Below are 144,179 nucleotides of genomic sequence, written 5' to 3' on the forward strand. Positions count from 1 at the left end.
AAACAATAAGTATGTTTTCATTGGCCTGTGTCCCTGGATTCCCTGATTACATACCAGGCTTTTTTTTTTTTAACCCTCCTGCCCATCCTTCAGGCCTTTTCTGCTAGGAAAGGTATGTGCTTGGAATTTGATACCCAGTCACTGTCAGAGCAGCTTTAGTTTCTTGCTCTCTCACTCCCACTTCACCTTTTCTGACTTCCCTATGGAATCAGACTTATAGCAGGTACCAGTGGAGTATTTCTAGGGCATATATACAAAAAAGATTCTTTCTAGGGCTGAAGGAATAAGATTTTTCATTTGCCTTCTATATTTCCACCTCACACAGCCAACCTGAATTCAAACTCAAATAGTCTCCTGAGCCTATCAGAAATGATCCCTGAGTCCAGAGCCAGAGCACTTCCAGGTATGTCCGCCACCAAAAAAGATATTTCCCTTCTACTTGTCCCTTTAAATAAAAAAAAAAATCACTAATTTTTACAAATTGACTTTCCTTGGCACTTAAAATTTACAGTGAATTTCCCCTCCAAAAAACCATTTGAGTTTCTAAAACACTTAGGTATCCACACTTCAGCTTGCAAGACCCTCTTTGGAGCATCTAAGCCCACAAAAGCTCACAGATTTCATGTCTTGCATAAATGTGCCAATTGTTACTCTCTGGCCAACAATATAGACTATTTATGGGGCTTTTCATCAAAATGTCACACTTTTCTCCCATACTAAACACATTTAGGTTTTTGGCCTGAAGGGGTTTCATAGAGGACAGCAATGTTTGGGGAACATGTATCCTTGGTTTAAGCAAAAACACTGGGGCCTTGGGAACAGTATCCAGGGAAAACAATGGTACCTGAATACTTATGTACCCACCGAGGCTATGCCCAGAGCCAGCTGAGTCCTGTTTTCCTACAGAGGAGGGAATGCGCCCTTGAGAGAAAAGGCTCTACAGGGTTTGGTAAGATCAGGATGCTGCCACTGAGAAGAGAGGATTAACAGGTGCAAGGAGCTAGGGAGGGCAGGAGGTAATCGCTGTCCCATGCCCAAGAGAGAGCAGAGTTATAGGGAGACCTTGGAGCCAAATGCTGCTCTGACCCTTGAGAGCAGAGCCTGGAATTATAGTCAAGAGAGGGAGCCACAAGCAGCCACCAGAGAGGCCATGAGGCTCCTGACACAGCCTGTGGGAGACCTATGGTGGGAGGGTCCATCTCTCCCACTGCAGCCTCGTTACTCCTCTTCCACTTCAGGAAGACCCATGGTGAGGAGAGGGTGGAGGGTGAAGGGTGGAGGGCAGAGGGCAGAGCCTATGAATCCACCAACCTGTAAATCAGTGCTTCTCAATTATTTTCTGTCATGTCCCCCTAAGAAGAAAAAAACATTTTTCACGCCCCCTGCGCGACTGTAAATAGTATTAAAAAAAAAAAAAACTTTAACCTGCAAAACAAAAATATATAAAATAATTTGAGCTGATTTTTTACTCAGAGGTGATGTCTGGATTAATGGCTACAATGAGCACGTTTTGCAAAGCATAGCTTTTCGAAGCGGGGTTTGAAACAGGGCACAGCAACTCTCAGCTCCAGAGACATACAGAGATATAAACACAGGGCTTAGCTTGCTATGACAATGTTTGCCAAGGTCAAATACGCCCACCTTTATGGAATCTCGCACTCCTCCTGGGGGGCGTGCCCCACTATTTGAGAACTACTGCTGTAAACCAACTGGTGAGACACTGGTATAAAGGTCTGTATTGATATAAAGGTGATGCTATAAAACAATATTCATATATACAAAATGATATGAATAAATCAGTACAAGGCAAAATTAAATACTCAGAGAGTGCATTTGACTTTGTACATAGTATGAGCAGACCAAGTTCAAAGGAATGAAAAAGCTCTGGACTATATTCAGGTTTCAGATTTGGGTTATGCTGCTGAGACACAGAGGATATGATTAAGTGTGGAGAGAATGGAGAGAGGAGTGGTGTGGAATGGCAGTAATACCAGAGAACAGGTAGTGCAGAGTAGCTCTTAGTTCACACTTAATCTTGTGACTAAGGGAATAGTGAGCATTTTAAGATTTTTGAGCTGAAGTAGAAACAATGCTATCAGCAGTTGACTCTGCTGTTGATGCTCATCCAGGGCTCAGAGATTCTAACCCGGGGGTTCCCTAAGATCTAGGATAGCTCCATGCCTTTGTTTTCAGGCATGAGTCTACAGGCTTGATCCTCAGCACCAGCCCTAGCTTAAGTGCATTCTCTGACACTGCCAAACTGAGATTGTAAGTGTCCCAAATAGTGTAGTCTCCAAGTATGTTGGAGCACTTGGACTAAAGAGTGGAGCCCAATGAGCACCAAAGCCAAGAGTGTGTTGATCAACAACAACAATAACAAAAGCTAAGGAAATGGAAGGGGAGATTATATATATATATATTTCAAGAGACCTCACTGTCAAAGAGTTTAATTCAAGAAATCTCAGATCTACATCTCTAACAAGTCACAATGATACCTGTTACTGGTCTGGAATGTACAATTAAAAGGCAACTATTATATATACATGATTGATCTCAGGGCACTACAAAGACTGAAGTGGGCATAACAGAGTTTCAGGGTTAGAATGGTGATTTCTAAAGTTGAGGCCAAGCAATAGGAAGGAATCACTGAAAGAAATCATTGTGTAGTTGTAACAGAGAAAGAAGCACTAAAATATGTAGAGAATACTGTTTATGGTTTGAACCTGAAGACTAAAAAATAGAAAGAAAATATAAAAAGAATGGTGGCTCTAGTGCTCTCTCTATTATAGGACAATGAAATATTCAGTCTTGATCATGAATTGCTGCACACTGACATTTTCCCAGTTGCCTCTGGTCAGAAGACTAGTAAAGAAAAGACCAAAGCAGTAATTTGTAAGAGTGCAAGGAAAAATATGCTGGATATGGGATCCATTAGGTAACCTGATATTGTCTACTAACCTAACCCACTCAGCAAGCCTGTTCAGACTGAGTCTTATAGCATGATTTCAAATCAGTCATTGTGCAGATTCACACCCAAACCAGAAATTCCTGATTCAGACCAGAACCACAGCTGTTTCACTGCCACCCTGCACTGTGTGTTATGAACCTTGACTCACTGGGCTACTTGTTTTCAAACTTCTCCCTACTTCTGACCCTTAACACAAGGGGGCTACTTCTAGCCTTTGGAGGAATCATACTCCCAAGAATATGGAGGTGATTGGCACTCATTCTGGGTGGGAAGAACATTTGGTTATGACAAAATGAGTCAGTCCAGAGGGAGTGCCCACTGAAGAAGTGAGATAGGATTCTCTCAGAAGCATCACGAGAGGAAAAGGAAATTATATAAAACTAATTTCCTTTTACTGTAACATTTATTTTAGAAACAAACAAAAGTATGCCAGAGAGATAGGATAGCATATAGGGTTCTTGACTAGCATGAAACTGACCCTAGTCTGATCCCTAATACTTCATGTGGTTTCCCCAAGCCTGCCAAGAGTGAACCCTGAGCAAAGATCCAGGAATAAGCCCTAACCACTGCTGGATGTGTCCCACAAACCAAAATAAATAAATAACACAAAAAGATCCACAAACAAAAGCATTTTCATTTATCCAGAGACAGACCAAATGAAGGAGGCTTATTTGGTTGATCAGTGTCCTCTCAATGGGAAGAAAGGCTACTGCTCAAGTCTCACAGACCTGCAGGCCTTGTGTGACTCTGATTTACAATCACAGCCCTTCTCCAATGATTACCAACTCCTAATCTTTTCAGTTCCCTTTTTCTAGTGCCGAACTCCGAACAGATTTTTCTCTGGGGTAAAGCTAGCTGATGTACTTACTCCATAACTAAATATAATTTTGATCATGCTCATTTGATTTTTTTTCTCATTTGATTTTAAAAGCAAGTCAGAGATACTATTATACCCTTAGATGAAGGAGAGACTATAGTTGTGTTTGAGTAGACTCTCCCTGCTCCATTTGATTGAATGCTAACTGTATACTTGCCTCACTTCATTCTTTGTTGTTTTTTTGTTTTGTCTTGTTTTGTTTTTTTTGTTTGGTTGATTGGTTTGGGGGCCATACCCGGTGATGCTCCGGGGTTACTCGTGGCTATATGCTCAGAAATCCCTCCTGGCTTGGGGACCATATAGGACACCAGAAGTTGAACCCAGGTCCATTCTAGGCCAGTCATGTGCAAGGCAAATGCCCTACTGTTGTGCTATTACTCTGGCCCCTTGCCTCACTTCATTCTTATGTAAATAAACACACACAAAAGCAACCTTAATGATAATCTCCATGCCTCACTCATATATCAAGCATTTTTCTGATCTTATTATTATAGTGTATTTATAATAACAAATCAATTCATATAGAAGCATAACTCCATAATATGCCCATATAGACACCAATACAATACATTGCATTACTATATCAAGCAACTAATGTCATTACTCATATATTTTCCTCTTCAATATCTATACAGTTCTGTAGTAAAGATAGTAAAGAAAAAACAAATATCTGGAGCACCTACCTTGCAAAGGAGCCCTGGGTTCACTTCCCAAGCACTACATGTTCCTTGGCTAGGACTGAAATGGCCTCTGAGCCTTGTGCCAGAAATCATATTACTGACTATACCCCTTAACCTCACCATAGGAAAGAAAGTTAGAACAAAAAGGACGAGGTAGGAAAAGGAACTTGGAGAGTATTTTCAATTTGTGCTTCAGGAAAGTAGCATAAATAAACATTTTTAAAAATGTCATCACTGAAAATAGAATATATTTTATTAGTATTTACCCAAAAGTCTTGGGAGACCACAAACAGGATATAATCCTTAATTAAAACAATGTAAGGAATATTATTGCTTTTCTGATTTAGTGGTGCTCAACATCTACTCTTACCTCTCCTCTTACACATATGGTTTGAATAAAACCATTTAACTTCTTTTGCCAATAAGTTGTGAATAAAGGGTATTTATTTCAAATGACAATTTTAAGAATATGTGATTTATCATGCTTTCCCTTCTTACTTGAGAATATTCTGACTTACGGTAACTGGTAGGAGGGTTATAAAACAGTCTGTTGGATATGAGAGGAACCTTTAGAAAAGTAGCTTCACAGTCCCCCATACACAATGGAAACATTTTGTTTTTAAACCTACTGACATGTTAGGGCTCCTACGGTAAAACCTAATCCATTCTATTGATGCTAACACTGGATTAATAACTACTACTTTCTCTTTTCCAAATATTAAGATTTAGCAATTAATCTCAAATATTGAGATGAAGCAAATGGGAAAACATATAAAAAAGCCAATAAATTCACATGTCAGTAGGAGAACTTGGACATTATCACAATAAGCTTGACTTGCTACCTCGAAATAGGCTTGTTTGCAAGGGTTGTGCTGGACTGGGTGTGAAAACTTATATGATTCCTGCTACAGAAGCAATTCCCTGCATCTATGAGGTACAGTGTATCTTCTGCCTGTCTATCTATCCTGAAGTCTGTGATAAAAGGAATACATACAAATTTTCTGCAAAGCAAAATATTATCTGTGTAAAATGATAATCTGTAGGGTTCTTATAGAAAACACTAAATTATTATATAACAATGCCATAACATATTGTACTAACATAATTAACAATTTCAGTATTAGGTAAGGGTGATGGTGATAGCACAACAGGTCTTGCACACAGGTGACTCAGGCTTAATTACCCTGGCACCCCATATAGTCCTCCAGTACCACCAGGAATGATTGATTCCTAAGTACAAAGTCAGAAGCAAACCCTGATGCATAGCAGCATGTGGACCATATATGCATGTGCACACACACATATGCACACATGTGTTAACACACATGAGTCTTTGTATTGAATGGTAAGAAGTTTGACATATTTAACTTTCTTTGTTAAGTTAAATAAGCATGGTAATATTTAAGTCTAATTACTGCAAAAATTAATATCAAAATGTTAAACTGCTAAGTGATCTGAGGGAAAATTATAGAATGGAAAAACAAACACAAAACTAAAAAGGGGGAAGCCAGGAATAAGTCAGTTAAATAAAAATATAAATAGGGGCTGGAGCAGTGGTGCAAGCGGTAAGGAATCTGCCTGTGCTAGCCTAGGATGAACCTAGGTTCAATACCCTGACATCCCATATGGTTCCCCAAGCCAGGAGCGATTTCTGAGTGTTTAGCCATGAGTAACCCCTGAGCGTCACTGGGTGTGTTCCAAAAACCAAATATATATATATATATATATATATACACATACACATAGATAGATAAATATAGATATATATAAATAATTCAGAAACAAATTTAATCATGAAGTATTAATAGGTTAATATTTTTACTAAGAGGAATTACTGGATATATACTCAAGTTCAGGGATCTCATTTACAAGAAAAATTCCCAAAACATGGCAAACTTTCTTAAGAATGAAAAAAATTTTCAGATCTGTGTTTATCTAATGATAGTCTCAAACTATGAAGCAAAAATCAACAGAATTTAGAAATCAGAAAGTTACTATGTTAAGCAGTATCAAAATTTAATGTTTAAGATTACTATTTTAAAATGAATGTAATACATGTAAGAGAAAAGGAGGTTCATGTTTAGAAGTGGGATCGAGAGAGAGTACAGCAGGTAAGACAAATGTTTTCATGTGGCTGAGCCCAGTTGATACCCAGCACCACACATAAGGTCCTCCCCAAGCAACACTCCACTGGGTATTGTTACTATATAAATGTTATTGTATCTTTAAGACTACAAAACACCCATCTAAAACTGTCAATGAACTGGGATATACCGCACCCCAACACACACACACACACACACACACACACACACACACACACACACACACACACACAATGGACTGGGTCAATGGACTGGGTATGAAAAGAAAAGGCTGACGGTTAGAAAGTGGGCCCAGAAAAAAATGGGAAAAGTCTGCAGAACAGGGGACCTGAAGGGTCCAGGCCCCTTGGCCAGGCCTAATAAACATCAGTCAGATGCTCCTTACCTCCCTCCCTCCCTCCTCCTTTTTTCCCTCCCTTCTCTCCCTTCTTCCCTCCCTCCTCCTTCTCTCTGTTTCAGTTTGACCCCAAAGCTCCAGGTCTCCCCCTCATCAGCTTTCCTGCTCTCTTATTCTCTCTTTCACTCCCTGGCAAACATTAGGTGAGCATTAAAAGGCTATGTTCTTGCTTCTCTCTCTTGGTCTCTAATGTTTCATTACAGAGTATGACTTAAAATTTTTTGAAGAATTATTTGCACATAACATCTAATTTTGGATTTATTTTGTTTTATTATTTGGGCAATGCTTAGGGGTTACTCCTGGCTCTGCAGTTAGATATTACCCCTGGGATACCATATGAGATGTCAGGGATTGAACTCAGGTGGCAACATCTAAGGCAAACATCCTACCCACTGTACAATCTCTCTGGCCCCTAACACAATTTTTAATGAACAGATTAATTGGGAGATACTAATATATACTTAAAATATATGTAGGTGACTAAAAACTAAATTTTAAAAGCAAAGGAATGGTAATATAAACTAACCTTCTTAGAGATAAACTTAAAAAATATAGAAAAGAACAAGCAATTAGTGGTAGGGAGCATCAAGAAGATTACTTAAAGGTCTACATACATAACTGCACAGATTAAGAAATTTAAAAATTACCAAAAAAATGAGCTGAAAGAAAGCAGAAAAAGGAAATAATAAAACGTAGAGCAGAACTTAATAAACTGGACATCTAAAAATCAATTAAAACAAGAGTTAGTTCTTTGCAACAATAAACAAGATTGATAAACCATTAGCAAGATTAAAAAAAGAAGAAGCCTAATAAGCTGAATCCAATAAAAGGAAGTATGTCACAAGACACTATAAAAATTCAAAGAAATCCTTCCTTCCTTCCTTCCATCCTCCCTTCCTTCCTTCCTGGGGGGACTATATGGGATGCCGGGGGATCGAACCTTGGCTAGCGCTTGCAAGGCAGACACCTTACCTCTAGCGCCAACTCACCGGCCCCAATATCTGTCTTTTCTTTCATTATTTTTGTATGGGAAAGCCATGGATTGTTGCACATTCACTTTTTTTTTTAAATAAAATATTTAAGCACTAAAAAACCCCACAAAGAATTATCAGAAATTATTTTGAGAATCTTTATGCTACAAAATGAGAAAACTAGAAGTAAAATTATTCTTAGACTCCTATGACCTTCCTAAGCTAGACCAAGATGATTAGAAAGACATAAATATATCACTATTGAAGAAATTGAAATGGTAATCAAGTCTTTCCCCAAAATAAAGCCCAGACACAAATTTTCCAAACCTTTAAAGAGGAAAACTACAAAAGCCTGTTTCAAGAACTCAGAGAGGACACAAGGACATGGAGACACATACCCTGCTCATGGTTTTGCAATATTGATATAATTAAAAATACCTTCTTGATGAAGCGTTGTATTCTATTTGCCAGAATTTTGTTGAGGATCTTTGCTTCTGTCTTCATCAGGGATATTGGTCTGTAGTTGTTTTTTTTTTTTTTTTTTCCCAGCATCTCCATCTAGTTTTGTTATCAAGGTGATGTTAGCTTCACAGAAACTATTTGAGAGTGTTCCTGAGTCTTCGATTTCATGAAAAAAGCCTGAAAAGGATTGGTACTAGTTCCTCTTGAAAAGTTTGAAAAAAATTCATTATTGAATCCATCTGGGCTTATGCTTTTGTTTTTGGGAAGACCTTTGATTACCATTTTAATTTTGTCTGTAGGGATGAGTCTGTTTAGATATGCTAGATCATCCTGGTTTAACAGTGGATTATAACATTATAGATTATTGATTATAGATTATAAGACTCTTATAGATTATATGAGTCCAAATATTTATCCATTTCTTCCAGGTACTCATGTTTTGTGGCATAGTTTCTCAAAATAGCCTCTGATTACCCTTTGAATCCCTGCAGTATCTGTAAGTGATCTCCCTTTTTCATTTCTAATCCAGTTTATTAAGTTTCTCTCTCTCCATTTATTTGTAAGATTTGCTAGTGGTTTATCAATCTTGTTTATTTTTTCAAAGAGCCAACTTTTGCTTTTGTTGATCTTTCAGATTTTTTTTTGATTTCCACTTCATTGATTTCTGCTCTAAGCTTTGTTATCTCCTTCTGCCTACCTGTTTTTGGTTCCTTTTGTTGATCATTTTCTAATTTTAAAAGCTTACAAAAACCTTTCTTCTAAGATCTGTTTAGCACAAAACAAGGTTACCACAATTGCCATGTCTACTCAATATAGTACTGAAGAAAATTCCACAGCAATTCTACAAGAAAAAGTATCAAGAATTTCTACAGAACAAAGCAAGAATTCAAACTCTTACTATTTGCAAATGACATACTATATTTAGAAAATCCTAGACTCTACAAAATGGCTTTTAGAAACAATAAATTTGTATATTAAAGTGGCAGGCTAAACGATTAATATGTAAAAATACCCATGGCTTTTGGATGTACAAGTAATGGAGAAAAAGAACAGGGTATTAGAAAAACAATCTTATTCACAATTGTGCCTCAGAAAAAAAGATGACACAGGAAATGGAAATACATGCCTGCTCATGAATTGGGAGGATTAATATAATTAAAATGGCAATACTCCCCAAAGCATTGTGCACATTTAACACAATCCCTTTAAGAATACACATGAATTGTGGACTTGACTTAGGCTTCAATTAATTGGACAATAATCTTCCATCCCCAACCTCAGATCCCAATATTGGAACCAGCAGTTTTCGGCACCAGAACCAGGAATCAAATTCCCCTGGAAGAGGCCCGAATGCTGTCCTGGCATAATGTGCTCCAGGGTAAGTGCATAAGAAACCTTGATGATGATAAACAGCAACCACTTGATCTAAGGGCAGGTTGCCCTACCTCACCAATATCAGTGAGAATGAAACCAGAAGACACTCCATCTTAGGATCTGTGCAAAAACCAAGATCTCTAATTATAGAAGATTATGACAATCGCTACTAAGCAGACCTCTTCCTAAGACCAAAAAGAAAGATTATCCTAATTTTCATCCTAGTGTCTGTGCAAAATTCAAGATCTCTAATTACTGAAGACTGACTGTGACAACCGCGATTGAGCAGAAATTTTTCTGGGACCATAAAGAAAGACCTTGCCTGGAGCCTGCAGTTAATCTCTTGACAGTATGCTTCATGGGTGGAGACACACTGTATCTTTTAGGCCAAGAGAATTTCCTTTCCAATTTCCCCAACCTTTACTGCATCTATGAAAAAAATAAACAAACAACCCAAACAAACAAAAAAAATTTGCCACATCTTCCCCCCTTTTCTTTTCTTCTTTGAATTTCATTTATTTTAGATAGGGTCTCCCACCTGTTTTATAGAACCTTAGAACTTGAATAATTTTGTTCTGCCTCATATTTCTATGTCTTCCTACAAATTGAGAAAAGAAAGAAAAAGTGAATGGAATCCAGGGGCCAAGTGGACTCAAGAGCAGTGAATAGAAAAAAAATATCAGATCTAAATACCTAAGCCATAGTCAATGACAACAGAATCAAGAAACCCACACTATAACAAGCTAAATACAAAATGGATCTATTACACTAAGGTTCATGGGATTAAGGATGGAGGTATGGGATACATGTGGAGAACTATGATGGAGGAAGGTCAACAATGGTGGTGGGAATAGCCCTAATTCTGTCACTGTATGCCTGACATACAACTGTGAAAGACTTGTAATTCACAATGGTCTCAATAAGAATTATATAAAAAAGAATACCCATGACATATTTCAAAGAAATAGCTCAAATGCTTCTGAAATGGATATGAAAAAAATAAACAATAAATGCTAAGGCAATTCTTGGGAAGATGGGAGGCATCAATTTCCCCAACTTCAAACTGTACAATAAAGAAGTAGTAATTAAATTAGTATGGTTTTGGAATAAAAAAAGATACTCAGATAATAGAATAGACTTGAATATCCTGAGACAAACCTTCAAGCCAATTCATCTTCTGATAAAGAAGCAAGAAAAAAAAAGGAGTAAGGAAAGTCTATTCAAGAGGTACTGAGAAAACTGATTATCTATGTGCAAAAAATCAAATTTAGACCTTTTGTAAACTGAATTTTATTGAAAACATTGATTATAAGTTCTTCATAGTTGGATCTTGAACATACAATTAACCAGGGTAAATTCCACCACCAGTGTCAATCTTCCATCTATGTTCCCAGAGTGCATACTATATCACCACACTTTGCCCTCTGGCCTGCTAGTATAACAGGCCTATTTTAAGTTTAAATTGTAAAAGTTTGGGTTTTATTTTGTTTTGTTTGGGCCACAACCAGAGGCGCTCAGGGGTTACTCCTGACTCTGCCCTCAGAAACCGCTCCTGGCAGGCTTGGGAGAACATATGGGATGTCAGGAATCAAATCCAGGTCCATCCTGGGTTGGTCACATGCAAGGCAAATGCCCTGTTATGCTATCTCTCTGGCCTTAGATTGTTAAAGTTTGGGTCTCTTGACTCCATTGTTATTGACTTTGGTTTGTATATTATTTGTCTTTTTTTTTTATCTCCACCAATACACCTAAGACCAGTTGGGCCCTGGTCCCATCCTTTTTTTCTTCTTAATTTTATATAAAGATGCAGAAATATGAGATTAAAAAAAAAGTAATTCATGTCCAAAGTTTCTGTGATAAAGGCAGGAGCCCCTATCTAAAAGATAAAAAGGGGTGGCAAATTTTTGCAAACATGCAGCAAAAGTTGGGGAAAAAAGAAAAAAAAACCTTCAGCCTAAAAATAGGGTGTCCCTACCTATGAAGCACCATGTCATTGGACCAACTACAGGCTCCAGGAATACTAAGTTGTATAACCCCAAAAATCTTTATTCATAGTCCCAGAAAAAATTCCCCTTAATAACTATTGTTGTAGTCAGGCTTCAGTATTTAGAGATCTTGGTCTTTGCAAGATCCTATGTTGAAGTCAAGGTGACATGAGCGTCTCTTGGTTTCATCTCACCATTAGGTGGCAAGTTAGGTTTCCCTGATTCACCTTGAAAGATGTCATATGAACCCAACCTGGAGCAAGTTGGTGCCAGGACAGTATTAGGTCCTTACCCGGTAGAAGTTCAATTTCTGGTGCTGGTACAGAAACCCGGATCCAAAGATGGGATCCAAGATTCAGAGGAATGGCCAATATAGGACCTCTTTTTCTAATGACTTGCACAAAGATCAAATCAAATGGATTAATGACCTTTATATTAATGTTGAAACAAAATAAATGTAGGCTGTATTTACCATGACATTGAAGCTAATGGTATCTTTCAGGATGAAACACCACTGACCAAGAAGTGGAAGTAAAATATATAAGGCACTGGTAAAACTTAACAAGAAAAAAATCTAACTCCATCAAAAATATGAGAAGAAATAACAGAAAATTCCTCAAAAAAGAAATACAGACTGCCAAAAAGTAGATTTAAAAAATAGTCCACATCACTGATAATTAGGGAGATGCAAATCAAAACAACAATGAGACATCATCTTACAACAGTGAGACTGGTAAACATCTAAAGAACAAGAACAAACTGTTGGTGCAGATGCAGAGAGAAAAGAACTCTTATTCACTGCACATGGGAATGCCAACTAGTCCAGTCTTTTTGGGAAACAAAATATTCTTCAAAAAGCTAAGAAATTGAGCTTCCATATGACCCAGCAATACCACTCCTAAAAATATACCCAAGGAACCAAAAAATAACAAAAAATCAAAAACAAAAAAACCCCCACAATGTAGAGGTATTAGTCACTATAGCCAGAACCTGGAAACAATCAAAGTGTCTAGGAGCATATGAGTGGATAAAGAAACTGCGGTCTATCTATGCAGCTGTTAGAAAAAAGAAGTCATAAAATTTGCTTATACATGACTGAAATGAGTCAGAGAGAGAAAAATAGGCTATTCACATTAATTTGTGGGAAAAATATTTTTTAAAAAATAATACTATAGTAATAATACCCCAAAACAATAGAGATGAAGGCCAAGGGGACTTGTCCATAGTAGAAAACTTACCACAAAATGTCAGGGAGTGTGTTATTGTCACAGCCTGCATGGTCTGGACACTAAGGGAATCCTCGGTGTCCTTGAGGAAGGTAGGTGAATAGATTCAGCGAAGGAAATCAGAAGTCAGAGACTCAGATGTGAGGTTCAATTTATGTTCCATTAATTGAATGTTAAATCTGGAATACTTATACTTAATTTCTTGGCAAGGTATTATGGTTGCAGACTTAACTATTAGTTCTCATTAGCAAGTTGTTCAGAATAAGATGTATGTTTACCTTTTACGGACCTAGGGCAGCTTCCAGCTTCTGTGCTGCTTTTGCTATCTGAAGTTTCTGCTAGCAAGGTTAGTCTTCAAAGACTGGTGTTCTTTTTACTGTTTTGGCCTGGTTCCAATTCATGTATTCTGAGCTGGGGCCTGATAAAGTAAGCTCTAATATGACTGTACTTAGGCTAATAGCAAAGCTAGGTTTGAGGATTGTTAATAATTTTATTAGACAAATAAAGACTGCTTAAAAATACACAGAAATCTCAGTGGTCTTTGAGAGACTCTAAGAAAAGTCTTTAAAATGCTAGTGAAGTTATGTCTCAAACATTATTTATGCCACGTCCCCTATCAGTTTCCCTATTTCCCTGAGTGTCTCGTAGAAAGGCATCCAAGGTCTCTCGAAGCCTAGTGCTCTCCCTTGTGTGTATAGGCAGCTAAGGCCTTTAGAACCTGGTGCCCTACTTTAGCCATGATCTCAGGGTCAGAGTTCCTTACACAAGAATAGGTGTGGCTTTGGTGGATGTGGCAGGTTAGGGCAGAGAAGAGAACACTGACAATGATAGGTGAAAACGATCACTCTAGACAAGAACTTAGTACTGAAAGAAAATAAAGTGATATACATGATACCTTTTCAGTAATAATATAAAATATAAAATAAAATAATATAATATATAATATAAAATATAAAAGTTCTCTTATAATTAATGCTTCCCTGTATTCAGATCCTCAAATCTAAAAGTTATGAAAAAATTTATAGCACTTAAACATTAGAAAAAAGATGAACAATTAAAGAAAAGGCTATCCATTTAAGTTTTTAAGGAAACTATCAAAAAAGAGCAAATTAATTCCAAAGTAAGAAGAGAAATAGGATTCTCCATGACTCTTAAGTTTGTAGGTTATACCTGGCAGTGCTCAGAACTTAAGCTTGCATCTGTCTGTGGTCAGTGATCACCTTTGGAGGGGTGTAGTTTAGAGGACTAACTATACGTAATGCCAGCGACTGAACAGGGCTTGGCTGTATGCAAATCAATTGCCCTACCTGCTCTCAAGCCCAAGAAACTAAATAAAATTGAAAGTAGAGATCAATTAAATTAAAAAACAGAAATTAACAAAGTCAATAAAACTTAAAGTTGATTCTTATTACTGATATGTAAGATATATGGAAAGTACAGCATTACATACCCATGAATATGAAAAGATAAAGGAATTCTGTGAACTATCTTACAAATATAATAGATTAAATGGAACAAATTCATTTTAAGAGATACAATTTTCAAAAACTTATACAAATGGGACAATCTTACGAAGTCCCTAAATATTAAATAAATTGAATAAATCTTCTGGGGGAAAAATTGACACTCCCTGATGTGTTTACTTCATTAATTTTATCAAATATTTCAGGAGTAAATTATATCACTTCTCTATAAAATATTTTACATAAGGAATACTGATTCATTATATAAGGTATTACCTTATATAGTAAGGTATCATCTTATTATAAAATCAAAGACATTATATAAAAAGCTATACTAATATCTCTCATGAATGCAAAATCCTCAGCAAAATATTAAATGCAAAAATCTATAAAATGTATAAAAATGGAAAAATTGTGAGTGCTGCCTGTATGTGTCTGTCTACTGTCCTGCCACGGAACCTCTTGGGAGTGGGCCGAAAGAGGCTCCAGAAAACTCGCTCTCCCAGAGGCCCATTCTAGGGCGGGAACGCCAAGGAACTGCTCCATAACGTGAAAACCGGATATAAGCAGTACTTTGCAGAAGCCAGGTCCCCTGTGACGTCAGGCTGGGAAAATCCACAAAACTACGCCTGCCAAGTGGGGCCCAACTGTGAAAAATTGTGAGTGCTGCCTGTACCGACTGTGAAAAATTGAGTGCTGCCTGTATGTGTCTGTCTACTGTCCTGCCGCGTGAACCTCGGGAGTGGGCCGAAAAGAGGGTCCAGCAGAGCACGGCTGCTCCGCTTTGCGGCCATGCGCTCTAAGGAAAGAATACCATCGCAACAAGAAGAAAAAAATCACACTAAGAACTGTGCTGGATCACTGAAGCCCAGCATTTCTCTCCGGACAGTCTTCTCTGCTGTGTGCTCGGGCCTAAGATTTGATCCTGTGTGAGGCTTCATCCACGGAGGACTCCCCTCCCTTGGAGGCAAGTCGACCCATCCAGAAAAGGCAGAGCAAGAGAAGTGTGGCTGCCTACATCATTTAGCCAATGAATACCACCACAATACGTAGAAAAACACACAATACAGTGTGACAATGGGGAAACAACGCAGGCCAGCATCAGACATAGAGAATGAAGATGACAATTCTGATGACCAGATAATGACCAATCAACTAATCAACCTCTCAGATAAGAACTTTAGACAAGCAATATAAAAGATGTTCGAAGAACTCAAAGAAACCATGGATCGAGTTGAACAGAACACTAATAAGAACCAAGAAAATATGAAGACAGAAATCACAAAACTCCAAACTGAAATAACATGTCAACTAAAAGGCCTGAAAAACTCAGTAAACAAAGTGAATGACAAAATGGATAAACTCTGGGACAGGGTATCAGAAGCTGAGAATAGACTTGGTGCTGTGGAAGATGAGATAAATAACAATACCATACAGCGGGAGAGATTGGAAAAAAAAAAACTTAAAGCAAATGAACAGACAGTGGAAAAATTAGTCAAAGAATGGGAAGAGATGAAAATAGAAGTCTATGATAAGCTCAACAGAAACAATTTAAGAATCATTGGAGTCCCAGAGACCCAGAAAGAAAATTTCCAGGAAGAATCAACGGTCAAGAACATCATTAAAGAGAAACTTCCAGAGCTAAAGAATATATGTGATCAAATCCTGCATGCTCGAAGAGTACCAACCAAAAGAGACCCCAGAAAAATACCCCAAGACACATCCTAGTCACAATGACGAATCCCACAGATAGAGACAGAATTCTGAAAACAGCAAGATCAAAAAGGGAAATTACATTCAAGTGAGCATCCTTGAGATTTACAGCAGACCTGTCACCAAAACACTCAAGGCCAGAAAGCAGTGGTGGGATATTGTGACAAGACTGAATGAAATGAATGTTTCACCTAGAATACTGTACCCAGCAAAACTCACTTTCCGGTTTGATGGAAGAATACATGGTTTCACAGACAAAAAACAGCTCAGAAACTTTACAGACACAAAACCAGTCTTAAGAGAAAAACTGAAAGACCTAATATAAGACAAGACTAACCAAAAGACACACCAAATTTCGATATAAAGATGGCACTAAATCCCAGGACAATTCTTCCTCTCAATGTCAATGGACTAAATGCACCAGTTAAGAGACACAGAGTGGCTAAATGGATCAAAAAACTCAGTCCAACCTTCTGCTGCCTACAAGAAATGCACCTGAATAGTCAGAACAAACATAGACTCAAAATAAAAGGCTGGAGAAAAAGTATCCAAGCAAACAACACCCATAAAAAAGCTGGAGTGGCCATACTAATATCAGATAATGCAAACTTTATACTCAGGAAGGTTGTAAGGGACAAAGATGGACATTTTATATTAATCAAGGGGTATGTAGGGCAGGAAGAAATAACTCTCCTAAACATATATGCACCAAATGAGGGGCAAGCAAAATATTTAATACAATTGTTGACAAATCTGAAAAATAATATCAATAACAACACAATAATTGTGGGGGACCTCAACATGGCTTTGTCAACACTGGATAGGTCAACCAGACTGAAACCCAACAAGAATATACTAGACCTGAGGAGAGAAATGGAAGAAAGAGGCCTAGTGGATATGTATAGGACACTCCATCCGCAGAAACCTGGATACACATTCTTCTCCAATGTACATGGACATTCTCCAGATAGACTACATGCTGCCACAAAAAACATACCTCCATAATATCAAGCGGATAAAAATGTTCCAGGCTACCTTCGCTGACCACAAGGCTCTGAAATTATTTGTGAATTGCAAGAGGACGCAGAAGAAAAACTTTAATACCTGGAAGTTAAATAGCCTCACACTGAATAACCAGTGGGTCCGAGATAAAATCAAGGAGGAAAATAAAAGGTTTCTGGAAACAAATGACAATAAAGACATAAACTATCAGAACTTATGGGACACAGCAAAAGCAGTACTGAGAGGAAAATTTAGAGCTTTGCAAGCACACAGCAGGAAGGAAGAAGGGGCTTACCTGAGTAGCTTAATGACACAGCTAATAGAACTAAAAAGTGCTCAACAGAGGACCCAAAAATAGGGAGACAGAAGGAAATAACATAGCTAAGAGCAGAAATCAACGAAGTGGAAACCCAAATAACAATCTGAAAGATCAATGAAAGCATTTCGTTCTTGAAAAAAAAAAAACAAGATTGATAGACCACTGGCAAAACTAACAAAGAGAGAGAGAAACTTGATAACACGTATTAGGAATGAAAAAGGAGAGATAACTACTGATATGGCAGAGATTCAAAGGGTAATCAGAAACTACTTTGAGAAACTCTACACCACTAAAAATGAGAACCTGGAAGAAATGGATAAATTCTTGGACTCTTATAATCTTCCACGGTTGAAGGAAGAGGATGTAGCATATCTAAACACCCCCATCACTATTGATGAAATTAAAACGGTAATCAAATGTCTGCCCAAAAACAAAAGCCCAGGCCCAGATGGATTCACTAATGAATTCTTTCAAACTTTCCAAGAGGAACTACTAGCAATCCTGGCAAGACTCTTTCATGAAATTGAACAAACAGAAACACTTCCAAATAGCTTTTATAAAGCCAACATCACCTTGATACCTAAACCAGAGATGCTATGGAAAAAGAAAATTACAGACCAATATCGCTGATGAATGCAGATGCAAAGATCCTCAACAAAATCCTGGCAAATAAGATTCAATGCCTCATTAAGAAATTTATCCACTATGATCAAATAGGTTTCATACCAGGAATGCAAGGATGGTTTAACATCTGTAAATCTATCAACATAATACACAACATCAACAACAAGAAAAATAAAAATCACATGATCATATCAATAAATGCAGAGAAAGCATTTGATAAGGTCCAACACCCATTCTGATCAAAACTCTCAGCAAGATGGGAATGGAAGGAACCTTTCTCAATATAGTTAAGGCCATCTACCACAAGCCAGTGGCAAATATTATCCTCAATGGAGAAAAACTAAAAGCCTTCCCTCTAAATTCTGGCACAAGACAAGGCTGTCCTCACCTCTCCTATTCAACATAGCACTGGAAGTACACGCTATAGTGATTAGGCAAGAAAAAGATATCAAGGGAATCCAGATAGGAAAGGAAGAAGTCAAGCTCTCACTGTTTGCAGAGGACATGATACTCTACTTAGAAAACCTAAAGACTCTACCAAAAAGCTTCTAGAAACAATAGACTAATATAACAAGGTGGCAGGCTACAAAATTAACACACAAAAATCAATGGCCTTTCTATACACCAATAGTAATAAGGAAGAAATGGACATTAAGAAAACAACCCCATTCACAATAGTGCCACACAAACTCAAATATCTTGGAATCAACTTGACTAAAAATGTGAAGGACCTATACAAAGAAAACTATAAAGCTCTGCTCCAAGAAATAAGAGAGGACACATGGAAATGGAAACACATACCCTGCTCATGGATTGGCAGAATTAACGTCATCAAAATGGCAATACTCCCCAAGGCATTATATAGATTTAATGCAATCCCTCTAAAGATACCCATGACATTCTTCAAAGAAGTAGATCAGGCACTTTTGAAATTCGTTTGGAACAATAAACACCCTAGAATAGCTAAAGCAATCATTGGGAAAAAGAATATGGGAGGAATTACTTTCCCCAACTTTAAACTTTACTACAAAGCAATAGTTATCAAAACAGCATGGTATTGGAATGACAGGCCCTCAGATCAGTGGAATAGGCTTGAATACTCAGAAAATGTTCCCCAGACATACAATCACCTAATTTTTGATAAAGTAGCAAGAAATCTGAAATGGAGCAAAGAAAGCCTCTTCAACAAGTGGTATTGGCACAACTGGCTAGCCACTTGCAAAAAAATTGAACTTAGACCCCCAGCTAACATCATGTACAAAGGTAAAACCCAAATGGATTAAAGGCCTCAATATCAGACCCAAAACCATAAGATATATAGAACAATACATAGGCAAAACACTTCAGGACATTGAGACTACAGGCATATTCAAGGAGGAAACTGCACTCTCCAAACAAGTGACAGCAGAGATTAACAGATGGGAATATATTAAGCTGAGAAGCTTCTGCACCTCAAAGAAAATAGCACCCAGGATACAAGAGCCCCTCACTGAGTGGGAGAAACTATTCACCCAATACCCATCAGATAAGAGGCTAGTCTCCAAAATATACAAGGAACTGACAGAACTTTACAAGAAAAAAACATCTAATCCCATCCAAAAATGGGGAGAAGAAATGAACAGACACTTTGACAAAGAAGAAATACAAATGGCCAAAAGACACATGAAAAAATGCTCCAAATCACTCACTAATCATCAGGGAGATGTAAATCAAAACAACTATCAGGAACCACCTCACACCACAGAGATTGGCACATATCACAAAGAATGAGAACAAGCAGTGTTGGAGGGGATGTGGAGAGAAAGGAAGTCTTATCCACTGCTGGTGGGAATGCCGTCTAGTTCAACCTTTATGGAAAGCAATATGGAGATTCCTCCAAAAACTGGAAATCGAGCTCCCATACGACCCAGCTATACCACTCCTAGGAATATACCCTAGAACACAAAAATACAATACAAAAATCCCTTCCTTACACCTATATTCATTGCAGCACTATTTACCATAGCAAGACTCTGGAAACAGCCAAGATACCCTTCAACAGATGAATGAATAAAGAAACTGTGGTACATATACACAATGGAATATTCTTCAGCTGTCAGGAGAGATGAAGTCATGAAATTTTCCTATACATGGATGTACACGGAATCTATTATGCTGAGTGAAATAAGTCAGAGAGAGAGAAAAATGCAGAATGGTCTCACTCATCTATGGGTTTTAAGAAAAATGAAAGACATTCTTGCAATAATTTTCAGACACAAAAGAGAAAAGAGCTGGAAGTTACAGCTCACCTCAGGAAGCTCACCACAAAGAGTGACGAGTTTAGTTAGAGCAATAACTACATTTTGAACTGTCCTAATAATGAGAATGTATGAGGGAAATGGAAAGTCTGTCTAGAGTACAGGCGGGGGTCGGGTGGGGAGGAGGGAGATTTAGGACATTGGTGATGGGAATGTTGCAGTAGTGATGGGTGGCATTCTTTACATGACTGAAACACAAACACAATCATGTATGTAATCAAGGTGTTTAAATAAAAAAAAAAAACCCGCAATACCAATTATATTAGAGGAGTTTGGCCTTTAAACTTAGTGTTTTGTATTATGTTCTCAACACCTAGATCTAAATGTGGCACAAAGGAGATCTAAAACTATCTGCTGATGAGCCGGAGAGATAGCATGGAGGTAAGGAATTTGCCTTGCATGCAGAAGGACGGTGGTTCGAATCCCGGCATCCCATATGGTCCCCCATGCCTGCCAGGGACAATTTCTGAGAGCAGAGGCAGGAGTACCCCTGAGCGCTGCCGGGTGTGACCAAAAAAAAAAAAAAACTATCTGCTGACAAATGAAATGACATATTACTACTAAAAAATGTATAAAAATATAAAAATAACTACATAAACCTTTTTTTCAGAGTATGAAAAGGTTGGCTCAAACCGAAAAAAAAATGTAATGTAATCAAACACAACATTCATAAAAGGAAATCAAAGGGTGAAAAGACAGTACAGTAGGTAAGTTGCTTGTCTTGCATGTAGTCAACCTGACTTTGATCCGAAGCATCCCTTATTGCCCCCTATGGCAGTTGGAAGAGACAGTTGTAGAGTTGGTTGGTAGTTGGGCCTGGACACACTCGCTTGTCATGCCGGTATAAAAGGAGAAACTTGGACTGTTGGGGGCAGGCAGAATAGTGACCAGAGCAGTGCCGATTAGTTTTCCAGGGGCCAAAGATAAAGCATTGAAGAAACACTTCCTGCTTTGCATCTATTTGCTTTAAGATCTTCTTTAAACCTGGGCCTCTCCCGGTCATCTCAGCCTGGTAAATTTCCATCTAATTCTACCTGTCTGGAACCCCTGGGTGGTGGCAGCAGGCCTCAGCCTCCAGGAGGAATAACAGATGTACTTAGTTTCTCTCCTCTCTACTCTCTCTGTCCTGGGCAGGCAGTCAGTACATGCTGTCATCCCTAGGTGGGCATGAGACCCCGACCCAGCATGAGCCTCATAGGCCCTGAAAGTCTTGCTGCCTTGGGCCCTGGCAGCCTTGGGAATCTGCAGCCTGCAGCCCTGGCAGTTTTGTGACTTTTGGGCTTCTGCAGTCCTCTGAGTGATTCCTGAGTGCAGAGCCAGGAATAAATAAGTATCCCTGGGTGTGGCTCAACAACAAAATAAAATATAAAAATCTATGAAAATTCATGATTATTAATATAGGAGGTATATTGAAAAAGAACGTTTGACAATATCCAGCACATACTCATGATAAATATACAAAAACTAGAAACAGATAAAGGGATCTCAATTTGATAAAAACAAAAACAAAAACATCAAAACTATTTTATAGCTAACTTAGTGGTGAGAAAGTGGAAGATTTCACACTAGGAATAGAATACAGGCAAGAAAACCCCCTTCTACTTTTTTTCAACATTATTTTGGAAATATTAGTAAAATAAGACAAAAGATATTAAACGTTTGAAAAGAGAAAATAGAAATTACTTCATTGTAGATGACATGGCCACCTACATAGAAAATTCAATGAAAGAAATAAAAACTGGAACTTACACAAGTCATTTTCTAATGTATCAGCACTGAAAAAGTGGAATTTAAAATTTAAAGTCTATTTACAATCAAACCCCCAATCATGAAATACTCAATTATAAATCTAAACATATTTAAAAGGTATATAACTACAAAACTCTGATGAACAAAATCAAGGTACAAATACTTCATGTCAATATTGCTATTATGCTAGTTCTTCCTAACATGATTCATACTCAATTCAATTCCAATAAAACACAGCAATTTTCTTACAGATTCTTGTTTTTATGGAAAGGCAAAACCTATGTCAAGTAAATTAACTTCAAAACATCATCAGGTGCTGGAACAATAAATAGTACAGCAGGGTCAATAGCAGGGTGTTTGTCTTGTACACAGCTGACATAGGTTGTATCCTTAGCACCCTATATGGTCCCTCGAGCCTGCCAATAATTTCGGAGTTATTGAGCCAGGAGCAGCCCCTGAGCACCAGACGTGGCCCAAAACAAAAACAAAAACTTACCATTAAGACAGTATATAAGATAAAGTGGAACTGATGAACCAAATGTAGGAGGGAATATGGCTCAAGAAGCAGAGTAACTTGCATGTGAAGATGAGTTCAACACCTGGTATTGCATGACCTTGAGTTATGCCAGATGTGGCCTGGGCTGCCCTAACAAACCAAGTCAATGAAAGGGTACCAGAAATAGACTCCCATAAAGATTACTAATCCTTAACAAAAGCAATATGGAAAATCTTTTCAACAAATTGATCTGGAATAACTGGACAAAGATGTGCTAAATAATGAGCAAGACATAGTATTTACATTCTTTATAAAACTTTAGTAAACCAGAGGGGCTGGAGTTATATTACAACAATCAGGGCCCTTGCCTTGCACAGGGCTGACCTAAGTTCAATCCCCAACATCACATATGTTTTCCAGAGCTGGCCAGGAGTACTGAGTACTGATCAATGAGGAATAACCTGTGCATCACCAGGTGTGGCCCCAAAACAAAACAAAAACAAGCACACACACAAAAAAAAAAACCACCCAAAAGTACAAGCAAAAATTTAACAAGCCAAAAACAAACCCTCCCAATAGAGTAAAAAACAAAACTAAATGTTAAATTGTAAAACCCCCTAGGAGATAGTACTGGTATAACCTTTAGTATAAGATGACATTTTAGGTGTATCAGCAAGGACATACAAGCTAAAAGTTTTATATATGTGCACATAATATATATATATATATATATATATATATATATATATATATATATATATATTATGAATGTCAAGAAAATTAGACAAATTGGTAGAAAATAACTGTAAATGTCCTATCTAATAAAGGAATGCTATTCAAAATATATAAAGATCTAACATAGTCATGTATGAGGGAAATGGAAAGCCTGTCTAGAGTACAGGTGGGGGTTGGGTAGGGAAGAGGGAGATTTGGGACATTGGTGATGGGAATGTTGCACTGGTGATGGGTAGTGTTCTTTACATGACTGAAACCCAAACACAATCATATATGTAATCAAGGTGTTTAAATAAATAAAATAAATTAAAAAAAAAAAGATCTAACATAGTAAAAAAAAATCCAAATTAAAAGAAATCAATTTCTAAAATGAGTCAAACCATGATCATCTGATTACAAAACAATCTGCAAAAAATGTTTCATATAAGGGACCGGAGAGATAGCACAGCGGCATTTGCCTTGCAAGCAGCCCATCCAGGACCAAAGGTGGTTGGTTCGAATCCCGGTGTCCCATATGGTCCCTCGTGCCTGCCAGGAGCTATTTCTGAGCAGACAGCCAAGAGTAACCCCTGAGCACAGCCGGGTGTGGCCCAAAAACCAAAAAAAAAAGTTTCATATCACAAGCCAAAAAGGAATATAAATATTTAAAAAAAAGATGGAGCTGGAGAGATAGCTACAAAGGTAGGGTTGCATGTGACTGACCCAGGTTTGATCCCAAGTATCCAATATGGTCCCTAGAGCCAGCCAGGAGTAATTTCTGAGCAAAGAGCCAGGAGTAACCCTTGAGTACCAGTGGGTGTAACCAAAAACACCAGGGTGTGGTCAAAATCCAAGAAGGGATAATAGAAACTTCCTCAGAGAAATGCAGGTGACCAAAAGGCACATGAAAAAAATGTTCCACATCAGTAATCATCAGGGAGATGAAAATGAAAACAAGGTATCATCCATACCAGAGACTAGCACACATCACAAAAAACCAAGAACTACCTGTGATGGCATGGATGCAGGGAGAAAGCAACTCTCTCATTTACTAATGGGAATGTTGACTATTCCAGCCTTTCTGGAAAACAATATGGCTACTCCTCAAAAAACTGTAAATTGGTGGCCCAGCAATAACATCCTAGGAATATGCCCATGGAACACAAAAACATAATACAAAAATGCCCTCTGCATTCCTACATTCATTTTGGCTATTTATAATAGAATTTGAAAACAATCCACGTGCCCAAAAACAGATTAGTGGCTAAACAAACACAATGGAATACTATGCAGCCATTAGGGAAAATGAAGTCATAAAATTTGTTTCTACCTGGGTGGAGCTGGAGGTTATATTCAGAGAAATGAGTCAGAGAGAGGGATAGATACAACATAATCTCACTTATTTGTGGGATGAGAAAAGACAGCATGGAAATAATATCCAGACACAGGAGATGAGGATCAGGACTAGTCCATGGTAGGAAGCCTGACACAAAGAATGGTGATTGCAGCTAGTGTAGAGCAGGGGTCTCAAAATCAATTTACCTGGGGCCGCAGGAGGCAAAGTCGGGGTGAGGCAGGGCCGCATAAGGGATTTCGCTTACCGAATATTCGCAATAAAAAAATCGCATTAGTAAGAAAAAAATCGCAAAAAATCGCATTAAACATTTGCATACCCCGAACGGAACTGCTCAGGGTATGCAAATGTTTAATGCGATTTTTATTGCGATTATTCGGTAAGCGAATAATCACAAATACTGCGATATTTGAAGGCCAGCCACGGGCCACAAAATGTACGGAGGGCCGCAAACGGCCCACGGGCCGCGAGTTTGAGACCCCTGGTGTAGAGAAAGCTCCACTAATGATAATGACAGTCAAAACTGATCACTCTGGACAAGTACTGGGTATTGAAAGGGGATAAAGTGATATGCATAGTACCCCTTTCAATAACATTATTGCAAACCAGCGTCAAAAAAAAGTGAAAAGCAAAATGCCTACCCCAAAGATAGGGGAGAGTGGGAGGGAAGAATGAGGGGCATTGATGGCTGAAAATGTACACTGGTGAAGGATGATGTATATCCTATGACTGAAACCCAACTATTAACAATTTTGTAACCACAGTGCTTAACTAAAACAATTACATTTTAAGAAACTTAAAAAACAAACAATAGCAAAAATGACATAGCATTAGAATTAAAATCTCCAATAGCACTAATATTGGCAAGGGTATAGACTTTTTGTTTTGTTGGGGACCACACCCGGTGACACTCAAGGGTCATTACTGGCTCCATGCTCAGAAATCGCTCCTGGCTTGGGGGACATATGGGACGCCAGGGGATAGAACCATGGTCTGTCCTAGGATAGCACCATCAAGGTAGATGCCTTACGGCTCCGTGCCACCACTCCATGCCACCATTCCAGCCCTGGGTGTAGAACTTTTTCACTGTAGAACTGTAGATAGAAATGTAAACAATAACTGGAAGACAGTGGGAAGTTTCTTATAAAACTAACCTTATTTTTACTGTTTTTTTTTTGGTTTTTGGACCACACCCGGCGGTGCTCAGGGGTGACTCCTGGCTGTATGCTCAGAAATAGCTCCTGGCAGGCACGGGGGACCATATGGGACACCGGGATTTGAACCAACCACCTTTGGTCCTGGATGGGCTGCTTGCAAGGCAAACGCCGCTGTGCTATCTCTCCGGGACCTTATTTTTACTGTTGAATAAACATTTTTATCCCTTTTGTTTAGAGGAGCTGAAAAGTTATATTAACATATGGGGCTAGAGTGGTGGGGCAAGCAGAAGGGTGTTTGCCTTGCACACACTAACCTAGGATGGAGTAACCACATTAACCAGGTGTGGCCCAAAAAGAAAAAAAAAAGTTATATTAACATAAAAACTACATCCACATGGATGTGTGTATAGCAGGTTTATCATGATTGTCAAATTTTGGAAACAACCAAGATGACCAGGAGCTGATCGGATTAGTACATTCACAGAATGGATGGTTAGATATTAAAATGAAACAAGCTATCAAGCAATAAATACAATGGTAGAAATATCAGTGCATATTAATAAAGTGAAATAAGCCAGGGCCCAGAGAGATAGCACAGCAGCATTTGCCTTGCAAGCAGCCGATCCAGGACCAAAGGTGGTTGGTTCGAATCCCAGTGTCCCATATGGTCCCCCATGCCTGCCAGGAGCTATTTCTGAGCAGACAGCCAGGAGTAACCCCTGAGCACCGCCGGGTGTGGCCCAAAACAAAACAAAAACAAAACAAAACAAAAAGTAAATAAGCCAATCTGTTGAGATTGCCACTCTAGCAGGGTAGACTCTGATACCCATTAACAGAGCCCCTGAAAGGAGGCACCCTGTAGGCCCAGGTAGCCCAACCTCAAGTAAGGGGAGAGAATTGAGTGCCTGTTAGAGCAAACCTCTGGCAACAGAAATGACATCCTGTGCTTCCCCCGGTCACATAGGTCAAGTCCACAGATATGATACACGCTGTATATACCCAGACCAGAAAGGATCTTCGATTTTAATCTTCCATAAATTCTTCTTTCCCTATTGGCTGTGTATCAGTTTAAACATTTTAAACTGATTTGACCAGAAATATCAAATTTCCACTTTTGTGATTTAAACATTTAAAACATATCCTTCCACCTTTATAATAAATCAGTCGTTTCTCCCAAGTTGCTCCTGGAGATTTTATTTTACATGCCCGTTCTCCTCTTGTCTACCCCACACTACACATTCCTCTTAGGCTAAGTTGTGAACTCACCTGGGATGTAACACCACAGGCTTCATTTACAGACTGTATGACTACACAATAAGTATATTATCCAAACCTAACCCACAGAATATATATGAAGAGTGAAGTGAGATGCATGCTATGGGCTTTTAAAATTACCATGTGACAGACAGTTCAGTAATTGCAACATTCTACTCTGGCAAAGATGTTGTTCGGGGCCAGAGAGATAGCATGGAGATAAGGTGTTTGCCTTGCCTGCAGAAGGTTGGTGGTTCGAATCCCGGCATCCCATATGGCTCCCCAAGCCTGCCAGGAGCTATTTCTGAGCATAAAGCCAGGAGTGACCCCTGAGCGCTACTGGGTATGACCCAAAAACCAAAAACCAAAAAAAAAAAAAAAAAAGACGTTCATTATGGTGACATGTGGTATATGTATCTCCCCTTAAATTTTTCTGTAAACCTAAATATGCTCTAAAAAGCTCTTAATTTTGCTTTTAAAATTAGAGAAAATTCCCCAAAAGTCCCAAACACTGCCAAGAGTAATTACTGAGTGTAGAGCTAGAAATAACTCATGAGTATCACCAGGTGTGCTGCCCCCTAAAAAAAATTAGGGAAATAAACACTTACATGCTGCCATCATTATTAGCTGACTAGACTCAGTTCCAGAGAATATGGGACTACTTTTATAATTAGTCATTGCCAAACAAGTCATTTATATAGTTTATCACACAGAATCCAACTTTATACTTGAAATACCAAATGCAGTAGCTATTATGAAGAGAACATTCAAAATACAGTGCAAAAACTGAGGGCTCTATGATGGTTACGTGGTAATTAAAACATCTATTTTAAAACTCAAACCAACCAAATTTACTTACTAAGCCTACTCTTGTCTCTTCTCTTAATTCAAATTTTATACTGTGCCAAAAAGATAGCAATAGCTAAGCAAGCTGCCATCCCAGATTGGTCCTTTGCCCTAGCTAGAGTGTGCCTCTCCTCCCCAAATTGGTATTAGGAATTTTGTTAGTCTAACACCATAAGACAGTTGGTATGGGGCTTATCTTGCAGGCAGCCTACCTGGATTCAATCTCTGGCATCCCATATAGTTCCCTGAGCACAGAGCGGTATGCCCTGAGCACAGCCTAGTGTGGCCCAAAAACAAAAGTAAGAATTTTGCTTCCTGGGTTGATTAATATATGTCTTGTATACATCAGACCTGACTTTTAATTTTTAAAAAGAACTCTGCTTCCACATCAATGCATTTGCTTAAAGAACACAATTTTATAATTATGGCACTTTAGTGTCATCCTATGTTACAAAACTTTATTTACATAGTTCTTCAAAATATATTACAGTTGCCTACCGAAATTTCAACTGTAAAATGGTGTTAAGCAGATTAGATTTACATGAAAGCATAGAGAAAACAATTTTACATGAATATATAGTTAATTAGTGAATATTATTTTTACAATTTTCTTTTGAGGACAATCCATTGAATTCTTCTGCCAATAACATTTTAGAGTGTGGCTGCCTTCAAGAGTACGTTTCCACAGGGAACTGAAGTTAATAGTCCACTCTATATTTTACTTGTGATATTCAACAGTCACTTTTTCCCCCATTTCTGGTCAAACATCTTGGGTAATGAAGAAGAATCATGACTTTCACCACTACTATAGTGCTCGTATAATGTCTGAAATTAAAAGAATGCATTTCTTTAAAACTTTAAAAATCAATATATTATCAGAGTAATAAAGATGTTTAATACATATAAAACAAGAAAATTATTTTTATAAACTATTAGAAATAATGAAGCAACGGCGATTGCCACTATCACACCTTTACTATACTTTTTTACTCTTATCTTTAAAGGAAAAAAAATACAATTTAAGGAACTTAAAAACAAATAACTGTAGTAGAATGCCTGTCTCAAATACAGGTAGGGGATGGGAAGGGGGTAGAGGGAAATACTACACTGGTGAAGGGGGGATGTTCTGTTTGTGACTGTAACCCAACTATGATCATGTTACTTAAATAAAAAATATGTTTTAAAAAAAAGAAATAATGAAGGATATTTTATACATTGTGCATGACCTAAAGATTAGCTGTCTCCAAGTTTTTGCACTGAACTGGTTGAGAACCATTAGGAGTACCCAGGGCTCAGGGCTTTGGGAGGTCCCCAGAAAAAAAAGAGAAAGAAAAAGGAACGAATCAAGATTATGCTCAATCTTATTAATACAAAGGCAACATCAGTTCATGTATATCTTTAAAGCTTTCTTGAGTTCCCTTACTTCTTTGTTTTGTTTTGTTTTGTTTCACACCTGGGGTTACTCCTGGCCCTATGCTCAGAAATCACTCCTGGTAGGCTAGGGGGACCATGTGGGATGCCGGAATTAAAACCACCGTCCTTTTGCATGCAAGGCAAATGCCTTACCTCCGTGCTATCTCTCTGGCCCCTTTTGGGGTTTTGTTTTGTTTTGACTTCCCTTATTTCTTAAACAAAGCCAGTCTGAGCTAAATTCCTATATAGTAAATATACTTATCAAAAAATTTACTTTCAGGATTGGAGTGATAGTACAGCATAGTAACAGCTGTTGCCTTGCACTTGATCAACCCAATTTTAATCCCCAGCATATACTATATGGTCCCCCCGGTCATGTGAGAAGAGATTCTTGTGCAGAGCCAGGAGTAACCCCTGTGTGTGGCCCCAAAACAAAAAGAAATGCATTTTCAGGAGATATTTAAATAACCAAATAGAAGACATTAAAAAAAATCATCAGGTGGGTGTGCCCAGGGAAGAGCATGGCTGGGAGAATAAAAGGACTGTTGACCATGAGTGGCAGGAGTGACTATAGACTGTAGGTGGCTTTTGGACTATAAAACACAATTTTGAACTGAACTGAGATGATTAAGTCCAGAAAGAGAACTGCAGCTCTACTTTGTTATGTGGCCATGAATTTCTTCTAGTAAAGGAGTCCCACCATATTATACATACATACACACACACACACACACACACACACACACACACACACACACACACACACACACACACACACACACACACACACACACATATATATCACTATACTACAAAAGCCAAAATGAGAAAACACAGAGCCCCAACACACCTAGTGAAATATGATGGTGGTTCTGAAGACTCAACCAACACCAGCCACCTACCTAACCTCTCTCATCAGGGCTGTAGAGAGGAAATATTAAGGCTGTTCAAAGAACTCAAAGAAACTGTGAAACAGTCAGCTCTTGAGACTCAAAAGGATACATTATAGTAGAAATGAGAAAACTTCAAACAGAAATATCAGGACAAAAAAACATGGTAGGTGAAATAAAAAACTGACTGCAAATCCTCACCACAGAGTAACAGCTTCTGAGGAAATAATCAATGGTCTGAAAGGTCAGCTGCATACCATCTCCATTGAATAGAAAATGGGAAAGAATGCTAAAATAAATGAAAAAAAAAAAAAAAAGGGAAAATATATATTCAAAATATGTGAACAGACCATAAGGAAAAATTTTTTAACAGGAACAACATAAGAATCACTAGGGTCCAGAGGGCCAGAAAGAAAAGCCCTATAAAGTAGCAACTGTTAAAAACATTGCATAAAGATTGCCAGAGATGAAGAATGCCTGCACCCACAATCTGGATTCCCAAACAATACCAGCTGAGACCCAAATAAAAGCACCCCAACACACAGCCTATTCACAATCATGAAAACTATAGATGGAGACAGAATACAGAAAGCAGCTAGATAAAGAAAAATAAATAAAAGGAAGCAAATGTAAGATTTACAGCAAATTTATAAAACAAACAAACAAACAAACAACAACCCTCCAGGACCAAAAGCAGTGGAGGAACATAGTAAAAAAAAAAAAAAAAAAAAAAAAAACACCTCAACAAAATGAATGCTTGGCAAAGAGTACTTTGCCTGCCAGATTTTCAGTCAGGTTTGAAGAAAATACTCAGCTTCATGGATAAATAACAGCTCAGATATCTTATAGACTCAAAACCAACCTTAAAAGAACTAAAGGGTTTAGCAAACCCAACAATCACACCTTTTATAGGAGTTCCCCAAACCCCCAAAGGCAGCAGAGGTTTGGCGCCAGGCCTGCAGGCCAGAAGGGAACCAGCAAGAAGGCTGACCAGCAGCATGGTGAGTTCACCAGCCCCTGTAGGCTGCAAAGATTAGACACAAAGATGTGCTGTGCAGCCTTGAAGGGAAACAGTAGGAGGACTGATCAGTGGTGATGAGAGAGCTCCACCAAACTCCGCTCCATGGATGTATGCATGGAAAACACCATGTAGAAAGCACAGCACTGCAAAGGCCACAATGGGGAAAAAATACAAAACACAACAAGGCTTAAGGAACGATGATGGTAGCTCTGTAAACCCAACAAGTGCTGGGGACCTTCAAAGCTTCTCCAATAAAGACTTTAAAGAGGAAATCTGGAAATGTTCAAAGAACTCAAACCATGGAACGAACCAAATGAACCACAAATAAGAATCAAGAGGATATGAAAGCAGAAATGAGAAAACTTCAAAATAATAGTACTGAAAACTTGGAAAAAAACTGCAATACCCGGGCCAGAGAGATAGCATGGAGGTAGTGTGTTTGCCTTGCATGCAGAAGTTCGGTGGTTCGAATCCTGGCATCCCATATGGTCCCCCGAGCCTGCCAGGAGCGATTTCTGAGCATAGAGCCAGGAGTAACCCCTGAGTGCTGCCCAAAAACAAACAAACAAACAAACAAAAACCCTGCTATACCTCACCAGCAAAGTGACAGTAAATGAGATCAGAATTTAGTGAGCTGGAAGATAAGATGCATAACAACTTCATACAACCTTTTTGAGCCCGAGTGCTCAAACTGCTGCATAAAATCAAAGAATTTCTTCAAAAGTGCCAGCACATCAATTAAACCTTAATAACAAGATTTTATAAAATATTTTTAAAAACTGGGGCTGGAGAGATAGCATGGAGGTAGGGCGTTTGCCTTTCATGCAAGAGGTCATCGGTTCGAATCCCAGCGTCCCATATGGTCCCCCGTGCCTGCCAGGAGCAATTTCTGAGCATGGAGCCAGGAGTAACCCCTGAGCACTGCCGGGTGTGACCCAAAAAAAAAAAAATATTTTTAAAAACTATGCAGCACGTGCCGCATATCTTAATTGCGGACCTTCAGCGTGCCAGATGGAAGGTGAGCGGTGGTAAGCGTGCCATAGGTTCGCCATCGCGGGTTTAACATATACAAGTCAATCACTATAATTCAATATATCAACCAAATAAAATATAAAAATCATATAATTGACAAAGTCCAACACCCATTCATGATAAAAAAAATTCTCAATAAGATGGGTACTGAAGAACTTTCCTCAATGTAGTTAAATCCATTTACTGGAAGCCAATGGAAAGCATTATACTCAAGGAGGAAAACCTAAAATCCTTTCCTCTAAGATCTGGCACAAGACAAGGTTGCCCCCTTTTACCACTTCTATTCAATCAAGTATTGGAAGTACTTGTCATAACAATTAGGTGAAAAAAAGTTATCAAGGTCATCCAGATAGGAAAGGAAGAAGTCAGCAACTCACTGATGTCAAATAATATAAAACTGTATTTATAGAATGCTAAAGACTCAACAAAAAAAGCTACTAGAAACAATAAATTTATTTAGTAAAATGGCAGGCTATGAAATTAATAGATAAAATCCATGGTTTTTCTAAATATAAGCAATGAAAAAAATGAACAATTAAAAAAACAATCCCTGGGCCCGGAGAGATAGCACAGCGGCATTTGCCTTGCAAGCAGCCGATCCAGGACCAAAGGTGGTTGGTTCGAATCCCCGTGTCCCATATGGTCCCCCGTGCCTGCCAGGAGCTATTTCTGAGCAGACAGCCAGGAGTGACCCCTGAGCACCTCCGGGTGTGGCCCAAAAAAATAAAAAAACAAAAAACAAAAAAACAAAAAAAAACAATCCCTATCACAAAAATTAAGTACCTAGGAACAATTAAGTTATCTTAGAGTCAACTAAGGAGGTGAAAGATCTATACAAAGAAAACACTGCTTCAAGAAATAAGAGGATACAAGGAAATGGAAATGGAAATATCTATCCTGCTCATGAGTTGGTAGGATTAACAAAATTAAAATGGCAATTCTCAAAGTACTGTACAAATTAAATCAATCCCTGTAAGGATACCCATAACATTTTTCAAAGACATAATTCAAACACTCTTGAAATTTATATGGAATAAACCTCCACGAATAGCTAAATTAGCAATTCTTGGAAAGATGGAGGCATCACTTTCTCCAACCAAAATATAGTATTATATTATAGCAATAGTCTTTAAAACAGCAAGGTATTAGAATAAATACAGACCTTCAGATCAATGGAATAGTCTCGAATATTCTGAGACTGATCCTCAGGTATATGATAAATTAATCTTTGGTAAAGGGGCAAGAAATACTAATTGGAGCAAGGGAAACCTCAATAAGTGGTGCTGTGAAAACTATGTATACAGAAAAGTGAATTCACACCTCTCTTTACCACCATGCACAAAGGTCAAACAAAAATGTATTAAAGACTTTGATTATCAGACCTAAAATCGTAAGATACATAGAGGAAAATGTAGGCAGAACACTCCACAACATTAAAGCTAAAGATATATTCAAGGGTGAAATAACACTGGCGAAGTAGTTGGAATGAAGATAAACAAATGGGATTACTTTAAAGAAGCTTCTGCACCAAAAGAAAATAGTGAGCAGGATACAAAAACTACCCAATGGTATGAGAAACAATTCACTCAATACCCATCTGATAAAGGATATTATCCAAGGCCCTGCTAGAGCTTAGCCAGAAAAATAAAAACTAACCTCATCCAAAAATGGAAGAAAAATGAACATAAATTTCATTAAAGAAATACAGGTAGCCAAATGACACAAAAAAAATGTTTCACTTTATTAATCATCAAAGAGAAGCAAATCAAAAAAATGATGCATTATCACATATCACAGAGTATGGCATGTCACAAAGAATTAGAACCAGTGCTGTATCGGATTTGGGGGGAAAGGGATTCTCATTTACTGCTGGTGAAATGCAAATTGGTCCAGAGTTTTTTGGAAAACAATATTTTCCTTAAAAAGCTAAAAACAGCTTCCATATAACCCAGTGTATCATATGACAGTGTTTCTTTTTGCATAGGCTAACTAAAATGGGGAAATCTTACATATGGAAAGAGGTCTTATCTTTTTTTTTTGGGGGGGGGGTTGGTTTTTGGGCCACACTTGGTCCTGGCTTTGCACTCAGAAATCGCTCCTGGCTTGGGGGAACATATGGGACTCCAGGGGATAGAACCATGGTCCACCCTAGGTTAGCTGCATGCGAAGCAAATGCCCTACCACTTGTGCCATCGCTCCGGCCCCAGAAGTTCTTATCTAATAGGGATAATACTGTGATTTCTCTATGATGATGATGTAAAAAAAATCAGCTAGAAAAAAATCAACTTGAAAACTATACTTTTAATAGTCTTACAGATCAGGAAGCTGGCTCACAGAGAGATACACTGCCTACTTTGAAAGTGGAAGATTCAGTTTTATGAGGTTTTGTTTTGGTTCTTGAGTCACACACCAGGCTGTGCTGAGGCTTACTCCTGGTTCTATACTCAGAAATCATGCCTGGTGTGGCTAAGAGTACCACCATAAGTAGTGCTGGGGACTGAACCTGAGTTGGCCATGTGCAAGGGCAACACTCTACCCACTGTACTATCACACTAGCTGAGGCCCAGGTATGACCCAGTTCTACATAATTTCCTAATACCTTGGAGTAATTCCTAAGCAAGGAACTAGAAATAGTTCCTAGTACTGCCAGCTATGGCAAAATAACAAGAACAATGAATAAGAGGCCAGAGCAATACTATAACACTTTGCCTTGTATGTGGCTGACACTGGTTTGATCCGACATTCCATATGGTCCCGAATACCACTAAGGAGTGACTCCTGAGTGCAGAGCACAGCCTCTGTGACCCAAAAACAAAAGGGGGGAGGGCTAACTCCTTATCTCCTTATTAAGTTTATTCCAATTAAGAACTTATAGGAATCGTATTTGTTTTGTTTTGGAGTCATACTCGACAGTGCTCAGGGATCACTCAAGGCAGTCTCAGGGGACCATATGGTGTGCTAGGGATCAAACATAGGTCAGTTCTACAAGGCAAGAACTGATAACAATTTTAAATGTATCTTCTAACAAACCTTTCAACTGTAATATATGCAATATTATGTAAGTAAAATAAATTAGTATTTGTCAAAAAGCACATACTCTGCATTAGCTATTTAGTGTATAATTCACTAAACTATATAAAACAATCAAAATTAACAAGAACAGACACACTTGGGGACCAGAAAGATAGCATGGATGTAAGGCATTTGCCTTGCATGCAGAAGGACGGTAGTTTGAATCCCAGCAGTCCATATGGTCCCTAGCCTTCCAGGAGCAATTTCTGAGCCTAGAGCCAAGAGTGGCCCCTGAGCACCACTCAGGTGTGACCCAAAACCAAAACCAAAACCAACACCAACAAAAAAAAAGAACAGACACACTTACTTTAGCAGCTTTCAAGATGGAGTTAGGAGAAGTCAGACCAACAAGTTGACCCAGAATAAGTTTCATTTCTTCAGTGGTTTCCTTAGTCACTTGCTTACCTATTCAAAAAAACAAAAAACAAAAAACAACAACACTCAATAACACATTGGTACCAGCAAGAAAAATGCTAAGAAACTTTGACAGCACAGTATGCTCTGCTCTGAATTCTTATAATCACTGATCATATATCCCTTTTCTAGAATAAATATGAATGAATATCAGAAGTAAAGAAAGATAATAGAATTTAGTATTTAGCTGAGAAAGAAATTCCTTTAGAAAGGAACTGTGCTGGAAATTGGTAACCATTTCAGATACTGGATTTTGTTAGTGTTAAAGTTTGTTTATATTAGTAATCTGGTAATAAATTGATTTTTAAAAGAAGTACCTGGATGAGTTTGAATCTGTACGTATGGATGTTCCAGAAGTTCAGGAATGGATATCCTCAGTTTAGGGTCTCTTATTAAACAACTCTATAAAAATATGGATAAATTGTTGAAATAAAGAGCTGGTATATTTCAAACTATAGTATAAAAATCACTTAGAGACTATTCAAAAATGATAAGATTACTTCACAAGTCACTTTTTAAGACATCCAATTATCCATATTTCAAAAAATAACTTCAAAGTGGATTTATTATATCTTAAAAAATTAATTCAGTCATCATTTCTTTTTAGTTTGTTTATATTTCACATGGTGCTGGGGAATCAAATCCAGAGTTTCACACATGCAAGACCAAACATTCTATAACCAAACACACATCATTCTAATCCTGTCCATGTTAGATATTTATTTTATTCAAATAGTAAAGTACAAGAAAACTTATTCTATACTAATGTACTATTTATGTTACCTTTAAAACATCTTGAAGATCTTTCTCTGTAATATCAGGAAATTCAATTTCATGATTAGGATCAATTATAGCATGTAACTTAGAAATTTGATTAATTATATGCTGAAATGGTGTTTTTCCATAAGTCATATAATACAAAATGCATCCTAAGGACCAAACGTCGCTTTTGGGGCTTATCTAGGTAAAACAAACAAATTAAAAAGTGGCTTTAATCTTAGTGCAAAATTGAACATTAAGAATATTATACACACACCTTAATAATTAAAGTCATGCGTTCCTAGATTTCTGACATCAAACTGACTGTTCTCTTAAAACAGCTCCAGGAACATAACTCCTTCTGGGAAATTCTTAATACTGCTCTTACATTTTGATATGACATCCTGACAATGAAGAAATGGCAAAAACTTGATCTAAGAGCAGGTTGTCTAATCTTATCACCTAATGATAAGATAAAATCAGAAGACACATCATCCTTTGATCTGGGCAAAAACCAAGATCACTAACTACAGAAGACTGACTTTGACAACCATGACTGGGCAGAACTTATCCTGGGACCAGTAAGAAAGACCCTACCCTAGGCTTTGGCCTATGATCTGTACAACAACTTTTGGAAACATAACGAAAGACTCTATCCTAGGCTTCGTCCTAGGATCAGCGCAGAAACTAAGACCACCAATTACAGAAGACTGATTAAAACAACAGTGATGGAACAAAACCCCTAGAACCCTAAAGAAAAAAAGACACTATCCTAGGCTTCTATCCTATAAACTGTGCAAATACCAAGATCTCTTGTCACAAAGACCTGATTTTGTCATCTACGACTGAGTAAAAATTTCCAGACACCACAAAAAGACTTAGGGGAGAGTAAAAGAGCATGTATAAGCCCATAGTTATTTCCATGGCAGTATGCTTCAAGGGCAGAGAAACCCTTAATCTCTAGGCCAGTGGTCGGCAACCTTTTTTTTTCAACTGAGCTAAATCTCGCCAAAACCACGATTGAAATTTATTTTGAGAGCCACACAGGGCGGGCACTGACAGAGGCTAGGAGCAGAGTCCTGACTCCTAGAGCGGCCGCCCGGCATAAATTAAAAATATAAAGAGCCACATGTGGCTCGTGAGCCACAGGTTGCCGACCACTGTCTTAGGCCAAAGGAATTCCCTTTTTGTTTTTGTTTTTGGGTCACACCTGGCAGCACTCAGGGGTTACTATTGGCGCTATGCTCAGAAATCGCTCCTGGCAGGCCCAGGGGATCATATGGGATGCCGGGATTTGAACCACCGACCTTCTGCACGCAAGGCTATCTTTCCAGCCCCAGGAATTCCCTTTCTAATCTTCCAATATTTACTCAGCCTAAGCAAAAAGAAAAAAAAAAAAAAAGAAAAGAAAGAAGCAAAAATTTTTTTCTTTCTTTTTATTTCAGGCTCATGGTTATTGTCTGGTTGTTGTCTTTATTGCTGTGGTGCTTTTCAGGGTTTTTGAGGTTTTTTTTTTTGGTCATTGTAGTTTTGGGATTTTTTTTGTTTTTTGTCTGACATATTTTTGGTTTTTGTTGTTTCTTTTTTGTTTTTATTATTGTAGTTTTGGCTTTTTTGTTTTCTTGTTAGTCTATTTCTATTTTTTTTTTTTGGTCTTTTTGTTGTGTTTTTCTTCCATTTTCCCTTTATTCTCTTAAATTGATATTTATAACCTCTAGATCAATGGTCCTCAAACTACGACCTGCGGGCCACATATTGTATTTATTCCCATTTTGTTTCTTCACTTCTAAATAAGATATATGCAGTGTGCATAGAAATTTGTTCATAATTTTTGTTTTTACTATAATCTGGCCCTCCAACAGTCTGAAGGACAGTGAACTGGCCCCCTGTTTAAAAAGTTTGAGGACCCCTGCGATGGACTCCTTCTAGTCTTTTGTTTTTTTTTTCCTTTCCTTTCCTTTCTTTACTTTTTTCTTTTTTTCTATTTTTTTCTTCAAATAGAACCACATAATTTGAATCATCTTGTTCTGCCTCATAAACTGAAAGGAAATAAAACTGGATGGTACAAAGACCAAACAGTCATATGAACATTGAGTAGAAATGAAAAAATGATCAGACCTTAAACACCCAAATCCAAAGCCAACGGACAACAGAATCGAAACCCAATCTGCAATAAGCTAGACATAGAGGGGACCACTTATACTAGCAGCCCAGGGGGCAAAGGAGGGGAATATATGTAGCATGCTGGGAACAGGGGTGGAGGAAGGACAACACTGGTGGTGGGAATGCCCCTGATTCAATGTATGTACCTAAAATATTACTGTGAAAGATTTGTATTCGTATGGTCACAATAAAAATTATTAAAAAATAATAAAGTCAGTCATAAATAAATGAAAATACTAAATTATTTTAAAATAACAAAACATCTTCTAATTTCTTAATCCATCTTTTTATTTAGTTAACTATAATCCATCTGTTTAGTTAACTAATTTATGAGTGGGGGTGCCATCACACCTGAAAGTACTCATGATTATTTATTCCTAACTGTACTCAGGAATTACTCCTGGTGGTGCTCAGGGAGCATATGGGGTGCTCGAGACTGCTATACTATCATTCTGGTCCCTATATTTGTTTATTTTATCAAAGGTGATAAAGTTAGTCTTTCATCATACTCAAATTTAAATATTAGCTAAAACAAACATTATATTATCATCTTATAATATGTAAAATTAAAAATAAATTGCAAAATTTAAATTTTCTTGTTTCCGTCTCAACTAATGGTTCACAAATCCAAACTATTGAATTTGTACAAACATTACATTTGTATATAAATTAATTTTTGAATGCAGATATTTTAAAATATTTTGAAGAACAAAAGCTAGCATGAGCTAAACCAGATTTATCAAAAGCTAACCATTTTATGTGCCTCTATTTTCTCATATCTAAAATTAAAAATAACTGTACATTGTCCGATTTAAGTATGTAATACTCATATATAGTTAATAACAGAATAATTTTAATTTATAGTAGCACCAATAGATACTTATTATTAAATTCCATTTGAACTAATAATCTCATTAAGAAAATAAAGAAGCCATCTTACAGGGATTAAAGGTACATTGATCCAAGAAAAGATAGTTATGAATTTCTATGCACTGAATATGATTATGTATTAGAACCATATTAAGCAAAAAATGTATTAAATCCTTTGTCAAATAGGAAGAGTTTGACATGGACTGTTTTAATATTGCGTCTTTCATTTTAGGGGAGTCTGAGGGGATTTTAAAATGGGTCACATGTGGCTCTGTGCTCAGGTATCACTCCTGGCAGTGAAAAGAACTCAGGAGGACCATAGGGATGCTAAGGAATGAACCCAGATTGGCTTATGTAAGACAAGTGCTCTACCCACTGTACTCACTCAGGTTCCTATATTGAATTTTTATAAAAGCTTATTACTGAACAGAAAGCAAAACCAAAACAACAAACACCAACCACCTCTTCTTCCTGTTTAGCTACCTGAAAGTTAAGTCCATTTATTTATTTATTTTTCAAATACACCTGGTGATGCTCAGAGGTTACTCCTGACTCTATTCAGGAATTACTCCCTGGTGGTGTTTATGGGATCATATGGGAATCTGGGGATCTAACCAGGGTTGGCCAAGTCCAAAACACATGCTCTAGCAGGGATCCTCAAACTTTTTAAACGGGGGGGGGGGGGGGGGGGGGGTGTGTAGAGTTCACTGTCCTTCAGACTGGAGGGCCAGATTATAGTAAAAACAAAAATTATGAACAAATTTCTATGCACACTGCATATATCTTATTTAGAAGTGAAGAAACAAAATGGGAATAAATACAATATGTGGCCCGCGGGCCGTAGTTTGAAGACCCCTAGGTCTGTACTTTGAATCCTATGGCAGAATTGAAAAGATATATGAAGTCACTTCAAAAGATATTTAGAAACCACAATTTTTTTCTTGTTTTTTCTTTTTGTTTTTGTTTTTGTTTTTGGTCCACACCCGGCAGTGTTCAGAGGTTACTCCTGGCTGTCTGCTCAGAAATAGCTCCTGGCAGACACGAGGGACCATATGGGACACCGGGATTCGAACCAACCACCTTTGGTCCTGGATCGGCTGCTTGCAAGGCAAACGCCACTGTTCTATCTCTCCGGGCCCAAGAAACCACAATTTTCTAGAGAAAAATACAGTTAGTAAATACAAGCACATTGTTTAGCATTTATTTTGAAGTAGGCAATGTACTGTTTCTTATTCTTTCTCATTTAAGCCTGTTACTTTACTAGGTAGTCGAGGAGATTCCCAAGTGCTGTTCAGAAGAGAATTTAGCTTAGGAGCTTAGACATAAGAGGCAAACTGGACACAAAGGGAACCAAAATTATTACTCAGAGTTGAAAGGCAGGTCCTCTGTGCCATCAGACTGGAGAAATCTGCCCCTGCTGAGTGATTACCAACTGTGAGAGACTGTGAGTGTTGCCTGTGTGTTTTTCTACTGTCCTGTGTCCTGAACATCTGAGTGGGCAAAGAAGGGCCCAGCAAAATCATTCTCCTAGAGTTGCTTGGGGCCAGAAAACAAAGGAACACTGAGTCTCAGAGTGAAAACCGGCAATAGAGATAACGGGCAAGAAGGCAGGTACCAAGTCTGTGCCATCAGGCTGGAGAAATCTGCCCCTACTGAGTGATTACCAACTGCAAGAGACTGTGAGTGTCACCTGTGCATGTTTTTTTACTGTCCTGTGTCTGAATCTCTCCTGAGTGGACTGAGAAGGGCCCAGCAAAATTGCTCTCCTAGAAGCTCCAGAAGAGCACCAACGCTCTGCTTCACGGCCATGTGCTCTTTTAACGAATGAACCCCAACACAACACGCAGAAAGAAAATGACAATGGGGAAACCTCACAGGCAAACACCATGCACAGAGAATGAAGATGATAGATCTGATGACACAAAAAGTACAAACCATCTGATTAACATCTTAGATAAGGAGTTTAGAATAGAAATATGGAGGATCCTCATGGAAATCAAAGAAAATACAGCTCTAGCTGAACAGAACACAATGACAGAAATCAGAAAACTCCAAACTGAAATAGCAGATCTGAAAAACACGGTAGCTGGACAGCCTCTCCAGCAGAGTTAACAACAGCCGAGAACAGAATCAGTGAACTGGAAGATCAAATGTAGAACAACTCCATACAGCAGCAGAAGAGACTGAAAAAAGAACCTTAAGGCAAATAATCATACAATGGAAAAAGTACTCAAAGAATGTGAACAGATGAAAATAGATCTTTGATAAACTCAACAGAAACAACATAAGATCATTGGAGTCCTAGAGGCCCAGGAAGGGGATCCACAGGAAGAATTAACAAAGACATCATTGCAGAGAAACTTCCAGAGCTAAAGACTGCATGCAATCAAATCCTACATGCTGGAAGAGTCCCAGCTAAAAGAGACCCAAAGAAAAACACCTCAAGACATATCCTAGTCACAATGACGAATCCAACAGATATAGAATACTGAAAGCAGCAAGATCAAAAAGGGAAATTACATTCAAAGGAGTATCTGTAAGATTTACAGCAGACACATCACAAGACCAGAAGACAGTGGTGGGATATTGTGACAAGACTGAAATAGAGGTTTCACCTAGAATACTGCACCCAGCTCGACTCACATTTAGGTTTGAAAGAAGGATACATAGCTTCAAGGATAAACAACAACTCAAAAACTTCACAGATGCAAATCCAGCCTTGAAGGAAAAACCGAAAGGTCTACTTTAAGACAAGAGAGACCAACAAACACGCCATACGTATACACAAAGATGACATTAAATCCTAGGACAATCATATCCTCAATGTCAATGGACTAAATACACCAATTAAGAGACACAGTGGCAAAATGGATCAAAAAGATGAACCGAACCTTCTGCTGCCTACAAGAAACACACCTAAATAGTCAGAACAAACATAGACTCAAAATCAAAGACTGGAGGAAAATCATCCAAGCAAACAACACCCTTAAAAAATCTGAGGTGGGGGCCGGGTAGGTGGCGCTGGAGGTAAGGTGTCTGCCTTGCAAGCGCTAGCCAAGGAAGGACCGCGGTTCGATCCCCCGGCGTCCCATATGGTCCCCCCAAGCCAGGGGCGATTTCTGAGCACATAGCCAGGAGTAACCCCTGAGCGTCAAATGGGTGTGGCCCAAAAAAAACCAAAAAAAAAAAAAAAATCTGAGGTGGCCATATTAATATCTGACAATACCAACTTTAGACTCAGGAAAGTTGTAAGGGACAAAGGACAAGACACTTCGTACTAATCAAAGGATATGTGCAACAGGAATAAATCACACAACTAAACATATACGCACCCATTGAGAGACTAGCAAATTATCTAATACAATTATTGACAAATTTGAAAGAAGACATCAATAATAACATGATAATGTAGGAGACCTCAACACGGTCCTGTCAACACTTGATAGATCAACCAGACTGAAACCTAACAAAAATATACTAGCCCTGAAAAGAGAAGTGGAAGAAAGAGAACTAGTAGATAGATATATATAGGACACTCCATCCCCCAAAACCCAGATATACATTCTTCTCCGATGTACATGGGTCACTCTTCAGGATAGACCACATGCTGGCACATAAAACATACCTCCATAAAATCAAGAGGATAGAAATTTTGCAGGCTACTTTTGCTGACCACAAGGCTCTGAATAGATGTGAACTACACAGGGACAAAGAAGAAATACTTTAACGACTGGAAATTAAACAGCCTGCTACTGAACAACAGGAGGGTCTGAGATGAAATCAAAACTTTCCTGGAAACAAATCTATGGGACACAGCAAAAGCGGTACTGAGAGGAAAATTTATAGCTTTGCAAGCACACATCAGGAAAGAAGAAGGGGCATACCTGAACAGCTCAATGACCAGCTTATAAAATTAGAAAATGATCAACAGGGGCCGGAGAGATATTATGGAGGTAATGTGTTTGCCTTGAATACAGAAGGTCCATGGTTCAAATCCCGGCATCCCATATGGTCCTGAGCCTGCCGGGGGCAATTTCTGAGCATACAGCCAGGAGTGACACCTGAGCGCTAACAGGTGTGACCCCCCCCCCCCAAAAAAAAAAAACCCAAAAAAGAAAATAATCAACAAAAGGAAACCAAAATAGGGAGACAAAGGAAATAACAAAGCTGAGCAGAAATCAATGAAGTGGAAACCCAAAAAACATACTGAAAGATCAACAAAGTAGAAGTTGGTTTTTTAAAAAAATAAACAAGATTGATAGACCATTGGCAAAACTCACAAAGAGAGAAAAACTTGATAAGCCATATTTTAAATGAAAAGGGGGAGATTACTACAGATTAATTAGAGATTCAAAGGGTAATCAGAGACTACTTTGAGAAACTCTATGCCAATAAACATGAGAACCTGGAAGAAATGGATAAATTCTTGAACTCTTATAACCTTCCATGGTTGTATAAGGAGGATGTAGCATATCTAAACACCCCCATCACTATTGAGGAAATTACAACGGTAATCAAATGTCTGCCCAAAAACAAAAGCCCAGGCCCAGATGGATTTACTAATGAATTTTTTCAAACCTTTCAAGAGGAAGAACTACCAATCCTAGCCAGACTCTCATGAAAGTAAAAAAAAACGGAAACACTTCCAAACAGCTTTTGAAGCCAACATCACCCTGATACCAAAACCAGAAATGCTGCCAAATAAGAAAATTACTTTACAAGGAAAAACAAAAAAACAAAAAAACATCTAATCCCATCAAAAAATGGGGAGAAGAAATGGACAATTTGACAAAAAAGAAATACAAATGGCCAAAACACATGAAAAAATGCTCCACATCACTAATCATCAGGGAGATGAAAATCAAAAGAACTATGAGGTACCACCTCACACCACAGAGATTGGCACACATCACAAAGAAGAAAAATAAGCAGTGTTGGCGGGGATGTGGAAAAAAAAGAATTCTTATCCACTGCTGGTGGGAATGCTGTCTAGTCCATCCTTTATAGAGTGATATGGAGATTCCTCCAAAAACTGGAAATTGAGCTCCCATATGATCCAGCTATACCACTCCTAGGAATATACCTAGGAACACAAAAATACAATACAAAAATCCCTTCCTTACACCTATATTCACTGCAGCACTATTTACCATAGCAAGACTCTGGAAACAACCAAGATGCCCTTCAACAGATGAATGGTTAAGAAACTGTGGAACATATACACAATGTAATATTACGTAGTCGTCAGGAGAGGTGAAGTCATGAAATTTTCCTATACATGGATGTACATGGAATCTATTCTGCTAAGTGACATAAATCAGAGGGAGAGAGAAAGATGCAGAATAATCTCACTCATCTATGAGTTTTAAGAAAAATGAAAGACATTCTTGCAATAATTTTGAGAGACTAAAGAGAGGAGGGCTGGAAGTTCCAGCTCATGACATGAAGCTCACCACAAAGAGTGATGAGTGTAGTTAGAGAAATAACTATATTGAGAACTATCCTAACAATGAGAATGAATGAGGGAAGTAGAAAGCTGTCTAGAGTATAGGCAGGTTGGGGTGGGGAGGAGGGAGATTTTGGGACATTGGGGATGGAAATGTTGCATTGGTGACTGAAACCCAACCATAATCATGTTTGTAATCAAGGTGTTTAAATAAAGATAGTAAAGAAAAAGATTACTCAAAGTTAATTGATGCGATGATAAGCATCCACCAGGAAAAATTAATGAAAGGAATACTTTAAAAAATGTAGAACTCAGGAGTTGGAGAGAAAGCACAGAGGTTAGGGTTTCTGCCTTGCACCCACTGATTCCTAGTACTGCAAATGATTTCTCAGAAATATCATGGTCTATAAGCACAAAGCCAGGAAAAAAAGAACTGAAAAAAAGTAGAAATGGAAAGAAATAAAAATGTAACAATAACTAACAAAGACTATAAAGGCTATCATTTAATAATATATTACTTACGGTGCATAAAGGAGAGCAAATTTTACTTTCTATTCTTTAATACTTCAACTGAAAAATCCTTACCTTAGCTACATTCCTTACGATATCACTATATAAAAAGCATAGTATTTGGGGGCAAATGATGAAATTTTGGGACCAGTCAGTGGTGCTCAATAAGAACACAATATTGAGCACATCAAAAACATTCTCATATCAATAAGGGATCTGAAACAATTCCATTATAATCTGTTTCAAAAGGTAAGATTTTGGGTCAAGAAATAGAACACTGGGGCCAGAGAGATAGCATGGAGGTAAGGCGTTTGCCTTGTATGATTGGTTGTACGAATCTTATGGTCGGTCCCCTGAGCCTGGCAGGAGCGATTTCTGAGCATAGAGTCAGGAGTAACCTGAGCACTGCCAGGTGTGACCCCCACTCACCCCCCCCCCAAAAAAACGAAGATATAGAACACTGTGTAAGGACTTCATCTCCAGAATCACATGTACTGCTACTACTCCACTGTACCATTGAGAACAGACCAAAATTTGTTTAATTTTCAGGGGGCCAGGTGATTCTCAGGGGTTACTCATGACTAAACTATACAATTACTCCTGGCAATCTCAGGGGATCATATGGGACACTGAGCGGGTTGAACCTGTAAGCTCTCATTTATACACTTTAATATATAATTAATGACAGCCTTTATAGTCTTTGTTACTGTTAACATTTTATTTCTTTCCATTTCTACCTTTTTTCTTATTCTTTTTGATTGTTCTTAGGGCCATGCCTTGTCCAGAGTTTGTTCTTGGCTTTGTGCTCATAGTCCATGGAGCACTCATAAAATTTCTGAGAAACTATTTCTATAAGGCAAAATACCCTATCTGCTGTACTATCTCTCTGGTCAAACCGAAAAAAACAAACAAACAGACAAACAAACAAAAAAACCTGAGTTTATTTAGCATTGATATATTGGATATAAATGGCCTCTATAATACCTTTGATTTGGATTTCCCATTCTCTCCTGATGATGACATATCTCTGATTGCTTCTGGTGGCATATAATTAACAGTACCAACCTATTTTAAATAACAGAACACAAATCAATGAATATATACAAATCAATGAAAATGCCTCATTTTTCTTTCCAAACTTCAAAGATATGAAATAATTTTAGATGTTACACATCTATAAAAATGAGTAACCCAGAATAATATAATTTTTTTTCACAACTCCAGAAATATCAATTGAGTTCTTAATCAGAAATTTGACAACTTTCAGAGTGCTGAGCATATTTTTACAATGAGAAATTACAATAAAACTGTTCAATCTAAAGTTATACTAATAGTCATAAATTTTGAAAGAACTAATCAATTATTTGCGTGTGCTAAAACAGACTCAGAATATTTTAACTCAAGCAACCAAATAGAAAGCTAGGTTTTTCTCTGAGTCCACATCCAAATGAGCATGGAACAGCTAGCTAAAGCATGATAGATTTTTTTCAGAAATTATGTCATTCAGTGATGCAGCAATTTTATTCCAAAATTTAAGGTTCTACTCTCAGAAAATAGATGCACATACGCTGATTTACAAAGAAAAAAAAAGTCTATCCACATTTAAGATAAAGAGAAATGGCTGTCAACTAGGATTATTTGAATGGCACACTGTTTATTTACTCCTAAAAAATTCTCCTTTTATTACTAAGATTAAGGTAGAACCATATCAGACATAGGTATACAAGGAATACAACTCTTAATAATACTAAGCAAGATTGTCTGTAGCTATTTCCATCAACCCAGTTTTGTGGGGACAGTTTCATTAAGTTTGCTATTAAATATTCTATTATAAAAATGTACTGATTATAGAGCTTATCTTGGTGTTGACACCATGAAGACCCACTTTAATGCAAGTAACAGGAACAGCTTTACGTAGTAAACCAATAAAGCATCCTTATTTCACAGACACAAAAAGCTCATGACTATAATTCCCTCTTTGGTTGCTAGCAGAAAATCCTAAAACAAAGTTTCAGGTGAATTTTAGACCATTACCAAAATTTGCAAGGCAAGGTTTACCACCTTTCTAATTTAAATTATAAAATAATCACTAAAAGTTGCTAGAAATATTTCTGACATTGACTTCCTATACTAAATTACATAATTCTTCATTCTTCGCTTTGACAGTTTTCATAGTTTAGTGTCTTTTATTTATTTATTTATTTATTTTTGGTTTAGGGGTCACACCCAGCGGCGCTCAGGAGTTACTCCTGGCTCTGCGCTCAGAAATCGCTCTTGGCAGGCACAGGGAACCATATGGGATGCTGGGATTCAAACCACCATCTTTCCTGGTTCGGCTGCATGCAAGGCAAACGCCCTACCACTGTACTATCCCTCCAGGCCCAAGAATAGTGTCTATTCTTATAAAAAGGACTTAAATCCTTTCAGTAAGGGAGGCAAAATAAAATCGCCATTAGCAAAATAGAATTTCAGAGCTGAAAAGGAACTGAACTGTGAGGTACCCAACCATCAATGAATTCTTACCTGAGAGTCTTTAACAATACTGGTTGTATCTGGCTGCATTTGATTTGCAATCCCAAAATCAATTAGTTTTAGCATTCCATCAACTATCAGAAAGTTGGCAGGTTTCAAGTCACTATGAACAATACCTTCAAAATATAAATCCACTATAACATCAGACAAAATAAAACATTTCAAGTACAACTAGTTTCACAAAAGTGGATTCCTTTTTAACCAAATCATGCATCTTTAATATGTTCTAAAAACAGCATTGTTATGTACTAGTTAGTACTCTAAATTTATTGCTAATGGGAGTCATTTAATCCTATACTAATGCCACAGAAACTACCTTTATCATCCACATCTTTAAAATAAGGAAACTTAAAGGTCAAAAGTTTAAGTAATTTGTCAGGGCCAGAAAGAAAGCACAGCAGGTAGGAGCTTGCCTTGCACACAGCAAACCTGGGTACAATCCTCAGCATTCCATATGGTCCCACAAGCACCACCAAGAGTAATTCCTGAGTGTAGAGCCAGGAGTTATCCTTGAGCATTGCGAGGTGTGCCACAAATGCAAATAAATAAACAAAAAAGAATGTATGAGTATTGTAGCAACTGTGACAGTGTTAGGGGACCATATGAAGTGCTGGGGTTCAAATCGAGTCTGACATCACACAAGGCAAGTATATTAACCCCTGTATTCTCTCTGGTAGCAACATTTATGTTTGCTGTGAGTCATCACCTACTAAACTACACTGTAAACTACACATCAGACAACAGCTCTACAGTCCTGCTCTTGAACACTGATAAAGTCTTTCCATCTTTCTGGACGGGAGACATGAGAAAACAATATCTAAATTACAGTTACTCTATCTTTTTAAAGGATAAGGAAGAAACAAGGGAGGCAGATAGCTCAAAGGGCTGGAATGCATGTGTGCAAGAAAGCTCCAGGTGGAATCCCCAGCACCACTGGGGGTAACTCCCACGCACTATACCAGGCGTGGTATAGTATATACCCAAAACAGGTATGGCATTTCGATAAAAAAAAAAAGTGAGAGAAATTGAGAAATAACACTAACAGACATAAATAAGCCGTAAAAAGAACGAATTATGTTTTAAAATCTGTTAAGAAACTAGAGCTGGCCGGGCGGTGGCGCTAGAGGTAAGGTGCCTGCCTTGCCTGCGCTAGCCATGGACGGACCTCGGTTCAATCCCCCGGAGTCCCATATGGTCCCCCAAGCCAGGAGCAACTTCTGAGCGTATGGCCAGGAGTAACCCCTGAGCATCACCGGGTGTGGCCCAAAAACAAAACAAAACAAACAAACAAAAAAAAAAAACAAGAAACTAGAGCTAACAGTTAAAAAAACTAAAATAAAATAACCTTCCACACAAAGCACAACTCAAAATAAATGCACAAAATCAACATCCCAGATTCTAGAATACTTGAATTCCAAAGCCTGATAGAATTCTGATAGAATTCAAGGACCTGGAGATCCAGGATTATGAAAGAGAAAATTAGTTTGCAATACATTATAATGAATTTGTGTCTTATATCCTTCAGTTAATAGTTTATAAAGATATGCTATTGTTCTTTCATCTATACTACAGCAGGTAGAGCATTTGTCTTGCCTGCAGTCAAACTGGGCTGGATCCCAGGCACCACTCAGATCCCTTAGCTCTGATAGAAGATAAGCACTGCTGGCAAGACCCCAATACCAAATATAAATAAAACTTCCAAAAACTTAGCATACCCAGTTGAGAGTCCATTGGCAACACCTTAAAATCCTAACAAATATTTTATTTTTACATATAAGGAGATAACATTTTTTATTTCATTTTTTTGTTTTGGGGCCACAAATGGCTGTGCTCAAGCCTTACTCCTGCCTTTACACTCAGAGATCATTCTGTCAGAGTTCCAAAGACCAGGGATCAAACCTTATTTAAGCATGTACAAAGCAAGTGCCTTACCCGCTTTACCTGCTGTCCTATTGTTCCAGCACCTATATAAAGAAATTTAGAATTACCATGCTGATGAATTGTATTAACTGCTTCCAACATATTTTTCCAGTAACTTTTTCGTTCCCACGGATTGATAGATTTTTTCTTTTTAAGCCAACTATTAAGATCAATATTTCCGCACTCCATTACCATGTAGATATATTGGTCAGTGATTTCACTGTAATTAAAAAATCAGGAATAATAACCCAGTTAAGCTATATAATTATAATTTATTAAACACCAGAGAAATTATAAAAAAGATGTCTTTATAAATAAAAATATTCTTACTAATCATAAAGTCGAATGATTTTATCACTGTGTTGTTGCAGTTTATTCAAATAAGCAATTTCATTCCGATAACTCTCAATTGTTTGGTTATCTGCATCTTCTAAGTTCACATACTTTATAGCATGTATCTGTTTCTTCTCATTCAATACCTGAAACACCTAGTGAAATAGCAGAAAATTTAGAAGGCACTACTTGAAGAAACTATTTTGAATGGTGGGAAATACATCAGATTAAGGGTTGATATCCAAGATCTATAAAGTCCTCACAACTTAACAAAAAATCCAATGACCTCATCCATAAACAGGGGAGTGCAGATGAGCAGATACTCCCCACCCCCCCAAAAAAACCATAAGAATGGCCAACAGACATATGAAAAAGTGCTCATCATTCATTTTTAGAGAAATGTAAAACAATACAAAATGAAATACCATTTCACAATTTTGAGAATGATTAGTAATACCCATTAGTTTGAAAATGGCCTATGTTGATGAGTTTGTGAGAAATAAACCCTATGTACTATTGATGAAATGTCCTGTTTCAACCTTTATGGAAAGAAATTTAGAGATTCATCCAACAAATTATATGGCCCAATGAAGAGATATCACTTTTTGACATCTATCCTCAAAACACAAAAACACTAATCCAAAAGGATAATATAATGCATACTAAGTTCACCACTGCACTTAGTGCAAGAGATAAGATACAGTAAGATAAGGTAGGATAAGATAAGAAATAAAAACATCCAATTACAGAAAAATGGGTCATGAATTTAAACAATGAAATTTAATACAGCTCTAAAAAATAAAATCATGTAATCTGTACAGTATAAATGAAATATAAAGTATATCAAGCTAAGTGAAATCAGAGAAAAAATAGGTACAGAATGATCTCTCTCTCATATATGGATCTTAAAAATACAGAGCAATAGGGAGATACCAAGAACAGCTAGTCCGCACATGACTCAGAGCATGAAATCCCCAAAACCTCCAAGCCCAGCAATGGGGCACCAGAATCCTGTACTTGAAAGAGCAACAGGTCAACAGATCAAAAATCAAGCTCCTGGGAAACTGCATAATAAAAAATAGCAGGGGGGCCGGCTGGAGTGTTTGCCTTGTACACCACCAAGCTAGATTCAATCCTTAGCATCCCATATGGTCCCCTACACCTTCCAGGAGTGATTTCTAAGTACAGAATCAGGAGTAAACCCTGAGCACCTCCAGATATGGCCCCAAAACTAAAACAAAACAAAAAACCATGGCAGCAGTGACAGCCTTAAGTAACAGTGGCAGTTAGTGAACCCTGATTTGGTCCCCTAGCTGGATGGGAGCGGTGGAGCAAGATGTGGGTCCATCTGCAAGGCCAAGATTACAGAATGTGGACATTAGCACAGAGGGAGTCCAACAGAGTCAAGGCAGGAGGGCCATGTAATTTGGCCATACAGGCAGCAGTGGCAGTTATGAGATACAGGCTATGAGCCTGCTAGCAGTGACACTGAGGGCAAAGAGTGGTGTTATCAGAACTAGGAGACTGTCAAGAGTGGCTCCCAGACTTGGCTCCATGGCAGGGCAGGGAGCTATGGAGCATGGCACCAGGCCCATCAGTGTAGGCCCATCCCTAGATCACAGGACACAGACATTAGGGCCAGGGATTGCGGAAGAAGCAAATCTAAGCAAGGTAGTAGGGCCCTACAATGACCAAGCAGACAGCAGAAGCACGGTTGTGAGTCTGTAGGTTATGGACAGATAGTAGTGATACTGAAGCTGGGTAATCATTCCACTGCAGGTATCCTTTTGTCCGGCCCCAGCCCTTCTTCCCAGGCAACCCAGCAGGGCCTCAGGCCCAGCCTGCATTTTGTATAAAGGTTCCTGAACCCAGGCTAAGGAGTGCTTTTTAGACTGGCAAGAATAGAGACCATTAGCTGAAGTGACAGTGGACAATTTTGGGAGTTAAAAGGGCCATAATGAACTCAAGCTTGTGAATCGAGACACGAGCATGGTTGCTCTACTTTGCTTCTGGGAAGCAAAAGATGACACAAAATCCCATGACAATCATCTTTCTCAACATTAACAGACTAAATGTACCACTTAAAAGAAACATAGAGGCAAAATAGATCAGAAGATAGAATTGAAATTTTTGCTGCATACCTATAACATATTTGAATATTCAGAACAAATTAAGAAATAAATGAGAGGCAGGAGAGATAGCACAGTGGTAAGGCATTTGCCTTGCATGCAGAAGGATGGTGATTCGAATCCCAGCATCCCATATGGTCGGTCTCCCGAGCCTGCCGGAGGCAATTTCTGAGCATAGAGCAAGGAGTGGCCCCTAAGCGCTGCCAGGTGTGATCCCAAAACCAAAAAAAAAAAAAAAAAGAAAAGAAATTAATGAACTGTACACACAAACACAATCCAAAGATCACTGAAAGCAATAGTTGGCTCTTTAAAAAAATATAAACTATTAGCAAAAGAAGGAAGGGAAGGAGGAAGCGAGGGAAGAAGGAAAGAAGGAAGGGAGGAAGAAGGAAGAAAGGGGAGGAAGGAAAGGAAGGGGAGGATGGAAGGGGAGGAAGAAAAGAGTGAAGGAGGGAGGATTTCTGGAGGAGGCATATAGCAAAGTGAAACATATTTCGTAGATTATAGGTAAGGAATGAAGGAGAGTACTGTTCAACATATTCAACAGAGAATGTTGACATCTCCAGAGAAAAGACAAAAGTAACCCATAAAGGAACAGAAAGGAATTCAACATCCCAAGTTGAGGTATAGGTGATCCCACAATTGGGGAATTTGCCTTTGTAAAATTAGTTTTACAGAGTTTTCTACCCTGCTGTCTCCATGTGGGGCTTTCTCTGTATATAAGAATGTTGCTTAGTGTCCTGTCAAGGGGAAAAGCTGTCCACCTTCATTTCTAACTTGTACCTGCTAGAGTGGGTAGAGATGGGGGTGTGTGTTAGGTCTAACCTTGTTTGGACTTGAGGATGACTCTACTTAGTCTTACTTGGCCTTAGTACTTGTGTCTATAAAGTGAATCCAGTCTACATGACTTTTGAGCTACTCTAGAGCTAGTGATAATACTTCTTGGATTACTCAAGATCACATCTGACTCCTCTCCACCCCCCTCCATCTGTCTGCCTATTTGAATTTTAATTTACTATCATTTGTAAGCCAGTTAACAGTAAATAGATTTATTTAGTCTGTCTCATAAATAATTATCTTAATTCAGCAGTTCAATATTTGTTCTCGTATGCATACATTTTTTGTCCTTTTTCTTGTCTCAAATTCTAGGCATAAAAGGAAGGGCATCAAGCCTTTGATATTTGTAGATATATTTGATTGATATACTTGAATTAGTTTTTATTGAAATTGTTTAGTTAATATTAATCACTTATTATTTGACTATTAAGTGAGGCATTTAGCAACTGTTCCAACACCATACCCATTACCAGAGTACACCAAAGTTTCTCAAGACCACTTCCTCCCAATTCTCTTCAACAGAGAGTGAAAGACTTGGGGAAAAAAGAGGGCAACAGAGTTGTAATAAACCTGGGAAGAGGCTAATGAAGATTACCCTTTCTGCAAAATGTAACTGCTTGCTCCTACCCGAGTCCCACAACTCCATAAGAAATTAGGTGATAGGGGTAATTTCCCACACTGTGTAGATCAAATGGGGGATTTGAGTGCAATCTAGCAGTGCCTGGTGAAGCTGTTGAGACACACCGATGTTTTTGGCAGACTTTCTTAGTCTTGATCCTCCTAGGTACTTTTCAGATGATGGAGGTAGGTAGAGAAAAAGGTAGTGTAGACTCCCTCTCAAAACTTTTACCCTTTTTCTCCCCAATTTCACAAAAGTCACTGGTGACAAAACAAAGCCTCAAGGATCTCCTACCTGCACCCAACATATATCAGCCCTGCCAAGTTCTAATAGTAAAACAGCCAATAAACACTGCTCTCTCTAGTATGTCCTGTACCCCCTTTTAGAGTATTGAGCAAACATTCTGATCAAATCAGTAAAATATTCAAACTTTGATGGGATAACATTCAAGGACAAGGAAATACAAACAAGAAATAAAAAAATTACAGAACACACTAGCAGAGAGCTACAGAGAAAAATAAAGCAAGGGAAAGTTATGGAGGTCAATGACAAAAGGAGTTGAATTTTAAAGAATGTGAGCAGTAAAGACCTGACAGAGAGAAGACTGAAGCAAAAACATGAAGATATCTGGAGAAAATCAACTCTGTTCAAATAGACCATGGGAGCAAGAACTGTGCCAATGATACTAGTTAAAAGGCAATTGCAATAATGCAGGTGAAAAGATAATAGTTGCTTCAACTAAAATAGGTTCTAGATATACTATAAAGTAGAACAAGACTTGCTGATTGGTTAAGAGCATGTGTGGGAATAGTAGACAGAGTCAAAGGTGACTCCAGGGTTTTTGGCCCAGGATTAGGGAGAATGAATTTCTCATTTACTGAAATGAGAAAAACTATGAAGCAAGAATTTATGTTTGGCACATATTAAGTTTGAAACACCTAGAAGATACCAAGGAAAAGATGCAGAGCAGTAAAACCTGATACATGTCTAAAATTCAAGGGAGAAGTCTGAGCTGAAAACACAAGTCAGGTTAATTGTCAGTATACACAAGGTGCACAGCATGAAAACACCAGAGAGTGAATTTACAGAGAAGGAAAGAGATCAAGGACTGAGCCCTAGGGTAATACACCACTAAGATTAGTGTCTGGAATTAAAAAGGAAGGGTCAGTTGGAGAGGAAGAAACTGAGAGACCACATGTGGGGAATTTCAAAAAAAAACAGACTAATCAATCAGTTGTCCCAAAGAATCCACTGGATTATATTGGAAGATAACCAGATTAATAAAAGCACATAGGTAATTCCATAGTTTTGATTAATTGTTTTGATGAGTGATAAAGATAAATATCTGACTTAGGTAAAATTAAGAGAACAGATGAGAAGAATTAAAGACAATTTAGAAACCTTTTGAGAAAGAGCTTTCATCCAAAGATTTATAACCATATAAATTCAGAACTCAAAAGAAATAAATGTACACCATGTACTAGTTATTAAGACTGTTTTTGAAATGGAAAACTCAAATAAAATCTACTAGTCAAAAACTAAGCATATTATTTCATTTGTATCATGCTCTTTTATTCTTGTAAAAATAGTTGCCATTTGCCATCCCCAAGCAAAGTGAATGTCAGAGAGGAAATTTGGAAGCATGGGACTTTGGAGGTAATAAGAACAAGGAACTGGAATTAAGAATATAATTTGTTGTGAGTGGAGGGGAAATAGGAGCAGGGAACATGAAGGATCATTGTGCTCATGTACAATATGGATTCCTAAAAGCAAAGAATTGACCAAAGGAAGAAAACTACAAAACATTTCTATTAATTCTTTAAAATACAAGGTTTGGGAATGCAGAGGACATGCTTTGCATGTGCCTACTCCAGATTGAACCCTCAAGCCAGCATGTGGCCCCAAAGCATGACCAGGAGTGGTTCCTGCACACTGCTGGATGTGCTTCCCACTACCCAAAATGACAGTATTTACCTTACTTGAACCTCCACTTCCAATCTGCTTCAATATGGAATAAATTTTTCCTTTAACTGAAATGCATTCATTTTTTGAAGATGCTGAAATCTAAATAAAGTACATTAAATTTCCAAACTAAAAAAAAATAAAAACATTACTTGACATCAATATACAAACTCACAAACTTAATGTTATTCTTTTTTTTATTCTTTTTTTAACACAAACTACTTTCATCTAACCATCCACACACAAATACACAAGTATATCTGTAGTCTTTCCTTCATTTAGCATAATATTAATTATAAGAAAGCAATATACTATGGTGTCAAGAACTCCGGTTAAAAAACATAAATATCAGCAGTTCCCTCTTTTTGCTGGATTATATTTAGCAAATTACTGACTAAATTTCTGCATCTGTAAACTACCAAGTAATAATATACAGCAACTCCTTTTCTTCTCTTCTCTTATATTTGAGCTCTCTAGAGCTTATGTTTTGAACGAATTGAATGCTATTAGACTTCTGAGCTAACAAGAAAACTAAAGAGATATAGGGTTCCTATTTAGCTGATCAAACGAATTGAATCAAAGTCTAAATAAACCTTACTTTAACTAAGTAATGACTTAGGTCCCACATGGCTGACTCTCTCCCAAGTAATCTCCTGTACAATATTAAAGATAAGAATCCTAATTTCTTAAACCTCTCATGGCGAAAGACCCTATTGAGTCATGAAGTAGGCTTTCTGTGTTAAGCTTTGAAATATGTACCTTCTACTTTTCATTTATTTGCAATTTTTTGCTTTTGAGTAACACCCAGTGATGCACACTTAGGGCTTCCTTCTGTCTCTGTGCTCAGAGATCACTCCTGGTGGGGATAGGGGACCAAACATGGTTTTAAGGATTGATCCCAGTTGGGCAGCATGCAAAGCAAATATATCTATTATATTGTCACTCTAGCCAGCCCCTAATTTCCAATTTTATCAATTTTCTTCACTAGCCCCTCTATATCTTCCATTTGCAGCTTGTCCTCAGACTTAAAACATTTCTAATTAGATTTTTCCCCCTAATTGTTTACAGCTTTCTTAGAACAAAATAATTCTGAGGCTAGAGAGATATTATAGCAGGTATGGTGCTTATCTTCCACATAGCTGACATGAATTAGATCCCCAGTACCACCTTGAGTACTGCCAAAAGTGATTCCTAGGAGAATCAAGAGTAAGTTCTGAGCACCACTCATTATGACTTCAAAAACAAACCAAGAAGCCAAAATAATGTTGACTTTTTTTCTGGACCACATCCAGCGGCGCTCAGGGGTTATTCCTGGCTCTGCACTCAGAAACAGCTCCTGGCTGAGGGGACCATATGGGATGAAGGGGATCAAACCTACATACATCTGGGGTCTGGGTCAGCCATGTGTAAGGCAAATGTCCTACCACTGTGCTACCACTCTGGCTCTTGACCATGTTTTTAATCTCTTAGTTTATTTAGTTATTATTACTTTTGGTTAACTCATTTTGTAACTTATTTAACAACAATTGTTATTTCAATTATTTGTTGACTAGGCAACAAGACTGACTAGGAGTTATATACGTATATGCAAATAATTTTAATGTCTGCTATCATCCTCTGGGGTAGTTTTTTTTTCATTTGTTTTACAGATGATAAGATGGATAAAAAGTTTAATAATCTGAAAGGTGACAAAGTTAGTGAGGAGGTCAAGATTCATGACCAGTCTTCCTAAAAAAACATATATTTTACAAGTACTGTTTCTGCTCACACAATTATTAAAAATTATAGTAGATTTATAGATAGTAGGATCTATACATAGATTTTGGGAAAGTAATTTTTCTCTAGATGACAAGTTAATTTTTTTTCTTATTTTGTGATCAATTTGTATATCACTTAACAGTGAATAAAATGATATTGCTCATTAACAGGTAATTAAATGGTTTAAAAAAACACCAAAAAGTACTAAAATAAAATGTTATCTAACTATTCAAGTAAGATTCTTTGACTTGGTTCAGAGATGGGGTCTGGCCCTGGTATAAATGGTAGGACAGACATAGATACTTCTTGTGGGCTAACTACAGCCCATCTATTCTGAATCATGTGGCCTGTGAAAGATGCTACAGGTATCCAAATGATTTTTGGCAGAGTAATGCTACCTCACTGTAGGCCAAGTTCATAAAAAGAAACTTCATTGGCTCCATTTGTCATTTACCTTTCAGGCTAAAGTCAATGCAGGGATTAGGGTGCATATCTATATGTGGCCAATTGATTCCCAGCGCAAGATTTACCACAAGTACAGCCAGATGAGATCCTGAGCACTATCTAATAAGGCCTGCAGGACTGATTGGCCAAGAATTGCTGGGAAGGTCACCAAGATCTTCTCAGCACTACTTAGGAAACTTCCCTCAACCCCCAACCAATAAGGGGAGAAAAAAATTAAAGAAACTGAAAAAATTAATTTACCTCTCAAAGTAATGAGGAGTACCCTTATAGGAAAGAATATAATAAAGGAGTTTTGCCTTATGGTTTTATGTCCTCCAAATACTCTACAAAACAATCTTTAAAGTTGACCATATCTTAATATATATCATTAGGAATAAACCTTCTAGTACCTGTAAATTCTGAAGTGGAGTAACAGGTACTTGCTGTTGTTGCTGGAAGAAGGCAAGTTGGTTGTAAGGTGTTAACAACTGACAAGCAGGAGGAAAGTCATTCTTTACAACCGGTGTTCTAAAACTAGAAAAGATATATTTTTCTTAAAACTAAAGCCTAAACTTTTCACTTGGTTTCTGTTGGGACATTAAGAGTCAAATATAAATTTACATTTAAGTTAAATATCTCCAGTTAAGATTTTAGACTGTTGGGACATTAAGAGTCAAATATAAATTTACATTTAAGTTAAATATCTCCAGTTAAGATTTTAGACCATAGATAAAAATTATTATTTTTGTTTGTTTTGTTTTGTTTTTGGGTCACAACCAGCAGAGTTCAGGGGTTACTCCTGTCTCTATGCCCAGAAATCACTCCTGGCAGGCTTGGGGAACCATATGGGATGCCAGGATTCAAACCAGTGCTTCTGCATGCAAGGCAAATGCCCTACTTCCATGCTATCTCTCCGGCCCCGATAAATTTTTTTTAAATGTTTACTTTGGAGATATACCTGATAACGGCTCAGGGGTTAGTCCTGGCTCTGCACTCAGGAATCACTCCTAGTGGTACTCAGGAGACCATCAGGGATCGAACTCAGGTTGGCCACACCTGAAAGGAAACACCTTAACCACTGTACTATCTCTTGGGGCCCATATAGTTGAATTATTTTTTTCTAGACACATCACCAGAATTTTATTTACAGGAAATTCTTCCTGAAAGTAATTATTTTTGTCACAAGAAATCTATATTATAAGAAATATGTATGGGGGCCAGAGAGATAGCATGGAGGTAAGGCATTTGCCTTTCATGCAGAAGGACGGTGGTTTGAATCCCGGCATCCCATATGGTCCCCGGTGCCTGCCAGGGGCGATTTTCTCAGCATAGAGCCAGGAGTAACCCCTGAATGCTGCCAGGTGTGACCCAAAAACAAACAAAAAAAAAAAGAAAAAAAGAAAGAAATATGTATTATAGAGTATTTAAAATACTGAGCTGAGAATATTTTAGTCAAAGTAAAATTTAGCTCATTCATGACAGATCAGATTTTCTAGTGTTTAAAAAAAAAGTAATATTGAAATTCTATCTAATATTCTACAATATTCTATAACAGTTCTTTATCATTGTTGTTTTTGTTTCTGTGCAACACGCAGCTGTGCTCAAGGCTTATTCCTGGCTCTGCACTCAGGAATCACTCCTGGCTGGACTTGGGGTATCATCTAATGGTGTGTTAGGGATTGAACCTAGTCATATACATGCAAAGCAAATGCTTTACTGCTATACTACCTATCACACTTGGTCTCTATACCAGTTCTACAAAAACCTCAATACCGCTTCGAGGGGGTGACTTTCAGCCGGCCTAGCTAGCAGGACGACAGAGTCTCTGGTATCGGAATCATGGCCCAGTTGGTGCGGAATCTTGCAGAGAAGGTCCCAGCACTCATCAGTGCTGGTGTGATTTACTTGAAGCCTCGATTGGCCACATTTTTACAATATGCCAAGGTTGAGCTGGTGCCTCCAACCCCCCGCTGAGATCCCAACAGCTATTCAGAGCTTGAAGAAAATAGTCAATAGTGCTAAAACCCGGAACTTCAAACATCTGATGGTTAAAGAAGCTCTGCTGAATGGTTTGGTAGCCACAGGTGTGGATGTGGGTTTTACATTGGGGAGATCATAGGGAAGTGGAGCCTCATTGGCTACAATGTTTGAGGACCGAGATGAAAACTGGCTTGCTGGTGTGTTCCTGTCATGTGATCAGACTGCTATTTGAATAAAATAAAATAAAATCATGGTATCTCAAAAAAAAAAAAAAAAAAAAAACAACAACCCGCAATACCAATTATATCAGAGGAGTTTGGCCTTTAAACTTAGTGTTTTGTATTATGTTCTCAACACCTAGATCTAAATGTGGCACAAAGGAGATCTAAAACTATCTGTTGATGAGCCGGAGAGATAGCATGGAGGTAAGGCATTTGCCTTGCATGCAGAAGGACGGTGGTTCGAATCCCGGCATCCCATATGGTCCCCCATGCCTGCCAGGGACAATTTCTGAGAGCAGAGGCAGGAGTACCCCTGAGCGCTGCCGGGTGTGACCAAAAAAAAAAAAAAAAAAACTATCTGCTGACAAATGAAATGACATATTACTACTTTACCTAGCAATTATTCCTTAAAATATCCTAATACATATATACGTAGTAAAATTGTGTGATGTAGCAAGAGACTAGGTTATATAAACTCTAAAGTTTATTTTCATAAAGGACAAAAATTATGGGGCCAGAGCGGTGGCATAGCTGCAGGGTGTTTGCCTTGCACACAACTGACCTAGGACGAACTCCAGTTCGATCTCCCAGCATCCCATATTGTCCCCTGAGCCAGGAAGAATTTCTAAGCGCATAGCCAGGAATAACCCCTGAGCGTCACCAAGTGTGGCCCAAAAAGAAAAGAAGCAAAAATTATATCACGGAAATGTAAAAACAAAAAGCTTCATGGACTAACCTTCAAAGACATCAAAAATAAATTTAAAATATAGCCATTAGTTGAAGTATATGACATTCCACATTCCTTTATTTACTTTTCTTAAAATATTTTTTCTTCCAATATCCAGTTTGTACTTAGAATAAAATTATTGCCTCATTCCTTAAAGATATATTAAAATATCATACCTTATTTTACCAATGAAATTATCTGATATAGGCACAAGTGGTAAGGTGTCTGCCTTGCACACGCTAGCCTAGGATGGACTGGGTAGGATCGCCCAGCGTCCCATATGGTCCCCCAAGCCAGGAGCGATTTTTGAGTGCATAGCCAGGAGTAACCCCTGACCGTTACCAGGTGTGGCCCAAAAACAAAACCAAAAAGGAAAAGAAATTATCTGATACAGAGAAAAATCATATGTACTAGCAAAGACTTTAACAGCAAAATTCAAATCTAATTATATCTGGCCCCAAAGCCCTATCTAGTTGTAGTGTATTACACTAAAAGCAAAAGAAATTACCAGCTCATGTAATCATCCAAGGAATTGCTTCCAGGTGTTTTACAAATAGATTGTGGGTCGTTCCTTTTCGGTGATGATATTGGTGGTGACTGTTTTGAAACTAAAAAAGCAGACTGCTCAAAAGTGGTTTGCTTATGCTAAACGAAAACAAAAACACCAACATTTAGTTTTTAATAAGTCATCTGTTCAGTGGCTTAGAAACATAACTCCCAATAATAATAAAAAAATAAAAAATAAAAAATAAATAAATAAAAAAAAAATAATAAAAATATAAAACACAAAACATGCTAAAGTAGTAAGCATTTTCAATACAGACTTCCAATAAGTTTAGCCCAGGGGTCTCAAACTCGCAGCCCGAGGGCTGTTTGTGGCCCTCCGTACAACATTTTGTGGCCCGTCAAATATCGCAGTATTCGCGATTATTCGCTCCCCACCTTACTGAATAATCGCAATAAAAATCATATTAGTAAGAAAAAAATCGCATTAAACATTCGCATACCCCGAGCAGTTCCGTTTGGGGTATGCAAATGTTTAATGCGATTTTTTTTCTTACTAATGCGATTTTTTATTGCGAATATTCTGTAAGCGAAATCCCTTATGCGGCCCTGCCTCACCCCGACTTTGCCTCCTGTGGCTCCCAGTTAAATTGAGTTTGAGACCCCCACTTTAGCCTATTTCTTTTTAAGTTTTGAAATGTATTATATTCTGTTCAAAGATCATACAAAAGTACTTAACATCCTCTCCTATCAAACCTACTATAATCAGTATTAATTAAGCCTTTATAATCTAAATCTATCATTGCATACAAATTCTGAGGCAATAGTAACTTAACATGTCCTACAGCAGGCATCTGTAAATAGTAGCCAGCAGATTGAATGTAACCTGCTGCTGCCATTCCATAAAGTTCTACAGGAAGAACATAATTGAAAGTAAGTAAAAAACTTTTGGTATCTAGGGCCCAGAGAGATAGCACAGCGGCATTTGCCTTGCAAGCAGCCAATTCAGGACCAAAGATGGTTGGTTCGAATCCTGGTGTCCCACATGGTCCCTCGTGCCTGCCAGGAGCTATTTCTGAGCGGACAGCCAGGAGTAACCTCTGAGCACCACCGGTGTGGCCCAAAAAACAAAACAAAACAAACAAAAAAACAAACGAACAACAACAAAAAAAAAAGGGCCCAGAGAGATAGCACAGCCGTTTGCCTTGCAAGCAGCTGATCCAGGACCCAAGGTGGTTGGTTCAAATCCCGGTGTCCCATATGGTCCCCCGTGCCTGCCAGGAGCTAGTTCTGAGCAGACAGCCAAGAGTAACCCCTGAGCACCGCCGGGTGTGACCCAAAAACAAAACAAAACAAAACAAAACAAAAAAAAAAACAAAAAAACAAAAAAAAACCTTTTTGTATCTCTATAAGAAACAATAATAACAGAAAAACTTCAGCTTGACAACTTTTAATGAAACTTTGACTTGATGCTTATTTTTATAAGTGATTAACTTTTAAGTAAATCTTTACACTAAATATATATGATATGCAAGACAATATTTAATGCAACAGGAACCTCACATTATGAGCACAGGTATTTACACCTGAAAGGTGAAGAAAACTACCTCTGTATCAACTTTTGGAATCATCTCTGGAATCTGCCACTGCTTGAAAGACCCAGGAGTTTTCTTGCTAATAAGTTCCGACTTTCTCTCAGACTGCCGTTGATTCTGCAAGCTTTCTGAAACCTTTAATCCTTGATGCTCTTTGGTCTCTGAAATTGTATTCACTGCTGTCATTAGAAGGCAAGACTGTTAGATAAGAACAAACTAAAGCTATACATTGTTACAAACTACAGCATTTTGCATTTTGAAATACAAAGAGAAATAACAAAACTTCAACCCAGCAGCTGACAATTTCCTATTAACAAGTAAATTTACAAAGTTGTAATAAAGTTGTAATATCACAACCTTGATCTTTCTAAATTGTTACCTAGAGTTTGGTGATACCATTCTAAATTTAAATACGTCTGGTATTCACCAGAAAATACCAAAAATATGTTTATGTGAGGCTAAAGAACTTAATTTTACAGAACAAAATAAACATTATATTTTGTATAATAGGTATAAATTCCCAAACAAAATATTTGCAATTAGTATATAAAATAGATAACAGATTATGACCAAGTTATGTTGATTACTAAATGCAAAGGTTTTTTAACTCTCTAAAACTGATGATTTGGTATAACAAAAAAAGATATAATCAACTAAAAAATTAATTGTTGTCACCATGTTTTACCAGGTCAGCTCCACAGATTCGCTCTGTTTTCAAGAGATGTAAACCAAGCTGTGAAAATTCATGGATATACCAGCCATGTAACAGAAAGCTGGCAATGTTGGGAGATCTTGGGTCAAACCCCACACTGCCAACATCACACATACTGCATTCATCACAAAAAATGAATGCTTTGCCTATGTCCCTTATTTACCACTCCTCTATGATTCTCTGGAGAGATACCAATCTGACCAAATTCCAGGTATGATGGTCTTGGGCTGATATTACCAGGACTATTTTGGAGTGAGTGCAAACCCTTACCCCCATCTCATACTTCCTGAAGAACTGGCAGGTGTAACCATACCCATAAAAGCCACAGTATCAGCAATAGTGGTTTGAATTCCTGGACTGCACAGCCACAAATTTGTTGAATACTGTTAACCCCATAGAGAAACATCAGTTTAAATGCCAATGTGTTACTGAAGTCACTTAATGTTCAAAAACAAATGAAGAAGCAAAATGGTCAGCTACCAAGAAGAGCTTACTAAATATTCTGACAATGTACTCAATAATCTCACTGGAGATACAATAATTTCATAAATTTGCTTACTGCTGTACTTTTCTATTTTTTCCTCTTTACTCATTTTTTCTTTCTATTGTTATTTAACAATTTAGCTCTCACTTGTCTGCAAAAATATTATAATCAAATATGTCAACAATGTCATCTTTTATAAAGTAAATTAAACTGAATTTTAAAAAATCATTGTTATCTGATAAGGAATAATTACAAAAATCTAAATTAATGTATCCTTCTGGGTAAATACTAAAAGTGCTTTTTCTAAAATAAAGAAAATGATAAGAGTGCTACATCTCAGTAACAGGGAGATAGTATAGGCATACCTAAAGGTGCTTATCTTGTATACCCAACCCCTATACTGTATAACAGTAGGTTTCCCCAGGCATAGTTGGCTCTAAGAGCACTCACTACAAGGAGAGATCTCTAAACAAAGAACCTGAGCATAGCTTGGGTGTGACTCCAAAATCAAAACACAAAAACAGAATGTCAATTTAATTCACTCTATTAATTATATTGGAGACATGAAATATACAAAATAAAGCGAAGGATTGGAAGGAATCATTAAACATTAAAGAACTTATGGGGGGAAATTATTAGAAGGACTAGGAAAATGGCTCAAAAAGCTATTGAGCATGTGTTGTTTGCAAGATTTCCAGGGTACATCCAGACTCATGAGAAGTAAACCAACCACACAAAACTATTCTATTACCTAGGATTAACTCATGCAAAAGATAAGCAAAGCACTGTTTTCTCAAACATTCTGACTACTTAAATTGAGAGGCAGGATTAGCAGGAAAAGAGCTAGAAGCAAGATAAATGGAAGCTTGACCTTTGAGGCTGAAAAAGTGGAACCAGCCACCTACAGAGGAGGTGGCCACAAGATAAACTGGTGCTCTTCCAGCAAGGGAGAATAGGCGGGGTTAGCACATTATGAGAACATTTCACTCTGATGCTGCACATATATTCTAGTCAATGATCCGCAGCCCAACACATAAGTAACATCATCACACTGCAAAGGTGACAACTGGAGAAACAATACAGAACACCACCATGTATAGTAATGAAGAAGATAGCTCTGAAAACCTACCTACTATAAGCCTCTTTGATAAGGAATGTAGAGAGGAGAGGTGGAAGATGTTGAAAAAACTCAAGGAAACCATGGAATGAAACATCCAACAAGATGAAAGAGTATTTCAAACAGAAATGATTGAACTGAAAAAGTGGTTAGGCAAAATTAAAAACTCAATAGAAGGCATCACCAGAAGACTAGCAGCTTCAGAGGACAGAATTAGTGAGCTGGAAAATGAGCTGCATAAAACCTGCATACAAGAGTTGGAAGAGAGCTTTAAAATAAATAGAAGATGAAAAGATCCTCAAAAGAGGCAAACAGACAACAATAGACATCTGAGATAAATTCAGCAGAAGCAACATAAAAATCATTTGCATCCCAGAGACCCAGAAAGAAAACCTCTATAACAAAACCAGTATGTCGAGGCCATCATTGATGAGAAATTCACAGAGATGAAGATATATACACCCACATCCTAGATGGCTAAACAGCACAAGCTAAAAGAAACCCAAATAAAAGGACCCAAAGGCATATCCTAATCACAATGATACAGGTAGAGAGATACCTAAAGCAGCAAGATCAAAAAAGGAAAATTCCATACAAATAAGCACCATTATGACTCAGAGAAGATTTATCACAAGTAAGTAAACCTCCAGGCCTGAAGGCAGTGATGGGACATAGTGAAAAAACTCCAAGACATGAAAGCCTCGCTATGAAAACTTCACCAAGCCAGACTTTTGTTCCAATTTGAAAAAACAGAAATAACATATTGTTTCTATTGTCTTTATGAAGTTAATATTATCCTGATACCTGAAGCAGGCAGAGACACCATAATAAGAGATATCCCTGCTGAACAGATGCAAAGATCCTCAACAAAATACTAGCAAACAGAGCTGGTTCGATAGCATCTGCCTTGCACGCGGCCAATCCAGGATGAACCTTGGTTCAATACCCACCAGCCCCTCCATCCCAACCCTATGTCCCAAATGGTCCCTTGAGCCAAGAGCAATTACTGAGCGCACAGCCAGGAGTAACCCCTGAGCGTCACGGGGTTTGCCCCACAAAACAATACTAGTAAATAAAATCCAACAGCTCATCAAGAAGGTCATACACCATGCATGACCAAGTAGGTTTCATTCCAGAGATGCAAGGATAGTTTAACTTATGCTATCAATCAATATAACATACCAGGATCAATAAAAAAAAATCATATGATCAAATCAATATATACAGAACAGTACTGAACATGGTTCAACACCCATTCATGATAAAAACTCAACAGATGGGAATTGAAGGAACCTTCCTTAATATAGTCAAAGTCATTTACAAGCCCAGAGAAAACTTTCAGGGGTCTCAAACTCAATTTACCTGGGGGCCCGCAGGAGGCAAAGTCCTTGATTGCAAAGTCAGTAGTAAGCCTAGAACATTGGGGGTGGGGGGTGACCCAAACAACTAAAACAAAACAAAACAAAAAAAGATTTCTCTAGGGCAGGGCCACAAAATGTTGTACAGAGGGCCGTTTGGGGCAAGCGGGCCTGAGAGTTTGAGATCCCTGCTTAGATACAATGGGGAACAACTAAAAAGCCTTTCCTCTAGCTCTGGCACAAGAAAATGTTGCTCCCTCTGGCTACTTCTTTTCAATTTAAGTTTGAAGCACTTGCCATGGCAATTGGGAAAGAAAAAGATACCAAGGGCATCCAAATAGGAAAGAAATACATATAATACTCACTGTTTGCAGATGATATCATACTATGTTTAGAAAATCCTGTCTATTAGAAAGCTTTAAAAACCAACAGATTTATAAAGTTGACAAGCTACAAAAATAATAAACAAAAATTCATGACTTTTCTATATATAAATAATGAAAGGGAAGAGAATAAAGAAAGAACCTCAGATCAATTGTGTGTGTGTGTGTGTGTGTGTGTGTGTGTGTGTGTGTGTGTGTGTGTGTGTGTGTGTGTGTACAAACAAATATATGGGGGAGTGAGAGAGGAGTAAATTTTCTGCCACAAAAAAAGTAGACATAAAAAAATAGACATGAGATGGTGGGAGGGGAAACGGACATTAGTGGGGAATGTGCAGAGCTAAAGCATCATTACAATTTTATAAACATGGTGTTTAATAAAATAAATTTTTTTTGTTTTTGTTTTTGTTCTTTTGGGTCACACCCGGCAGCACTCAGGGGTTCCTCCTGGCTATACACTCAGAAATCACTCCTGGCAGGCTCTGGGGACCAATATAGGATGCCAGGATTTGAACCACTGTCCTGCATGCAAGGCAAATGCCCTACCTCCATGCTATCTCTCCAACCCAATAAAATAATTTTAAAAAGAATTTTAAAACTACTTAAGTGAATGAAGGGATATGCCATATTACTGGATCTGTAAATTATCAAATTGTCTTATCTAGTATCAATCAAAATTCCAGTTTTCAGGTTCAGAAAGAATCTTTGAAGCGGAACACAAGCTTTGTACACTAGAGATCTGAGTTCAGTCCCAAACACTGCATAGTATAGCCAAACAAAGCTAGGATTAGGCCTAAGCATTTACTTACTGGCACCCCCCACAGATAAAAAAAAAAAAAAAAAAAGAACAATTAACAACATTTTAAAAAATCCAGTTTTCAAAACCTAGGGCTAATATATTCTAATATTTATATAAAAATTTCAAAAGCTTTACAATAGGTAAAATAATCTTGAGGATTTACATAGATGTAAAGAATTACCTGTAGTAGTCAAGGTAGTATTAACAGAGAAAAGACAAAAAGAATTAGTGTTAATAATATAGCTAACAAATATTTATATTTAATCCAGATGATATAAAATTCCTAAAAATCAGTAAGAAAAATACCTTAACTGGAGTCAAGCCACATGCAACATGGACAGTGCTAAATTTCCTATACCACATGGTTTCTCAATCATAGCCAGGTATGGCTAGGGAGGTCCCAGAACCAAAGACCCTGAGCATCAATCATATCCTTGGGTTCTTAAATTGAAATGAGGGGCCGGGAAGGTGGCGCTAGAGGTAAGGTGTCTACCTTACAAGCGCTAGCGTAGGATGGACCGCAGTTGATCCCCCGGCGTCCCATATGGTTCCCCCAAGCCAGGGGCGATTTCTGAGCGCATGGCCAGGAGTAACCCCTGAGCCACAGGTGTGGCCCAAAAAACCAAAAAAAAAAAAAAAAAAAAAAATGAAATGATGGCCAGCTATTGCCCATGAACCTCAGGCACTACTTGGGAGGTCACCCGAAATAAAAAGCAAGGAAAAGAGGGAAGAAAACTCAATAGAAATGCTGACATGAGACTTGAACAAGTAATTCAAAGAGATCATACAAATGGCCAAAAAGCATACAAAAGAGTGTTTAGCATCTTTAGAATCAAAGAAAGGTAAAGTAAAACCAAAATGCTATAATATTTATCACTAGATGGCTAAAATAAAAAACTAACAATCCATTAATCCTGAATATATACAGTTCTGTATGACTCAACAACCTCAACTCTTGGAACAAACTAGCTAGAAATGGCCTAGAAATGAAATACCTTTTATGATTTGGACAATTTCCTGACAGGAAGCTTTACTATAATAATAAAGTATAAAAGGTCCAGTGCAGATGCTCAGTAAACATTAACTTGAAACATTAAAGATTTTTCTGTATTTACTTTTGGGGGTTTTGTTTGGTTTTGGTTTTAGGGCCACATCCAGCAGCACTCGGAATATTCCTGACTGGACAGAAGTTACTCTTGGCAGGCTCGGGGATCATATGGGAAGCCAGGGATCAAGCCCAGGTTAGCCGCGTGCAACACAAACTCTCCCAACCCATTGTATTAACACTCTGGCCCCTGTGTGTTTACTTTTGTACCACACTCAGTAGTTAGTGTTCAAGGTTTAGTGCTGGCTCTGCACTCAGGGGTCATTCCTGATGGACTCAGTAGACCGACTGTTATGGGGGCCAGGGATTGAACCCAGGTAAGTTGTGTGCAAGGATACAATGCTGACTACTGTACTCTCTGAAAACAAGAAACATTACAGCTGTTTAAATTTTAATTTAAACAGATTAATACAATAAACACATGTACGATTAACGAACACATTTAGTCGTGTTTTCAATCGTAGTGAATAATAGATGCCAGGAAAAATACAAGAGCTTTCCCCCAAGTACTATTAGAAATCTACTCTCAGTCAAGCAGTGGCAAAGATTATTTTAGGATGACTGACTAGCCCATTCTTCTAGGGTAGAGGTCTTGCTGAAAGAGGTATTTGAGGCCTGAAGGCCAGGAATTGAGAAAAAGAAATGGTTCAATTGCTTGAGCACCTGTTCTGCATATGGGAGGCTCAAGTTCAATCCAGGGAAACACTTGATTTCCAAAGATTCATCACCATCAGTGGCCCCAAAGCCAAAAGAATAAACAAACCAGGAATACCCCAAGCAAATTTAAATTAAATTAATTCTAGACTTTCTTCTTTTATTGGGGGGGGGGGCACACCCAGTGACACTCAGGGTTTACTCCTAGCTCTGCACTCAGAAATCACTCCTGATGGGCTCAGGGGACCATTTGGGATGCCGTGAATCAAACTAGAGTCCATCTAGGGTTGGCCACGTGCAAGGCAAATACCTTACCACTGTGCTATCGCTCTGGCCCCAAATCCTAGACTCTTCTGAGTGCTTTCAGAAGTAAAATTATAAGGAGCAAGAACGTTACTCTGTGGTATAGCACTTGCCATACATGTGTGAAGCTCTGGGATTTTTTTTGTTGGTGGTGGTGGTGGTGGTTTTTGGTTTTGGTTTTTGGGTCACACCTAGTGGCGCTCACACCTAGCTCTGTGCTCAGAAGTCCCCTAGCAGGCTCCAGGGACTCTGGGGACTCTATGAGATGCTGGGAATCAAACTAGTCTATTCCAGGTTGGTCATGCGCAAGGCAAATGCCCTACCTCTGTGCTACTGAAGCCTCATCCCCCCCCATTCTTCCTAGGTAACTTGACCTTACCTGCAAGACCCCACCCATTTCCTGGGAGGGGTCTTGGAAAAGGTAGATAAGGCTTTAACCAGAGGGGATTAGGCCCCTTTTTGGTCTTTTGCCAGCATGGAGGTCAAAGGAAAGATGGCTGAAAGGAGTTAAGATGTAGGGCTACCCAGATGTACCAACAATATCTTGTGGCATTGCTTCTCTTTTGCATAGGCACATTAAAATGGGAAAATAATACATATGCAAACAAGTTCTTATCTAATAGAGATGGGAACACAAAGTTAGTAATGTAATTAGGCCTTTTACCCTGAACATTGGCATAATGATTTGGCTCAGGTCTCAGAAGAATGGGCATCGCCCACACACACCTGAACAATGGATACCATCTATGGAAACAACCACAATTGTCTTTAACATTACCAGGATCCAAGCCTCTACCAGAGAAGACCTACCACTGCTTTGGCATTGACTTACTCCAAAGAGTGCTCCCAACACCCAGACGACTCAGCAACAGTCTGCATGCAGGGCAGATTGCTCTGCATTTAATGATATGCTGAAACTAGAGAATGCTCCATATCAGTCTGACATCGATGAAAGAAATGCATAGAATCCAGAGCCTTTAAATATAAGAGTCTGATACCAACAATAGCTAATGTGTGCAAAAATTTCACCGGGACCTTGAGAATGACTGGAGTTGGATAGACTGGTATGCCTGGAACCCAGAGTCTGTCTTATGCCAATAAACTTCTGTGGTGAGGCCTTTTTGTAATCAAGTCAAGAACTTTTTTCCATTTTCTCCATTTTTCTGGACCTATGCAAACATTGGCGATTGCCACTATCACACCTTTACTATATATTTTTTACTCTTATCCTTTAAGGAAAAAAATACAACTTACTGAACTTAAAAACAAATTACTGTAGTAGAATGCCAGTCTCGAATACAGGCAGGAGATGGGAAGGGGGGAGGGGTAATGTTGCACTGGTGAAGGGGAGTGTTCTGGTTATGACTGTAACCCAAATATGATCATGTTACTTAAACAAAAAAATATATTTAAAAAAAGATGCAGGGCTAGCTAAGAATGGCTGAATGCTTAAAAGGTTATGATACAGGCCACACATGTGGTGGATAGGGCATGAATAAAGTTGATGCTTCCTGATGCCTGTCTCTGGATGAGTCTGATTCCACCATTCACCTAAACCTGGGACCCGCCAGCTGAATGGGAATTGCAGAGCCATGTGGCCTGGGATGGCAGAGAAAAATCCCTCCATCCATCCATCTCAATCCAGCACCATCGTTAATTTAATTCTACATGCTACTGCTCTGGCCCTGGGGTTTAGTTTTTGGCATCATGAAAATAAATCAATTAATGTGGGGGCTGAAGCGATGGTTTATATGCTTGCCTTGCACACGGCTGATCCCATTTGTTCCCTAGCACTGAACAGCACCAGGAGTGAGTGATCTCTGAGCAGAGTCAGCAGTGGACCTTGAACACTGCCAGGTATGGACCAACACTCCCCAAAATAAAAACAAACAAGCAAAAGTAAAATAACACTAAATAAATTAGATAAATTAATTTAAGTATACATAAGGTAAGTACAAAAATAACAGAAGGGGCCATATTGATAATACAGATGTAGGATATTTTACTTGCAAACAGGCAATCCAGGTTCAATCCCAAGCACTGCATTTAGTCCCCTGACCAGGAATATCATTGTTCAAGAGTGATCCCAGAGCAAAGATCCAGGAGTAAGCCTTGAGCACAGGTGGGTGTGACTCCAAGACAAATAAATAAAAGAAAAATACATTCATAGTATGCAGAAGGTTCGGGTTCTAGTCCTGGTACTCCAGGGTTAACAAAAGTAGCCCTAAGCACTAAGCCAGAAGTAGCCCCAAAATTCAAAAAGAAAAAGAAAAATTACATTCAGTGTTGGGAGAAATAGTATGGGGCTAAGGCCAACCCAAGTTCAATCCCAAGCATTGAATATAGTCTAAGCACTGCCAGGAATGATCTTTGAGTGTGCTAATGTGCCGCAATTAAAAAAAAAAAAACAAAAAAAAAAACTACATTTAATCTGTCAACCTGCCAACTTTTGATTCAGTCATGATAAAATTCATGATGTTGGGCTGTAGAGATAGTACAGTCTTGTACACATTCAAGCCAATTTCAATCTTTGGCATCACATAAGACCCCTAGAGACAAACTAGGAGTGATCCTTGAGTACAAAGCCAAGAGTAAGCTCTTAGCACAGAGAGGTATGGCCCTAAAACAAAAACAAACCAAAACCTCCCCAAAGCAATGATCATTACTCAGAAATTCATGATGCTTCTAAAAGTACTTAAATGGTACTGATTTAATTTTCAAAATATTTTAAAACGTAATCCTAACATTCAAAATCTACCTAGTAGGCTTATTTCTTTTTATTATTTAATGCTACATTAACTGCCCATGTTATAGTTTTCAATATAACTATATTATCTTTTATTAAAAAGATTTAGTTTGTATAATCCCTCTTTCTGGAATTTTCTAACACTGCTACTTTTTTCCTATTTAAGTACTATTTCTTCTCCACAACATTTTCTTTCATGCCATAAGCCAAATTAACTTAAAAATCTATTTTGTGGGGCCGGGCAGTGGCGCTAAAGGTAAGGTGCGCCTGCCTTGCCTGCGCTAGCCTTGGACGGACCGCAGTTCAATCCCCCGGTGTCCCATATGGTCCCCCAAGCCAGGAGCAACTTCTGAGCGCATAGCCAGGAGTGACCCCTGAGCGTTACCGGGTGTGGCCCAAAAACCAAAAAAAAAAAAAAATCTATTTTGTTGGGGCCAGAGTGGTGGCGCAAGCAGTAGGGTGTCTGCCTTGCACCCTTGCACGCACTAACCTAGGACAGACCGCGGTTCCATCACCCGGTGTCCCATATGGTCCCCCATGCCAGGATCGATTTCTGAATGCCGAGTCAGGAGTAACCCCTGAGCATTAACCCCTGAGCATCACCAGGTACAGCCCAAAAACTAAAAACCAAAAAACAAACAAACAAACAAAATAAAAAGAAAATCTATTTTGTCATTCTTACCTTCTAATTTTTTTAAAATACTTGATTCCGTTTTATTCTTCAGGGTTATAGAATCAGTACTGCATTCAGAATTCTTCTCATTTGACATCAGAGGTTCTTTTGAATGAATATTGTGAACGGACTACATGAAGATATCAAATAAATTTCCATAAAAGCATAAATATTGCATATAATAATATATAATTATAATAATAGCATAAATATTGCTATAAAAATCCATAAGTATTGTCCTAGATGACAATATCCTGAAGTATATAAAAAGAGTGCTCAGAGAATTTTCCATAGAATCATATACAGACACTCTACACAAAGATGAAAATGACCAACATAAATTTAGAAGTAAAATAAAATTGATAAATTTATTCTCAAGAGATATTCATTAATTGGGAATGGAGATATAGCACAGTGACCCTTGCCTTGTACATTTAATCTTGAGTAAGAAGTAAATTGAAAAAGAAAATAAAAAAACAAAACCAAAAAATAGAAAAAAAAAAAAAGAAGGAACTTGAATGTGGCTCCTAAAACAATCATTCATTAATTGCTAAAATATATTCACTTAAAAAGATGTTAAACATGGGATGGGGACAATAGAGGAGGGAAATGGACATTGGTGCTGGAATTGTCACTGAAACACTGTACGCCTGAAACTCAACTATGAACAACTTTGTAAATCACAACTCTGAACAACTTTGTAAATCACAGTGCCTTAATTAAAAAACATTTAATAAGAGATTAGAAAATATGAATCAAACATAAAACATGCTTCAATATTGCTACTAAAGGACTAGTGAAATATATAGGAGGCAGATCTTTAGCATCCCATATGGTCCCATGTGCCCCCATAAGTGACCTCCCAAAGTTACCTATACTATAGTTTATAACCAAAATAATATTATTAGTCAAAATTAAGATCTATGTAAATTATAAAACAATGAAATATCAATGCACTATTTATTTTCTAAGCCGTATTTAGTCACAACTACTGTTTGGGAGAACAAACTGAAAAAGAGGGATTATATAAATTATAAAACTGAAAAGACACACATTCTAAAACCAAGGGCTAAGAACAATATCAATAGAATAACCCCTAAAGATGAGCATACCAGGTAATAAAATTGTTTCCTATCTTAGAAACTGAATACAAAGCTGCAAGGACCTGTCAGTGCAGCACCAATGTGTCGCTTTATTTTATTCATATGTCTCCGATAACTTGTTAGATTTTATAACCAAACACTAAAAAATAAAATCTAGGGAGAATGGTTTCCCTACCTACTTTCATCTTAGGTCAACTAATCTATTTAAATACATGTATAATACTAAAGGACTAGTGAAATATATAGGAGGCAAATCTAATCTGCCTAATTCAACTAATCTATTTAAATACATGTATAATAGTAACTAATCTATTTAAATACATGTATAATAGTATTGCTTACTATTACCACAATCCTTACTCTCCCACCTCAAGCATTGAAGAAACATTCAATGGACAGTGTAAAAGATGTAAAGGCACTACATCTCTTAGTGGTTTTATTATTTTGTTTTGATGGTACTGGGGAATCAAACCTAAGGTCTCACACGTGCAAGGCAGGCGCAAGGTATGACATCTCTGGGGTCACTGAAAATAAATATGCTTAAAATACCATAAATATTAGGAATCCCTTTCTCTAGAATTGTCTTTATAGAACCCAGATCAGGAAACTTTGTTCCATATAAAGACTTAGAAATTGCAGTACCTTTAAATTTCTCAATTCACTGGAATCATTTCCACTTGATTTAGATCCAGGCAGAGGTGTAAGCATATCTTGGCATTCTGGTCCAAAGGTCTGTCTATTAACAATAACACAATTTTAAGTTTTTTAGATATTAGTTTTTCCATGTATTATTTTATTCATTTTAAAGTGGCCTTTTGCAATGTCTATAATTTGAAAAAGATACCTTGAGAAGATATTTCTAAAACCATGAATCTAGTACAAATGTGACTAAATTAGAAAGGGATAGAAATGAATTTTCAGCAACTGCCTACATCATTGCATAATATTCAACAGTTGGGATTAAGTCATGAACATGGGAAAAGAGAAGGTTGAAGACTTGAAACTTCACATTGCAGAGTTGAAGAATGAGAACAAGGACATAGCAGCTGAGAGATAATACAAAATAAGGTGCTTGCCTTGCATTCACCAGAGCCAGATTTAAGCCCTGGACCCCTCATATGGTAGAGAACACTATCAGGATCATCATCTCTGGATAGAGAGCCAGGAATAACCCTGAGCACTACCCCCCACCCCCACCCTAAAAAGTACAAAATAACTAGAATAAGCCTTTCTGGGGCTAGAACAATAGCACAACAGCAAGGCATTTGCCTTGCAATCAGCTGGCCCAGCACAAACCTGGGTTCAATCCACAGCATCCCATATTCCCGAGCCTGCCAGGAGCGATTTCTGAACACAAAGCCAGGAATAACCCCTAAGCACCTGAGCCCCCCCCCCCCATAAAAGAAAATAAAACTTTCTGTGGGCCTCCACAGTCTACCATACCAATCACAAAAAAATGGCTAGTTTTGGTTTTGTTTTGAAATGAAAAAATGACTTTCTTCTTAAGCTAGGGATAAAGAATTCAAATGGAAATGAATGGGCAGAGTGATAGTGGGTAAGGCATTGGCCTTGCATGTAGCCAACCCGGGTGTAATACCCAGTATCCCATATGATCCTCTGACCGCCTTTTGGAATAATTTCTGAATACAAAGACAGGAGTAACCCCGAGCATTGCCAGTTTGGCCCCAAAACCAAATAAAATGGCAATGAAAGTTAGCCTAAGATTCTGATACTTAACCTCAACAATAAAATGGTTGTTTTAATACCAATATTTAGCCATAAATATATGACAGAAATTTAGGTCTAAAAACCAACTAAAAGCTATCTGTTTATTTCTGAAATTTGTTTCAAAAATGATTCTCTGAAATTCAAGAAATCTTTCCTAATAGATGTTATGAACTATAGTAATTAGAAATGACAGACCAGAGGAGGTCCAAAAAGATTAGATCAGGGATTATGGTTCATACTTTGTATACAGCTGACCCCAGGTCGAACCCCAGCACCACAACGTCTTATAAGTATCATTGAGTATAGCTCTGGAGGCCCTAAGCACCAAGGTGACCCAGGTAATGGCCAGGATAACAGGGTCCTCACTCAGCACCATTTGGCCCACTGTATTGAACTGCTAATGTCGTTGGCTGGGAATGGCCAGAAGGCTGGCTCCAGAACATGATTTGGACAGACTCAAAAAGAGGGGGACAGAGGGAGATCTAGGAGGCACCAGAGAAAACTAGAGGTCCAGAGAAACAGCTCAAAGGGCAAGAACACATGCTGTCTATGCAAGAGGTCTGGATTTAATTCCCGATATACAAAAACTGAGAACTGCTTTACAGAATAGTTTACCATGGCAGAGGACAAAAGTGGCGAAGGATAAGAGGATCTTCCGTGGGAGGGTGTGGTGCTGATGTGGTATATGAGACCCTGTTAGAAATGTGAACATCAGCTCCTTTAAAAAAAAAAATTTAAAACACCTCAACCACCACTGCATGATCCACTAAGCACTGAGTTGAGAGTAACCCAAATATTACTGAGTGTGGCAGACTTCCTTCCCACTTCGCCTTTTGCCTTTAAAAAGCAAAGCCTTGGGGGCCGGGCGGTGGCGCTGGAGGTAAGGTGCCTTCCTTACCTGCGCTAGCCTAGGAGATGGACCGCGGTTCGATCCCCCGGCGTCCCATATGGTCCCCCAAGCCAGGAGCGACTTCTGAGCGCATAGCCAGGAGTAACCCCTGAGCGTTACCGGGTGTGGCCCAAAAACCAAAAAAAAAAAAAATAAAAAAAAAAAATAAAAAATAAAAAGCAAAGCCTTAAAATTCTACCTTAGTTAATCTGAAAACAAGATCCCCAATTCTCTTAAAAAAACATAATACATGGGCCTGGAGAGATAGCACAGCGGCGTTTGCCTTGCAAGCAGCCGATCCAGGACCAAAGGTGGTTGGTTTGAATCCCGCTGTCCCATATGGTCCCCCGTGCCTGCCAGGAGCTATTTCTGAGCAGACAGCCAGGAGTAACTCCTGAGCACCGCCGGGTGTGGCCTAAAAACCAAAAACCAAAAAAACAAACAAACAAAAAAAAAAAACATAATACACCCAAGTTGAAGGAAAAAAGAACACGTCAAACATGCTGAATCATTTCATCTTTCACTGCACTGAAAAGTTCTTAATGATGCCGTCAGCTTGGAGACATGGAGAGCTCCCCAATAGCCCTGTCTCAAGAGACAGAAACTGGGAAAAAAATATTCCCTCCCTCCAAACGAAGAGGTTACTTATAAGCAAGAAATATTCAAACATCAGGATTTTCTATTCCAGGAATATCTGCTCAGTCTTTCTAAACTTAATGCTGACTTACTTTTCCTTTCTTCCATGTTTCATGGTTTTTAAAAAGATCCTTTAATGAACATTAGAGGATGGGGGTAATTTGGAGATGCTCATGGATTACTCCTGGCTCTGCACTCATGTGTTACTCTTGGCAGTGCTCAGGGAACCATATGAAATTCAGGATTTTGAACTGGGGTCAGCCACATGAAAGGCAAACATCCTACTTGTTTGTACCAATGCTCTAGCCCTAATTAATATTTTCAATGAACAAGTAAAAAAGCAAAATAAAATCATACTGCCCACTCATTCCTTCACTCCAACTGTATTTAGAGAGACCTTTATTTTAAAGGCCTGGAGTCAACTCCCGGTACTATTTATTCAACCAGGAGGAGTTCAATGCTTAGAATAAGTGATACAATGTCTCTAGGGTCCAGCCAGTTCCCCTCAGAAATAGTCTTCTCCAGGGCTTCACCCAGAGGTGCTGGGGGCAGGGACTCAGAGTGGTGCTTCACAGAAAACCTAGGGCCTCCCACATGCAAGACACATGATCCCAGCCCCTTTGCATCTGCTCCCTGGACCATAACTCAGAAATCTCCAATACCAAATAAAAAGATCACAATTATTATTATGTAATAAAAGACTCAAAAATCACCTTGCTATCATTCTTCAAGAACTGAAAACAAATTAAAACTCAAACATACCTTTTCGTAATTTTTGGTACAGCAGTCCTTTCTTGAAAATCTGGGCTACTAAGAAGGTTAACGGGGACTCTTCCAAATGGGCAAGACTAAAAATATTTTTGAAAAATTTATTAATATAAATTATATATACAGACTATATATATACACATATGTACATACATACTATATACATGACTAAACTCAAAATAGATTTAAAAACTTACCCTTTTAGCTTTGTTTGTTTTTTTCAAAGGATTTTGATAACTTATCTCTGCATCATGAGGGGGGATGTTCTCTCTTAAACAGAAAGGAATAACCCCAGGTTAAAAACATTACATATATTTCAATTATTGCTGTAATTAATTGCTATAATTGTTGAACAGTTTATACTACATAACACAAAAACATTTAAGTAAATGAATAAGATAAATGTGTTTTGAGAACTTAAATTCTTTCCTTACCCAGATAAAAATCTGGTTTTAGTAGTTTGTCCTCTGGAGTCACAATTGATATTCCTATTCTGTAAATGTCCAAGTGAATTAGGCAAGGATTCCTGGGCAATTAATGAAGATGCTGCAAAATTTTAAACATAATTTGCAAAGTTTCACTTCATGGTAAGTATTTGTCCTCAAAGAGGACATATTATAAAGATAATTTTCCAACTATAAATTCATAAATGTGCTAATTACATGACAATAAAGGTACAAAACTGAATTCTAAAAGCAAAGTCATTATCTTTTTGTCTTTTGGGCCACACCCGAATATGCTCAAGATTTACTTCTAACTCTGCACTCAGAAGTCACTTCTGGCAGTGCTGGGGAAACCCTATGAATGTTGGGGATCGAACCTGGGTCAGCAGTTGCAAGGCAAGCATGTTATACTATATATCCCTCTAACCTCAAAGTTATTCTCTTGTTTAGATCAAGTTGTTCTAAATTCACTATTGCAAGTTTGATTAGGGGGGAAAAAATCTCAACAGAGTAGTAAGACTTATTTCTAGAAGTTTTATCCTCTTTAATCTAAAATTTTAAATCAGATTTGATTATTCTACATAAACAACTTTCTGTATAATACTCAATGCTTTTTTGCAGGACAATCTACCAGAGAACTATTCACATACATTAGAACTGTTACCTGATAAACTCTTCTTTTCCTCCTCTGAAATTAACTGCTTTTTTAAAAGGTTTAAATTCCGAATAGCAATTTCCAACATTTCTAGTGGTACTGCTCCACATTCTACAGCTTTATGAAGAAGCTGTTTACTTTTTTTAAAATTACCTAATAGTAAAAAAATAAATAAAGTTATTTTAATGCAACAATTCTCATTCTCCATATACTTCTCTGGGACCTAGGAAAAATTTCAAAGGCTTAGGTAAAATATTTATCCCAAGACCCATTACTTTATTTCATAAGCAAATGAGTATTTTCTCATTTCTGTAAACAGCTCTTGTCCAATAATTACTTAAATAATAGGAAGCAATTGACATAATCAAGCATTACTTTATGACTATTGTCCAAAAAAAAATACAAAGTGGAAAGGCAAAAACAGAAGGTATTTACTACTAAAAAGAAAAATAAAACTTCAGTATTATAAAATGCAATAAAACATTCCCAGCAATATTGTCCTTATAATAAGAACAATAAATTGTAAGTGGGCATCTGGGCTGGGACATAATACAGGGGATTGTTGTCATATACCTGTAAAATCAATCACCTTTTATTTTTTCCTTTCACCTTTTCTGAGTTAATTAGCACAAGTACCCTTATTAATATCAACCCTAACCCTCAGGTGATTTATGTTAAACTCTGACTAATGAAAGTGGCAGGGAAAGTAGCTGAGCTAGAAGCCTGGCTAGCTCAGTAAGATCCCAGAGGTTACTCAAGAACCCCAGTCCAAAATGCACTTTTTCCCATGACTGGTTTCTTATGCGCTGCTTTTTGCTGCAGACACATTCCATTCCAAGGTTGACACAAACACAAAAACAGTGAATCCCACAAACTGTAGGTGACTGAAAGCAAACTGCATGAAGGGGCAGCTGTGAACTCCCGGGAAAACAGCCAACCAGCTAGACCCAGAATTACTCACCCCCCTCTGGCACTCCAATAGGAATGTGAGATAGTCTCAATAATGTATCTAGTGGATCATCACTATGAAGGATGATTCAGTGCCTCGTGCTAGACTGAATGTGTCATGCCCTTTACCTGAACATTGGTGCACATGGCACCTTCTGAACTACCTCGTATTGCTCTAGTCCACCTACCTTCATTTCTCACTCTGGACTGTCCGTGCCAGATTCCCTAGATCTTCTCCTACACATGCCCTAAGAGGGGAAGGGTGCCTCTCCAATGGTGGTGAGTTCTCAATCGAAAGGCCTTCCCAGGGCTGATAATTTATCATTTACTATTGGCACTAAACTAGAGACCCATCTCCAAAGGATGATGAGATGGCTAGTTTCTGAAGACTCAAGAGTCTGAAAACATCTCAATCAGAGATACTCCCACACCCCAAGCCCCGAATCAGGTGTACAAGGCATTGCTAGCAATCCTAGTCCTGAGCACTGTCAAATACTCAATGCTGAGAATGGTTACAGATTTATCAACAGAAATGACACCAAAGATGTCTTTGTTCACTGGACAGCTATTAAGAGAAACAATTCCAAGAAGTTTCTATGTAGTGGAGATAGGGCGACTACGGAGTTCTATATTGTGAAAAGAGGAGTCCAAAAGTTACTAATGTATCCAGATCTGGCAGAGTCCTGAAAGGTAGCTGATATGAACCCAATTAACAAAGGTTCTACTGATTCATCTCAGGCCTCACTAAGCTGCCCTACCACCCATGGTGGCAGCATCCCAGACGATGTCGCCCACCACCTTTCTTCAACTGAAGGAGCTTCGTGCAAGGACCTCAGTTCCCCAGCCTGCAGTAACATATCAAGGTCACTGATGGGGTAGAAAGCAAGAGACAGCACCACTGGAGGGAGACCAACAGCAGAGAAGAGCAGGTCCTCCCACCCAGATTCCCGGCCAGGCACCAAAGGTCTTTCTGACCCAGGAAATTTCAGCAGCATACAACAGAGGTGGAAATGGAGAAACCAAGCCCAGCCAAAGCCCAACTGAAAAGCTGCTTTCAGAACCTCCTGCACCTGGAACACCTCCAAAACTTAACTTCCCTTTAAATTATTCTCTTGATCTTATTTGCATAAGTCACTATATTGCTGGTTAAACGTGGCCTAGCATCACTATCACAGGCACCATAAGTTTGTTAATGCATTATTTCTCAATTATTCCTAGTGAAATATAAAACCTAATATAAAATTCTTCATTTTTATAATTAGGTGGTAACTTTTCCCCAATATTCTCAAATTTCACTCATGTGACTGATTTGTTGGTAGGATACAAGCTACAACAGGAAATATCTTTTTGGTTTTCTTGTTTGTTTTGTTTTGTTTTGGGATCACACCTATCTCTAAACTCTGGAATTACTCCTGGCAGTGCCTGGGGACTAGATAGGATGCCTGAAGCAAACCCAAGTTGATAGCATGCAAGGAAAGCAATTTATCCTCTGTACAGTATACTCTCCAGCCTACAGAGAAAGTATCTCTTATGTAATATTTGAAATTGACATTTTTATTTTTATTTTATTTTATTTTATTTTTGGTTTTTGGGCCACACCCAGCATTGTTCAGGGGTTACTCCTAGCTGTCTGCTCAGAAATAGCTCCTGGCAGGCATGGGGGACCACATGGGACAACCGGGATTCAAAACAACCCCCTTTGGTCCTGGATCGGCTGCTTGCAAGGCAAACGCCGCTGTGCTATCTCTCCGAGCCCGAAACTGACATTTTTAAATTACCTTGTGATAGCTCAAACTGTGCAAAAGATATATGTACAAAAGAAAATTTCTTGCAGTTTGCTTTGGCCATCTGAAAGTAATCACGTGCATCATCCGGCTCCTGAATACTGTAATAAAGATTCTAGAGTCAAATTTAAAGAAAAAGATCAGAAATATCCAAATTTGATAACATTTTCGATGGAACTAAGGCATGCTCTTAATTTTTTCCCAAAAGACATGGGATATTTTATCTATATATAATTAAATGTTACAAGGCTTGTTTTATTCCTATAAAACAGTCCAGAACATAAAAAATTTTGGGAATATAGACCTGGCATATGTCAATCACAAAAATAAGGCACTTTTTAAAATCAGGTTCTTTACAAGTAATTCTGATAATATTTTGATTTTTGTTTGTTTGGGGGCCATAGCCAACAATGCTCTGGGCTACTCCTGGCTCTTCACTCACGGATCACTTCTGGAGAGTTCAGGTGACAGTAGGGAGTACCAGAATTCAAATCCTCATCTGCATGCAAGGCAAGCACCCTACAAGATCTACTTTTACTTCAGCCCCAAATATTCTGACTTTACCTTTTCCTAATACAGGTCATGTATTTATGTAATGAAGTTAAAATACTGATACTTACGCTTTTAATTCAGCAAATCTCACTTGAATTTGAGCAAAACTCTCATTTTGACCATATTTATCTGGAGGAAGTGCTTCAATTGCTTGGCTATAACGACCAATCAATTTATTTAAAAGAGCATCATTTAGATGGTCACTGTTTTTCTCAAGCTTAAGCAACAAATTCAGCCAGTCCTCTGGGTTGTTTGCCATCATAATTTGGTTAACAGTTCCTGAATTATCTGAATTAGAGAACAAATATAAAAGAAGACATAATACAAAGTTGTACTTTTTCTTTTAATTAAGTCACTTGTATCCCCAGTATAAATGTACATACTTTTAAATTACTATTAGTTAAGTTTAAGAAAGCATACAAGTATTAAGCAAATCATTCCTTATTCACATATCTTTTGGGGAGATATAGGGGTTTTGGGGCCACACCCAGAAATTCTAAGGGGTTACTTCCGGCTCTGTAGTCAGAAATTACTCCTAGCAAGCTCAATGGACCATATGGGATGCTGGATATGGAACCAGGCTTGGCCCCATGGAAGGCAAACACTCTGCCTACTGTGCTAATGCTCTGGCCACACATATCTTTTATGATAGTATATTCTACTCAGAATAAAACTACAGATTTTGAAGCAAAGCATCAGGAATATTTATAAAATAGCTTTAGAAACATTATGAAGTCTCTCTTTCAGAGCAGTCTCAGGATTCCACTGTGCACCATAACTTTCCAAAGAAAACCCAAGCCCTGTCACTATTACTGTACCAACTTTCCCCATCTCAATATTCTGTCTGGCACAGAAGCCAGACAGTAAAACATACACTTGAGTAAATTAAAGTGGTACAGGAAAAAAAAATCAACGAGAAGGGTAATAAGAGGACGCTATTGTAAATAAGTGGGTTAGGGAAAGTCTTATTTAAATAACACTTAACAAAGACTTAAAAACCTTATGTTAGGGGCCGGGCGGTGGCGCTAAAGGTAAGGTGCCTGCCTTGCCTGCGCTAGCCTTGGATGGACCGCGGTTCGATCCCCCGGTGTCCCATATGGTCCCCCAAGCCAGGAGCAACGTCTGAGCACATAGCCAGGAGTAACCCCTGAGCGTTACCGGGTGTGGCCCAAAAACCAAAAAAAAAAAAAAAAAAAAAAACCTTATGTTAGTAAGGGTAAGTGGATGGGTAGGGTGTGGTGGTATGGAGTGGATAGAAATGTTCAAAGCAGAGAGCAAAACAAAAGCAGTAGCTAATTTAGCAAAGGAGAGCTAACAGGGAAGCTCTGAAACTAAAACAAAAAGACCCAAGGGCAATCCTGAGAAAGGGTCTGAGGATAAAAGGACAATACCCCAAATGGAAACTGAAGTATTTGGCTTTAGGAATAATTTTCTTAATATTGGTGATACTGGGCCTGGAGAGATAGCACAGCGGCGTTTGCCTTGCAAGCAGCCGATCCAGGACCAAAGGTGGTTGGTTTGAATCCCGGTGTCCCATATGGTCCCCCATGCCTGCCAGGAGCTATTTCTGAGCAGATAGCCAGGAGTAACCCCTGAGCAATGCCGGGTGTGGCCCAAAATAAAAAAAATAAAAAATAAATAAATTGGTGATACTGAGTACAGCAGGTAGGGCATTTGCCTCGCACGCAGAGAGACCTGGTCCCCAGATGGTCCCCTAGAACCAGGGATGATCCTGACATCAACTGGGTGTGGCTCAAAAAACAAGAGTGATGATGTATTATCAGTTTTCAGCAAAAAAGAAATACATTAAACTCTATAGCAGACTTATAGGCAGAAATAACAGTAATAAAGTTAAGAAAACAGTATCTGAACATGGGGCCAGAGAAATAGCGTGGTTGTAGGGCATTTGCCTTGCACGCGGCTGACCCAGGACAGACCTGGGTTGGATCCCCAGCATCCCATATGATCCCCCAAAGCCAGGAGTGATTTCTGAGCACATAGCCAGGAGTAACCCTGTGCATCACAGGGTGTGGCCCAAAAACAAACAAAAAATATCAGTATCTGAACTTAAATGTTGATGATTCTTTTCCTTTATTTTTGGTAAGTCCAGTGGTGTTCAGGATTTACTCCTGGCACTCAGGAATCAACATTGGATGGATCAAGGGACTAAGTGGGATGCTGGGGATTGAGGTCATCATGGGCAAGGCAAGCACCCTATCTGCTTATGCCTTCCAGTGGTCCTCAAACTATGGCCCGCGGGCCACATATTGTATTTGTATCTGTTTTGTTTCTTCATTGCAAAATAAGATCTATGCAGTGTGCATAAGAATTCGTTCATAAGTTTTGTTTTTACTATAGTCAGACCCTCCAATGGTCTGAAGAACAGTGAACTGGCACCCTGCTTAAAAAGTTTGAGGACCCGGGGCCTGGAAGGTGTCTGCCTTGCAAGCGCTAGGACGGACTTCAGTTCGATCCCCGGGCGTCCCATATGGTCCCCCCAAGCCAGGGGCAATTTCTGAGCACATAGCCAGGAGTAATCCCTGAGTGTCAACGGGTGTGGCCCAAAAACCAAAAAAAAAAGTTTGAGGACCCCTGTCGGTTACTATGGCTCTGGCTCTTGGTTTTTTTTTTTTTTTTTGGAGGGGGGGGTTGTTTGTCTTGGGTTTTTGTTTTTTTTTTTTTTTTTTTTGGACCAGACCCAGCGACACTCAGGGGTTACTCCTGACTATGTGCTCAGAAATCACCCCCAGCTTGGGGGACCATATGGGACACCGGGGGATAGAACCACAGTCCGTCCTAAGCTAATGGGGGCAAGGCAGAGAGCTAGCACCATCACTCCGGCCCCACTGGCTTGTTTTTAAAAAGGCAGAAAATCATGGAGATATCTCCACCACACAAATGAGTTAAGGCATAAAGTGTATTGGTAAGCATCCACTGCTGCAAAAACTGCATTACATGAACATTTCATTCCATTACCTGAAAAGGAACTTTGAATAGAGACAGCACAAAAGTTAGGTTATACATGTAGCCCCACACTTGCCAGATCCCTGGAACTTTAGAATCCCTTTACCCCTACTGCTGAATGTAGCCCTAGAGGGCCCCAGCATCATCATCCAGTTCCTCAGATTCTGAAAGTGAACCAAGGTGGCCACCTCAAGGAATGACATCCCATCCCACAGCAACTCCCTAAAAAGGAGGAATGTACTCACCCGTGGTATCAGCAGAAACTTTATTCAAGCTTAACTCATCAGTAAGATCTTCATTTTGAAATTTGTTTTTAATATCTCTGACTTTACTCATTATGGAATCAATTGTTAATTCCCTGCTACTTAAATCCTCAGCTTCCATCTCTAAGGAGAAAAAAATAGAAGTGATAATGCTTATTTTAATCTTTAGCATTAAAGAAAAAAAAATTGGGACTAGCTTTTACCCAGCCCCTACTCACACCAGAATAAAGCCCTGAGCCAAACACACAGGCAGAGCTATGGCTCTATGGCTGAGCTCTATCCCAGTCCTAAGACCAGCCCTTTAAATCCCAGAAGAACAAAGCCTAAATTACTAGAGTACATGGAAACAATAAGCATTGGCGAAGAAAAATAGCAGCGGCCTCTTAGTAACATTTCAAGAGACTAAAGCAAGCACTAGAACAGAACTTCCAGCAAGTCACAGCACAAGGCAGCAACTGCAGACCTCCCCACCTGCCCACCCACTTTAAAAAGCTGCCACTTTCTCTCCTTTAACTCCTTTCCAGGATCATTTTCTTTTGGCCATGAACACATTCAGGTTATTTTTAAGAAGAAAAAAAAAAGAAAAACATGAAATTCCATATACCATTTTGTTGTAGCAAGAAATATGAAGTAAAATTGTGCGGGCTAAGGGAATAAATAGGCTTGATGCTGGGGGGCGTCGGATTCAGAAGACAGGACTGGGATCATTGGTAGAGGGAATGTCACAATGATAGTGGGAACACTGAATGCCTGAAACTGTATTATGAATAACTTTGTCTAAGTCACGGTGTTTAAACTAAAAAATACAATAAGATGTTTGCTTGGATAGCTGATGCTATACACACGTTCAAGATCTTTTTGATAACAACCATTTCTCCTGCGTTGGCTTGCTTTGAAATGGAGCAAAGCCCTCTCAGAGCTTTCAAACAGATTCGGACTAGCTGCGTCCCAGCTAGCAGTCAGACTCTGCACGCAGGCTGCAGTCGGGACCAGCAGCCCTAGAGCCTTGATCATGAACCCATGGCGCCCTTGAGAGAGAGCACTCGCTCTTCTGCCTGGGCTGCAGCTCGGGATTTCTCTGGTCCGTCCCTGCACGGCAACGGTTCTCAGCCAGCGAGCCCTGGCCAGTGTGTCCCAGCGGGCCGGCCCCGCCCCGCCTGCCAGTTCCGTCGTGGAGGGAAAAGAAACGAACCCTGGGTGGAAACTGATGACAGCCCCACCCGGGTCTCCGGCGGGTTCTAGAGCGCAGACCGGAAGCACAAGGTGCATCCCCCTCCTGAGCCTGGGCGAGCACCGCACTTCCGGTCCCCCCCCCCTACGGCGGGTCTCGGAGACCAGGCCCGGAGTGCCGGCCCTCCCCTCCCCCTCCACAGCGCTCCGCCGGCCGCTCTCTCACACCCCGCTCTCAGGCATCGGCCGTCTCTCCGCATCACTCAGATATCTGCCCTTGGGGGCCCACCACCGCCGTGACCTCCCCTCCAGCCCCCCGGGATCCCGGCCGGGCAGCACACTCACCGCCGCAGAACCCAGTCCAGAAAACGAACGACGATCTCCCCACCCCTCAGTGCACACGTTTGAATTTCCCTGCTGCTACAGCTGTGGCCTCAGATTGGTCGCTGCGGGTCACGTGGGGACGCCTATCCTAATTGGCTGCAATGCTTAAGCACCGCCCCTTTCTGGCGATTCGAGGCGGGTCTTCCGGTTGGCTCTGCCTGGGGTCGAGGGATGGTTTTGTTTGCGAGCCTCGGAGAGTTCACTCAGTGGAGTCGATGTTCGGGGGCCTGGAACGTGGCGCAGGGCGTAAGGCGTCTGCTTTGCGCGCGCTAGTGTAGGATGGAGCGCGGTTCGATTCCCCCGGCGTCCCATATGGTTCCCCAAGCCAGGACCTATCCCTGAGCGTCACCGGGTGTGGCCCAAGAAAACAAAACAAAAAAAAAGGAGTCCACGTTCGACCAAGCTTGGAGAAGAAGATGGGTGGGGACTTGGCCCAGAGCTATAGGCCGCGTTCCTGGATCCTTCCTCCCATCACCCCCATCTTTATCTTCAACCTCCTCAAATACATCTAGGATGGAGCAGGAAAGGACCCTTTTCGGCCTTGCGGTCTCGGTGCTCATGCATGTCCAGGAGCTTTGCCTGACACTTCTGTTCCTTAACTGCTAATTTGGCCCAAGAGTTTGGGTTATTTTTTTGTTTGTTTATTTGTTTCTTAACACACCAGGCGTTGCTCAGAGGTCACTCCCGGCCCTGTCTGGGATTACTGCTGGCAGGTCCAGGAACCATTTGTAACCAGTCGATTATGGGGATCGACCCGGGTCAGCAAGCACCTTGCCCGGTGTAATGTTTCCCAGGATCCTGTCCTCCCTTTTGTCTAGGGTTTAGCACATTCGCGACCTCTGTCTCCTCCTCCAGTTGGAACCTGGTCGGCTTCTGAGCTCCAGGGCCTCTAAGGTTATCCATCACTGCTGCTGCAGGGCGCAGCTGCTAAGCATTTTGATCTACTTTTCTCTATTCCCTGAAATGAAATGTTGTACCGCGTTAGATTGGGTGGTCCCTGGTAGGGCGGATTGGTTAGAGGTCGTTTTGCCCCTATATCTTTCACTTTCTCAACTCTGATCGTTGCCCTGCTGGCATGAAAACGGTTTTTTGTTTGTTTTGTTTTTGTTTTGTTTGTGGACTGTATTTTCCCAAATTGGCATGAAAACGTATTCTATATTTTTTCATGCCTAGTGTCTATGTATTTTTTTCTTCAGTAGAGGAAGATTTGTTGCAACATAACAGGCTAATCACCTTCTCACTGTTTCATTTAACATTGCTTTTATTTGGAAGGAATTTAGGATACAAGAACACCAGTTCTTGTATCTTTGGACTTTATCTCAGTTTCTTGGAAACTGCCTTCAAATTACTTAATTCTAACACTTCCTTCTGTATACTCATTTATATGGTGATCTCCAGTCCTATTTTTAACTTATCCCTGTACTTTAAATGAATTATAACATTAGTAAATTTTATTTTGGGAGAGGGCACTCAGGGATCACTTCTGGCAGGATCAGAATGTGCAAAGCAAACACACTACCATCTGTACAATTTGTAGTCTTTAATATTCTTAGCTTTCCTTTTTTCTTTTTTTTCATATGTGGAACCCCTCTGCTCTGGCCTGGAATTCTGCATCTCAGTGGTTTTTCCCTTCTCCCATGTCCTGTGTCCCTGAGGTCTTTCATGGCTTTGGGCTTGTTTAGATTCCAGTGTTTTCCCCAATAACTATTATCAAAGCTCATAATCTCTCTGCCTACAATATTACCAAGTTTACCAAGCTTGCTTCTTAAAAAGCCCTCAGTAATTTCAGGGCTGAGAAGATTGTACATGGATAAGGCACTTGCTTGTGGCTGAATTGATTCAATCCCCGGCACTGCCAGAGTTGATCTCTTAGCACAAAATCAGATTTTGGGTCAATCCCCTACCCCTCCTTGCAGGAATGATGACAGTAGTTCTCTGTGTTGGTTCATGATTCTTTAGTATTTAAAAAAATTATAGTATTGAGTAAAAATGATACTCAGAGTTAAACAATAAAGAAGTTTATTAGAAAGTAGAAAAGAATGGAAAAGAAATTCCCCATTTGATGGTGAAAGAGAGATAGTATAGCGGGTAAGTTTTTGCCTTCCATGCAACTAGACCAGGTTTGATCCCTGGCATCCATATGACCCTCCCCTAAGTACCTTTAGGAGTGATTTCTAAGTATAGAACTGGGAGTAATTCCTGAGAATTGCCAGGAATCCCAGGAATCCCATATGACTTCCCCCCCCCCCAAGAAAGAGAAAGAAACTTCCATTCAGGGAGTTATTATTGGACTAAGTTAAATATTATTTTGTGGGTTTTTTTAGTAGGAAAACTGAGTATTTGTATTGTCATTTGACAAGAATGTTACAGAAAAAGAAATCCAAATCAAGAGTTCAATGAGCTATCATCTCACACCAGTGACTATAATACATTTCAAAAGTAGTAGGGACAGTCTGTTGGCGGGGATGTGGTAAAAGGAAGTCTTAGCTTCTACTGGTGGGAATATTGTCTGGCTCAATCACTGTGGAAATTTTTCAGTAAATGGAGAATTGAACTGCCATATGACCTAACAATTCTACTTTTGGTCATCTACCCCCAGGATATAAACACACCATTATTCATTGCAGGGCTGTATAAAATAACTAAATTATATAATCAGCCTTGATGTCCAAAACCAGATGAATAGATTATGAAAATGTATAAATACGGGGCCGGCGAGATAGCACAGCGGCGTTTGCCTTGCAAGCAGCTGATCCAGGATCTAAGGTGGTTGGTTAGAACCCCGGCGTCCCATAGGGTCCCCTGTGCCTGCCAGGAGCTATTTTTGAGTAGTTAGCCAGGAGTAACCCCTGAGCACCACCGGATGTGGCCAAAAAAAAAAAAAGTATAAATACACAATGGAATAATATGCAACTGAAAGAAATGATAAAATTATGCATTTTGCTGCAATGTGAACAAAACTAATAGATATCCTCAAAAAACTAGAAATTGAGTTTCTATATGACACAGCAATGCTACTAGGGATGTACTCAAAGGGCCCAAAAACACAATGCAGAAAAAGAATCTGCAAGAGTGATAGTATAGTGGGTAGGATACTTGCCTTTCATGAGGTCCCCTGAGTCCACCAGGAGTGATCTCTGAACACAGAGGCAGAAGTAAGTTCTGAGCACAGCCATTGTACACAAAGCCTCCCATAGGTTACCAGAAAGTCAAAATAATATGAAATTTATAAAAAAAATTAAGTGTAAAACTGAGGTTTACAGTTATGAAATTTTCAATACATGATTAAGAATCCAACCAAGTTGGAGAAATATGAGCTTTTATTAATTCTCTTGAGAGCTGGGAAACAAGCCAGTGAGCCCTGCAGCTCTCATGCTGCAGTATAGGAAAGTGAAAGGCAGTATTACCCTAGTTCCCTCAAATTAAGGAGATGAAATTTGAAGTTTGGGATAGCCATGTTAGCCCAAATTCACAAGGAAAAAAGAAAGTTAAGGACAGAGAGAACTCTAGAGAGTGTCTCTGGAGAAGTTCTTATCCCTAATTGAACTTTGGTAAGTGCATGTCTCTGTACAGACTATACTATGACCAAGAAAAAAAAATGCTAAAAAGATCAGAGGAAATAATTCCAGAGTCTATAAATATTAAGGGATGGTATCTTTTCAGAGAGAAATTTAAAAAAGGACAAGATTATTGCTTATGGGGTATTTTTGTATTGTATTTTTTTTAAGTATTGGGACAAAACTAGTCTGAAGTATACCCTAGACTATTCTGCCTAATAAGACCAAACTTTAAAAAACAAATTCTTTCCAAAAAACTTAACACAAGAAAGTTTAACCTGATCAATTTCACAATGCCTAACATGTTATAATTGTCCCCAAACCTTCAAAAACAGGAAACATTACTACAAAGAAGACAAAATCTGACTTGTTGGCTTTATATTTTTTAAGCATTCTGTCTCATTTCACCTGGGTCAGCTTTTCAACTGTAACCCCTGGATCTATCTATCCTCAGTGTCTGTCTATGTGTATGCATGAATGTATGTGTTAGCCACCTCAATATATGTCTAATGTCCATCTGTAAAATACATAACATCTTTATTGTATACTGTCCTTCCCCTGTTACGTATTAACCCTTCTTCCCCCTTCACTTACCACCTTACAAATTCTTTTCTAATTCTTCACTCTCTCAGCCCCCATCTGTTATTTCTCCCATCTCCCTTTTTTTGGGGGGAGGGGGGCCACAGCCGTTTGATGCTCAGGGGTTACTCCTGGCTATGCGCTCAGAAATCGCTCCTGGCTTGGGGGGACCATATGGGATGCCGAACAGCGGTCTGTCCTATGCTAGCACTTGCAAGGTAGACACCTTACCTCTAGCGCCACCTTCCCGGCCCCAAAGTTTATCTTTTTTTTTTTTTTTTTTTGGTTTTTCGGGCCACACCCATTTGATGCTCAGGGGTTACTCCTGGCTAAGCGCTCAGAAATTGCCCCTGGCTTGGGGGGACCACATGGGACGCCAGGGGAATCAAACCTCGGTCCTTCCTTGGCTAGTGCTTGCAAGGCAGACACCTTACCTCTAGCACCACCTTGCCGGCCCCCTCCCATCTCCCTTTTTACCCTCAGTTCTTAACTCCTCATGAAGCAGAACATTCCCCCCACCCCAGCCAGCTGCCAACCAGCTCCAAAATGAAAAGATAGATTCTCAGTCCAGAAGAAGCTGACACTGCCACTGCTGCTGCTTTACTTTCAGTGGCCCTTTTTCCATATATCTCTTTGCTGTGTACTGATGCTTGCTACCAGATTTGGTTCTGGGAAGCCCCCACCTCGAGGACATATCCTGATATGTGACTGCTGGGAGCCATTTTTTAGACTCCACAAGACCAAATCACAGGCTGAAGCTGAGCTCTGGATTTTATCCCACCCACACACCCTCCAACTATTTCAAAAGACTAAAAGGGACATGTATATCTCCTTTGAATATTTCTTTTCTTTTCTTTTCTTTTCTTTTTTTTTTTTTTTGGTTTTTGGGCCACACCAGGCATTGCTCAGGGGTTACTCCTGGCTGTCTGCTCAGAAATAGCTCCTGGCAGGCACAGGGGACCATATGGGACACCGGGATTCGAACCAACCACCTTTGGTCCTGGATCGGCTGCTTGCAAGGCAAACACCGCTGTGCTATCTCTCCGGGCCCTGAATATTTCTTTAGATGTATTTCCTTAATAGATATAACCCTTATTGTCTATCCTCTTATGTAACAGCAATTTTCCCCATTTTGGGGCTCTTTTTAGTATTGAATTCTGTAGATAAGTTTCTCTAATGTTCTTAGTCCATGTTAGAAGCAGTTTGTTGGGATTGTTTAGTTTGGTATTTTTACCCCCATATGCACCAGTAGTACCATGTGGCATTTTTTGCATAGGCACATTAAAAAGGGGGAAATCTTATGTGTGCTAACTAGTCTTATCTAATAGAAATAGGAACACATACATTTTATATTTATGCAGGGTCTTACACCTTGAACACTTGTCAGAGTGATTTGGCTTAGGCTTCAGATGATCAGGCATTGACTATTCACCCCTGTACCTTGGATTCCGTCTATGGAAAAAAGCACTATTTTCTACATTAGTACCAGGACTCAGACTTCTACCAGGGAAGGCCCTACTGCAAACCTGGCATCGACTTACTCCAGAGTTTGTTCATATGACACCCTGACCAGTTGGTAACAATAACAACCTTCTTCAGGTTAGGGTTCTCTGCATTGCCACTAATGGTGAGACAAAACCAGAAGATGCTCCATGTCACCCTTACTTTGACATAGAATTTGTATAGAAACTATGATCTTTACAGAAATCTGAAAGCAACAATCATATTGTGAAGAGCATTTTTATTGGGACCACGGAGAAAGACTTGGGGTTTGACAACTTAGTATGCCTGGAGCCTGGAGTTGGTCTTATGCCAGGCTACTTCATAGGTAAGGTCTCCCTGTCTTTTAGGTCAAGGGTTTTTTTCCTTTCTATTTTCTTCATATTTTGCTGTGCCTATGCAACCAACAACAACAAATGCCACTGCCACACATACACATATACACCTTTTTTATTGTATTTTTATCTCTTACCTTTAAAAAAAGGAGCTTACTAAACCTTCTGCTATTGTATTAGTGACTTCATTGGAGATACAATAATTTTCCCAAATATATTTGCACTGAACTTTTTCTTCTATCTTTTTTCTACTCTTCCATTTTATTTTTTTAGTTTTCCTTTCTATTTTCTTTCTATATTTTCAATAACTTTGCTTTCCCTTATCTTGAAACAAATGTATTATGATCAGTTATATGAAACTATGTGATGTATTTCTTTAAATAAAAAAACAATTAAAAAACTAAGATAAAGACCAGAGAGATAGCATGGAGGTAGGGCATTTGCCTTGCATGCAGAAGGATGGTGGTTCGAATCCCAGCATCCCATATGGTCCCCTGAGCCTGCCAGGAATGATTTCTGGCATAGAGCCAGGAGTAATCCCTGAGCACTGCCGGGTGTGACCCAAAAATCAAAAAAATATATATAAGATAGGAAAATATGAAGAGCCTAAACTATTTGGACCATTCAACTGTAGCAGTAGCCTTCATCAGTGGGTCTCTGAGCCCACAACTATCTCTGTAGAGTCCAGGGAAATACTAGTGAACCCAACATTTTACCAGCTTGTAGGTTTATTCAGCCATCTTTAGACTATGCACATTTGCATGACATTAGCACCTGAGATTTTTCACTTGACATTTCTGACGGTCACAGAGAATGTCTTATTTGATATCAGATTTCTACAAAAAGTACCACTGCTCTTCTTGATTCCACTTTTCTAGACAACTCTTTCTTCAGAGCACAAAGGACTTTACTATTGTGTGGTTAATAGTTCCAGCCCTTGGTTACTTCTGTCAAACTGGGCATTCATTACCTACTTTCCCTTTGTAACTTTCTATCTGAATGGCCCTAAAACAATATGGTTTCTATGTGTATATCTTAATGTTTTAAAAAGTGATCAGTAAATTTTTCCAGTTGTTATTTATCATGCCCTCAAGTTATGTAGGACCCAAACATATTTTTTGGATCAAATCTGAAACAGATGTGAGCCACAGAGCTATTCTCAGATGTGTATTTTTTCCTCCTATGACTAAGAGCTTATTAGTATAAGGAGCTTATGCTTTCCCCATTATTAGTCCCCTTTGATGGGTTTCTTGCAGGAGAATATATAATCTCCTCCTTACTTTAGATTTCTATCAAAGATTCACTGTTTACTCTAAATGATTGCCTAAGCCAAACTAGCTCAAGCTTTTTAAGTTCCAGGAAAGTGGACTGGCCTTTACAAATTAGCCAGGCATACTCACACAGGCCTCAACTTGTGGGAGCTGAACTCCAGGTACAAGCTGGAACTTAGTTATCCTGATGCATAAGAAAACTTTCAGAGGAATTCCACAATGGCAAACTTTCAAATTATAGAGGAGCCTGGAGAGATAGATAGCACAGCAGTAGGGCATATGCCTTGCACACAGCCAACCCAGGATGGACCTGGATTCGATTCCCAGCATCCCATATAGTCGCCCAAGCCTGCCAGGAGTGATTTTTAAGTGCAGAGCCAGAAGTACCCTGAGCACCAGCGGGTATGCCTCCCCCAAAAGAAAAAAATCACTCCCTACTCTTGTCAATAAAGGCAGCCAACAGCAATAAAGCTTGATGAAGTAGCCACAGAATGATTTCAGGGTCACCAAAGGGAATGCAGAATCTAATCACTCCACAAGATATTCAACCAAGGACAGGAGACATATGGACTTTTTAGTTATTTTCTTCATGATATTGCTCTAATTAGGGATATGCAATGTGAGGTCCCAGCTTGCAGTTTGGCACAAGGAATCAAACAGAGACAAGGGAAAAAGTGTATTTCAGCCACAGGACCTAGAGCAGCAGCATAGATCTTACTGAGCCAGTTAAGTTTATTTCTCTGCTGCTTTCCCTGCAACTTTTATTAGTTAGAGTTTAGCATCACCCAAGGGTCAGGGTTGATGTAATTAAGAATACTTGTGCTAATTAACTCAGAAAATGTGAAAATAAAAAAGTGATTTTATGGGGCCGGAGAGATAGCATGGAGGGTAAGGCATTTGCCTTTCATGCAGAAGGTCATCGGTTCGAATCCCGGCGTCCCATATGGTCCCCCGAGCCTGCCAGGAGCGATTTCTGAGCATGAAGCCAGGAGTAACCCCTGGGCGCTGCCGGGTGTGACCCAAAAAAACCAAAAAAAAAAAAAAAAAAAAAAAAAAAGTGATTTTATAGATGTATGACAATTTTTTCTCTCCTGTTTATTAAAACGACCCATGAGTGGGAGAAATATTGGATAGTAATCAGCTAATAAAGTGATCTGTTGATGAAAAGCATAAAAAGGGAGATGGTGATCTCCTGAGGCTGCTGATCAGCATCAACTGGACAAAGATCCACTAAAAGGAGCCACCACTTCATGTGGTCAGCTCAGTTGAAAGCGGTGACTCTATCTCTCCTAGCACGAATCTGAAAAGATACAAGAGGAGAACACTGTGAGGCCAAAGGGGAGGTGTTAGAGGGATAGAAAAAAGGCTTTGCTTACAACAGGAATAGACATCCACACATCCACACATACATACTTATCAGTGCCCTTATGGGCTATACTGGTGGAGGGACCCCGGCCTCTCAAACAGCGCCTTCTACAGAATGGTGTTGGGTACTGGCATCTGAAATGCTATTCAGAGTTTTGAGCTTGCTCCCCTTCACTGCCCCGTTCTGTCCTGCCTGAGGGGGCCTCAAATGAGGGAGGCAAAGGTTAAATTGGCAGAAAAGTGGCTGTCTTGCACTGGTCTTACCCCTGGCTTGGTTACATTAGAAGCTTCTACACCTTTCTTGAGGACCAGAAGGTATATAGAAGAACACATAGGTAAAGCACTCCATGACATTGAAACTAAAGGTATCTTCAGAAGGAAACATCACTGTCCAAACAAGTGGAAGCAGACATAAACAAATGAGACTATATTAAGCTAAGAAACCTGCACCTCAAAGGAAACAGTGACTAGGATACAAAGGCCACCCACAGAATGGGAGAATCTATTCACCCAATAGCCATCAGATCAGGGGATAAATCTTCTTAGATATACAAGTTACTGACAGAATTTAACAAGAAGGAACTCTCATTTACTGCTGGTGAGAACGTCATCTAGTCCAGCCATTCTGGAAAACAATATGGAGATTCCTCAAAAAACTGGAAATTGAACTCCCATATTATCCAGCTATAACACTCCTAGGCTTATACTCTAGGAACACAAAAACACAATACATAAGAACTGCCTTCTGGGGCCCGGAGAGATAGCACAGCGGTGTTTGCCTTGCAAGCAGCCGATCCAGGACCTAAGGTGGTTGGTTCGAATCCCGGTGTCCCATATGGTCCCCCCGTGCCTGATAGGAGCTATTTCTGAGCAGACAGCCAGGAGTAACCCCTGAGCACCACTGGGTGTGGCCCAAAAACCAAAAAAAAAAAAAAGAACTGCCTTCTGCGCACCTATATTCATTGCAGTGCTATTTACAATAGCCAAAATCTGGAAACAACCCAGATGCCCATAACAGATGAGTGGCTAAAGAAACTGTGGTACATAGACACAATGAAACACTATGCAGCCATCAGGGAAAAAAAAGTCATGAAATTTTCCTATGCATGGTTGGACATGGAAACTATTATGCTGAGTAAAATAAGTCAGAGGGAGAAAGACACAGAATAGTCTCACTCATCTGTGGGTTTTTTTTTTTTTTAAAAAGACATTATTGTAATAATACCCAGAGACAATAGAGATGAGGGCTGGAAGGATCAGGACAAGTAATAAAGTTTACCACAAAGAGTGGTGACTTCAGTTAGAGAAATAACTATAATAGCAACTATCATGACAATGGTAGTGAGTGAGAGAAATAGAATGTCTGTCTTGAATTCAGGCAGGGATGGGGGCATTGGTGGTGAAAATGTTGTACTGGTGAAGAAAGGGTATTCTTTTTTTTATTACTGAAACCCAATTACAAACGTGTTTGTAATCATGGTCTTAAATAAAGATATTATTTAAAAAAAGAAACTTCTACACCTTTTTATCTTTTCACAATATCAAACTCCACAATCTTGCCATTTCCAACACTTTGTAAAGACTTCCTGAGGTTGTTTCCTTAATAGGTTTTCGGTGAACAAAGACATTCTAGTTAGTGTCATTTCTGTAAATGAATCCTTAGCCACTTTGAACATTGTACCATTTAACAGTACCTAAGATTTGGTCCCCTAAGCCCAAATCAGAAATAATCCTGAGCACTGAGCTAGGAGAAATTCTAAGTACTGCTAGGTGTGTCAAGAAAAAAGAAAGCCACCCAATAGCATAGCAAATGAAGAATCATAGCTCACAAATTGAAGTGTAATAACCTATCATATTGGTTCATAATATAAAATTTAATGACATCCAACTTCATAACCAGTTCTTTTTTTTGGGGGGGGGGGTTTGGGCCACACCCGGCGATGCTCAGGAGTTACTCCTGGCTGTCTGCTCAGAAATAGCTCCTGGCAGGCACGGGGATCATATGGGACACCAGGATTCGAACCAACCACCTTTGGTCCTGGATCGGCTGCTTGCAAGGCAAACACCTCTGTGCTATCTCTCCAGGCCCACCAGTTTTTTTTAAATATATAAATTACTTCAGGGGCTGGAGCAATGGCACAACAGTAGGGTGTCTTCCTTGCACCCAGCTGACCCAGGACGGACTGCGGTTTAATCCCCCGGCATCCATATGGTACCCCAAGCAAGAAGCAATTTCTGAGCACATAGCCAGGAGTAACCCCTGAGTGTCACCGGGTGTGGTCCCAAAACAAAACCAAACAAAATAAATATATATATATTACTTTATTTAAAGACCATGAATCTTATAGTTGACATAATTAATCATAATACATTTGTTTTCAGGTAAGTAGAAGCAAAATTATTTTAAAAAGGAAAGAAACAGGGCTAGAGCAATGGCACAAGAGGTAGTGCACTTGTCTTGCATGCGCTAACCTAGAACAGACCGTGCTTCAATCCCCTGGCGTCCCATATGGTCCACCAAGCCAGGAATGATTTCTGAGTGCTTAGCCAGGACTAGCCACTGAGCGTCACCAGGAGTGGCCCAAAAACCATAAAAAAAAAATTTTTTTTTAAAGAAAGGAAAAGGAGAAGAAAAGAAAGTACAGCAACAAGAAAATTTGTGAAAATTTTTGTATCTCGCAATGAGATCAGTAAGTCATTATCAGAAGTTTTAGTAAGTTCTTTTTGCTAACTGATCATTCTGTTACTTCTTTTGTTTCTGAACATTATGTGGCTTTAAATACATATTGGCATCTAAATTGGTGTGTTCCTATGGGGATGATAGTATTAAAATAATTGCATTTATCACATGGCTATAAATCCCAAGCACTGTGGTTGTTACTGCAGCTTTTATGGGGTATGTTTTCAGCTATCAGGCCTTCCAGAAGTACAAGAAAGGGTGGGGGGTCAGGTGCTTGCACTCACTCCAGAAAAGTCCTTGTGATATCAACCCAAATACTGTTTTCGTCAGGTTGGTGTCTCTGTAGAGAGCCATAGATAAGTGTTTTTATTGTTAAACACATTCTTTGAGAATTCATGCTGATGGGATTCTAAATATTTTTAGATGGTTGTGGGTGATGGGTAAACCTGGCATGACTTTAGCAGGGAGAGCATAACCAATTCTTATTGTCTACTGAAAAATTCAGTAGACTTGGGATTTAACTTCCTCCAGACTGTTTTGAATTACAGAGTTTCTCTTCGGCCTCATATTTTGCTTACAGTGACAACTTTGAAGTGGTAGGGCTTTGCCAAGGGTTTTGCTGTCACTTCAGTTCACATTCAGAGTTGTGGTATCATCAGTAAGGCTGAGGACATCTTTGTTAAAGGGCAGGCCTTCAAGAGTTCTCTTCTGGAAGAAGAAGCGAGCTTTCCTGCAATAAAATTACCTTGCCTGAGACTAGTTATCTATTTGTTATAAAAAAAAAAAGTTTAGAATCCCATCAGCATGAATTCTCAAAGAATGTGTTTAACAATGAAAACATATACCACTACCTTTCTTTTTGTTTTGTTTTGTTTTGTTTTGTTTTTTGGGGCCACACCCGGCGATGCTCAGGGGTTACTCCTGGCTGTCTGCTCAGAAATAGCTCCTGGCAGGCACGGAGGACCATATGGGACACCGGGATTCGAACCAACCACCTTTGGTCCTGGATCGGCTGCTTGCAAGGCAAACACCTCTGTGCTATCTCTCTGGGCCCACCACTACCTTTCTGATGTCAATTATGATTATAACAAAAAGCAGTATTCTAATAAAATAAATAGTATTTTTCTATTTATTTATTCAATTTAAAATTAGTTCCTGATCAGGGAGATAACATGGAGGTAGGGCATTTGCCTTACATGCAGAAGGACAATGGTTCAAATCCCGGCATCCCATTTGGTCCCCTGTGCCTGCCAGGGGTGAATTCTGAGCACAGAGCCAGGAGTAACCCCTGAGCTCTGCCAGGTGTGACCCAAAAATTAAAATTAATTACCACTGGAATAATTTTAAATATATAAAGCTAGTTCAAGATTTCAGTTTAGAACAAAATGTAATACATTACTTAATTCTAATATGGGGGAGCTTGTATTTCTTATGTAATGAAATGTGAATCTTTCTTAGGGATTACAATTGGCTTTGCACTCAGGATTCCTCCTGGCAGTGTTTAGGGGATGATATGGGATATGGGGGACCCAACTCCAGTTGGCTGCATGTTAGGCAAAGCCTCTGAAGCACTCTGTTACTTGGAGCACGTAGGTGTGTCAATGTCTCCATCTGGAGCGAGGATAAAGTCACATTCCCACAGCCTCTTGCACAATTCTGTATTGTTCCCACGTCCAACCAAACTGACACTTGTGCCATGGCCATTCAGGATAGTGACAGCACACCTGTCAAGTTCATTCCCTGCTTTATCTGATGTGGATGACTGCCTGACTAGTCCTGCAGGAAAGGAGTCCACTAAGGCTCTAGGAGTTCAAAAGACAGCAGTCAGGTTCTCTTCTTTTCCAGTGACCAACAGGAGAAATCTAAGCAGACTCTTCTACTCCTCAGAGGGATGTAGGAAATGACCCATTTATTTCCAGCTGTTAGTCTTTGGCCAAGGGTCATTTATAGTGTTTTCTTTGAATTTCAGTCAATACATTTTGTGGCTGTGATATTCATGTATAGTTAAGATTATCTATGTGAATCAACTTAAAAATAATTCAGCACAGTTTCTTTGAGTGCCTTAAGAATCTTTACTGCCCACACTATAGTTGACAGATAACTGAATGTACTACTTGAAGAGCACCATACCCACTTACTCCACCCTTTGACACAGTTTTTACAAAGAGTTGGCACTGCAGTCATTGTAATTAATTTATTGAAGATGCCTTGAATTTACTTCAAACCTGTTTCAGCTATTTTAACCAGGATTTTTTTTTTTTTTTTTGGTTTTTGGGTCACACCCGGCGGTGCTCAGGGGTTACTCCTGGCTGTCTGCTCAGAAATAGCTCCTGGCAGGCACGGGGGACCATATGGGACACCAGGATTCGAACCAACCACCTTTGGTCCTGGATCGGCTGCTTGCAAGGCAAATGCCACTGTGCTATCTCTCCGGGCCCATTAACCAGGATATTTAACTCATCTGGAAAGGGTTTAAGTCGGAAGATGCATAGATGAGGGCATTATTAAATTTGTCCTATTCTCCATCAAAATTTTAAGTTTATACCTTTCCATTTAGTACAGAGACAATTTGTCTGGTAACTCCATTTGATGTCAAACAGTCTTTAAAAGTCCTTATCAATGTTGTAAAATTTGAAGGGTCCTCAGAAACTATGTCAGTTTTACATGTTATATGATTCCATGGAAAAGATTCTTCTTGACTTAGGAATTTCTAGTTATTCAAGGTCCTCTTAATGATTAGAAAAGGTCCACTTCTAACATATTTGAGTTCTGAGCCAAGAGGATAGAGTATAGACATGAATGTTTCTACATAGTTAAGAGTTACAAGTCAGACTAGTAAGCTTTAACATGTAATATATTCCCTTCTAACAATAGTTCACTCACAGTAACACTAGAAATACATGTTTATAGCTGTAGCCTTGTTAGGGTACTACAAAAAATTAAACTGACTACATTTTAGCTATTTTTGGTAATGCTATATTCCACTAGAGATGTTTATAAAAATAATAACATGAAAGTAACTAATGAACTATGAGTTGATTAACATCTAGAGTTTTTCTCCTCCCTCCCTCCCTCCCTTCCTTCCCTGCCTCCTCCCTTTCTTCCTTCTTCCCTTCCTTCCGTCCTCCCTCCTCCTTCCCTTTCTTCATTCCTCCCTCCCTCTTTCCCTTCCTTCCTTCCTTCCTTCCTTCCTTCCTTCCTTCCTTCCTTCCTTCCTTCCTCCCTCCCTCCTTCCCTTACTTTCTTCCTTCCTCCCTCCCTCCTTCCCTTACTTTCTTCCTTCCTCCCTCCCTCCTTCCCTTCCATCCTTCCTTCTTTCCTCCCTCTCTCCTTGTTTTTCTCCCTCCCTCCCTTTCTTCCCTTCCTTTCTTACTCCCTCCCTCCCTTCTTGCTTTCCTCCCTCCCTTTCTTCCCTGCCTCCTCCCTTCCTCCCTTCTTCCTTTCTTCCCTTCCTCTTTCCCTTCCTCCTTCCTTTCCTTCCTTCCTTCCTTCCTTCCTTCCTTCCTTTCCTTCCTTCCTTCCTTCCTTCCTTCCTTCCTTCCTTCCTTCCTTCCTTCCTTCCTTCTTCCTTTTTTTTTTTTGCCACACCTGGCAACGCTCAGGGGAACTCCTGGCTCTGTACTCAGAAATCCCACTTGGGGGAACATATAAGATACTGGAGATCAAACTAGGTTCATCCTGGGTCAGCCACATGCAAGGCAAATGCCCTAATGTTGTGCTATCACTCTGACCCAAGTTTTTTTTAACATTTATTAGAAAAAATATATATTTATTATAAAGTGATAATTCATTAATAACTTTCATTAACATGAGGTGTGCTCTCAAGCAATGTGCAGAGGGCCTGAAGATTGTTGTGGAGATACTTGGCCAACCAAGCAGAACAGTTCACTATTAGAGACCTAAAATTGGCCTTGATTGGACAATCAGAGCTCTTATGAGGTGTTCAGGATCAGCAGGGATAGAGTTGGTGGTGCTTGGGGGACATGCAGGAATTAAATTGGGGTTCAGAGCATGTCTCCTAACCTTTGAGCTATATCTCAGTTATGCTTTTACAAAATGTGTGCTCTATTGACAGGGAAGAGCTAAGAATTGATAGATGACTATATAAAGAACACAATTTGCATTCATCTTACCAAGAACTTTAACATTAAAATTATTCCCACAGATTTAGTTTGCTCTTGTTGCTACTTAATCATTCTGTTATTTCATTGTTTCTGAATATTAGGTGGTTTCAGAAACACATAAGGGAGAAAGGAATTTCTGACATCCTGATTGGAAGACGGTCTCAAGAGTTCATAGTAAAATAATAAAAACATACAGATAACAAACCAGACATCAGGTTTGACAAGCACTGGCATCTTTGGTTGTTGACCACTCTGTATGTGCCTTTTAATTCACCTGCAAATTCAGACATGCATAAATTCTATTGTTAGCTAGGAAAATGGGGCAGAAAGAAGACTGCAACAAGCTTCACTTTGATTCAGCAGAGCCATTTTAATCCCAGGAGAGTGGGTTGCTCTGTTTTGCTCTTGGTCACGCATTTTTTTTCTATTTAATGGACTCTGCCACAACACCTAAAAACATCACTGTACTGCAAAGGTCACAATGGACAGGCAAAGCAAAACCCCACCATGTTAAGTACATGAAAATGGTAGTTCTGAGACACAACAACTGTGAGATTGTAAAATGACACCCAGCTATTAACCCAAAACAAAGGCATTCCCACAACATCCGTCTTCCCTTTGATATGTAAAAGCCCTCTGGATAGGTACTTCTCTTTCTTCTCTGTTTCCAAATGGAAACAAATGGCAATGAAGACACAAATGATCAGAATTTATGTGACACAGCAAAAGCAGTACTAAGATGAAAATTTATAGCTTTGCAAGCACATATCAGAAAGGGAGAAGGAGCCCACACAAAAAGTTTAATTATACAGCTTATAAAATTAGAAAATGATCAACAAAAGGAACCAAAAATAGGTAGGCAGAAAGATATAACAAAGCTTAAAGCAGAAATCAATGAAGTGAAAATAAAAAACAATCTGAAAGATCAACGAAACAAAAGTTTTTTTTAAAAAAAAAAACTAAGCAAGATTGGTAAACCACTAGCAAAACTCAGAAAGAAACAGATAGAAACTTAATAAATAATATTAGAAATGAAAAGGTGAGATCATTACAGATACCACAGAGATTCAAAGAGATTCAAATCAGAGACTACTTTGAGAAACACTATAACATGAAACATGAGACCCCAGAAGAAATGGATAAATTCTTAGACTCTTATAATGTTAAACCAGGTTTAACCAGGATGATCTAGCTTATCTAAACAGACCCATCATAATGAGGAAATTAAAAGTGTAATCAAAAGTCTTACCCCCTCTCCCCCCCCAAAAAAAAAAAGCCCAGGGCCAGATGGATCCACTAACAAATTCTTTCAAACCTTCCTAGAGGAACTACTACCAATCCTTTTCAGGCTCTTTCATGAAATTGAAGGATCAGAAACATGCCCAAATAGATTGTATTATGCTAACATCACCCTGATACCAAAACCAGACAGAGATGTTGCAAGAAAAGAAAACTACAAACCAATATCCCTGATGAACACAGATGCCAAGATCCTCAACAAAATTCTGGCAAATAGGATTCCACACCTCATCAAGAAGGTCATATACCATGACCATGTAGGATTCATTCCAGGAATGCAAGAATGATTTGACATATATAAATCAATCAACATAATACACCATATCAACAAAAAGTAAAAGAAAAACCATATGATTAGATCAATAGATGCAGAGAAACCATTGGATAAGGTTCAACACCCATTCTCTTTTTTATATAAATCTTTATTTAAGCACCATGATTACAAGAATGCTTGTAGTTGGGTTTCAGTCATAAACAGAATACCCCCTTCACCAGTGCAACATTCTCACTACCAATGGCCCCCACCTGTATTCGCGACAATCATTCTACTTTTCTCATTCTTTAACATTGTCATACTAGTTATTAGTGTAGTTATTTCCCTAACAGCGTTCGCCACTCTTCGTGGTGAGCTTCAAATTGTGAGCCGATTCTTCCGGCCCTTCCAGCCCTTAACTCTCTTTTCTCTGGGCCTTATTACAATAATGTCTTTATTTTTTCTTAAAATTTTCTCTCTCCCTTCCTCTGACTTATCACTCAACATAATAGATTCCATGTACATCCACCTATAGGAAAATTTTATAACTTCATCACTCCTGATGGCTACATAATATTGCATGTGTGTATGTACCACATTTTATTTAGCTATTTATCTGTTGAAGGGAATCTTGGTTGTTTCCAGAGTAAGACTATTATAAATAGTGCTGCAATGAATATAGGTGTGAGGAAGGGATTTTTGTGTTGTATTTTTTCCAAAACTCATTCTTGATAAAATTCTCATCAAGATGGGAAATGGAAGGAATTTTTCTTAGCATAGTCAAGGCTATCTACCACAAACCATGGCAAATATTATTCTCAATGGAGATAAACTTAAGACTTTTGCTCTAAAATATGGTACAAGACTCAAAGCTGCCCTCTCTCTTCACTCCTATTCAACATTGTGCTGAAAATTCTTGCCACAGCAATTAGGCAAGAAAAAGATATCAAAGGCATCCAGATATGAAAAAAAGAAGTCAAGCACTCACTTTTTTGCAGGTGACATAATACTATATTTAGAAAACACTAAAGACTCTATCAAAAGCTTCTAAAAACAATAGATTCATATAGCAAAGTGACAGGCTACAAAATTAACATGCAAAAATCAATGGCCTTGTACACCAATAATGATAGAGAAGAAATGGACATTAAAAAACAATCCCATTCACATTAGTGGCACACAAACTCAAATATCTTGGAGTCAACTTAACTAAAGACGTGAAGGACCTATACAAAGAAAAATACAAAACTCTGCTTCCAGAAATAAAAGAGAACACAAGGAAATAAAGACACAAACCCTGCTCCTGGATAGGGAGGATTAGCATCATTAAAATGGCAATACTCCCCAAAGCATTGTATAAATTTAATGCAATCCTCCAAGGATACCCATGAGATTCTTTGAAGAAGTGGATCAAACACTCCTGAAATTTATTTGGAAAAATAAACACCCACGATAGCTAGAGCAATCATTGGTAAAAGTAATATGGGGGCATCATTTTCCCCAACTTTAAATTGTATTACAAAGCTATAGTCATTGGGGCCGAGTGGTGGCACTAGAGGTAAGGTGTCTGCCTTGCAAGCATTAGCCTAGGACGGACCATGGTTCGATCCCCTGGTGTCCCATATGGTACCCCAAGCCAGGAGAGATTTCTGAGCACATAGCCAGGAGTAACCCCAGAGTGTCAATGGGTGTGGCTCAAAACAACAACAACAACAAAAACCCAAAGCTATAGTCATAGTATTGGAATAAAGACAGACCCTCTGATTAGTGGAATAGAGTATTCAGAGAACGTTCCCCAGATGTACAATCAATTAATGTTTGATAAAGGGTCAAGAAATGCAAAATGAAGCAAGGAAAGCCTTGTAACAAGTAATGTTGGCACAACTGGTCAGCCACTTGCAAAAAAAGCAAACTCAGGCCTCCATCTAACAACATATACAAAGGTCAAATGCAGATGGATTAAAGACCTTGATATCAGACCCGAAACAATAATGTATATTGAAACAATAAGGTAAAACATTCCATGGAATTGAGACTAAAGGCATCTTCAAGAATGAAACAGCATTCTCCAAACAAGTGGAAGCAGAGATAAACAGATGAGAATCTATTAAGTTGAGAAGGTTCTGCACCTCAAAGGAAATATATACAAAAGCCACCCACAGAATGGGAGAAATTATTCACCTAGTACCCATCAGACAAAGTACTAATATTTAAGATATACAATGTACTGATAGAACTTAACAAGAAAAAACATCTAACCCTATCAAAATATGGGGAGAAGAAATGAACAAACAATTTTTCAAAGAAGAAATACAACTAGCCAAAGGCACATGAAAAATGCTCCACATCACTAATCATCAGGGATATATATATCAAAACAACAATGAGGTACCATATCACACCACTGAGACTGACATACCTCACAAAAAACAATAACAATCTGTGCTGGTGGTGATGTGGGGAGAAAGGACTCTCATTCACTGCTGGTGGGAATGCCATCTAGTCCAACCCTCATGGAAAACAATTAGAGATTCCTCAAAAAACTGGAAATTGAACTTACATATGATCCAGCTAGAATATACCTATGGGTATATTCTAGGAACACAAAAATGCAATACAAAAATCCCTTCCTCACACCTATATTTATTGCAGCACTATTTACAATAGCCAGACTCTGGAAACAACCAAGATTCCCTTTAACAGATGAATGGCTAAAGAAACTGTGATACATATACACAATGGAATATTGTGTAGCCATCAGAAGAGATGAAGTCATGAAATTTTCCTATACGTGGATGTACATGAAAACTATTATGCTGAGTGAAATAAGTCAGAGGGAGAGAGACACACACAGAATAGTCTCACTTATCCATTTAACAAAAATAAAAGACATTATTGTAATAATACCCAGAGATGAGGGCAGAAGAACTGGCTGATGATATGAAGCTCACCACAAAGAGTAGTAAGTGCAGTTAGAGAAATAACTAAACTAACAACTACCATGTTAATGAGTGAGAGATTTAGAATGCTTATCTTGAATACAGGCAGGAGGTGCGGGAGGAGGAAGATGTGGGGCATTGGTGGTGGGAATGTTGCACTGGTGAAGGAAGGTGTTCTTTTTATGACTGAAGCCCAACTACAAGCATGTTTGTAATCACAGTGTTTAAAGAATGACATTATTTAAAAATCATTTTTCATCATGCTTACTATTTTTAGAAGCAGCAAGATAACTCATTTTTGTAGATCAAATCGTATGGAATCACTTATCATCAAGTACTACACATTGTTACATTTATATTTCACTTACCTTTCTATAACACTGTCCAGTCCTAAAGATCATGTATGAATAAGAGTCAATTTTGAATAACAATAACAGTCACTAGTAACATTTATTGAGGAGCATATAATTTCACTAGCTGACCTAATTTGTTTTCCATATTGTACTGTAGATACTATTATTAAACTAATTTTACTGTAATATACATAGAAATGCTATTTTAATGTTAAAATTACTACAAGAGATTATAGCTATATTTTCAGGTTTATTTATTATTTTTACTTATTTTATTTAAAATTTTTTTATTGAAACCATTGTAATTTACAAAGTCCTTCATATATACAATGAATCTGGGCCAATCTGAGCACCAGGCCTACCTCTCTTTACCAATGTTCTCCAAATGCATCTCATCCCATTCCCCTACCCCACCAGCCTGCCAGTATAATAGGCCCATTTTATTTTTTTCAGGATCTTTTATATTTTTAGTTATATTTTAATTTTAGTAATATTTCATTAAATTTTTTTGATGCTATTGTGAATTACAAGTCTTTCACAGTTGTGTTTCAGGTGTGTAGTGACAGTGAATTAGGGCCATTCCCACTACCAGTATTGACCTCCTTCCACCATCGTTCCCTGCATGCATCCCATGCGTCCACCCCAACAGACCCATTTTAAATATAGACTGCTTAAGTTTGAGTCTCTTAATTCCATTGCTGAGGCCTTTGGTGTGGATATCCAGTTCTATCCTTTTTCTAACACTACCCATGCACCTGAGACCACTTGGTTCCTGACTCCCATCCTCTTATATTTGTGTTTCTTCTCTTTCACTAAATTTCTTTACTTTCCTCACTATACTCTGGGGCCAAGGGTGATTTTTAAATTATTCTATTTCTTAAACCAGCTTAGGGTTAAATAAAAATTAGCATATAGAATTCCTATATAACCACATCCAGTTTTCATTAATTTCATTTGCACATTTATCACAATTATTAAAAATTATTTAGTCAGTACTTTATTTAGATATTATTGGCTTTCCCCCTTCCCCCAAATTCCCATCAGGACATTATATTACTTTTAGCTTTTCCATGTCTTTCTTCTTAGATTACTTTTGGTTATGGTAATCTTGATTTTTCTTTGGTTTTGTAAGATTGACCATTTTGGATTTTTGTTAGTTTGTTTTGGGGCAAACCTGGTGGTTCTCTGTGTTTAGGGATCACTACAGGTGGTGCTTGAGGGATTTAACCTCAAAAATATAACTTTATTATTATTATTAACATTACCAATATTGCTATTGGCCAGCTAGGTGCAAAGCAAGGACCTTACCTGCTGTATTATCTCTCCTAAAATTACTGAATTTAACCCCATCCCTTTAGAAAGAAGTCACTCTGGGTAGGTGGTAGACTCCTCTATGTTTGTGTAATCTTTATTGTATATAATCACTGCCTATACTGTATATAGTCTTTATAATATATTAACCCTCCCTCCCCACCCTGTTCGCCACCTTATAAAACCCCTTCTATCCTCACTCCCTCAAAACTTGATCTGTTATTTCTCCCTATTTAACCCTCTTTACCCAACTCTTAACTTCTCAGGAACTGGATCTTCCCCTTGCCCCAGTAAGCTGCCAAAGGACTCCCAGAGCAAAAGGACACCCTCCCAGCCTCCCATCTCTTGCTCTGGCAAGAAGCTGCAGTCCTGCGTTTTTATTCAATGTGGCCCTTTTCCTCCCACCTCCCCTCAATGTGGACTGTAGCTTGCTACCAGCTCCAGCTTCAGAGAGACCCCCAGCTCAAGGACACTACCTGATCCCTGAGTGCTGCAAACCCTTTCTCATACTCCACAAGACCACAGTGCAGGAGGAAAATGTGAACTGGTTCTTATTCCTCCATCAGACTATCTTAGGACTTAATGGGGATATCTGTATTTGTATGTTCTGCAAATCCATTTCCTTATTAGCTATAACTCTTTGTGTTTATTTCCATATGTAGAGGCACCCTCTCCCACCACCCCCCTTTATTTGCTTGTTTTGTTTCTACTTAGTAGGAAATTCTAGTAAAAAAAACTCTTGCTTGGATAAGACCTCATGTAAAAACCAGGCCACATAGACTGTATAGCATGTTATTTTTACCCACAAACACACCAATAATATAATATGGCATTGTTCCTTTTTTGCATAGGCACACTAAAATGTGTAAATGTTAAGTATAAAAAGAAGTTCTTATCTAATAGGGATAAGAACCTATACATTTTATAATGCAGGGGTGCCTTCCACCCTGAACATTTGTCATGGGGACTTGACCTAGACCTTTATCGATCAGACATCTACCGTCCAACCCCAAACCCCAAATCCCAACCTTAGAACTGGCACAATTTTCTGCACCAACACCAGGAACCAAACCTCCCCTCCCCCGGGGCAGGCCCTAATGCCACTCTGGCACCAACTTGCTCCAGGTAGGTTCATATGACACCCTAATGACAAGGAAACAGTAACAGCTTTATCTAAGGACCGGTTGCCCTACCTCAACAACTAACAGTGAGATAAAATCAGAAGATGCTCCATCTAGGATCTGTGCAAAAACAAGATCTCTAATTACAGAAGACTGACTATAACAACTGCAACTGAGCCGAACTTTACCTGGACCATAAAGAAAGACTTTATCCTAGGCTTTGCCCTAGAATCTGTGCAAGAACCAAGTTCTCTAATTACTGACTGACTGACTTGGGCAACAACTACAGAGCAGAAAATTTTCTGGGACCATAAAGAAAGACCTTGAGATTTGACAGCTAACATGCCAGGTGCCTGTAGTTGGTCTAGTGACAATATGCTTCAGGGTAGAGACACTCTGATTTTTAATTTTTTCTAATCTTCTAATTTTCCCCCAAAGTTTACTGCACCTATGCAAAGAAAAAAAAGTCACATTGTTCCCCTCATTTTCTTTTTTTTTTTATTTTATTTACAGCTTCTAGATAGGGATTCTTGCCTTCTTTACAGAACCATAGAACATGAATCATCTTGTTCTACCTCATATTTCTATATTATCCTACAAATTGAGAGAAGAAAAAAAAAGGTGGAATGGACCCAGGAGCCAAGTGGTCTCAGGAGTAGAATGAGTAGAATAAAATGAATGAGTAGAATGAGTAGAAATAAAAAATGGTTGGATGTAAATACCCAATACCCAAACCAAAGTTAATGACAATAGAATCAATAGACCCAAACTATATTACAAGCTATTCACAAAATGGACTTGTTACACCAGCAGTTCAGGGGGCTAAGAGTGGAGGTAGGGATGCATGCTGGGAACTATGGTGGAAGGAGGTCAACACTAGTGGTGGGAGTGGCCCTAATTCACTGTCACTATGTGCCTGGAATACAACTATGAAAGACTTGTAATTCACATCGCTTTCAATAAAACAAAATTTTTTTAACGGGGGCCAAAGAGATAGCATGGAGGTAAGGCATTTGCTTTGCATGCAGAAGGACAGTGGTTTAAATCCCGGCATTCAATATGGTCCCCTGAGCCTGCCAGGAGCAATTTCTGAGCGTTGAGCCAGGAGTAACCCCTGAGCACTGGCAGGTGTGACTCCCCCCACAAAAAAAAAGAGTCACTGTGAAGCTTTTACTTAAGGAGTGGCGTGCTCCTTGAGAGAATATATATGATTATTTAGAGTTCTTTAAAAGGATAATTTATCTGTTTTTCCCATTTATTCATTTAATTGATCATCTTATATGAATTTGTAAATATTTAAATTTATATTTTGAATTATAATGTGGTACATTTTGTTAAATTTTTTTATCAACTATTGAATACTGGAACATGTGTCCCTTTGCTATACACATGTCAATTTGAGTTTTTTTTTTCTTTAAACACTCTTTGCTTTCTGTTACTATCAGATCTTTTGGATCAATGTATATGGTTTTTGCCTATCAGTAATATACCCAAAAAATCCCTGGTTGTTTGGGGAATAGTATTAGAAACACAATATATTTAGTTTGCTCGTTGCTGGTAGGGAGTCAATACTTTCAAGCCCTTTCAGTTGATAGAACAAGGGTATATATAAACATCTACTAACCAGTATATATAAACATACCTATCATTCTTTTTATACATAGCCATATATTAATATTAAGCTAAACATGATCTTATGTTTGCTTTTCCAAATCTAACTCAATAACTCATGGATCATTCTAACTCCATTATAGCTTGCCTATAAACTTCCACTCTAGTAGTGAAAAACATGGCTCATATAATTTGCCATTCACTAACTTAATTCTTCAATTCCAGCTATTCCAGTATACACGTATAGCAATATAAGAATTGTTAAGATATGGAACCCAGTAAAAGTAGAGGACAGCCTTGCAATCTTAGACTGAGGATTCAGTCTCTGATTCCTTCTCATGGGTAGTTGTGGAATCCCTGCTGCACTGATACTGGGATCCCTGATATCAAGCAGATTATAATTTCTTTTTGTTTTAAAATAATATCTTTATTTAAGAACCATGATTACAAACATGATTGTAGTTGGGTTTCAGTCATAAAAAGAACACCCCCCTCACTAGTGCAACATTCCCATCACCAATGCCCCCTACTCCCTCCTCCCCCCCTCCTGTATTCAAGACAGGCATTCTAATCTCACTCATTCATAATGTCATGATAGCTGTCAGTGTAATTATTTCTCTAACTACACTCACCACTCTTTGTGGTGAGCTTCATATTGTGAGCCGGTCCTTCTGCCCTCATCTCTGTTGTCTCTGGGCTTATTTTTTCTTAAAACCCATAGATGAGTGAGACTATTCTGTGTGTCTCTCTCTCCCTCTGACTTCACTCAGCAAGCAGAGTATAATTTTAAGAATGTTGCAACAGATATGTGTAAGCACTGCTACTAATGTATATAACCTTTAGCAAGTGCTGTCATCAAAAGTGTGAAAACATTACTTCCAAGCATGTGACCCCTAAACATCAAAACAGCAAAGGGGAGGAAAATAAAATAATATTGTTAACTTGTACCCTTTAGGGAAATAACTACATTGTCTCTGAGTAGTTCCTTTTGTCCCTAGTCTTATAAATGTTGCTTAGTTTCTGATTTACTTAGTTCATCAACTTTTACACTGTCCTCATTCAATATTTTGTTACAGACACTTTTAATACAGTTGGATTCTTTTGTTATAGGCTATGTTTCATTTTAGAATTCCCCAACTTTCTGAATAATAAAAAAAAGTTTTTATTCCTTTACAGAAAAAGTTCACTCTTTACTGTAAAGTTCAGAATTGTGGGGCTGGAGAGATAGCATGGAGGTAAGGCGTTTGCCTTTCATGCAGGAGGTCATCGGTTCGAATCCCAGCGTCCCATATGGTCCCCCGTACCTGCCAGGAGCAATTTCTGAGCATGAAGCCAGGAGTAACCCCTAAGCATTGCCGGGTGTGACCCAAAAACTACAAAAAAAAAAAAAAGTTCAGAATTGTGATGAATGCTTGGTTATTTATCTGTCATTATAGTATTACATAATATTATTCTCCAGTACTAAATGTATTCAACCTCACATTCCTTGGCACCACAGACATTTTTATATAGTTCTTTAAAACAGAGTTTTATATTCAGAAATGTCAAATAATTGCAATTATACAGCATTTTTTCCCAATTAGTTTATTTCCTAAACATTAGGCACTCAAGTGTTATTCATGTCTTCCATGGTTTGGTAGCTTGCTTCTTTAATTCTGAATAATTTTCCATAATATAAATGTACTACAGAAGAACAACTTTGTCACTTTCATCTAATTGCTTTAGTGATTATAAATAGAATTTTGATACAAGCATTTTTTTTGAGGATAAATTTTTTCACATATTTTGCTTAATGTGCAGGATGGTATGGCAAGACTATGTTTAGCATTGTAAAAAATATCTAGACTCAGGTGAGAGCAATAGCCCAGTGGTAGGGCATTTGCATTGCACGTGGCTGACCCAGGACAGACCTCGGTTCGATCCCTGGTGTTCCATATGGTCCCCCAAGCCAAGAGTGATTTCTGAGCGCATAGGCAGGACTAACCCCTGAGCATCACTGGATGTGGCCCCCAAACCAAATATATATGTATATATCTGAACTCTTTTTCAAATATCTGTGCCATTCTGCATTCTTTGTATTAGTAAAAGAGTTCATGCTCTATAACTTCATTGACAATTAATATTGCCATGCTTATTTTTAATATAGCCATACTAATAGTGATGCCGCAAGTTTTAATTTGCTTACAGAATGACAACTGACAAATGTCAATTGTGCATTTTATGTGTTTATTTGCCAACTGTACATTTTCTTGAGAGTTTGGAGGTTCTATCAGGGGAGCATAGCTACTCGTATAACCCCGACCAAGCTTCGGAGGGAAGCGCATGGAGTGGTGAGGGAGGAAGAGGACACCTGCCTAGCCTGCCAGATCAGCTGAATCAACCCTGGCTCAACCCTGGCCATCAATGGGGTGACAGATAATGCAGCTAGATTGCCCTCACATTCGCCAATTGTACATTTTCTTTGGCTAGGTGTTCAGGTAACTTGTTTACTTTCAGATTGAGTTGTTTTATTATTTTGTTTTATTTTATTTATTTACTTATTTATTTATTTATTTTATTATTTTGTTTTATTATTTATTGACTTTCAAGAGTTCCTTGTTTATAATTTTAATTATAATTTGTAATTTTTAATTATAATTTAGGTCACATATTTACAGTAATGTTAATCTGTATGGTTTTAGCGTACACAGTTATTTCACCTCCAAAGTGTCTAAGACCCTCTAACTCATCATTCCCTACCACTCTTGGTATCCCCAGTTTTGTAATCCAGGGACAAGATTATTATTATTTTTATTATTATTAATTACAATGAAATTATGCATTTTCTTATGGATACATAATATTGTGTTTACATATGCTATAACTTCTTTATTCATTCATCTACCATTGGACATTTGAGTTGCTTCCAAATCATGCTATTATACTAAGCACAGCAATGAGCAGAGTGTGCATGTTTTGTGATTTAGAGGCAGGTCACAAAAAGTTGGGTATCATTTAAAAGAGGTGAGAATCAAGCCTTCTAAATTCTTTTTGTGCTCTGTCAAGCTGAGCCTGTTTATACAGTTCAGCCCTCACATTTCATTACATTTTTTTCAACAACTGTAACACTGGTACCCAGAGATACGAATTCTGATAAATTGCATTATAGGGCACTTCCATTGCTAAGGTTCTGTTTGGCTGACTTCTGGCAAATTCTTTTTTTTTTTTTTTTTTTTTTTGGTTTTTGGGCCACACCCAGCGTTGCTCAGGGGTTACTCCTGGCTGTCTGCTCAGAAATAGCTCCTGGCAGGCACGGGGGACCATATGGGACACCGGGATTCGAACCAACCACCTTTGGTCCTGGATCGGCTGCTTGCAAGGCAAACGCCGCTGTGCTATCTCTCCGGGCCCGGCAATTTCTTTTGGCAATTTCCAATTCCAAAAGTAATTTTATTTGCTGCTCATTTCTTTTCTCACATGAAATCATCTTTTATTATAGTATTTATCTCTGTAAATTTTACACCTTCTTGTTTACCACAGAATGCTAAAATCCTTAATTTGATATGAAATCATCTTCCAAGACACTTAAAATATTTTTCTTAATCATATAATTTTTTATTATAATCATGTCCTCTCCCTTAGGTGTGTTTTTCCCTTAGTTTTTTTTTTGTTTGTTTTGTTTTTTTGGAGGGGGTCACACCTAGTGGCACTCAGGGATTATTCCTTACTCTGGGCTCAGAAATCGCTCCTGGCAGGCAATAGGGACCATAGGGGATGTCTGAATTCGAATCACCGTCCTGCTGCGTGCAAGGCAAACGCCCTACCTTTGTGCTATATCTTTCTGGCCCCTCGTTAATTTTTAGAGGTAACCATTTTTATTTATATTCCATCAACAAGCGAGAGCTTTCTTTTCTTCACTACCCCACCCCGAGAGCTTTCTGTTCTAACAATTTTGAAAATATTTTTGCTTTTGTTCCCTCATGATGCTGTCAAGATCCTGGTCACACGACTGTCAATCTTAGTCCACTGCTCCTAAACCTCTCTCTGCAGACACATTAGGGAGACTGTGACTTAGGGATGCCATTGCTACTCTTACACCTGAGTTATCTGAGAATTGGGCAATCAAGTCTCCAGAGTGGGATGCCCACACCTGGCGGTGCTGAGGTTTTACTCCTGGCCCTAATCTCAGGTATCACTCCTGGAAATCTGGGGGGATCCTGTGGGGTGCCAGGGAGCCTACCTGGGCCAGCCGCATGCAAGGGAAGCACCTTACCCACACCACAGTACTATCGTGTTCGCCCCTCCCCACTCCCCACCTTTTTCTTCTTTTTCCTTTTCTCTTTCTTTCTTTCTTTTCTTTCTTTCTTTCTTTCTTTCTTTCTTTCTTTCTTTCTTTCTTTCTTTCTTTCTTTCTTTCTTTCTTTCTTTCTTTCTTTCTTTCTTTCTTTCTTTCTTTCTTTCTTTCTTTCTTTCTTTCTTTCTTTCTTCTTTCTTTCTTTCTTTCTTTCTTTCTTTCTTTCTTTCTTTCTTTCTTTCTTTCTTTCTTTCTTTCTTTCTCTTTCTTCCTTCTTTCTTTCTTTCTTTTCTCTCTTTCTTCCTTCCTTCTTTCTTTATTCTTTCTTTCTCTCTTTCTCTCCCTCTCTCCCTCCCTCCCTTTCTTTATTTTTCTTCCTTCCTTCCTTCCTTCCTTCCTTCCTTCCTTCCTTCCTCCCTTCCTTTCTTTCTTTCTTTCTTTCTTTCTTTCTTTCTTTCTTTCTTTCTTTCTTTCTTTCTTTCTCCTTCCTTCTCCCTCTTTCTTTCTTTCTCTTTTTCTTTCTTTCTTTCTCTTTTTCTCTTTCTTTCTTTCTTTCTTTCTTTCGTTCTTTCTTTCTTTCTTTCTTTCTTTCTTTCTTTCTTTCTTTCTTTCTTTCTTTCTTTCTTTCTTTCTTTCTTTCTTTCTTTCTTTCTTTCTTTCTTTCTCTTCTCTTTCTTTCTCTCTCCTTTCTTTCTTCTTTCTTTCTCTCTCTCCTTTCTTTCCTTTCTTTCTCTTTCTTTCTTTCTTTCTTCCTCCCTTCCTTCCTTCCTTCTCTCTTTCTTTCTTTCTTTCTTTTTCTTTCTCTTTCTTCCTTCCTTCTTTCTTTATTCTTTCTTTCTCTCTTTCTCTCCCTCTCTCCCTCCCTTTCTTTCTTTTTCTTCCTTCCTTCCTTCCTTCCTTTCTTCTTTCCTTTCTTTCTTCCTTCCTTTCTTTCTTCCTCCCTTCCTTCCTTCCTTTCTTTCTTTCTTTCTTTCTTTCTTCTCTTTTTCTCTTTCTTTCTTTCTTTCTCTCTTCTCTTTCTTTCTTTTCTTTCTTTCTCTCTCCTTTCTTTCTTTCTTCTTTCTTTCTCTCTCCTTTCTCTCTCTTTTTCTTTCTTTCTCTTTTTCTTTCTTTCTTTCTTTCTTTCTTTCTTTCTTTCTTTCTTTCTTTCTTTCTTTCTTTCTTTCTTTCTTTCTTTCTTTCTTTCTTTCTTTCTTTCTTTCTCTCTTTCTTCCTTCTTTCTTTCTTTTCTCTCTTTCTTCCTTCTTTCTTTATTCTTTCTTTCTCTCTTTCTCTCCCTCTCTCCCTCCCTCCCTTTCTTTATTTTTCTTCCTTCCTTCCTTCCTTCCTTCCTTCCTTTCTTCCTTCCTTCCTTCCTTCCTTTCTTCCTTTCTTTCTTTCTTTCTTTCTTTCTTTCTTTCTTTCTTTCTTTCTTTCTTTCTTTCTTTCTTTCTTTCTCCTTCCTTCTCCCTCTTTCTTTCTTTCTCTTTTTCTTTCTTTCTTTCTCTTTTTCTCTTTCTTTCTTTCTTTCTTTCTTTCGTTCTTTCTCTCTCTTCTCTTTTCTTTCTCTCTCCTTTCTTTCTTCTTTCTTTCTCTCTCTCCTTACTTTCCTTTCTTTCTCTTTCTTTCTTTCTTCCTCCCTTCCTTCCTTCCTTCTCTCTTTCTTTCTTTTTCTTTCTCTTTCTTCCTTCCTTCTTTATTCTTTCTTTCTCTCTTTCTCTCCCTCTCTCCCTCCCTTTCTTTCTTTTTCTTCCTTCCTTCCTTCCTTTCTTCTTTCCTTTCTTTCTTCCTTCCTTTCTTTCTTCCTCCCTTCCTTCCTTTCTTTATTTCTTTCTTTCTTTCTTCTCTTTTTCTCTTTCTTTCTCTCTCTCTTCTCTTTCTTTTTCTTTCTTTCTCTCTCCTTTCTTTCTTTCTTCTTTCTTTCTCTCTCCTTTCTCTCTCTTTTTCTTTCTTTCTCTTTTTCTTTCTTTCTTTCTCTCTCCTTTCTTTCTTTCTTTCTTTCTTTCTTTCTTTCTTTCTTTCTTTCTTTCTTTCTTTCTTTCTTTCTTTCTTTCTTTCTTTCTTTCTTTCTTTCTTTCTTTTTCTCTCTTTCTCTCTCTCTCTTTCTTTCTTTCTTTCTTTCTTTCTTTCTTTCTTTCTTTCTTTCTTTCTTTCTTTCTTTCTTTCTTTCTTTCTTTCTTTCTTTCTTTCTTTCTTTCTCTCTCTTCTCTTTTCTTTCTCTCTCCTTTCTTTCTTCTTTCTTTCTCTCTCTCCTTACTTTCCTTTCTTTCTCTTTCTTTCTTCCTCCCTTCCTTCCTTCCTTCTCTCTTTCTTTCTTTTTCTTTCTCTTTCTTCCTTCCTTCTTTCTTTATTCTTTCTTTCTCTCTTTCTCTCCCTCTCTCCCTCCCTTTCTTTCTTTTTCTTCCTTCCTTCCTTCCTTTCTTCTTTCCTTTCTTTCTTCCTTCCTTTCTTTCTTCCTCCCTTCCTTCCTTCCTTTCTTTATTTCTTTCTTTCTTTCTTCTCTTTTTCTCTTTCTTTCTTTCTTTCTTTCTTTCTCTCTTCTCTTTCTTTTTCTTTCTTTCTCTCTCCTTTCTTTCTTTCTTCTTTCTTTCTCTCTCCTTTCTCTTTTTCTTTCTTTCTCTTTTTCTTTCTTTCTTTCTTTCTCTCTCCTTTCTTTCTTTCTTTCTTTCTTTCTTTCTTTCTTTCTTTCTTTCTTTCTTTCTTTCTTTCTTTCTTTCTTTCTTTCTTTCTCTCTCTCTCTCTCTCTCTCTCTCTCTCTCTCTTTCTTTCTTTCTTTCTTTCTTTCTTTCTTTCTTTCTTTCTTTCTTTCTTTCTTTCTTTCTTTCTTTCTTTCTTTCTTTCTGGTTGCTTGTTATTTTGGACTCACACCACGGTGCTTAGGACTTGTTCCTGGCTCTGGGCTCATGAATCACTCCTGGCGTGCCAGGGATTGAATATGAATCAGCCTTATGCTAGGAAAATGCCTTGCCCACGTACTACTGCTTGGGACTTAGTAGGGCTTTGTTTTTGTTGTATTTTGGATAGCTCATTAATAAAGATGCCACTCACCCAGGCAAAAGCCACTACTGACTTGGATTTTGTCATCATTTAAGATTTTCGCAAACGTGACAAGCGCCCCCTAGTGAAAACAGACGAATTAAACTGCCTAATTATACAAAAGAACAGCTAGAGAACTTGCTGAAGCTGTTTTGACGATTTCACATTGTTTTAAATGGCTGAGGATGCTAGGTGTTTTGCCTATGTGGATAGTAATGAGAGTAGAGATCTGTTGTCCTTAAAAAGCACTCAGTATTTTACAATAGAAAAAATAAAATTTCTAGATGAGCTCAAATTGGTCTGAAAATTTCAAGACGATGTAAGTATACAAGTAGATCACTGATATTTTAAATCTAATTATAAATTATAGGAGTTGACGTATTGTTTTTGAGGGGGCCCATCTGGCTATGCCTAGAATTTACTCCAGGTTCTGAGCTCAGAGGTCATTCCTTGTAGTGTCCAACAAGGGGGACTATCTGGATACTGAGGATAAAATCAGCAGCTGTGTGCAAGGGCTATATTATCTAGTGGTTCAGACTGATTTGTTTTAAAACATATTAGAAAAAAACTGTTTTTGGTCTACAATGTTTTAGTACTAATCCTTTCACCAGTGCTCACTTGCCTCCATCATTATCCCTAGTTCTTGTTTCTCTTCTGCCCCCAGCCTGCCTTATGGGGGCAATTCTTTCCTCTCCAACCCCACCCTTTTAAATGCTCAGTGGTTTAGAATACTGTTACTGATGGTAACATGCATGCCACTACCTGATACTAGAATCTTTCTGATACACAATTCTTGTCATTGGCATGTCAGAAACTGTCATTTTTCATTCCAAAAATAATATTTATAAATATATGTGGTAAATCATATTTTATTTGATTAATTTCCAGAATAGAGCAATTAATGTAGCCGGAGGTTGCTGAAGCGAACTCCGAGTCAACTGATTTAATAATAAACCTGTTACTTTTTATGAGCTGTCTCTAGAAGGTCCTTCTACTTATTATAGCCCTTTTAATGTTGTGATATGAATACAAATGATCGTTTTAATATAATAATATCCAGTACTATTTAAAGCACAAGGAGCAGGGATATACCTCAGCAAGGTATACAAGTAGTTTTTTTATCCTTTAGGATACTCCCAGAATAGAATATTGTTAGTTCAAGAGGAACAAAATGGCAGAATAAAACATTGCATTTCACTGATTGTTAAATGTTAAAGAGCAGAAGTCACAGAATTGGTTCAGCACCTTCCAGTGGAGCATCTTTGAGAACTGGAGAATAGGTCAAAGCTAAGTAGGCTATATGTTTAACAACTAGGTGAAAGGTCATTGTATCATTTTCAACCGTCCTGTTTATTTTCTAAACTATCAAATTATGACTATTTGTAGTGTATTCTTTCTATCTTCCCAGGACTCACTTTTGCTAAACAGCTTTTAAGAAGGAAGTGTCCTTTCCCGCTTATGCCTGGATTGCCTTTTGTCTGTTGAGGAAGCATCCAGGACTTCTTGACTAGCCTTAAAGTGCTCAAAGAGGGGTCGGAGCGGTGGTGCAAGGGTAGGTCGTTTGCCTTGTACGCGCTAACCTATCCTCGGGTGTCCCCCAAACCAGGAGCGATTTCTGAGCTCATAGCCAGGAGTAACCCTGAGCATCACCGGGTGTGGCCCCCAAAAAAAGCTAAGGAGGGGAAAAAAGAGTGCTCCAGGAGCAAGGGGACACTTTCTTTTGGGGGGGGGGCACACCTGGCGGTGCTCAGGGGTTACTCCTGGCTATCTGCTCAGAAATAGCTCCTGGCAGGCACGGGGGACCATCTGGGACGCCGGGATTCGAACCAACCATCTTAGGTCCTGGATCAGCTGCTTGCAAGGCAAACGCCGCTGTGCTATCTCTCCGGCCCCCGGGGACACCTTCTTGTCTGATTTTCCGAGGACCTACTGGGGCACAAAGAACAGTCCTGATAATTCCGTGTATATTCAGGGATAATCACTCCATGCTTGCAGACGGCTTAGAGCACACGCAAGCGTTCGTTCCCATCGACTGTTCATTCGTCCCCATAATGACCACCATCAAGGCTTGGAGGGCTGCTCAGCCTTTGGGGGGCAGAACTAGGGACTGGGGCTGCGGGCCCAGGCCGCAACGAGAAGACCGCTCCCCCACCCTTCCCGACCCCCGCAATCCCAGGCTGTTTCCCAAGCAGGATGAAGGGCGCGAAGGAGGTCATTCCAGGAAAGGCGGCGTCCTCCTCCGCAGGGCCCCAAGGCCCCGAGGCAGTCGCAGAGGGAGGACGGCGCGGAGCTGCGGCGGCGGCGGCGCGGGGGCCGAGGCCCTGGAGGGGCCGGTAGCAGGTGCGGGGCGGCGCGCGCTTGCGCAGACCCGCCTTCCCTCCCTCCCGCGCCCGCCCGGGCCGCCGCATCCCTGCGCCAGGTCCACGGCGCGCGGGCGGGGGGAGGGACGCGCAGCCCGTCCGCCCCGCGCGCCCACGTGACGGCCCTGGGTAGATTGGAGCTGCGGCGGCACTGCGGGGCTCAGTGGTGCAGCGCCGGCGCTCGCGGCGGCCTCTCCTCCTCCGGCGCGCTCCTCCTGCTCCTCTCCTGTCTCCTGCTCCTGCTCCGTCTCCGCGTCCTCCTCCTGCCCCTTGCATCGTCCTCGCTCCAGCGCGCTCACCCGATTCCACCGCCGCATCCCTCCCGAGCTCTGCCGCGCCCCTAGAAGAAGGAGGAGGAGGAGAAGGAGGAGGAGGAGGAGACTGTCACCGGGCCGCCGCCGTTGGAAGGAAGGGTCCGGGCCATCCGCGCTCTGCCTCTGCAGCCGCCTCTCCGGTCCTTGCTTTCTCCCTCTCTCCCTTCGGACCCCGAGCCGCTCTTTCTTTCCTTGACGCAGCAGCCACCGGTTCCCTACTGTCGCGATGGGGGCCCTGGACTCGGAGCCAGGCGGTGTCCTGAACACGGTGTCCGCGGCGCTCAACGAGACGATGGAGTTGTACCGCTGGACCTGGTCCATTCGAGGTAAAGCCCGGCGCCCGCGCCCCTGCGGCCGTGGGGATGCTCGGGGTCCTCCCTAATTGCTCGCGTCTCACCGGGGGCCGCCCCGGCAGGCGGGAGCCGCGCCTCTTTGATCGCTGGCCTCCCCATCTGCGCCAGGGTCTGTCTGTGGTCCTCTGCTGCCTGCAGTGGCTGCGTCCGAGCTTGGGCGCAGGACCGGGGAGATCTTTCCCGTCGTAACTGTCTTTTATTTTTTCTTCATGTCTCTGACACGCTAACCTGTTTATTTTATCGTCTGGCTCCTGGCTCCTCTTCTGTTAGGAGGAAAGCCGAAAGACGATCCCCCTGGGAGCTGGGAGAAGGGCCGTTATCCAGGCGATGGATGGTGGCCCCGCAACTGTGATGGGTGATGGCGCGCGCTGTGTCTTTGCGCTGCGCAAAACGCACCTTGTCAAGGCGGAGGTGATTGGGGTAAGGGACACACGCCCTTAGGCGGGTGGGTTCGGCCATAGCGCCCCCCCCCCACCTTGGCTGTCCCTTCTATGCTGGTCTCCCCTGCTGGCCAACTAGTCCTTTGACTGTCTGTTCCCTTTGCCGGCAAATCGGTTGATGTAGGCAGCTCTTCTAGAGTAAGTGGTTCTTTTTGGCCTTATATTTTCTTTTTGATTTTGGGGCCACACTCGATGGTACCCAGGGCTAATTCTTGGCTCTGTGCTTCTGCATCAATCCTGGAGTGGCTCGGGGAGCATATGTGATGTTGGGGTTCCAACCTGGTCAAGCCACATGCAAGGCATACTTTCCATGTTTTGGGTTTGAGGAGCTCTTTATAAAGTTTTGAACAAAAAAAAAAAAACCAGCCTAACATCTCGCTGATAGTTCATCTTTCTAGTTATTGTGCAGTAATGTATTGTCCCATCAGGCAGGGGGAAGGAATATTACAGCGCTGCTTTGCCTGCCAATGAAAATGTCCCTTTATTTTTGAGTGTTTTACTAGAGCGATGGAAAATGGAGTGATCAATGACATGGGAGGAGAGGTAGAGATGGTGGAAGAAATAAGTGCTGTGATTGCTGCTAGGCATTCTAAACAATTTTGGGACCATTGACTTGGCTCTAACTTTTTTAGAGAAGTGGTTTGGTCCCCCCCCCCCTGCCCCATGAGCTCTCATGTTTGAAACATAAAGAATCAAAACTAGACATTTCAGTGGTGATGGCAAAAAGGCATTTCTAATAGAGATTTTTCATCTTTAAGTCTCTCCTGTGCTGGGTTTATGCTGTGCCTACAATAATTGGGAAAGATGTACTCTTCCCCTCATCGCTGTGATTTGGTTATTTAAACATTGCATCAGGGCTTCCCATTACACAATTGTGCAGAACTGAACATCAGACAGGCTCTGTGACATATAATTGCTCTGCATACCTGACAGTTCAGACATTGTCACCATCCTACAATTGCCACCTAGGCAGAGCCACACCCTGAAGTAATCATTCCTGTCTGTCAGTCCCCTCCTATCAGCTTCTCCACCTTCTGACTTTTACAAAGAACTGTTGAGAGCCAAAGAAATATGCACCTGTCTGTGATGGGTCATTCCTTACTAACGATGTTGGTGTCAACATGCATCTGCAGTGCAGTTTTAAAAGGGTGTTTCCTACCTTACTGGGGAAGACTACATAAAGTAATATTGTGAGCCATGCCCAGGAAGGGAAGAGCAGTAGTTGAAACCCAAGTGATCTCTCACTGGCAGGGTGGAGAAGAGCAATTCACCCATGCTCTGGTGATCTTCTTTCGAAACCTGAGACTGCTTCCTTGTTTTCTGTCATGAGAGATGGTATTTCCTAACCAACTAAAGGCTTAGTTGGGATGTAGTCTGTTCTGCCTTGTTGTTGTATCAGAAAGAACAACATTTAAGTTTAGGCTAAATAGACCTGAACATTAGGGAAATGCCATCCCCTTTGCACTTCTATGCTTTCTCTTCTATGTTCTTAGACTCATTCACACTTTTTTTTTTAATTTTTGGGTCACACCCGGCAGCACTCAGGGGTTACTCCTGGCTCCACACTCAGAAATCGCTCCTGGCAGGCTCAGGGGACCATATGGGGTGCCGGGATTTGAACCAATGACCTTCTGCATAAAAGGCAAATGCCTTACCTCCATGCTATCTCTCCGGCCCCCATTCACACTCTTTTTATTGATTGATTGCTTGATTGATTGGTTCCTGAGTCGCATCCAGCAGAGCTCAGGGGTCACTCCTGGCTCTGCACTCAGAAGTCGCCTCTGGCAGGCTGGGGAACCACATGGGATGCCGGGAATCGAACCGGGTTCCTCCCGGATTGGCTACATGCAAGGCAAATGCCCGACTGCTGTACTATCTCTCCGGCCTCTCATTCACACTCTTAATTCCAAAAAATCTCTTCTAAATATGCTTTCATGAATATCTGAGTGAAGAAAAGTGCTTTGGTAGATGAGACCAAGGGAAAAAAGTTGATAAGTAAGATATTTGGAAAGGGGAGGAAATAAGAATTGGTGGAAAGAAAAATGATCTTGGGAAATAGTGGTGAGTATTGTGAAAGAATATAAATGATTTGGGAAATGAATAGGGCTCTGTGCTTTTACTCCCAAGACTGAAGTTACCTGCTTCTCTCTTTCTGCTCTATTAATTCACTAAATATTCCATTTTCTCCTAGGTTCTACCAGGATGTTCATAAACTAAATCTACTTTGGACTGTCATAGTAGGATGTTTGATGCTCTAAGACAGTGGTCCTCAAACTTTTTTAAACAGGGGTCAGGCCAGTTCACTGTCCCTCAGACCGTTGGAGGGCTGGACTATAGTAAAAAATAAAACTGTGAACAAATTTCTATCCACACTGCATATATCTTATTTTGAAGTGAAGAAACAAAACAGGAACAAATACAATATGTGGCCCATGGGCCGTAGTTTGAGGATTACCTCCTAAGATATTTTTGCTATAGGAAGGTTTCCAGAAAGCATGTTTTGTCCTGTTATATCTAGTGTACTTTTTATGGTTTTTGGGCCACACCCGGCGGTGCTCAGGGGTTACTCCTGGCTGTCTGCTCAGAAATAGCTCCTGGCAGGCACGGGGGACCATATGGGACACCGGGATTCAAACCAACCACCTTTGATCCTGGATCGGCTGCTTGCAAAGCAAACGCTGCTGTGCTATCTCTCCGGGCCCTCTAGTGTACTTTTTAATGAAACATTAAAAGTAATATGGGTTTTTTTTTTGGGGGGGGGTCACACTGGCAGCGCTCAGGGGTTACTCCTGGTTTTATGCTCAGAAATCACTCCTGGCAGGCACAGGGGAACCATGTGGGATGCCGGGATTCAAACCATCGTCCTTCTGTATGCAAAGCAAACACCCTACCTCCATGCATCTCTCTGGCCCTAGTAATGTGTTTTTTAATACAGAATACATCCCATAGTGTATTAACTGGAAATGGTTTTGGTTTTGATTTTGGGACCATACAACAGTGCTCAGAGTATACTCTTGGCTCTCTACTCAGGGGGTGACTCCTGTGGGCATGACAGACCACATGTGGTACTTGGGATCAGGCACCAGGTGAGGCAAGAGCCTTAAACTCCGTACTATTTCTCTAGCCTCAGAAAATATTTTTTTATTTTATTATAACACAGCCTACTCTGAGATTAAATCTTTGAAAGAGCCATACTGTTAGGAAAACTAAAATATATAATTGTCTACTTTCCTAATGATATTTTTATATATTTTGAGCAATCAAATATTTTTTATATTACAAAGAGAAAGTATAGACTGCTGCAGTATTTTATACCATGTGGTGGTATAGAAGTGTCATTTGCTTTTTTTTTTTCTTTTCATTTTATGAGCAAATCGAGTAATTAGATCTGAATGCCAGGCTTAAAGTGTACATGTTGAATCAAAAGTATTTACATTATAAAATTGATAAATCTTAGTATCTCCCAATTTGTAAATACCTTATTTATTCATTGTGTTTATTGCTATAATTTTATCTTCTTATTGCATTTTGCATATCCTGAAAATGTGATAGTCAACATGCCCACAATAAAGCCAAATGTTTTCTAAGCTAACATGGTCTCTCTGACCATGTTGTAGCTATTGATCCTGGAATGTGTATGTATCATGTGGCATATGTATATGTATCATGCATGTATATGTATATGTGCATGCATGTGTATACATACATATGTATCATGTGCATGTATATGCCTGCATGTGGAGTATGTATTATGTGTGAGGGGAGGTGGTTGGCCTGTTCTTTTTCTCTGACTGAGTGCTCCATAGGTTGTTGGAAAAGGGGCATCTATGTGAGAATTGCAGATGGAGCATCAAAGGCCTCAAATTCACTGTGGAGAAGAAGAGATGAGGAAAAGAGCAGTGTGGGGAGTGCTCTAGAAGGATGGGGCTGAAATTTAGAAACTAGACTAGTATCATAATTCTTACTTTCCTTATTTGCCATGATCAAGCATAAGTTTTAGCCTCTAAAAAGACAATGAAGATACTTTGTCATTGTCGCCAATGTAGGTTTTTGGAACCTCAAGAGGCCTGCCATTCCCCTTTATGAATCCTAATCTGAAAGTACTGGAGCCTGTGGAGTCAGGTCTACAATAGTACAAGAAAATCCTCTTCTCTCCACTTCTGTCTACTCTCTAGTTTTACAACCTTTTTGTGCAAAGGCACACTTTTTCATGAAAAAAAAAAAAAAAAGTCATGAGGCAAACCATCATTAGAAAATGTTGGGCCCGGAGAGATAGCACAGCAGCGTTTGCTTTGCAAACAGCCGATCCAGGACCAAAGGTGGTTGGTTCGAATCCCGGTGTCCCATATAATCCCCCATATAGCCTGCCAGGAGCTATTTCTGAGCATATAGCCAGGAGTAACCCCTGAGCAACGCCGGGTGTGACCCAAAAACCAAAAAAAAAAAAAAAAAAAAAAGAAAATGTTAAAAAAAATTAACGTTGTGCCTATATTGACTATATATAAAGTAATTCTCTTGAATAGGAATCAAATAAACAAAGAAATTATTTTATAATTACTTTATTATGAAATAATCTAATGATTGGTCTATTTGTGAGCCGAAGCCGCATGTTACAGATGAAATTAGAATTTTTCCCACAGCACACCAGATAATATCTCACGGCACACTGATGTGGCCACGGCACAGTGGTTGAAAAACGCTGCTTTAGTCTTGAGGGGTGAGGATAGACAGGTCCTGTGTTAGATTGTTTTATCTATTCTACCAGGTGAAAGATTCTTTTGGAGAGTTTTTGGACTATTTTGTGTAAGAAAGATTATAAGCAAGTCTGTCCTTGGCCACAGGAACTCCTGTCTTAAATGGCCTTTAGTAGCTCTGCATTCCTTTTATGGCTTTCTGTAGTTTGTGCGTGCTTTTCATCTGTATAAAAAGTTTATTCATTTATTTGTCCTAGACTAGAAATTCAGTTGCCATTTTTAATGTTTATTTGAGAAAAAGCTTTCTAAGTTCTAGACAGCTAATTAAAGACAAACTTGGTGGGCCTTGGCCTGGCCATTGTTTCAGTGACTCTGTTACAGTTCTTTTACAATCTCCCTTGAGCCTTGAGCTCCAACCATTTGTTAACAAATTTATTAACTGTGAAATTACAAACTTATTTGCAACTGGGTTTCAGGCATACAGTTGAAACATTCAACACCAATTCTGTCATCAGTGTTTCATTCTTGTCTTATTCTTTTCTTTGCTTGTTTTTGGTGAGAGACTCATAGACTTTATTTTAATTTAATTTAATTTTTTTATTTTTGGGCCACACCCGGTGACGCTCAGGGGTTACTCCTGGCTATGTGCTCAGAAATTGCTTCTGGTTTGGGGGACCATATGGGATGTTGGGGATTGAACCTGAGGTCCATCCTGGGTCAGCCTCATTAAGGCAAATGCCCTATCGCTGCAGTATCGCTCCAGCCCCAGACTCATAGACTTTAAGGTCAGTTGCACTCGTCCATTTTTCAGCAATATATTTTATCAATCACAGATTAAATTATAGGAGGGTAACATTAAAAACAATTTCTTTTGAATACACCTGGCGGCGCTCAGAGGTTACTCTTGGCTCTGTGCTCAGAAATTGCTCCTGGCTCGGGAACCATGTGGGATTCCGGGGATTGACCCTGGTCTGTCCTGGGTAGGCATTTTGCAAGGCAAACGCCCTACTGCTGTGCTACTTCTCCAGCCCCACATTGAAAAAAATTTTATATTAGGACATACAATATTCTTTAGCTTAAGAAACAGGTGAAGGGGCCGGGAAGGTGGCGCTAGAGGTAAGGAAGGTGTCTGCCTTGCAAGCGCTAGCCAAGGAACGACCAAGGAACGACCGTGGTTGGATCCCCCGGCATCCCATATGGTCCCCCCCCCCCAAGCCAGGGGCGATTTCTGAGTGCATAGACAGGAGTAACCCCTGAGCGTCAAACGGGTGTGGCCCAAAAACCAAAAGCAAAAAAACAAAAACAAAAAAACAAAACAAAACAAAACAAAAAAAAGAAACAGGTGAAGTGGGGAGGGAAATGTTCTTTTTTTTTGGCCACAGCTGGTGATGCTCAGGGGTTACTCCTGGTTATGCACTCAGAAATCGCTCCTGGTTTGGGGGACCATATAGGATGCTGCTGGATTGAATCGCGGTACCTCCTAGGCTAGCACATGCAAGGCAGATGCCTTACGCCACTGCTTTGGCCCCAAGGGGGAGTGTTCTTTTTATAACTAAAAGCCAACAACGAACAAGTTTGTAATCATGGTGCTTAAACGAAGATAAATTTAAAAAAATGTTTATGTAAAAATCTTACAGATGACTATAACATTTTTTCCTCTAATCCACACATTATTCTCTAGTAATTGTGTTAATTATCTTTATTATTTCAAATATATATGTTAGCATTTTGAAAATTATGCTACAGATTCTTTTCTCACTTCAAATATTCTTTTTTTCTCTTTTCACTCATAAAACATTTCTCCTTATAACAAAAGGGGGATCGAACTGCGGTCCTTCCTTGGCTAGCGCTTACAAGGCAGACACCTTACCTCTAGCGCCACCTCACCCGTCCTGGTACCCCATAATTTAAAAAATAATATATTTTGATTACTGAACACTAGTAGTACCTTACTACGTTAAGTTATAAAAAAAACTTAATGATTTGTATAATAATCTAAAATAAAGTTTAAATGATTGCCTAAATTTAGTAAAGGAATCAAGTTACTAATTTATTTATGAACACAAAATAGTTACTTTCAAGCTATATCTCGTTAGATATGTCTTTTATCATTATTGTCAATTTAGAGCATTGTGATCTGGGCTCAGAGAAATAGCACAGCGGCGTTTGCCTTGCAAGCAGCCAATCCAGGACCTAAGGTGGTTGGTTCGAATCCCGGCGTCCCATATGGTTCTCCGTGCCTGCCAGGAGCTATTTCTGAGCAGACAGCCAGGAGTAACCCCTGAGCACCACCAGGTGTGGCCCAAAAACCAAAAAAAAAAAAAAAAGTACATTGTGATCCTTGTGGAGATGAAGAGAGGGCAGTGCGATGTGGAGAATGGTTTTGTTTTTGGGGCCATATTCAGAGTTATACCTGGCTCTGTACTCAGGAATCATTCCTGGTGGAGCTTGGGATCATATGGCCTGTCTCAGATTGAACCCGTGTTGACCACATGCAAGGCAACTGCATACTTGCTGTGCTATTGCTCCCGCTCCAAGAGAAGAAACTTTGAACTGAGATTTAGAAAGCCTGGGCTTTAGTTATGGATCTCTGCTAATTAATTGTGAGTTTGAACAAATCCTTTAGTTTTCATATTTCAACTTTAAAAATGTTCCTTTTAATTATTAATTTTATTTTCTCACTGGTTAACAATGCTACACTTAGATTTGTGTAAGTGTATGAAATTCACTGTATCCACCACTGAAGATCCCACACTGACCCAGCAACATGGAAGACCCTGCTTTCTTTCACTCTTAAAACCACCATAGTTTTCACTGAGTCTACACATTTCTTCTTCTTCTTCTTCTTCTTCTTCTTCTTCTTCTTCTTCTTCTTCTTCTTCTTCTTCTTCTTCTTCTTCTTCTTCTTCTTCTTCTTCTTCTTCGTCCTCCTCCTCCTCCTCCTCCTTCTTCTTCTTCTTTTTTGACCATACCTAGCAGTGCTCAGGGGTTACTCCTGGATTTGCATTCAGAAATTACTCCTGGTTGGCTAAGGGAACCATATGGAATGCCAGGGGATTAAACCTGCGTCCGCCTCAGGCAAGGTAAATACCCTACTCACTGCCCTTATTATCTCTTTTCTCTATGAATCATTTTAATATTGTACTCTAGTGAAACACCTAGTAATAATTGTTTTTAACTTCAGTTAATATGGTCAGTTAAGTTCCATGTATCTCAAAGAGCCAGATTCCACTTTTTTTTTTTAATGGTAGAGTAGTAGTTCATTGAATAACAGCTGCTTTATTTGTTGATTCTTTGCTACTGTGAATAATACCAGTATGAACACTAGAATAAAATATGGCCTTTCAAGTGCATTCTTTCTTATTCTGATCATAAATGTCTAAAGTCATATATTTTCATTTATATTAAAAATTATAAAGGGATTACTTAAAATGATCTTCAGAGGTCTAGTTGCCAGCACACCCTGAGATGCTGGGCCTGAGGTTGAGCCAAAACTTTACTTCTAGCTCTCTGCTTAGGTATCACTCCTGTTGGGGCTTGGGGAAATCATATGTGATGCTGGGGATTGAACACAGGTTTGCTGTCATCACGGCAAGAGCCCTGCTTGCTGTTCTATGTCTTTGCTTACCAGCCCCATTTTTTGTAAGGGTCTGTCATATATTCACTAACACCTCCTGCTCCAGTCTTTTTCACACAGACTGTTCTCACAGGTGTGAGTTATAGTTTTGATTTTCATTGCCCTAGTAGTAAGCAACATGGAACTTTTTTTTATGTGTTTATATGCCATCTGTATGTGTTCTTTGTAGAAGGGTCTGTTTGAGTCTTGACTATTTTCTTAATTGCATTGTGTGTTTTTTTTTTATAATTAAAGTTTTTTGTTTGTTTTGTTTTTGGGCCACACCTGGTGGCACTCAGGGGTTACTCCTGACTCTGCACTCAGAAATTGCTCCTGGCTTGGGGGACCATATAGGATAGGATACTGGGGATCGAACCTGTGTTTGTCCTGGGTCAGCCGTGTGCAAGGCAAATGCCCTACTGCTGTGCTACCACTCTGACACCTATAATTAAAAATTTTTATTTAAATACTGTGAATGCAAGATTGTTCATAATAGTTTCTCCCCCACAGATAAAATTGTTCATGATGGAGTTACATAATAAAATGTACAGTAACAACTTTTTTTTTTTTTTGGTTTTTGGGTCACACCCGTTTGATGCTCAGGGGTTACTCCTGGCTATGTGCTCAGAAATCGCCCCTGGCTTGGGGGACCATATGGGACGCCGGGGGATCGAACCGCGGTCCTTCCTTGGCTAGCGCTTGCAAGGCAGACACCTTACCTCCAGCGCCACCTACCCGGCCCCACAGTAACAACTTTTACCAGTACACCTTTCTTATCACCACATCCCCAATTTCCCTCTCACTTTTACTGGTGCCCTCTTCCCTTCCTGATTCTGGGGCGTACATTTTTCTTCTCTCTCAATTTCTCAGTGCCTCTCTTACTTTTTTTTAGGCACTTTGGTTTGCAGCACATTTCCTGCCTCTATGCCCCCAGTTTTCCTCTTACCCACCCTCTTCCAATTGCATATGGGGCAGGCATATTATTTCTCTCTCTCTCTCTCTCTCTCTCTCTCTCTCTCTCTCTCTCTCTCTCTCTCTCTCTCTCTCTCCTCTCTTCTCTTTCTCCTTTTTTGATACTATGGTTTGCATTGTTGCGAAGTAAGGGGTACCGTGCATATCCCTTTATCCCTTTCCAGCAGCCAGTCCTTGTCCACAATGAAAAGTTCTAACCATGACTGTCACCGTGGGCCCTTCACTACCCAAATTGTATCCTACCATGGACTAGTCCCATTGATCCTCATTTCTATCATCTCTGAGTATTATTTCCATACTATCTATTATTTTTTTTTATACCACACAACTGAGTGAGATTATTCTATGTCTGTCCCTCTTACTCTGACTCATTTTACTCAGCATAATCTCATATCCATTCATGGATAAAAAAATTTCATAATTTCATTTTTCCAAACAGCTGCATAATACTCCATTTTGTAGGTGTACTACAGTTTATTTAGCCATTTATCTGTTCTCATGCACTTGGGTTATTTCAGATTCTGGCTATTGTAAATAGTGCTGCGTTGAACATAGGACTGCAGAAGGCTTTTCTGCATGGTTATTTTGGGTTCCTAGGATATTTCTGTAGCAGAGTATTTCTGGGTAATATGGAAGCTTAATTTCTAGTTTTTTGAGAAATAATCAATTGGTTTCCAAAAAGGCTGGACCAGTAGGCATTTCCATTAGCAGTGAATGAGAGACCCTTTTTCCCCTATATATGTCAGCACTGGTTGTTCTTGTTCTCTATGATATGTACCAGTCTCTGCGGTGTGAGATGATATCTCATTGTTATTTTGATTTGCATCTCCTTCATGATTAGTGATGTGGAACATTTTTTCGTGTATTTTTGGCCCTTTGAGGAAATGTCTGTTATTTCTTCTCTTTTTTTGGATGGGATTATATATTTTTCTTTGTGCTAAATTCCATCATTATCTTGTACATATTAGATATTAACCCCTTATCTGATGGGGTATTAGGTGAACAGTTTCTCTGATTTCATGGGTACTTTATATCCTAGTCACTGTTTTTTTGAAGTGCAGAATCTTTTATTTTAATGTATTCCCATTAGTTTGTCTTTGCTTCCACTTTCTTAGATAGTGATGTTGCATCCTTAAATACAAGTCTTTAGCTTCAATATCATGGAGTGTTCTATTTATGTTTTCCTCTGTGTACCTTATGGTTTCAGGTCTTGTCAACATCTTTAAAACTTTTTTTGTTTTGTTTTGTTTTGTTTTTGGGCCACCTTTTGTGATGCTCAGGGGTTACTCCTAGCTATGTGCTCAGAATTCGCTTCTGGCTTGGGGAACCATATGGGACGCGGGGGGATCCATCCTAGGCTAGCAGGGATGAGGCAGACACCTCACTGCTTGCACCACCACTCCAGCCCCGAAAGGTCTTTAATACCTTTTAATTTGACCTTTGTGCATGGTGTTAAAGAGAGGTCTGAGTTCACTTTACTTTTGCATGTAGTTGACCAGTTTTCGAAACACCACTTTGTTGAATAGGCTTTCCTTGTTTCAGTTTGCATTTTCTTTTTAAAGATTAATTGATCGTATGCCTACGGGTTAAATTCAGAATAGTCACTATTGAGCTGATCTGAGGGTCTATCTTTATTCCAAAATCATGCTGTTTTAATGACTACTGCTTTATAGTAAAATTTAAGATTGGAGAAAATGATGCCTCCTGTCTCCTTCCCCCCCCCCCCCCAGGAATGAGTTAACTATTCGTGGATGTTTAATGTGCCAAATGAATTTCAAGAGTGTTTGATTACTTCTTTGAAAAAATGTCATAGGTATTCTTTTGTTGGTTTACTACTTACAACTTGCTTTCACCCAAAGCAAAGATCATCCCTGATTTCTTTATATCTGTTTATTTACAACTTGTTTTTACCCAAAACAGAGATTTTTTTTTTTTTTTTTTTTTGGTTTTTGGGTCACACCCGGCAGTGCTCAGGGGTTACTCCTGGCTCTATGCTCAGAAATCGCCCCTGGCAGGCACAGGGGACCATATGGGATGTTGGGATTCGAACCACTGTCCTTCTGCATGAAAGGCAAATGCCACGGCCCGAGAGATAGCATGGAGGTAAAGGCGTTTGCCTTTCATGCAGAAGGTCATCGGTTTGAATCCCAGCGTCCCATATGGTCCCCCATACCTGCCAGGAGCAATTTCTGAGCATGGAGCCAGGAGTAACCCCTGAGCACTGCCGGGTATGACCCAAAACACACACACACACACACACACACACACACACACACACACACACACACACACACACACACACACACACACACACACACACAGGAAACCCCTTACCTCCATGCTATCTCTCCGGCCCCAACAGAGATTTTCATACTGAGCAATCAGCAATTTCTATTAAGCAAATCTAGGCAGGACTGGCTCAGGATAAGCCTTCTGTCTTTACTCCCCTGCTTGGGGGTGGTTTCTATATTCAATAAAAGCTGCAGTCTTGTAGGCAGCTCTTGTCTTGACTGGATTGATTGCTGCTTGGCCACAAGTATTCTCTCTCAGCTTTGTTTGGATTATTTCCTGTAGCAACCCTTTCCCCAGATCTGCTTTCCCTTGGAGAAAATGTGGCTTTTGAGTCATTACTTTTATTTTAGAGGGATAGCATTAAATCTGTACAATACTTTGGGAAGAATAGGCATTTTAATGATGTTACTCCTCCCAATCCAGAGCAGGGTATATGTTTCTATTTCTTTTTGTCCTTTGTTATTTTTGAAGCATGTTTTGTAGTTTTCTTTGTATAGGTCTTTCATCTCCTTAGTTAAGTTGACTCCAAGGTACTTGATTTTCTGAGGCACAATTGTGGCTGGAATAGTTTTTGTTGTTGTTTTTTTTTTTTTTTAGTTGCTTTATTTAAGCATTATGGTTACAAGATTGTCCATTGCTGAGTTTCAGTCATACAGTATATATCATCCTTCAACAGTGCACCCTTCCTACCACTATTGTTCCTCCCCTCAACCTCTGCCTGTTCTAGGGCAGGCAATTTGCTTCTCTCTCTCTCACCTTTCTGACACTGTGGTTTGTATTATTAATGGCAGGGTGCCTTGCATGTCACTCTCTTCCTTTTCAGAACCAAGTACTTGTCCAGAGTGATCAGTTCCAACTGTCATTGCCCTACTAGATATACCCTTATCTATTTTAACTGCACTCACCATTCTTAGTGGTAGAATCTAACCTAGGCTGGATCTTCTGACCCTTATCTCTATTGTCTTTGGATATTACCATACTATCTTTTGTTTTTCTTATATCCCACAAATGAATGAGATTATTATAGATCTATCCCCTTCCCTCTGGCTCATTTCACTCAGCATCATAGTCTCCATGTCCATGTATATATAAGCAAATTTTATGACTTCTTTGTTCCTAATGACTGCATAGTATTCCATTGTGTAGATGTACCAGTTTCTTTAGCCACTCATGTGAATGAGATAATTTTTCTAATATCTCTTTTATCTCTTTCATTTTTTGTATCATTATTTGTATGTAGAAAAACATGGATTTTTGCATGTTAATTTTGTAGTCTGCCACTTTACATATCTATTGTTTCTAGAAACTTTTTGGTAGAGTTTTTAGGATTTTCTTAGTATCATATCATCTGCAAACACTGAGAGCTTGACTTTTTTCTTCCTATCTGGATGTCTTGATATTTTTCTTGCTTGATTGCTACAGTAATATACTGAATACAAGTGGTGAGGTGGGAAACCTTGTCTCATGCCAGCCTTGTTGGGGGCAACCCCAAAATGGGCAATTTTGTAACCATAGTGTTTAAATAAAGCAACCTTATCTTAGAGGAAAAGCTTTTTGTTTTTACCCACTAAGTATAATGTTTGCCATATGCTTGTGGTAAATGGCTTTGAATATAGAGAAAAGTTCCTTCCATTCCCATATTGTTGAGTTTTTATCATGAATGGATATTGAAACTTGTCAAATGCTTTTTCCACATCTATTGCTATGATTATATGGTTTTTTTTCCTTTTATTTATATTGTGTATTATATTGATTGACTTGCATATGTTAAATCATTCTTGCATCTCTAGATTGAATTTTATTTGGTGTTGTTGTATAACCTTTTTGGTGAGCTGTTGGACTCTATTTGCTTGTATTTTGTTGAGGATCTTTGCATCTGTGTTCTTCAGAGATATCGGCCCATAATTCTTTTTGTTGCACTTCTGTTTGTTTTTGGTATCAGGGTGATGTTAACTTCATAGAAGCTATTTATAGAAACTATTCTATTTCTTCATTTCCTGGAAAACCCTAAAAAGGAATGTCAGTGGATCCTCTTTAAATGTTTGAAAGGACTCATTAGTGAATCCATCTCGGTCTGGGCTTTTGTTTTCGGAAAGCCTTTTGATTACCATTTCAATTCCCCCAGTAGTAAGAGTCTATTCAGGTATTCCATATCATCTTCAACCTTCAGTGTCAACCTTGGGAGGTTATAGGAGTTCAAGAATTTATCCATTATTTCAGGGTTTGTGGTATAAAATTTTTCAAAGTAATCTCTGATTATCTTTTGAATTGCTGTAGTATTTTTAGGGACCTCCCCTTTTTCACTTTTGATTTAGTTTATTAAGTTTCTTTCTTTGTGAATCTTGTTAATGGTTTATTAATTTTACTTATTTTTTTTTCAAAGAATCAAATTTTTGCTTTCATTGTTCTTTTGGATTGTTTTTTGGTTTTATAATTCATTCATTTTTGCTGTAAGTTTTATTATTTTCTTATGCCTTTCTATTTTTGGATTCCTTTAGTAGTCTTTTCCCAAGTTTTTAATCTGTGCAATTAATGTTATTTATGTAGACCTTTTCTTCCTTCCTGATGAATGCTTGCAAAGGTATCCATTTTCTTCTTAATACCACTTTTGCTGTGTCCCACAAATACTGATAATTCATGTCCTCATTCTCATTTGTTTCCAGGAATCATTTGATTTGCTCTTTGTATGACAGGGGGTGTGTCTAAGGGTTATGTCTAGGGGGCATGCCCAGGTCCAACTGTCATAACAGTGGAAGTATCCAAGGTGCATGCCCAAGTCCAGGTGCCCTTATATCAACATCCATTCCTCGTTTGAGTTCTTTGAACAATCTTAACATTTCCTCTCTAAAGTCCTGATAAGAGAGGTTATGTAGGTGGTTGATTTTGTTTAAATCTTCAGAACTAGCATCTTCCATCACAAGTTGTGGTGGGGTTCTATGTTGTTTTCTTACTGTGCCCTTTGTAGTGTGGTGCTACTTTTTTATGAATTGTGGTGGGACTCCTTAACTAGAAAACATGTGCAGTCACACATCAAAGTAGAGTGGCCATGCTTCTGCCTGGGCTTTACTCACCTCAGTGCAGTTAAAAATGAAGTTTTTATAGATCAACATTCATCCATACCTGCAACTGCTCCTGCTGGTCAACAGTCATTATTCTCTCCCTCCCAGCTCTACTCTTGCCTATGCTCACTCAACTTAGTTCAACTCAAAATGGCACTTTTAAGTCAAAATTCCCCCCACAGCCCACAGCAGCTCCTGTCACTGCTGGTCAACAGTCTGGATTTGTTTGTTTGTTTGGTTGGTTGGTTGGTTTTTACCTGGCTATGCTCTTGGGCGGGCTCACACACCTCAGTTCCATTCAAAATGGTGCTTCTTAGTTCAGACTTTGCCCACAGCCTACTGTTGCTCCCACTGCTATTGATCAACAGTCCTTTTTTTCCCTCCCTCTTGGCTGGGCTCACTCAATTCAGGTCAAATTAAAAATCTGTGTAAGTTCTTTATATATTTTGGATATTTACCCTTTTTCAGAATCATAAACAAATATCTTTCCTTAAAGTTTTGTGTTAGTTTCTTTCACTGTATAGAACCCTTTAAGTTTTTTTTTTTTTTTTTTTTTTGGTTTTTGGGCCACACCCGTTTGATGCTCAGGGGTTACTCCTGGCTATGTGCTCAGAAATCGCCCCTGGCTTGGGGGGACCATATGGGACGCCGGGGGATCGAACCGCGGTCCGTTCCTTGGTAGCGCTTACAAGGCAGACACCTTATCTCTAGCGCCACCTTCCCGGCCCCAGAACCCTTTAAGTTTTTATTATCACATTTGTTTATACTTGCTTTTGTTTCTCTTTCAATAGATTTAAATTTTAAATTGTGTGTATCTATATATCTATAAATGTATGTACATGCATCTTTTGTGTTTGTATGCCCTAGGCCACATGGCCTCACTGAACTGCATATCTAGGAATGATATGCATATCTAGAAAATGATACATTTTCTATGTTGTCTTTTTAAGCTACAATTAAAAAAAACTTGTGTATTATAAATTTAATAAGACACTACACCCAGAAATTATCTTTCTTTGATACTTAAATGTGGACCTGCTAATTCTTCTATTTTATTTTATTTTATTTTTGGTTTTTGGGTCACACCTGGTGGTGCTCAGGGATTACTCCTGGCTCTCTGCTCAGAAATCACTCCTGGCAGGCACAGGGGACCATATGGGACGCCGGGATTCAAACCAACCACCTTAGGTCCTGGGTTAGCTGTTTGCAAGGCAAATGCTGCTGTGCTATTTCTCTGGCCCCTTCTATTTTATTTTTTTCACCTGAAAATAAAATGGCCTTGTAATGAAAATGTTTGGCTTTGTGGCCTAAAAGTAGCAGATAGCAACGTAATTTTACAATTTTACCAAGAACTTAGGAAAACAAAGTCCTGAGAGATAAAGCCATGTTATTGTCATTTGTTTAGAAGTACTTGAGAATTATAACTTATAGAAGAATACTGCTCAGGGATTACTCCTGGCTCTGTATTTATGAATCACTGCTATTGTGGCTCAGGTCAGTCTATTGCAAGACATAGCCTTATGTGCTGAAAGAGTTATCTTATAGCTGCCTTTTTTTTTTTTTTTAATAAATGCTCCTGGGGCTAGAGCAGTGGCACAAGTGGTAAGGTATCTGTCTGCTTTGCCTGCGCTAGCCTAGGATGGACTGTTCTTCGATCCTCTGGCATCCCATATGGTCCCCCAAACCAGGAGCGATCTCTGAGTGCATAGCCAGGAGTAACTTCTGAGCGTCACCAGATGTGGGCCAAAAAACCCAAAATAAATAAATAAATAAATAAATAAATAAATAAATAAATAAATAAAATAAGTGCTCTTGTCTCCCCGTTAAGCTAAGTAATAATGCAGTCATCACTCTGCTAACCTCTGCATTTTTCCCTTATTTTGTCTTATCTAATACTGCTATCTTACATAGTATACTAGTATATCATTTAGAATAAGACATCAAACAGTCATAATATCAGATACACTAAAGTAAAGCATCTTTTTTGTTTGCTTTATTTATTTATTTTTAATACATATCTTTATTTAAGAACTATGATTATAAACATGTTTGTAGTTGAATTTCAGTTATATAAAAATTCTTTATACAAAAAAGAACATTTCCCTTCCTTCACCAGTGCAACATTCCCACCACCAGTGTCCTCTATCTCCCTCCTTCCCCATCCCTTGCCTACATTCAAGACAGGCATTCTATTTCTCTCACTCCACTACCATTTTCATGGAAGTTGTCAGTGTAGTCATTTCTCCAACTCAACTCATTCTTTATGGCAAGTTTCATATCATGAGCTGGACCTTCCAGCCCTCATCTGTATTGTCTCTGTGTATTAATACAATAATGTTTTCTACTTTTCTTAAAGCCCATAGGTGAGAGAGACTAGTCTGTGTATATCTCTCTCTCTTTCTGACTTATTTCACTCAACATAATAGATTCCATGTCCATCCATTTATAGGAAAATTTCATGACCTCATCTCTTCTGATGGCTGCATAGTATTCCATTGTGTACATGTACCACTGTTTCTTTTGCCAATCATCTGTTGTCGGGCATCTGGGTTGTCTCCAGATTCTGGCTATTGTAAATAGCACTGCAGTGAAGATAGGTGTGCAGAAGGCGTTTTTGTGATCCTAAGATATATCCCTAGGAGTGGTATAACTTGATCATATGGGAGTTCAATTTCCAGTTTTTTGAGGAATCTCTATATTGTTTTCCATCAAGGCTGAACAAGATGGCATCCCCACCAGCATGAATGAGAGATTCTTTCTCCCCACAACCCCACCAGCACTGGTTGTTCTTATTCTTTTGATGTGTGCCAGTTTCTGTGGCATGAGATGTTACCTCATTGTTGTTTTAATTTGCATCTCCCTTATGATTAGTGATGTGGAGCACTTTTTCATGTATCTTTTGGCCATTTGTATTTCTTCTTTGAGGACTTGTCTGTTAATTTCTTCTCTCTGTCTTTTGATGAGGTTAAAGTAAAACATCTTAAATGCATGTAAGGGCTATTATATTAGATTAAGTAAAACAAATAATATATGCTATATGACATATATTTATATATCATAGATAAATGATTTTTTTGGGGGGTAGCCACATTCAGTAGTGCTCAGGACTTACTCCTGGCTCTCTGCTCAGAAATCCCTTCTAATATGCTTGGGACACTTACAGTTCTATGGAATTAATTAGGGCCAGCAGTATGCAAGGAAAGTTACTTAACCCCTATACTATTTGTCTGATATTTCTTGGTAAGAGAAATTGAAGTAGATTTTCATATGTGAAGCAGGTAAGACCATAAAATAATAAAGTGTATTTAGGGGCCAGCGAGATAGTAAAGGACTTAGACTATTTCCTTGCACATGGCTGACCTCTTTCTTCAGTGCCCACTGAGTACTACTAGGATCAAACTCAAATAAGCCTCTGAGTAGTTACTGAGTATTCAATTCCCACAAAAAAGTTTGTTCAAAGTAAATTATAAATATATTTGCCAGTTTTTAAATAATAACTTATTATCATTTAGAAAAAGAAAATACACTCAATATTAATATTTTTGCTTTGGTTTTGTTTTATTATTATTATTTTAAAACATGCTATTTAAAAAGAAAAAAGAAGAAACTCATAGTAAAAGAGAGCAGACTTAGGGTTCCCAGAGGCAGCAGATAAAGTAAAGGACAATGGGAGTTAGGTAAGCCAAATGTGCAGATTTCTTAGTAATAAGAGAACTGGGTCAGTACTTGGGATATAAACTACAATATAATGGCAATATGCAAAATTGCTATATGACATACCTTGTGGAGAGTAATCCTAAGAATTCTTATAGTAAGAATTTTTTTTCTCTTTTTAAAATTCCTCTCCTATACCCCTTCTCACAGTTCCCTCTTCTTATCTACATGGAAGGTGCTAGCTCAGCTTACTGTGCTAATAATTTCACAATATACTTAAAGATTCATGCTGTATACATTAAAGTTATACCATATTGTATACAACTGCTTTTCAAAATACTGGAGGGAGAGAAGAAGCAAAAAACGATATACGCATATTGCATAGTTTTTTTTTTTCTAACAAGAAATAAGGCAACATATACTGAAACCCTTGAGTTAATGGAAATCTGAATAATTCACTATTTATTTTGGTTTTTGGACCATACCCAATAGCACTCAGGGTTTACTCCTAGCTTTGCACACAGAAATTACTTCTGGTAGACTCGGGGAAATCATATGTGACTCCGGGAATCAAACTTGGAATCAGGCATGTGCTGATTTTTTTTAATTTAATTTAGGGTTTGGGGGAAATTTACATTTGTAAATTTCATATCTTTATGTGACCCTGTGTTGTATTTTCTTAGTAGAGAATGGGACATATAAAATACAGGATAGTTGAATCTTGTTAGAAGTACTAAAGGAGCTATTAATGCAAATAAGTTCAGTAAGCTCAGTCGCATAGGTGTGTAGAAGTTTTATGCAAATATTCCCCAAATGTGGGAGGTTTATGATGTAATGCAGGTTGCTGCAATTATAGCTTCCAGAGTAAGCAGTGGATATGGAACTTTTTAGCTCTCTTTGGCCCTTGTAACCTGGAGAAGCTAATTTGAGAAGACATGGTATGAAATGATCCTTGAAAGAATACTAGACTTCCATTTTTGGGCAAAGAAGTGAGGGCTTTATTTTATTTTCCATGAAGAAAGCAGTTCAAATCCCATCTAGAGGAGCCTTTATGGGAAAGAGTTGCTATACATTGAGGAAATGTTGGGTATTAATAAAGAATTCATCTTTTTTTTTTTTTTTTTTTTGGTTTTTGGGTCACACCCGGCGTTGCTCAGGGGTTACTCCTGGCTGTCTGCTCAGAAATAGCTCCTGGCAGGCACGGGGGACCATATAGGACACCGGGATTCGAACCAACCACCTTTGGTCCTGGATCGGCTGCTTGCAAGGCAAACACCGCTGTGCTATCTCTCCGAGCCCAAGAATTCATCTTTTAGTTCTTATTTCACCCAGCCTTTCAAGTCCTGTATTCGCTTGTTAGTGTTTCAGTTGAGCACTATTTTCTTCTTTTTTCCTCTCCCCATTCTCTCCTGCTTTCTCCATTTCCCCTCCCCTCTCTTCTTCACTACCTTCCCTGTACTCCCCAATTTTCTTTCTAAATTTCTCTATTGAATGAGCCTATGAATATATAGTTGCCTATTCTTTAAAAAAAAAAAAAAGAAATATGTTCATTGATTCTAAATTTCAGGGTAATTTTTGACTTAATTTTTTTTCTCCATGCTACTCAGAATTTACATTGAAATCTTATAATTCTTCATATAATATGAAAAAGCTAATCCTTAAGGTTAGCAATAAGAATCCTCTCACAGATGAGTTTTTTATTTATTTTTTTCCCTGTAAATACTCTTTGTATCAATCTGCAGTAAACACTTGGGCTAGCAAGTGAGCCTTATTCTCTAGATTCTTTGTAAAACATGCTTTAGATTTATCTGTACCATATCTAATGACACTTTAGTTCTCTAAAACTACGCACAGGATGGTCTTTTTTTTTAATGCCATGCATAAACAATAATACTTAATGAGTCTGTGCTGTCTTTCTCTCTTCTAGATAAACGAGTAGAAGATTGGCCTTTGATGCAGTCTCCAGTCCCCACACTCTGCATAAGTACTCTTTATCTTTTGTTTGTTTGGCTGGGTCCAAAATGGATGAAGGATCGAGAACCTTTCCAGATGCGCTTAGTGCTCATTTTATATAATTTTGGGATGGTTTTGCTTAACTTTTATATCTTCAGAGAGGTAAGTTTACTCAAGTGGCTGTTAATCCTCTGATTAACTAGAAATAAAAACATCAGCATATCTAAAACCATCATGTACTATGCCAAATTAAGATTAGCAACTTTAAAACTAAATTTTATATTACTGACATTTTTAATTCTTGAATAACAAAATGAAGACATTCGTAAAACACAGAACAGTTAATTAAAATAGAATATTTTTGTTTTTTCTTTGGGGACAATACCTCGTTGTGCTCAGAGCTTACTCTTGGTGTAGAATCCAGATGAACTGAATTCTAAAATAACCTTTCTGGTCTGGACCCATGATGCAGGGTACAGTTGTTTGCCTTGCATACAGCTATTTCTGGTTTGATCCCTGGTACCAAATTGTCCTCTGAGCACTGTTGGAAATAACCCTCCCCAATATTGGATATGACCCTATCCCATCCCCCTTTTAAAAAAAATCTTAAAATAACTCCTATTAGCTATTCTGATGTTATATAACTTCTTTGAGTCTCATTTTCCCCATTTATAAAATGGAGGATAATAATTACCTCCTAGGGTATTATTACAAATAAGGGATAATTTTTTTTGCATAGTGTTTGGTGCATATTAGGCAGTAGCAGGTATTTTTTGTGTGTGAAATTCTTGTCCTGTAATAATCAGGTTTGGCATCTGATCAAAGTGTGCATTTCTTAAATGCCAATTTCACAGAAATTCTATGATATCTCATTGTGTTTTGAGTTGAGACTAAAGTCTGTCAACTGTTGTGCTACAAGCAAATGGGGGATGTACTAGCAAATGAGCCATGATTTTTCCAAAAGAAATACTAAAGGCTTGATTGGTGAAGAACAAAACTGATGATAAATATAAGCTTACTTCCTCCTTTTAATTAAAAGAATTTTAATAAAATTTAGTTGATAGCCTATAAAATTTAACTTTAT

At 39.0% G+C, this 144,179-nt stretch overlaps 2 protein-coding genes and 1 pseudogene across 2 annotated transcripts in view; 2 read left to right on the top strand and 1 right to left on the bottom strand.

Annotated features, from left to right (window-relative positions):
• Positions 1-28,464: 28,464 nt before the first annotated feature.
• TTK (TTK protein kinase) lies at positions 28,465-86,369 on the bottom strand. Its single transcript, XM_049772314.1, has 21 exons — positions 86,231-86,369; positions 83,090-83,309; positions 82,464-82,570; positions 79,747-79,890; positions 79,074-79,185; positions 78,837-78,909; positions 78,634-78,719; positions 75,261-75,354; positions 73,525-73,645; positions 63,197-63,345; positions 61,594-61,730; positions 58,558-58,691; positions 55,968-56,050; positions 50,406-50,563; positions 50,144-50,295; positions 48,147-48,271; positions 46,608-46,688; positions 36,659-36,835; positions 36,193-36,277; positions 35,769-35,866; positions 28,465-28,858 (listed from the first exon to the last, which is right to left on the bottom strand). Exons 1-21 carry the CDS (start codon positions 86,367-86,369, stop codon positions 28,772-28,774), a joined length of 2,562 nt encoding a protein of 853 aa, XP_049628271.1. The 3' UTR covers positions 28,465-28,771.
• On the top strand, positions 59,979-60,416 carry LOC126006780 (ATP synthase subunit g, mitochondrial-like; annotated as a pseudogene).
• Positions 86,370-122,001: 35,632 nt separating the features above from the next.
• ELOVL4 (ELOVL fatty acid elongase 4) overlaps positions 122,002-144,179 on the top strand; it is a 31,706-nt gene continuing 9,528 nt past the window's right edge. The window contains exons 1-2 of the mRNA XM_049772275.1: positions 122,002-122,388; positions 143,070-143,257. Coding sequence (XP_049628232.1) covers positions 122,289-122,388; positions 143,070-143,257 — 288 coding nt within the window. The 5' untranslated portion in view covers positions 122,002-122,288. The remainder of the gene's footprint in view (positions 122,389-143,069; positions 143,258-144,179) is intronic.

Source organism: Suncus etruscus, chromosome 4 (genome assembly GCF_024139225.1).
Source record: "Suncus etruscus isolate mSunEtr1 chromosome 4, mSunEtr1.pri.cur, whole genome shotgun sequence".
NCBI lineage: Eukaryota > Metazoa > Chordata > Mammalia > Eulipotyphla > Soricidae > Suncus > Suncus etruscus.

Coding starts and splice junctions, on each gene's coding strand:
- TTK (XM_049772314.1), bottom strand. CDS start 86,369: ATGGAAGCTGAGGATTTAAGTAGCAGGGAATTAACAATTGATTCCATA. Junction 83,310..86,230: donor AGTTTCTGCTGATACCACGG/GTGAGTACATTC, acceptor TCTCTAATTCAG/ATAATTCAGGAACTGTTAAC. Junction 36,836..46,607: donor ATGGGAAATCCAAATCAAAG/GTATTATAGAGG, acceptor TGTTTTACCTAG/ATAAGCCCCAAAAGCGACGT.